General features: G+C 38.9%; 3 protein-coding genes across 11 annotated transcripts; 1 reads left to right on the top strand and 2 right to left on the bottom strand.

The window, feature by feature from the left end:
* Positions 1–5,005: 5,005 nt before the first annotated feature.
* Positions 5,006–39,439, top strand: sntg1 (syntrophin, gamma 1). Of its 3 annotated transcripts, none has more exons than XM_069692163.1 (20): positions 5,006–5,534; positions 14,437–14,722; positions 15,436–15,485; positions 15,996–16,070; positions 17,371–17,505; positions 19,386–19,442; positions 19,629–19,686; positions 19,784–19,827; positions 21,198–21,239; positions 21,566–21,668; positions 22,272–22,354; positions 22,675–22,805; positions 25,425–25,554; positions 29,883–29,921; positions 31,002–31,118; positions 33,222–33,293; positions 33,788–33,940; positions 34,126–34,218; positions 37,466–37,576; positions 37,675–39,439. In XM_069692163.1, exons 3-20 carry the CDS (start codon positions 15,459–15,461, stop codon positions 37,855–37,857), a joined length of 1,653 nt encoding a protein of 550 aa, XP_069548264.1. In that variant the 5' UTR covers positions 5,006–5,534; positions 14,437–14,722; positions 15,436–15,458; the 3' UTR covers positions 37,858–39,439. The 3 variants fall into 3 exon arrangements, with proteins under 3 accessions (XP_069548264.1, XP_069548263.1, XP_069548265.1); XM_069692162.1 differs by having other exon boundaries at positions 14,532–14,722; XM_069692164.1 differs by lacking the exon at positions 15,996–16,070 and having other exon boundaries at positions 5,007–5,534; positions 14,532–14,722.
* Positions 39,440–41,003: 1,564 nt separating this feature from the next.
* On the bottom strand, positions 41,004–56,466 carry pcmtd1 (protein-L-isoaspartate (D-aspartate) O-methyltransferase domain containing 1). Of its 2 annotated transcripts, none has more exons than XM_069692137.1 (6): positions 56,236–56,466; positions 49,494–49,958; positions 49,036–49,138; positions 47,887–48,058; positions 44,110–44,233; positions 41,004–43,767 (listed from the first exon to the last, which is right to left on the bottom strand). In XM_069692137.1, the coding sequence occupies exons 2-6, from the start codon at positions 49,798–49,800 to the stop codon at positions 43,394–43,396; spliced, it is 1,080 nt and encodes a 359-aa protein (XP_069548238.1). In that variant the 5' UTR covers positions 49,801–49,958; positions 56,236–56,466; the 3' UTR covers positions 41,004–43,393. The 2 variants fall into 2 exon arrangements, with proteins under 2 accessions (XP_069548238.1, XP_069548239.1); XM_069692138.1 differs by lacking the exon at positions 56,236–56,466 and adding an exon at positions 50,421–50,805.
* A 3,139-nt stretch (positions 56,467–59,605) lies between these two features.
* st18 (ST18 C2H2C-type zinc finger transcription factor) lies at positions 59,606–102,627 on the bottom strand. 6 transcript variants are annotated; one of them, XM_069692146.1, is made up of 23 exons: positions 102,534–102,627; positions 101,354–101,528; positions 82,202–82,317; positions 79,120–79,171; positions 78,173–78,203; positions 77,767–77,954; positions 73,132–73,845; positions 72,279–72,413; positions 71,306–71,396; positions 71,118–71,210; positions 70,371–70,579; positions 69,942–70,141; positions 67,746–67,991; positions 66,346–66,458; positions 65,693–65,755; positions 65,285–65,353; positions 64,753–64,815; positions 64,273–64,353; positions 62,702–62,923; positions 62,440–62,528; positions 62,204–62,307; positions 61,971–62,114; positions 59,606–61,835 (listed from the first exon to the last, which is right to left on the bottom strand). In XM_069692146.1, the coding sequence occupies exons 1-23, from the start codon at positions 102,585–102,587 to the stop codon at positions 61,695–61,697; spliced, it is 3,393 nt and encodes a 1,130-aa protein (XP_069548247.1). In that variant the 5' UTR covers positions 102,588–102,627; the 3' UTR covers positions 59,606–61,694. The 6 variants fall into 6 exon arrangements, with proteins under 6 accessions (XP_069548247.1, XP_069548245.1, XP_069548244.1 ...); XM_069692144.1 differs by having other exon boundaries at positions 66,337–66,458; XM_069692143.1 differs by having other exon boundaries at positions 61,971–62,117; positions 66,337–66,458.
* Positions 102,628–103,599: the final 972 nt, after the last annotated feature.

A 103,599-nucleotide genomic window follows, 5' to 3' on the forward strand; every position in this document is an offset into this window, starting at 1 on the left:
AGTGAGCGGAAGCTTTGAATCCTTAGCCCCGCATCATGGTAGAGCATGACAGTGTAACGCCAGCAAAAATGTGTTCAATTAAAACATGAACATGCTTTTGATTCTCGGGTTAAGCACAGGTAAAAGGATAACATGCAGTTGTTGTAGACAGTCAATGATGAATTGTCAATCCATCTCTGCTTATTTTTTATTGAATGTGATCCTCCTTATCTGCATGTCTTTTTAGGACTGGTGTGACCTCTCCTGTAGAAGCTTTTGTTTACTTGTAATTCACATGTATAGACTATACTGTGAGTATATATGTCGGTGTCTATCTGTGTGCATGGATGTAACTGTCTTTGAGCCCATATTGTATATTTTCGAAGCTTATTTTAAATGTGTAAATAAGCACAAAAAAAAATAGTACAGGAGGTCAGATTAGTTTAAACCTCTTGCTGTTTTTGTAATAGAATCAAAGATTCATGATTGTATGGGCAGGGTTTGACCGTCAACACATTTTAATTCAAATATTACCAATTTCTGACTGGACATGAAAGTATGCGGTCACCCTCTGGCTGGAGACGTAATGTTTCCAGGTTGTCTGAAAACATCCGACTATCTAACTCTTAGAAAAGTGATATCTCAGGAACGGCAACATCTTTATGGAATTTCTTCAAATTTGGCACAAATGGTAGTTTGGACTTGAAGATGAACTCATTAGTTAAAGGTCAAGGTCACTCTGACCTCACAAAACATATTTATGGCCATAACTCTAGAATTGATCTGCTTAATATGATCACATTTAACACTAATGTCTAATAGGATAAAATGATGAAGCGATGACATTTCATATCCAAAAGATCAATGGTCAACTTCGCTGTGACATCATAATGTTCTGCAAAAAACATTTTCTGGCCATTATTCAAAGCCATTACTTTGGAACAGAAGGGGAGATTGTAACACTATTCTACCTGTATTTGGATAGTAAATTGGTCACACTAATTGTGGGTGTCCACCTTGAAATGGTAGTGGCTGGCATGGATCTTCTGTGGTTAGGTTAGGTTAGGTTAGGTTAGGTTAGGTTAGGTTAGGTTAGGTTAGGTTAGGTTTAGTTACTTTATTAATCCCCGAGGGGATATTTTTTTGCTACAGCAGCATACAGGAAGCAATAACATAATAATAGAATAATAGAAAAGCAATAAAATAGCAGTAAAATAGCAGTAAAAAATATAAAATATAAAATGCACAGTATATACAGTATATACAGTACAGTATATATCTATATATATTATATACAAACAACCAAGAAACACAGACAACAGTGTTATTGTTGTGTGATGTATTTTGCCAGAGGTGAGTTATTGTACAGTCTTATTGCGGTCAGCAGGAATGATCTCCTGTATCGGTCCTTGTGACAGCGGAGCTGGAGGAGTCTTTTGGAGAAAGTGCTCCACTGTCCCTGCAGCAGGTGGTGGAGAGGGTGGACAGGATTATCCAATATGGATAATAGTTTGTTCAGCGTCCTCCTCTCCACCATCTTTTCCAGGCTGTCCAGTTTGTAGCCGATGATGGAGCCGGCCTTCTTAACCAGTTTGTTAAGTCTGTTGGTGTCGCCGGCTCCAATGCTGCTCCCCCAGCAGACCACAGCGAAGTACAATGCACTGGCCACAACAGACTGGTAGAACATCTCCAACATCTCGCTGCACACATTGAAGGATTGAAGTTTCCTCAAGTTAGTCATCCCCTTCTTGGAGACAGCGTTGATGTTGGTCTTCCAGTTCAATCTGTTGTCGATGGACACACCCAGGTACTTGTACACCTCAACCATGTCCACATCCTCTCCCAGAACTCTCAGCGGTTGTGGAGCCGTCGTCTTCCTCCTGAAGTCGACCACCATCTCTCTGGTCTTGGCTACGTTCAGGAGCAGGTGATTTCTTCCCGCCCACTCCACAAAGTCCTCCACTACTGCCCTGTACTCATCCTCCCATCCATCCCTCATACACCCGACCACTGCAGAGTCACCAGAGAACTTCTGCAGATGGCAGGACTCTGAGTTGTACTGGAAGTCAGTGGTGTATAAGGTGAACAGGAAGGGAGACAGAACAGTTCCCTGAGGAGCTCCAGTACCACTGACCACCGCATCAGACAGCACACTGTCCAGACGGACAAACTGTGGTCTGCCTGTCAGGTAGTCAGTGATCCAGGAGACAGTGGACGCGTTGGATGGTGTTAAATGCACTGGAGAAATCAAAGAAAGTGATTCTCACAGAGTCACCGGTTCCATCCAGGTGAGACTGAGCTCGTTGCAGCAGGTAGATGATGGCATTGTCCACTCCAACATGAGGCTGGTACGCAAATTGCAGAGGGTCCAGAGAAGATTTCACCAGCGGCCTGAGGTGTGCCAAGACCAGCCTCTCCAGCACCTTCATCACATGAGATGTGATATGCTATTGGGTTGAAGATGTCTTTAATGCCTCCATGCTTTCCAATTTGTAGCTTTATTTCCAGCAATATCCATATTTGAAACGTTGTCCATTGTCACTATAATCATCTTAATTCTCCAAGCATGTGAACACATAAGGATCCCTTTATACTCTTCCCTACATATATTATATGAGTCTAGACAGATTTGGATGTTAACTGACTGGTTGTCAGAGACATACTGTAAAACCCACGAGGCGGTAATTCTAGTTCCACATCTACTTCAAACCAGCAAGGAGGGAATTGATAAGAAGACAAATTCAGAAATCCTGTTTGTGCAGCTGTCCTAATTTTGCCAGATTATTGTTTGTTTATATAGAAGCTCATCACTCATACAAAGAAGCTGATTGAGAAAAAGCATTTAGCTGCACTGGTAGCCTACATTTAATGTTTTAAGACTGATCTGATGCAACAATCAATTTTCTATCAATTGTAAGTCTGTAGGCTATGGAATACAACATAATGATTTTCATTGACAATAACACCTGTACCCTGATTGTGCAAGCATCAAAATATAATTTTTCAGTCACATTGACAAATAAATTGTGGTTAATTTTTTAGGTCAGATTGATTAAAGGTGTAATGAGGTCAAATCTAGTCTACTTCCAAGGCCTCTGTTGAGACCCAACAATGCCTGAAGGCTATTTAAAAGCAATGATATAGTTGTGAATTAACTTCAGTTTGCTAATGGATCATAGCTAAACCATTAAGGAAGGACAGGGATGGAAATCCTCACAGTGGAAGACACTTATAGGTTGCTGTTGTATAGTGAAGTGAGAGGTCAGTGAGCACATCCATTTATTATCACAAGATCACATTATCCCTGTTGGCTAAGAAGACCTTGAGAACAGCTGTAGGTTGCAGACCAGCGCTGAGATGGCCAGTGTGGCAGGTTATGACCCTTAATTAGCAAGCCTTAATTAAATGGCTGGATCTATGTTGCGGCTTCAGACTGAGATATGCACAAGTGCCTCAGTTTCTGCTGCCTGTGACGTTGATGCTCAGGTGGGTAGAGGCGGGGAAACAGTGGGATCTTTCAGCTGGCATGAGGACAACAGGGAAAATGAGGAGCACCTGGTCAGCCTGAGCAGCTGCTCACGAGGGCCTCAGGGATGGAGCCTACATACTACTCAGTGACTGAACGCAGGTACCGTGTGTGTATGTGTTCATTGACAGCACAAACTGAGTCAGAAGTCTGACTGTGCAGGACAGAGAAAATACACCCATGATTTTTACTTTTGCATGCCAGTCAGCTCAGGAAGTTGTAACTCACATGCTGACGGCACACTGAACTTTGATGTCAAAAGAACTTTGACGCGAACCAAAGACTCTTCTTTTGTCTTTTGATCATCTGTAAGCAGGCAAACATTGGTTTAAATCCATTGGGATTTTACCATCATTTCAGAGGACATACATAGATTTACATTCATTTCCTGTCGGAGACTGCCTTGAATGGAGTCGTGTTCACCGTGTTCGTGAGAGGAGTCCATGAAAGCCCCCTTTTGTGGTATTCACGGCCTTGAACCCTTTCATTTTCTGAAAGCTCCAAGCTCTCATGTTGTGAAGTGTTTGCTGATGTTGTCACAGATCATGTTAGCCACGGAAATACATTTTCCGTTGGATGGGAGTTAATTTATTGTAATTTTAGTCATATATAACGTTGTTTTTTTTTGGTTTTTTTTAATAATAAGTCTGGGGATAATGTTCCCAAAGGCATAATCTTTTCCCTCTGTCATTAGCATTTACTGTATGACGTTACCGGTCGGCTGCTTGCTAAATTGTTAGCCTCCATCGCTTCATGATGTCTTTTGATGCTGTTGCTTTGCAGCAGTTTTCTCATGACTTAACCACTTAAACCGCCGGCATACCATGCACACGACTTCCCATGCTGTGACCAGGAGTTCATGAGTTCCATTTGAAGCCCCCCTCCCATATCTAGCCCATAACTTGCCCAGCCTTAACACTTTCCCGAACCTTAATGCAAACCTAACTCTTACCCTGATGTTAAACCAAGTCTTCACCCTAAAATGTAATGATTTATGTCATGGGGTCTTGATTTTGGTCACCAAGATGTGACTTTAAACAGATTTATGTTCCACCACACACACACACACACACACACACACACACACACACACACACACACACACACACACACACACACACACACACACACACACACACACACACACATTTCTGACGTTGTAGCCATTTAGTTGTAGTGGTTAACCACAATAACTAAATGGCTTACCCCCAGCCAGCCTCAAATCTAACCCAAACCTAATTCTCACCTGAAAACCCTAAAACCAAGTCTGAACCTTGAAACAGCCCTTATAAGGTGTCCCAGAAAGAAATATCCCCACTTTCCACAAACGTCCTCACTCCCCAGGTCGAAAACTCAACTTGGTCCTCACAAAGATAGGCGTAGCCTACAAGAACACGCACGCACACGCACGCACGCACACACACACACACACACACACACACACACACACAAGACCGCAGTGCACGCAAATGGAAAAACCGCTTTGTGAACTGTTTGTGCGTCTTTAGTCGGGGTGTAACGTGGGACAGAGCAGCAAGCGTCCCTGAAAACAATATACAAAAAAATAAATAAAAAAAAGTAGAATCATGTAATATTTATGGATCCGGAGTTGTGCGGGTGCCTTGGGTAAGCGAAGACGGTTGACGCGCGCGCTGAACCAGCCGCATGTGATTTCAGTCATTTTGGCAGCACGATGCGAGAGAGAGACAGACACGGAGATGTGAAACTGGACCCTCTGCCAGAGATGTCGACGGAGAGGAATCCCTGAAACCACCGCTGCCCAGGAAATATGGACAAATCTGGTTTTGTGTGCGAGTGCGGGCTGCTTTCTGTCGGTTTTTTGCACATTGCTACAGTGTAGTGGACCAGGATGCCGTGTGGGCGATGCTGCCACAAGGGATACATTGTGATTTTCACAGAGATGTTTTAGCAACCGTTGCATAAATTAAAATAAGAAAAACCCCTCTCATGAGCGATCGGAGTCTACAGGGATCTAATAAGACATCGCCACCTGTTACCAGAAAATCAGGTAAGCCTCACAGACCTTTTCTCGCTTTTACACGTACAGTGCCTCGTTTTACGGTGCATGATGGACGTAGGTAGTTAATTATTATGCCAAACATCCATGAAACGAAGCATTAATCCATGAACAATTTACTTTTTTGATATGTCATTTGCTTTATTGCTGCGCACTAAGATTTATGTGCCAATCATCTATATGATCTGATGGATAATAAAGCCTCGCAACCACTAATAGTTCCATTTGTGTGATGCACTGAGCGGAACAGTTAACTTATGATGGGCCTCATGATGAAACACCGTTTCCTTATCAAATGATATGCAGGCAATGTGCGCGGCTTGCAGAGACCTTTACGTAGGCTCAGTGCAGGTAGACAAGCAGCACCCGCAGTTCCTCCAGCCAGTGCAGTGGCAGCAGACCTCTTTTCATCCACAGTGCTATTCAGCTGCGTTAAAGTACTCTTTCTGCACTGGATGCCAATAATCGACAACATTCCTACTTTCTAAACTAGGCCATTTGACAGCTCACACGTCACTGAGTCATTCAGAAATCGCTTGTCAGTCCTGCGACTTGTTTCTCGATCCTTCGCAGTTTCTTGGAAAAAAGCATCAAGGCTACGACCATCTGTGATAAACCTGAGTGTTTCAGCCTGCTGCTGCTTCTGCTGCTGCAGCTGGCCCGCTGTGCTTTATTAGCCTCGCGGAAAACTCCTGAACCCTCCAGTCTTTCCCAGAATTTATGATGCTTCTCACTATAAACTGGTGTGGCAGGGTGCTTATTAGGCAGCCTTGTTTTGTATCCATTATTGGCGGCAAGGTGACAGACAATCAGTGCGGTTTGTATCTAAGAAGCCCACTGAGATGTAGAAATTTGACTTCTCCTCGTTTCAGATTTCAGGTTGGTACCCTCAACATATCAAGCTCTGTGCCCATGCAGGCATATTGAGCCGGGCTGAGTTGAGCTGATCCATTTGCTGGTCATAGGTCAGGCGCAATCTGTTTGATGTACTGGAGGTCTCACTTCCTACAGAGGGAAAGACGTTGACATGTCATTGGCAATTTTATGCCCTGGCACACGCGTCCCCTCCCCCCTTATTTCTGCCTATGTCCTAAATCAAAAGAGCAGTTTGGCAGTGTCAGAAGTAGACTGGCAGAAAATCAGGCCTGAGCGAAATGGTGTCGGTCATTTCTGGTCAATATGTCAGACGGGGAGAGAGAGTGCCAGGGACAACTTGTGTGAATCCTCGCACTCTGGATCTGCTGATAACTGGGGAAAAAAAAGGATACGGACGTAAAGTTACACCCAACAAAATCTCGCTTGCACACGTCCTCGAGGATTTGGAAACAATATCTGCACTGCTCAACTAAGTGGTCCCCCACACTTATCTGCCATTTCTCCTGCAGCTGAATCCCACCGGGTCATTTAAAAATCCGGACCAGTTAAACGTCTTGAAATATACAAGTGGGACAATTTGTCCTAAGGCATCACTGGAAGCAGGGAATGTACACACTAACATCAATTATGTATGTTAACACATTCAAAGTGCTGTTCGCCTCCCCTAGCATCGCCCAGTAGCTCGATATCTAGCAGAGTTGTTCTAAATATTCAAGGGTTACACGCTCCGTACCCTGAGCATACGTTCATTTCTTAACGGAACGTGGCTTTATTCAGTGACCTATTTCTATGTAAAAAAAACAAAAAACAAGTGCAGTGTTTCAAATGTGCATGAAAAACTTGACAGCAGAAGCAGAGGAACACTAATAAGTAGCAATGAGGATAAAACGAGTAAAAGGTAGAGATGAAAACAGCATTTTGTGCATTTAAATAAAGTATTTCACTTCCTTAAAAAATGAGTGATTCTTCAACATTTTCCAGCAGTGTTTGTTCTATCTAAAGGGCAGCTGCGAGAGCCTACAATGTGTCACTGTAAGGCTGGACATCTTCATTACAATCTAGCCCCAGAGCCCAGCGGCAGAGAGAAAAATGCATCACCTGATGTTTCTGTGGGAGCTTTTATAGCAACTGTTTGGTCATCCATACAAACTGCTCCAGATGTTGAATTGACAGAGGAGGAGCCATATGCTTTTATTGCAGTGTGATGTATGAGCAACGCAAATAAAAGAAACTGTAGATGTTTCTCTCAGGGGGAAGTGCAGGGGGAAATATATTAGCGGCCCGTGGCACAAAGTCACTGTCATGCAAAAAGAAAACCATTAGTCTGGCTTAGCGGAGACTGACGGCTAATGAAGCGAATGCACACCAAACTCTTCATGGCGGGGAAGACAGAAGACACAACTCTCATTTATATGCACCTCATACGCCGGCCCATGTGATTTAGAGGTGCGGGACTGCAACACAGACTAACTCACCGAGAGCTACGCGAAGGTGATGACTGCCACAAGAAAACCAATAATGGGTTAGATCCAGAATGATTTACGAGACCAGCATGCTGCTTAACATACAAGTGACAAAACCCTCAGAGGTAACATCTTTACCTCCAACGTTTCGTTGGAGGGAGAGCAGGGTTTCATTTATGCTTTACAGTTTCGAGTAGCCCGGGCTGGACAATTCTAGGTCAAGTTTGACACATGCGGAGAGTCTGCTTGTTCGTTAAGCAATGCTGCCTTGACAGCGCTCTAATGCAACAGCTCAACCTTGCTGGGAGGTGGTCTTGTACATTATTGTGTTTCCATATTGCATTTGCAATTAATTCAACCTGAGAATAGTAAAACAGCCTCCAGCAGCAATTAACCCATTTCACAAGTTTTGCTTATGGTTGCAGAACAAACTGTATGGCCGTCATAGTTTCTGTTAATAGCTGTGAAACTGTCCACATCGCAAGTTTGTGTGGCGCTGGAGCAACTACTCGGTCAATCTGGTAATTGATTAATCATTGGTTCTTTCGTTTCAACATTTTTTCTTATTTCAGATTGTCAAATGTGAGGATTTGCTGCTTTTCTTAAGTAACTTTAATGTATTTTCATTTAGACTTGAGATCCAACAAAACAAAAGCAATGACACTTTAGCCTGTGGTAACCTGATGGGCATTTTCAGCATTGTCTTATATTTTACTCTCATCAATAATGAAAATAGTCAGCTTCCAACATATATGTCATTATAATTTGTGGGTAGTGTCCCTTAGAATATGCCACAATTTGTGCCTGGAAATAAAGGAATCATGCAGGAATCATCGTCCAGCAAATTATGTTTCTAAATGGTGCTTTACTCTCCAATAAGATGTTCTACTCTCTAACGTTATGATTCATAGATCTTAATTTATATCCTGAAGACAGTAATTTGTTCCATGTCACGCAGTTTGAATTTATAAACAATTTGCCCAAGCAATTGACAGATATTTTTCCTGCTTTATATTTAGTGAGTGAGCAGATGTGCCCCTCGACAGTACTGAATCATTTCAATGTAGCCTGGCCTTCAGCAATATGCTGAGCTTTTTAATCCTTTCATGTACTCAACACACAGCATGGTGCCATTTCCAGGCCCCGAAGTCTTCTCCTGCAAGGCAGTTCAGGCTTCACTGGTTAAAAATCAAAAATGACTTCATGCATTTAGGATCGATTCATACATACTGTCTGTAGTCTAATTAAGTGAATTAATTCCCTAATTCAATGTGATATAAAGGCTGCATGTTCATTTGTTGAACCTAATTAAGACCCTCATGTAAAATTACATGCTTGACTTGCCCATTGTTTTTATTCACAGGTGTTGCACCTTAATATCTTGTGTAAAATACAAAAAAGATTACAGTCCAATTAGAGCACCTGTCAGCAGCAAACATGCAGCAGGTTGAGTTTTTCTATAATTTATAATGACGCGTTTGTTGGTTTCTCCTCCCTGATAACCAGTGATGTAACGAGCAATCACGTTGTGAAATGATTCTCACTGATTTAAGTTGGCATGCACCTGATATCTGGTGGCTCCCTGCTGCCAGAAAACATACATCATAGTCAGGAAGGTCAGGAGCTCAGTCTATAAACGTATCCATCACTAATTTACTCCTCTGCCTATCATTCATGAGCATGTGGCAAGGAGAGCGCCGCTGGCTGTAACCGTGGCCTCAGGTATTGACTTACGAGGTAATGAAAGGTGTATTTTTTTGACAAATGCGCTAAAAGAATTGCGAAACATGACGAGATACTCTTCAAATCTTGCCTCGGTGATCGATATTAAACATAATCTGGAAGATAAGAAAGAGAAGCAGCTCCTCCAGCGGCGCACCAAACAAAAGCCCCGTTGAATCCAAGATGTACTCTGTAAATACACAACTGTTCAAACAGCTGCTTCTCGACACGAGCCTGCTCACCGCTGGAGTAACACTGAGGAGTGACCTTATTAATGTGTCACAAACTGTTGGGTGAAGAGCAACCTGCATGTAACAGTTTTAACACAATTCTTTATATATAAATCACACAGAGCGGAAATGATGAGTCATCTGAAAATTCTTCTTCTTGTTGGAGCTTCTCAAACGTGAACATGTGCTGCTTTTCTGTCTTTCATATCACTGTAAATTGAACACGTTATGGGTTGTCACAAAATAACAAATTTAAAGAAGACACTTGGAAATTTGTACGGACATCATTTATGTCAATAACAGTTAATTGAGAAAACAATCAGCAAATTCACTAGTTGATTAATTTTTAAGCTCAAAGTGCCCCAAATTCTCTGTTCTATGTTATTGTAGCTTTTTCTCTTAGTCTTCAATAATAGTGCATTTTATATATTTTGGTTTTGGGCAATTGGTAAAACAAAACCATCCATGTCAAAACTTACTGAGGTTTGGTTGCTGAAATATAATCAGAAATTTTTGTATTTATATTTCATGAGAAAATTCTAACAAATTTGCAGCCTTAAAACCAAGGAAAATATAGTGAAGATATTCTCCAGAGATGCCAAATCAAAACAGATCACTTCATCGCTCTAAAATTAAAACTTTTATTTTATGCCATACATATTATACACCTACATAAAAACTGGGCTGCTACAGCTCCTAGTTTCTTGTCAAAACAAATACATACAAATCTTTGTCTTGATAGTGAATTGTGAATACAAATCAAAAATGATCATTGAAAGTCAAATGAGAAAATACATTTCCTTGTAAAATAAGCAAAATAAATTATGATAATTCTACAATTTATCTATGGGAAGACTGGCTGATTCAGAGGATGGAGGCTGGATACAGAAAGGTGTACATTTTGAACAGCAGAGGAGGCTGGCAGCTCAAAACAGAAATTTCATAATGTTTTCAAACATGAACTGGCACATCATGTGAAATATTGTCAGTGCAATGCTGTTGCTGCTGAGCAGGACTCTTTTGGGATGCCATAATATTTGAGTAACATAATATCTGCCATCATCTCTCTCCAAATTAAAAAGCTGCACTCTCAAGCACCATATGCTACAAGTCGTAGAACAAATGAACGTACAGTAAGTGAAAACCATCTAAATTTTCGAGTTGTAAAACTACATTTGCTGGAGCACTCAGCGGACAGCTGCTCCACCTGCACGCACGAACGGCCATTCATCATCCGGTACGGGCCACAGCTGTCCTCAGGTCTATGAGATGGAGATGTCACGTTACAATCTCCACATCATCCAGGCAATCTCGCTGTGCTCCTCTCTCTCTCTCTCTCTCTCTCTCTCTCTCTCTCTCTCTCTCTCTGTTTTCCGCTATTGTGTCAAAGACAAGAGCATTATTTGAAAAATACCGCTTGGCAAATTGGTAGGACTGAAAATATCTGATGGCGTGGTTGTAAAAGGAGCTCCGCTGACTCGACTTAAAAGGCACAAAAGGTTCGGCCTATTTAATCTTTGGATTCTCTCAGGAAAAGAAAAAAGGAAGTGCTGGCGTCTGACAGGACATGGGAGGGCACCTGCTAAGACAAAGTGTTCATCTCAGAGATGCAGACACATTTTTCAGCTGACCACATGGAGACATTCATTTTTAAAGCCGGTCCACAAATGATGTCAGGATTTCTCATGCAGCCGTTACACAGAGCTGGCTGGACTCTGACACACAGTGGGTGCAGGTGGAGAGAGAGAAGCTGTGATCCTGTGTTTCTAATTCAATTTGAAGTAATAGTCGGGCGGAGCCAGGCTTCACTTAGATGCCACTTAATTAAGAACGTCTAGCTAAAGCGAATGCAGTTGATTACATTGAAAATTTTGTCCCTGCTCCCTGATTTACATTGCATGGACAAAATAATAGAAACCGCTCTCAGTATAATGCGATACATTTCAACAGCACCACAAACCACGTCCTCCATCCTTTTTTGTAAAGTCAGTTAGTTAGTCAAGCTTTATTTATTGAAGAAGTCTCACAGAGATGAAGATTTGTTCCGCAAAAGAGACCCGAGAACAAATTACAAAATCTCAACAGTGGTAATAATCTCCTTAAAACAACCAACACACAGACACATGAGCAGTGGTGTAGTGCTATCTGTTGAAGTCCAGGAGCATACGGTCAAGTTGTTGCTGTTTCTGAGGTTGTGTAACCACTGCTCCTAGTGTATGTACAATAGTCAATAATGTATAGTTCCATCGCTTTGATTTAATAAAGTCAACAATATAATCCTGCGATTTTCACGGGTTGTTCTGCAATACTCATTTAAAGTCGGATTGTCCTGATTTCAGTCACAACACGTTCCTCCACGTCTCACTCTAAAGTTTAAGAAATGAAAGATTTCTTTCTGCTGAAACACTAAAAGGTTTTTAGTACGAAGCAATTGCAGAAAGTTTTGAGTTTGTTGTAACCATAAACTGTATAAAAAAGAGGATGTAGCTTCTGGGTCTGAAAAATGAAGCCAGTGCAAATTTGTGCAATACCACCGAGGGACGCTAGCGGTTGACTTCAAAAAGCCTCTGCCTCAATAGACTCCCATTCAACTTCTCTCATGAAATACAAAGTTAATACAGTTTTTCCACAAATCATTATGATGTCATTTGCTAAAGTCACTCCTTCTTATTACTTTTCTGGTGGTCAATCTGAAAATTATTCTGTAATGAATTCGATTTTAGGCCTCAAAAAAGATGTATACTTGGAGGCGTGTCTGGTTTAATTGACAGGGCTGAGGTGCAGTCATGCTTCTGCCATACGTGGGCGGGGCTTAGAATCCTTGGGTTCCCAATCAGATTGAGTCAGATCCACCACTGGCTGCTCGCCAACTCTTCTAAGTATGTAAGATGATGGCTGAGATGGCAGTTCACAAACCAATGGGCGACATCATGGTTGGTTGCCGCATGATATTAACGCATAATGCAATAACTTTAACATGGCAAATGGGAGCGGATCAAAATGAGGCTTATAGTTTACATCGTGAATCTACTTCAGCCACTTCATTTGTTTTTATTGGCTCTCTTGCTCAAAATATGCTTTAGAGATGATTGGATCTTCAAGCACTTAACAAATGTAAATGATTTCAACCAGATCAGGAGAACTGTCAACATTTTATCTCGCTGCTTTGAGAAAAATAAAATAAAAAGAGCGTCATTCAGGTGCACTCTGGCAGCATTACACCTATGCACATGAGCTTGTAAATCTTTACAACCACCTTGAGAAATGTGTGTTGGTGAGGGGCTTTTAAAGTCAACTGCTCTCTCCTGTGAGTTATTGAATCAACACCTCTCTGAACCAGTTTCAGCACAAACTGAACATCATGACCGTTTATCAGCGTTGCATTCATTGCCTGGTTGTTGTAGGCTACATTAGTTCTCGCTCATATTTAATTAATTTCTAACAATAAACTGGCTACTGGTTGTATGTAGGTGTGTTGTTGCAATAAATGTTGTGCATGACAGACAGCAAAACATTAAATTCATCATATTAAGAAAACAATCATATAAATACAACAGTAAATATGCAAAATGCATAACTATAAGATAAACACAGGTTATTTTAGTTCAAATTGATATTAAAACCACAAACTGCGACACGCGTATAAAGAAAACCAAGCAGAAGTCAGAGTTTTGGTAAACGGCCCAAATGTTTACCATTAACGAATCAAAGTGCTTTAGGAAATGTCGTCCTTTTGAAGTGGGTGATATTTTTTCTTTTACACAAACGATAAAGGATGATATTATCTGTAGACATCTGGTGTTCTTGCTTTGACTTAAGATCTGTATTTGGTTCAAAGTCGCATTTTTTTGAGGGTCAAAGCTTTTGATAGTTTTTGCTGTTTTGATCCCGTGTTTCATCTTTAAAGATCCTCTGAGTCTCTCTCCCTCTCTCTCTTCCACACAGTGCTTAACAAATAACATTAGCAAGTTTCACGGAGGCTACTTTTACTGTATAATCAGGAGTAAATGATTTTTGCATGAAATGTAGCCTGAAATGCATATTGTGTAAGTTCCCTTCAATCTTATTGAACAATGATCTTAGTAGCAACACTGCAGCTCAACAAAAAAGGTGGCATTGAGCCAACCATGCATACTAACGAGGAGGGTTTCTCAAGGGTGTGTTATTGGAATTTAATAAACACTTTAAAAAAGTAATTTGTGCGCGCCATACAAAAATCCAAGAAAATGGAAGAATATAAATTAATTGCATTTTGGCATTCATGCACATGAATCCACAAGTTGTTTTTTTGTGGGGTTTTTTTTTTTATGAGGGAGGTATTTGAGAGGATCCTTTATCATAGGCTGACTACCGGGAGTTTGTGTTTCAATCTCCTTCTTCTGCGCCAGGTGCTTATTTGGGAAATAAAGCCGTGAATTGCTTCTGATTCAAGCAACACCCCACATATATGCAGCAGTTACATTGAAAACACACTTGTCTGTATCGCAGGCAACTGTAGATTACATCTTTTCAGCTGCAGGCAGAAGCATGCAATCAACAACATTCAGCTCTGTTTCTGAGCTTTATTCGAAGACTTACATTTTTGTTTCGTGTTTGTTTCAGCTCTTGAGTGGTTTTATTATCAGAATGATACCGTAGCCACATCCTTCTCCGGGAGAGAGACCTCACTGTGCGATAACCCTCATTCTGCTCTCCAGCCCCGGCTCAACCGGGAATAATCCTGCAACACCCACAGACAGCCGGCAGAAGTGACAGCATTGGTCTCCCACCACCCAAGTGTGACAGCCATGATTTGGGAAGGCCCTCTGCTACGGCTCAGATCAGGGATCAAGTCGCTGCTCCATGGCTAGACCTGAAAATACAAAGAGCTGGGGGCCTTTCTGCTGAGGTAAGTCTGCGGCTCCCTCTGCAGCACAGGTTCCATAATTCAAGTATGAGCCGTTTTTGTTCTGCACAGGTTTTGTTGAGTCAAGTGGCAGTCATGTCTGATTAAAACTGAGTGGAACTGGTTTATGTAAATGAGGCTGTTCCCCGGCATTCCTCGTGACTACTTGTGTATCCATCTGACTTAAACAAGCCAGATTATTAAAAAAAAAAAAAAGTATGTGGTATTTATAGGGCATACTACTCCTTTATATATATATATATATGATATGTCTCTGTTTGTGATACTTTTATTGTGGCATTTTCCTCTGTGGCTCAGTTTTATGCTCACTCTTACAAGACAACAGACATTGTAACAGTTCATTTTTGAGAGCACTGGATTCGGTATTGAAACATTTATTAGGATACCTGGGTTCTCACCTTTGCTAATGAATTATTCATTAATGCTTAATGGTCTAGGGCTTTCACTGAAATTGCTCAGTGGGGATTTTGCACAGTTAAGTTTAGATGAAGCACATTGCAACAACAAAAAAAAAAAAAATCTATTTCTCTGCATTGTCTAGGTTCTATATGAGAAAGGCAGGACTATAATGAGAACAGGCCTCCTGCTAACAATACCGGTTTAAGTCAGCCATGTGGTTCTGCTGCAGCAAGTCGGTCGTGTCATTAAGCGTTCGTCTCCACAGTCTAACTCCGTCTTGTTTTTCTCCATTGCAGTATCCCTCACTGCATAGTAGCACATGGATTTCAAGACTTCAAATGAAGAGGTTGGTGGGATTTAATCAATGGTACAATTGAACATGATTATAGAAAGTGCAGAGGTATTTTCCAGCCCTGGAAAGCAGCATTAAGCATTGCAGTATATCTGAAAGCCTGTGGCTAGAATAGCAGTTTAGCACATACTGTAAATCTGGGCTCTGTGCACATGCAGCCTCACTGCTCCCCCTCCATTTTTATACATCCATTGTACAAAGGACTGAATCAATTGATAAAACTATACAATAAAACACACCTCTTGATGATAACTTGTCTTTTGGTTGCCACTTTATGAGCTCACCTTGTCTGACAAGGAGAGAGGATGGAGATGATGGACCCGCAGCTCATTCACTCTCAAACTGCGGCCAACACTACTTCATTTATCACCAAGCCAACTATCATAGAATTATAATATATTGATATATTAAACCCCTCTGAAAAACTGTTAATGAGCTGCCTCCCTGAAGCTTGTTTTCATTCTCCCTCCTGACTTTCTTTTCTCTTCTGGTTGACCGATGTAGTTCCATTTCTGGAAATACACTTTCAACAATTTCAGAGTTCGCCTGAAGTCCAACCCAGAGTATGGACTATACCAGGTGCACTTCTTAACATCCATAATATTTCAAACTTGCTGAAAAAAAAAATATTTTTTTTAAGATGCTCTCCATGTGGGAGTCCTGGATATGTCCACTGCTCCCCTCAATAACACGCCCCTCGGTTGAAATAAGATGTCCTTATCAGATCTCCTATGTAGTCTGCACAGCGAGCAGTCCTGTGCACGCTATCAGATCGAAGACAATGATGTAGATAGTGATGGTGGGGTGTTTGGAGAGGGCAGTAACAGTAAAACATAAAGTAGGATAAGCGATAAGGCAAATTATGTACAATGCGAGCGCCGCAGCAGGTCAAACAACGCTCAGTCACCTGAGATGCTGCCTGAACCGGCTAATATAGAGGCACTACTGCCCTCATTTCACTTGGCTAATGACTCTCGCACAGACATGCATTACCTCAAATAATGTGAATTAATGCCTCCTTCATTTCATTTCTCATGCTGCAGCTGCCGGCTGAGGCTCAGTTCCTCACATTCCTCATTACGGGTGAAAGATAATGTGTTCCGCAAACTGACTTTGATTCAAGTTTGACCTGCAGTTTGAGAGATACTGTCTCTAAGAATAGCAGCCATGCAACTGTCTTGTTAACTGATGAGTGGCGTACCTCGGGTGACAAGGATGCTGACACTGGTGGCTTCCTTCTATTAGCTGTCTTGTCAGGTGAAGGTGCTTCTTTTATTCAGACCTTTTTAAGTCAAGGACAGAACAGGCATCACAATTAGCCGGGGAGGAGGAAGGATATGCAGAATGCAAATTTATGCAGATTAGCATGTTTTAAACAGCTCATTGGAAACACACAGTCCTCACGCTAGCTTGTATAAAGCAGGGGAATTCAAATGTAACTTGATTTTAATTTCACACCTTCTTAATTTGTCATCAACCTTACACTTAGAATGAATGAGATAATATAATTTGAGTGTCTTTGTCTCGGTGTGGATGTATACAAAGCTAAAAAAAAAAAGCACAAAATATTGATAGGACTCACAATAAGATGATTCTTTGAGAGTTTTTTATTTGAAACCATAAATCAACTCTTTTCTTAGTTTTTTTTTAATTGTCTAAATGTGTGTTTATTACCCAGAAAGCTGAATATGGTTATTCGTTCCAACATTAGCATTAACAAAGAAAATGTTAGAAAAAGGAAAATAATAGACACCACCAGAACTCTGTTTCCTAATTTCCATGTTCATCCTGTAACGAGTATTCTCAATGACATTTCATTTCATGGCCAGTTAATTTAGTCATGGAGCAATGATGAATGATTTTATCTCTCTGTTCGCAGACAAAGACTGGGATTTATTTGATGCAAGAAGGTAATGAGGAGCCGTTTAATATTCGACTACACTTGGCCAGAGATATTCTGACCATTCAAGAACAAGATGTCATCTGTGTGTCAGGAGAGCCTTTTTATTCAAGCGTAAGTAACCTGGTCGTTGTCATAATTACCGAATGCTGGGGCGCCACACTTCACGGAGATGAGTTACATATACAGCACAGTGCAGTAGTGAAAGTTACAACACAAAGATACAGAGAACACACTCAGTGTCTGCGCTAATGGCAGACCCACATCAGTTAATCTCTTCCTCATAAATCAAATGCAGTCATTAAACGGGGATTCACCTACTGGATCTGGAGTTCAACATTTACTGTCGATCTCACTTGTCATCCCATCTGACAACTTTTCCTTCATGTTAATAAATGCACCGTTTCTTATAGAGAAAAAAAGACTCAGCTGAGACCCGAGTCCATGACCTTTCCCCAAAATGGCATTATTCATTCAATAACATTTCACTAGATAAGAATCTTCAAAGAAAAATGGAGGTTTGTGTCCTCTGAAACACCCGAACTAATCAACGAGATAAAGGGCAAACTCATGCAAAATGCAACTTTAGCGTGTGAAGAAGTCCAAGTGCAGATTTTTTAGCTCGGTGATCAGGTTTTGCATTTAAATAAAACCTTTTGAGTTCCCACACACTGTCTGCACTAATGTTGTGCAAAATGCTGTTTTTAGATCATTAAATTTAAAATATCAAACAACATCTATTTATTTAAGTGATGTGTTTCCATAAAACGAATCACATTACATTACATTTCACTGATGCTTTTATCCAAAACGACTTACAATAAGTGGATTTCAACCATGAGGGTACACAACCCAGAACAACAAGAATCAAGAAAGTACAATTTTCATCAAGAAAGCCAAACTGCAAAGTGCTATAAGTAAGTGCCATTTTAAGCGCTACTAAAGTTCTACTATTCAAGGTAAAGTCGGAAGAGGTGTGTTTTTAGTTTGCGGCGGAAGATGTATAGACTTTCTGCTGTCCTGATGTCATTGGGGAGTGTCGCAAACACATGAGACAATTACAAGAAAACTGTGAACAAACATTTGTAAAATGAGGCAATGTGTCACAACATCCTTGGGATACAAATGGACATGAGACTTTGTGTGGTATTCAGATTATTTCCAGATTTAGTAAAGAGAATTTTCTTCTCATGTTGTTCACAATCGTCTGTCAGTGATTGTCAACACTAGCCTTAGTGCCCACATTCTTCCTCATTTGATGTTGGGACCCAAATTTTAGATTTTTTTTTTGTCACCTCCTGGAGTTATCTTTAAAAGTACTCAACAGGTTTGCCTTTATAAGCGTAGTGTTTTGTTTCTAAATGGCATTTCATTTTTGGATTTATGCTTTTATTTTGCGAGCATATTGCTGCTTACAACACACTTAAAGTTTTGTTTTCGTGGCTTTTGTCCACAATGAAAAAAAACTTTTTTTTTTAATGTAGTCTCAGTCGTATTTGCATTTTGTCATGTTTACAAATGCTTGATTGAGAGCTAACTACTGATGTTAGTTAATGTTAGGTGTGAACGTTACTGTCATGAAAACACTGGTAGTAAATGGCTACTGCACGCATGCTGTGTCATGGGAAATGTATGTCCTTCAAAATAAAAGCACACCGTCAGAAATTCTGTAGACTTCAAAATGAGAGTCTGACTTCTTTTTACATTAAACTTTTCTTTTCTTGCACTAATCTGCAACCCACTCAAAATGACCCTGCAACACCCTTTTGGGTCACGAGCCTCCAGTTGAGAACCATGGATCTACGTGAACTAGCAGAAAATGATGAAGTTCATATCATCACAGTGTGACTCCATGCTGTACATAGACACAACAGAAACAAATAAGGATGTAGAAGTAAAAAAATGTTATGTTCTAGAATGCTTAATTTTATCAGCGTCTTTCTCTCCCACAGGTTCAGCCTCAGTCTGAACTCATCTCTTCTTTCTAACTGCAGGAGAGAACTGTAACGATCAGGAGGCAGACGATTGGAGGGTTTGGCCTGAGCATCAAGGTAATTTAGATCCCTGCTGATTAGGCTGCTCCTCCCAACTTCTTTAAATTAAGTCTGAACAAGTGTTATTGATCATTTCCTTGTCAAACTGCAACAACAGCATCAGCTCAGGGATTTGCTGTCACTCGAGACTATCCTCTTCTGCATTTGTGATGTTATTCAATTCATTTTGACTTCTCTCTCTAGGGTGGAGCAGAGCATAAAATCCCTGTTGTGATATCCAAAATATCAAAAGAACAAAAAGGTATGTCTGTTTTGGAAAAGTTTTCAATCCCTTAGTTTTTACTCCTCTAATTTGTTTTTACTAAAGAGATTTTGTTTTTGTTGTTGTTGTTTTCCAGCTGAACTTTCTGGGCTGCTTTTCATTGGAGACGGCATCCTGCAGGTAACACGCTGCAGTAATGTCTGTTTACACATCTCAGCCTGCCCTAAAAAAATAACACACTCCATATCTTCCTCTTGTTGAATGTTTGAGCTCCACTGTGCAGTTTGATTTAGGAGCAGAATTTAAAAGTCTGTTTTCACGTTTGTCTGCTGAAGGAGGAAAGTTTCTGTGTGCTCACTGAAAATCTCATTTTAAAAGCCTGTGAGCATGATATGTAACATTTACAAATAGTCTGTGAGCCGATCCTGTTCCAGTGGAACTTATACATGTATGATGTAGAAACTTGGAAAGCAAGTGTCTGTGCTACTTTCTGACCAAGACAGTTGTCATGTTTCCATCCAATCCCCAAGCTGTTTATATAGCAAATAAATATCAAATGAACTTTTGCCCATTTGAATGACCGTGGGCGTGTTGGTCTTTAAAATTGTGTTCAGGCGCATTGTTCGTGCTTTTTTATCTTGAGGTGGCAGAAACTGACTGCATGATTAATCAAGAAAAACCTGGTGTTAAATCAAAGGTGCAGTAAGATTACAATATGGAAGATTGTTATTGTGCTCATCAATCTGATCAATCTGCACATGAGCAGATCTGTTTCCTCCGCAGAGAAGCGTTCTTTCCTACTACTTGTCAAATCTGCTGTTACAATAGCAATCTGCCCAGGAGCAAGCACACCTGGCTTTGAAGGGAGATGAGACTCTGATTTCAAATTACACCTGAAACACACCTGTGATTTAATAAAGAGACCAAGTATCAGCCCTTTGAACCATGTGCCTTACTTTGTGCTGTGGTTATCTGCCATTAGTCTTATTATCTGCCAAGTAGAAAAAGTGGATTTGGACATGCTCTAAATGCACCTGCACCAGGCGCTTTAGATCATTAGAATAAAGCTTTTTGTGTCCAGCAGTTCAACTTTAAAAATGAAATATATTTGCGTATTCATAGTAGTGGAATTTCTAATGGGCCAGAAGGAGTAGATATTTTGTGGAGAAACCATAACAGACACAAATTCCTGTCCAAAATAAAGTATTTTATATACATCTTAAAACTTGTCTGTAGGTGAATTTAAATAATTCATGAGCTGCATGTCCACAAAACGGTGTAAAAAAAGTGCATATCCCTATTGGCAAAGGTTTTTTTTTATTTGCTATGTATTTCAGCCAGAAAAAAAGATCTCCCACCTCTTTTTTTCAGTCGGCTTATGCGATGCAAAGGAACTATTCAAAAAGATGCTCTGTGTTCATGGCAACAGTTTTTTGTGCAGAGGCCCAAAAAATGATTGTCCTTGCCTTGTCAATAATTTTGAAGATCAGGCTGCAGTGATATAATGCCAGCAATATTGTGTAGGTTAACCGTGTTACTGTTGTTTCCAGATAAATGGAATAAACGTCAGAAGCTATCGCCATGAAGAAGTGGTAAGCTGTCAGCTCATATCTCACAGTTTCTTACACTGCAACAACTCTTTCAACAGCTTATCTTGTCTCATTTTATGATTTATATCTTTTTGACATGCAAAGACAATTTTTCTCTTTCATCCCCTCTTAAATGCATCTGTAAGAAATATGTGTGAGTAAGGAGCATAAAACTTGCAGTCTGTGTAAACCCCTTATCTTGGATTTCCATTCTTAGCGAGACACTAGCACGCCACGTTTCATCACAGCGAGCAATCGTCAGAAAACCGCACAGTTTACAGCTTTCTGCAATAAAAAAACAAAACAAGCTTGTGTTTTTTACCTTGCAGGTCCAGGTTTTGAGAAATGCTGGTGAAGAAGTGACTCTCATGGTGTCTTTCTTAAAGAAGACGCCTGCCTTTTTGAAACTGCCCCTGTGTGAGGACTGTACATGTAAGAAACTTGGTCTAAGTCCACAATCACTGGAACTTCTGTGGAAAATAATTAACCAACAGGATTTTTAGCTTGTGTTATTTTCTGACATGAATTGGTTGTCCTGGAAACAATAAATTTGAGCCATTTTGAGAGAAATAATGAAAAATAAATTCAGCTGCCAACTGAATTTTTTGGACTTGCTTGTCTTGTTAGGCACTAAATAAAGATGCTACTTTGTTAAAGAGAGAAAACAAGAGAAAGAACACATCTGAATCTTCACAAATGCAGCTAAACACTAAACAGAAAGAATTGACATTGTTCATTGTGGTGCAATTGATTACTCTTGCATGGGAAAGCTTCAACCTATCATAAGACATGGATGCTTTTATAAAAATCCTTTTATATGCGTATATAGGCCAGGTTGACTGGCCGTCCAGCCAGTCAACTGAATATAAATTGGCACAAAGCAGGCGCCGACAGTGTAGCTGAACAAAATAACACACTTTTTGTTGACGGCTATGATTCACTGCAGTTGGAAACCTTAAAATAGACGGAGGTGTTGCTCTAAGTTTGGAGGGTTTATTGGCTTTTTTTGTGTGTGTGCCCCCGCTGTGCTTTCAGGCATCCCCAGCGACCAGAGTAGTGGGACCTCCTCTCCCCTGTGTGATAGCGGCCTGCACTTGAACTACCATCCTAACAACACGGTACTTTTTCATTAGCGCCTTTCTTGACTGACAGATTCTATAACTATCCTTCTGTAACCATGCAGCAGCGCTCCCAGTGCCAGAAAGTTGTTTCCATGCAACTGTCACTGCTCGCTGATAACCGGGATGCTCTATCTTTATCTTTTGAGGAGGTTGAATCCGCTTTAATCTACTGCTTGTGCTCGCTCGGCCTGCCCGTGCATCTGACACAACAGCACCTGCAGCGGCAACAGGACTCAGGCTCCTGACATGTGAACTGTTTGAAATGTGCGAGGTGGAAAATGAACAGCTCTTCTAAATTGTGTTTCACACCTCAACAGGACACGCTGTCCTGCTCGTCCTGGCCCACGTCCTCAGGGCTTCGCTGGGAGAAGAGATGGGTGGACCTGCGCCTTATTCCTCTGCTACACTCACGCCTGTCGCAGTACATCCCCGGCTCTGACGTCTGCAGGTGAGCTGTGGGACTTCATCTTGAAGTGTCATCGGTGTCACTTGCAGAGCTTCTTTCTCCCCTGAAGGCGCCACAGGATGGTGGTGCTGAGATCTCCTACTTTTTTTTTTAATGCTTGGGAATTTTCAAATGTAGCACACTGTCTTGCTCGAACTATAAATAGGCCATACAGTACAGTGCTTTTTTCAACTGTGTAGAATATTCCATTAAATGCAGGAGGCTTTCACTCCTCACCTACTTGGCTTATGAGCTTGTTTTCCTGGTTTGTTTGGGCGAGTAAGAACGCTGTCAGCAGAACCTTGATGCGGACTAAACAACTGGGCTGAGACCTTTTTTACAAACTGGTCTGCCTTCAAGCCGATTCCACACACAAAGCGGACCAACCACTGTATTTGTATGCCTCCACACTGGTAACAGCTGTGGCTGAAGGGTTTTCACATTGTTTGTCCGTCTCTACGAACGAACGTAAAACCCATTCTCATGACTGTGATATTTCAGCAATGCCTTGAGGGTATTTTTTCAAATTAGGCACAAATGTTCACTCAGACTCGAGGACGAACTGATTAGAGTTTGGTGGTCGAAGGTCACTGTAACCTCACATATTTATGTCCATAAGTCATAATAATTATTAAAAAAGATTCCCCCTAACTTCTAATAAGATCAAATGAAGAAGTGATAGGATTTTCCAAAAGGTCAAAGGTCAACTTCACCCTGATGTTAGAATATTCTTAAAAAAAAAAAACCTTTTCTGGCCATTATTCAACACCATGACTCAGGATCAGAAGGGGGGAGATTGACCATATTTCATATTTATTCAGACACTGAATTGCCGATGCTGATTTTAGGTGTTCACCTTGAAACTTCTGTGCTGTCGGACTCAAGATGTGTGTGAAGTTTTAGAATTCATAGCTTGTTTGCAGAAACATCCATATTTGAAGCCTTGTCTGCTGTCAGAGCTGCAATTTTGTGTTCAATCAGAATCAGCTTTATTTGCCAAAATCCTTCAAAGTCTTCACTGCATATATTCTATAACTCTGGACAGACATGGATGTAAACTGTAACTTAACTGGTTGGTCAGAAGCAAATCAACTACGACGGGGTAATTGCAGTCTAATAATAGATCTGTGTTTGAGCATGAATAAAAAGTTGAACTACTAATGCACTACTAATCTGATGTTTATGAACAGTTGAGGAGTTGAGGTTGTAATCAGTCTTTATACGCGACGTGTAAATCAGACAATGAAACTGAGTTCTGTTGTGTTGTTTCTTCTGTGTACTTTGTCAGTTCATTAAGTCAATTAAAAAGACAGCACAATAATCATCCCAGAATAATAGACGCTTTGTTTTTTACCTGTACCTCTGAGGAGACAGTCGATGTACTCTTTGTGCTGAGAACATAAGAAGCATCAAAGTGTAGAGTGACCTGCTTTCAGTCACCTCAATTGTATTTTTCCACGTATGTCTTGACAGTACAGAGTGACATCATTAAAAAAAGAACAGTCAGTGAGTTATCTATCAGTCTGTGTGACTTCATATTTACTCCTTTTGGTTCCTTTATTAAAAATCTGTGTAAACAGGAACCGGAACCAAAACTAAAGTGCAACAATGAATCATTTTCACCCCCTTGGTCCAGATAAAGATTACTTGCATTAGTTCTGCCAAATAATCCATTAAACTGTCAATACATGCATTTTCCTTTTTGCTGCATGGTCAATGATAGAAACAGTAATCTTGTGGATTGGACTTTAATGGACTGCGTTTGTGGTTTGGCTTGTTTTAGCTCATTAGCTGAAAACTGCGTAAGGATACCACAAATTTTTAATTTATTTGCCATATTACAAGCATATCTTTCAGTTTATAATAAAACAAAATGAAGATTAAATTTGTTGTTTAGACTTTGAACCAGCATGAGGCAAAAGTTAACATTTAGTCTGTTGTATTGGGATTTCTTTAGTTATGACATTTCCAGAACAGTCTGTTCCAAAAGAAGTAGGATGAACTGTCAAGAAAAAAAAAATAGAAACATCAAATTTGGTTTATATATGTTTGTTTATACATGTGTTTAGGCTAACCAAATATAAATTGTTGATTAGCTTTAGCTTCAATTTGCTTTAGCTTTGGTGGTTGGCATATTTTTTTTTTTTATCTTGTTCAGCTAACTCTCTCCTGGCTCCACCTCTGTAAAATACAGACAGACAGACAGAATTTTTTAAAGAAATTGTTTTAAATTTCAAACAATTTCTTTATTTTCTTTTAGATTTGTTTGCTAAAAAGCAACTTTTTAAATGCAAGAAAACAGGTCCACAACATCCTTGTTTGTGTCATTAGAATCCCAGAAGAATAATTTTTTTATGAGTCTGTCCAGAGTTTTACATGCTGGCATGAAATGAAACGGAATAATATCTTATGATGTAACTCTGACCACCTAGAAATATAAATAGAGCTGAAGAAATCAAAAATTGCAAGCAAGGCCTTTGTAAATTGCTTCTAAACCCCTTCTAAAAATATATGGAAACTAATGTCTTCCTGAACAGCTGATAATCAATCAAAAAAGTTATGGTAAGTTCATAAAAATACAAAATCCTCCGCTGATCTTTTACTTTTTCTTGATTCTCTTAGGAAAAATGCTTTCCAGGTCATAGCTGTGGACGGAGTCTGCAGTGGAGTCGTACAGTTTCCCACAGTTGAGGACTGCTTGGACTGGCTTCAGGCGATAGCGAGCAACATTTCCGGTCTCACCAAGCACAATGTGAGTAAGAAATAATGATAGTTGTTTGCTCTCACCGTCCCCCAGGTAAACCAGTATGATATTGGGTTGGGTGATAATGCAACACACTTGCAGTTTGTGGATTGTCTAACAGTCCCTTTGCAAATGTCATGCCATTAAGTACTGTAGAAACATAATGATGTGTCTTCACTCTGAATAAAGCACGCTCTTATTGCTAAGAGCCTGAGGTCACAAAAGTAGCAATCACATGGTACTGTACTTACTCCTCCAAGCTAACCCTTTGCACTTGTTTTATCTATATTTCATCATACAATATTATATTGTAATGACACCACGAGGCAGCGAGAGCAGAAGAAATACCGATGCTGTATTCCCTCTTTTATTGTGAACATATTTCTTTCAGCTTGACCACAGTTGATTTGGAATAAACAAAGCTTGTTTCTGTATTTCCAGATGAGTGATAATGCTCATCAGGGGAGTCAACTACAAATCCTGCTAACAAGCGGCATCATTGGTCAAATCACCTCCAAAATCTAAGGGAACCTCATTTTGACACATTTAACAGTATATTTAGGTTTGTTTCCTTCAGTGTGTGCACTAAACTTCAAATATTTATAGGAATTGTGAAGTCGCTGTCTATAGTGATTTAAGCAGTCTGAGTCTGAATATGGCACGCCACAGTGAGAAGCAGGGATTTGTAATTATTATGTGTCTCTTGCCTACGTGTGTGTGTGTGTGTGTGTGTGTGCGCGCGCGCGTGTGTGTGTGTGTGTGTGTGTGTGTGTGTGTGTGTGTGTATGAGCAATGGCTGTGTTTGTGAGAGTGTCGAAGGAATAATGGAGCCCTGGTTAATTGGAGTGGACGAAGTGAGGGACGTATTTAACTCATCTCACTGCCAGAATGGCGACAACAATAGATGAATGAATGCATTCTCACTCTGGCATTTACCGAGATGTGTGAGTGAGATAGTAGCGAGATAGACGTAAGATGTACAGATTTCTGCTGCTAGAAAAGACATCTTGTGATTTTTGGACAACTAAATGAATTATTGGTGTAGTTTTATTTTACTAGGTTTTATGTTGTCAAGCTTCCTTCTCATTTGATGTGTCTCATTTTATGTCTCCCACAGCTTAAGAACACTTTTCCTTTAGTGCTCCTCTTGCGTGTGAATATTTTTTCAAGTAATGCAAAATCAATAGAAACATGAAAGGAGGACTCAACACTAAGAGTCATACTAGCAGCTCAGTGAAGCTGCACAGTGACTCTTTGAGTTGAATGCTAACGTCACCGAGCTAACGTGTTCACACTGACAATGCGCACATGCTGATGTTTAGCAGGTAAAATGTTTATAATGTTCACCAACTAACTCCAGCATGTTAGCCTGCTAACGTTCTCTAATTAGCATCAAAACAAAGTCCAGCTGAGGCATGTGGGAGTGTTGTTAACTTGACAGGTTTTTTGTCATATATATTGGACAAATTAAAATTTTGTTTGGAGGATGGAGCTAACTGCAAAGCAATTAATTAACAATTCATCTTGAGGGGACCATGGATATATAACTAAAATGTAAGAGCAAGCCGTCAGGTCCTTTATATGGTTTATTTATACAGTTTGTTATTTCATCTTGCTTTAATTTCACTGCTGCAAAACCAATTACTCTTAAGGGACTAATAACCTGGATTATTGAATGACTGATTGATTGATTATGCTGCAGATCATCCAGAGTCCCACAAAGACCTTAAAAACCACTGAACTGTAAAAACAATATTTTTGGGGGCTCGTATCATGAAATCATCTACATTCCTAAACGTTTTTAGAAAATAAAAAATAATGGACCTTGAGAACGATAAAAATTGGACAAGATAGCAGAAACACTTAAATACATATCAAGATTTTCGGCCCTAATGACGAGTACGGTCATCCTTTACTTGCAGAGAGGCATCAGTCCTTTTTCGTTTGCTGTCTTACAGTTGAATTGATCTGTTTTGATTCAAATATTGAACCATTCGTCATGAAAAAATGCCTCAATTTCTCTTTGCGATAATGGAGGAGGAAATCCACTCGGCTCTCTGCGCTCCACAAATTCCCATAAAGGCTTAGTGATGTTCAGGTCGGCTGACTAGCGAGGCCATCCCGGTGTTCATGAAAGCACTCTTGAATTTGTTTAGCGGTGCATTTGAAGACATCACTGGGACGAGTATGGAGACATTATGAAAGGAAGTTGCTCTATCGCCCTTAACGACTCCCACTAGTCAGCTGTATGGCAGATATTGTAGGCTGAAGTCTTCCTGCCGTCTTCCTCCCAAATGTGATTGTGAATCAAATCAGTGTGGGAATTAGGTTAAATTATGACTCATTGCTAATGACTCATTACTCTTTTGCCTTTTCTAAAGGCGTAATTCTCCCTACACCAGGTGGTGTGTCTTTGTGCCTTGACCTTGGATTCAAGTGTTTTGTTTATCACAGCTCTGCTTTAAGTTTCCAGCTTTTAGCAGCAAAGCTCAGACTGAACAGTTTCTGCTGAGACCTGGGCTCAGAGCTGCTGATTCAATTCTGTGGCAATTTTCAAAGCTGTACTTCAGTGGCATTTAGCAGCTCCACTGTTAAGTGTCTGTTTACCTCTGTCAGCGAGGTTTTGCTTGTGATCCCTGTTCGCCTTTGATTATGCAGTTTGTTCATGTTTGGTGCACTATAGTTCAATTTTAGTTTATTTATCGGTGCCAAATCACAACACAAGTCATCTCAGGACACTTAACATGGTTAGGTCCTTTCAATGGAACAACATTACATAGAGAGGAGGCCACCAATTCAGCAGTTCCCACATGAGCGACAATTGGGAGGAAAAATGTCCAAAACCTCAGGCAGAAGCAGAGTCATATGTGGGCAGCCATCTGCCTTGACTTGTAGGGGTGAGGGGAGCGCTGAGAGAGAAAAGAACAGCAAAGAGAGACAACAAACAATATTAATGGCAGATCAGAAACATGCAGCTCCAGAGCCAGAGATTCTTGCAGAAAAAAGCACAAAGCTATGGGGGAGAAGAGAAGGCATAAAGTTAATGAGATGCAATGGGACATATAAATGCATGGAGAGGTGATCAGTGCATTATGGGAGATTTCCCCGCAGCATAACTACGTGATTGGTTTAGGATCACCTAAGCCAGCCAAAAGGTTTTTTGTCTAATCTTAAAAGTTGACGGGGCGTCTCTGTCACAAAACTCAACTGTAAGTCGTCATGAATTTTGATGATGTCAGTAATTTATCTTTCTTCTGAACAGGAAGAACAGCATCAAAGATTAGAGAAAAGTAAAAAAAAAAAAAAAAAGAATAGAAATTTGCATGGGAGTTTTTTTTCTTCTTTTTTTCCACCCTATTTATCATCTCTTGACACCTCAGATGTACCTGGTGTGCTTTTACTTAAGTAGGATTTTAAATATAGAAGTTGTGCCAGTAATGGATTATTTTTGAAACTAGTATTAGCACTTTACTTAAATAAAGAATCTGAGCATTTCCTCCAACACTGTCATCACGTAAAACTACTTAAATACAGTATTTGTAGAGTTAATGCAGTGCTTTCCAGCCCTGGGAAGCCTACAAACTCCCGTCGAAGTTCTCCTGTTTGTATTTTTAGATACAGTGAAAGGAGTGGACACCTGAGCTGAACCTAATTTGTGTTAGAACTGGGTAGACCTGCAGAGTATTAGCTGAATCTGAGCAAACCCACCGCTGCTGCTCCCACATATTCAAACCGAGCTCACATCCTGACAGTTATCTGGCCGTTTCCTTCTCTGTTCATTCTCTGAATATAAAAAAACATTCCGTTTTCTCTCTGGACTCAGACTTCAGTAGCATTTCGCAATAAGCTGCTGTGACTTGTTCTCGCCTCTATTGGAGGACGGAATCGGGTCTGCACGACTTAATTTGGTGCTCAGCTCCTAAGAAAGAGTTATATTGATAGTATAGTGTGGATTAGGGACGAGTGATACCTGTGATCTGAGCAGAATGTTTTAATTTAAAGCTTGACTACTCTCTCAGTAGTTTCACCGCTTTTATTACCACAGAGAGAATGGATTTTTTTTAATGGATTTTTTTTTAAGAAGAGCCTCGGGTCCTTGCGGGAATGACTCTATCTATCTCATTGTGAAATTTGCATGCATTGAATAAATGAAGTAGGTCTAACAGTGTTCCTTCAGTGCTACGTTAGCATGGATACTGTAATTCATGTTTATTAGTTCTTCGAAGTATTGCGAGGCCCTTTGGGACCCTGCAAATGTCTTTACTTTGGTAACTGGTGTGTGATTGTTAGCAGGAGTTATTCTAACGAGTTATTGATGTTCTCGTTAAATTTAACAGGTGAAGAAGATAAACCGAAATTTTCCAGTTAACCAGCAGGTAAGATGTTTTCCTCCTCCGGTCTCTTCTTTAGATCGTCGCTCTGCCTTGGTTGACTTTAATTTGTGTGTTTTATCCTCATCTTTAAAATCAGAAGTAAATCTAACCAGGTCAGTCAGTCAGAAAAAGGACACAGAACTGTCTTGCCAGCTATTGCAACACAAGATGAGGGTTTGCATCATTAAAGTACGTCCACTGAGAGATGATCAGAAAACAACTTAAGTGCCTTCAGTCAGTTAACTCGCAGCATCATCTTTCAGTCTAAACATGGCGAGTAAACGCCTTAGTGAGGATCTTCTTTGTTACTTATTTACTCTGCTTGCTGCCCCACAAAAACATGAGAATTCACTTGACAATTCAGTTAAGAAATTAAACAGCGTGAAACGCGTCTGTCCCGAATCTTTCACTCGCCTGCTTTGTAAATCCGTCAAAAAACTCCAAACGGAAAAGAAAACTAATGTTTTAGTTGGGTTGAAATCAAACCATGGCGTTAATGATGGTGTGATACACTTGATGTCTGAAATTATGTCTCAGAGCATATACCAGTGGAAGCTTTTGCTTTCTTTCTCTTCATCTCCCTGTTTGTGTACCCTCTTTATTTTTTGGTGAATACAAATTTTTAAACCTTTTCCTTGGGGGTATGATGAAATATACATTTATAGATTGCTGTGTCACTATGTTTCTGAACAGATAGCAGCTAGTGATCAGACTTATTGCACAATGTCAGCCTTTTGCAGATAAAAAGCTTCATTTTAATGGATTGGCTCCTTCTCTCTCAGTTAATACCAATAATATTTACATGGCCCTTGTAATGGCCTCTACAGGCTAGGCAGAAAACTGGGCATTTCAGTTCAGTTCAAATCTTTATTTGTACATGCCAATGTAATTCAAGCTTTGTAAAAACCTGTAACATCTGTCAAGCTTTTATGAAAACAAAGGGCTACTTTTATGACGACTGGACAAGTTGAAGGCTCCAATTGCTGCTAGACATCGGTTCATTCATCATTCTAGTTAATTTTACACACAAAAACAAATACAAGATATGATATGCGCGTCTCTGTCTTCTTTACCATTTGGTAGATAATCTACATGGGCTGGATCGACGAGAAGGAGCACGACTCCGTTCAGGACCGAATGTATTCACCAAAGTTCCTCGCTTTGAGGGGTTCGTCCCTCTTCAAGTTCTCAGCACCTCCAGTAAGTTTTCACCTCGTCTGCATTTGTCTTACACCATCTTCCTGTTTTATACATCAAACACGTGTCTTTGAATTGATGTTGTTCAGCTCCACAGGGGGATTTTTCATTTGATGCTAATGTATTGTGGAGGGAGAAAATGATCTCACGTTTGGGAAAAAAAAAAAAAAAGGGAAAAAAAGGAAGCAGCTCACTCATAATCTTTCGTGCTGCATTGATCTTCCACTTGATTGATGGTGATCATTAAATCTGTTTACATTCTGCCAGACACTTAGGTGATTATGACAAGAGGGATAAGCTTGTCGATGGTACTGGAGATGGGAAAAGATTGATAGATAGCTGAAATTGTCTGCACAACGTGAATGTGCTGATATAAATGGAAATCACAAATGTGAGTGGATGGTGGAATATGGCAGCCTGTGTGTTCACAAGTCAAGACCAACTTCTTTATTATTCAAGACGAGTTAATTACCTGTGACGAAGATTTCCCTTCACATGGCAAGATGACAGTTTCCACACCCGTAACAGTGTGCTTGACAGTGTATGGAGGGTGGTGGTTTTTTTTGTAATATATATAACTTTTTCAAAACCCCCCAAAAAACAAAGCAAAACAAATTGATAACAAGTGAGTTTATCTGCTGCATTTTAAGCTGTAAATGTTAGCACGCCAAGCTAACCAGCTTACTACCTGCAGCGATAACCGAGCATTTCTCCCAAAGGGGCATGTTGTTAGCCAACTATGCCATTATGGAGTTAAACAGTATGTTACAAAGGTACCTGTTCAAGACATAGACTATATATAAAAGTGGACGTAGCTCTTGGATCTAAAAAATGAAGCCAATGTGGAAGTGCAGCTGCAATACCGCAAAGGGCCGCTAGGGGTTAGCGCCAAAAAGGCTACTGTTCCATAGACTCCCATTAGACTTCTCTCATGAAATACAATGTCAATAAATGTTTTCCATTTTTCATTTTGGTGTTGTTAGCAAAGGTCACTCCATTTCATTGGTCCTAAAAATAATCCCATCATTAATTAGATATTAGGGCTCAAAATGTGGTAAATTTGGGGGCATGTCTGTTTGATTGACAAGCCTGTGGTGCAATTAGGTTTCCACTATCAGTGGGCGGGACGTAGGGTCCTCTGGTTTCCAATCGGAACGAGTCCGTTTCATCACTCACTCCTCCCATGCTCAATCAAATATGATCATTTGTGGCTCCAAAATAGAAAGATGGCAACAGCTGAAATGCCCTTTCCCGGTCACTTGGTTCAGGACTGGAACATCGTGTCTTGTTTATATCTTACAGTAATGATAGATGCTGTTTTACACTCCAGGAACATCAGCATTGGATAGAGTTTTGCTCGCAAGACATCAATTCTCTCTGATCCTCCAATCCGTTTCTCCTTTTAAAAGGGAAGGATCGTTTTTGAAAACAAACATTTGAATATAAATCTGTTCACTTTGATACTGTGCTGACTGTATAGCTCTTCCTTCCTGTGTGTGAGGCATTAAGGTTTAAAAATTGTTTAGCTTCTTTGCAGCAACAACCATATTTGATCCAAATTTCCTCAAAGACTTCACTACATATGAGTCTGGACAGATATGGATGTAAACTGAAACTTGACAACTGCAAGGTAGTTACTCAATACTGTCATTAATTAGCATACGTTCACGCCACAGAGGTAACCACCAGTTTATCTAAAAGATAAACAACAAGAATGTTTGAAAAAGATAGAACATCATTTTCAAAATCTCGAAACTGAGACTTTTTCAATGTTCCAGCTACTTCATAAATAAAAGATTTTTAACCCTCTTCTATTTGTTTACTTTGTTTACCTCGTGTAAAATCAAAGCACCATGGTTTCAAAAACAACTGCAAAGGTAGTAAATATGTGTTACCTTGAGCACTGTAAAATGGAAAGCTTGAGAAGTAATGTAAAAATGTATAAAAGGGCATGGTTAATAATTTCATTTGAAAGTAATTCTAAATGAGCTACCTGTAAAAAAAAAAACATGTATGAGTTTTACTTTTAGGGACAGTTTTTATGCTTTCTCCCTGTTTAACAGACATTTGTCAAATCAAACATAAATGTGTTTGTGTTTTTTTCAGGTGACAACATGGGACTGGACGAGAGCAGAGAAAAGCTTTACTGTGTATGAGATAATGTGCAAGATTTTAAAGGTAAGACAGTCTCTTTTATATATTTCATTGCCTGAACATTTAGAGCAGCGTGTCTCTCACTGGATACACTGAGAGAATATAAAGTAGCAAATAAAATCTGAGAAATGCACTTGTCTGACTCACTGATTTATTTCCATGTGTTCATCTCCAATCCCATAGAGACACTCAAGGTTCACATTTCATTTCTCATTCTCTGCAGGTTCGAGGTCACCTGGAATTTGATAGTGACAATTTATATGCAAGTCATTATCTAGAAACTTATTACGGTAAACTTAATTCACATAGATCCACATATTCAATCAGACACAGGCTGACCTTTGGCTGCCACTCAGGTTACATAAAGGTATGAAAAGATAAATTAAATTAAAGTAGTTGTCTGTTTATTTGTAATTGGCTTCAGGAAACTGCATCGCTGTTGCTTTTTTTTTTATCTGCACGTCCGTCTGCCCATCTGCCTCTGATCCACATGGTAGCCGCTCTGTGTTTTTTCTTAGGACAATGACCTTCTGGACAAGAGGAAGCAGTGCTTCAGTGTCCAGACGGAGAGCGGGGAGGACATGTTCTTCAGCGTAGAGCTGGAGTGCGAGCTGCTGGTCTGGGAAAAGGCTTTTCAGATGGCCACTTTCCTGGAGGTGGAGCGGATACAGGTCTGCACCTAAGCAATAGGGAACGTGCAGGGAATGGTGATGGTTTTAATCAAGCACACGGTTCCAGCTCAGTTGTTTTAGTACAAAGATTGATAATGCTCATATGATGTTTCCAGCAGATCAAAAGAGGCTTTTGTGTCCTTGTGCAGCTCTTGTGGGTAACATCCTGTTCTCTTGTTCTGTAGTGTAAAACGTATGCCTGTATCATGGAGAGCCACCTTATGGGACTTACAATTGACTTCAGCATGGGCTTTGTGTGCTTTGATGCCGCTTCAAAGGTGAGTGGAGGACAGTCATCACCAAAAATATTAAAAAGAGATGATTTCAGTAGGAGATTTCAGACAACAGTGTTGTACACAGTGTGATGAAACGAATCACGACGCTTCAGCTTCCCCTTTTCTTTTTTCTGTGCTGCTAACTTATTCTGCACTGTGTGCATTTTGGGAGTATGAGCACATTTGTTTTGATGGCTGGTTCCCCCCAGCTCAAACCTCTCACTCCTGCCTGCAGTTCATTTTGGCCTTTCCCCAAATCTGAGAGCCACGCAGACTACTCCACTGGTGCACATTATGTGGATGAGCAGGACACAAGCGCTGCCATATTGTTCTCTAAGATTTTGGCCCTAATTCCTACAATGTGAAGCAACAATGTCCCCCAAGGATGATGAAAAATGTTGCCAGAGCATTGTTTACTGAGAGAAATGCACAAAACACAATCCATATGTAAACTGCAATTGCAGACAATACATGGGGTGGGATTACTCCATAATTAAAAGCTGCTATTGGCTAATTTCAGCAACCATGTTAGCAAGACTTTCAGTCAGAAACAACACAAATATAACAAGTAGACAAGTAGAGCTAAAAATCTGCTGGCTCAGGACCCAGTGAGATGTTTCACCACATCTCTAGTTGTTATCAGAAGCAACGTTTCTGTATTAAAAAAAAAAAAAAATCCTAATTGGAACATACAGAAAAAAGATTAAACCAACAAGACATAGGGCTGAATTATTTATAACATTAAAAAACATGAATTACAGCACAGCCAGCTGGCTGTCAGCTCCCTGTGTTGAATTTACATGTTCTCACGTTTATAGTTTCCTCCGACAGTCCAAAGACAGCTCATCTGGGACACTTTACACTATAAATGTGTGGATAAATGGATAAATGTTGAAAGCCCTTACTATGTGGGCATAATCTGTTCAATGAATTCCGATAAGAAATACATAAAGCAAAATATTTAAATATAGTTTGAGGTCCTGAGTGAGTGAGTGAGTGAGTGAGTGAGTGAGTGAGTGAGTGAGTGAGTGAGTGAGTGAGTGAGTGAGTGAGTGAGTGAGTAGAGACTCGGAGGGTTCATCTCCTTGCAGGCAGATAGGACACCTGCGACTTTACACTGAGCCGTTGAATTAACAACGTAAATGGTCAGATACAAAAACCAAGAAACAAACATGAAAAGGGCGACTTGAGAGGGTCCATAACTGCATACTGCATGCCACGGGTGCAAATACTGTGCAGTGAGTCCCTGACCTTCACTGCATTTAATTTTCCTGCTCCCTTTCCTGTCTGCTGCACCTATCTGAGTAAAAGAAAAAGTTCCAACAAAATAAAGTTAAGCAAACATGGAAAAAAAATATTGTAAATGTTAGAATTGCTTCTAACTTCTGTGTTGGAAAGTTCTTTCTGTGTATATTGAATGACAAATCATGCTTTAAACTGCTTTATTGCAATGATTTGAGAAGTTTTCAGATCCTTTACTCTTGTAAAAGGCAGGGCAAGTTCATTTATGTAGAACATTTCAACAACATAGCAATTCAAAGTGCTTTATATAAAACATAAAAGGCATCTAAACAAAATGTAAAAGCAACATGGGACCAAAAAAAAAAGAGAAGACACTAGACACCGACACCAGAAAAATAAACCATTTCAAGACCAGCATTCAGTTTTTTTGCTTGATGTTTATTTGTCCTTAAACAAAATCAAATTTGAATCAGATTTCAAATGAAACGGAAAATGCATCATAGTCGTATAGTCTTCGCAGGCCAAAAAAAAAAAAAAAAAAAATCTATTATCTGTTCGGGTGTTTTAGTGTTTTCTGCTGGTTGATTTATTGCTCATGCTGCCTTAAGGCCCACGTTCTGGTATTACATGCCCACCTCTATAAAAACTAAAGTGTCCACAGTGCTGTTTAATCTGTACAAAAGAGAGACTGGGATTCTTCGCGTGGCACCAGCTGGTAGTGTGTCACCTCAGTGTCACGTCTCCGTCACACTGTGAGCATTTGAAGACTCGCTGTCTAAGAGGGCGAGGCCAAATTTACTGGTTTGTTTTCAGGACAGGTCAGAAGCTGTAATGTGATGTTCTTGGATGGTTGTTGAACATCTACATTGTGCTTAGTTTTTTGTTTTGTTTATTGTATGTAATTCGGTTTTGATTTTGTCTTTTTTGAAAGAGGCCTAAAAAGGAAAAAAACAAACAAACGTGCAGTCTTTACAAATCTTTATTATTATAAGACTAAAATTGGGTTACAGGCTGACTTTAGATTGGCGGACGTAATTACATAAAATTAATAAAAATTGTAGTGGCTTTGAGGTGCCATTGATGTGCCACACAGTGTGCCGACAGGCTGCCAATGAATCTGCTAATGATCTGGTGATTGCAGCTTCCAAATAAATGTGTAAATGTCATGAAGTAAAATATAGAGGACAAGATTTTACCTCTGTAGTAAAGAATAAATATTCAAAGTACAAACATCTCTAAACTGTACTCTGTGTACTTGGAGATTGAACATACCAACATTGCAACGTTAACATGAGCTGTGTAGATTTTGAGTTGAGAGTTGTTGTTACCTGATGAGGAAAATGATTCCGTTCCTTCCGTACATGGAAGAAACAATGCAGATATAAAATTGAAGTGCTTGTGACATGAAGGACACGCTGATATCTTCACTTCTAACAAGGTTAGCAAGAGCTGGATTGAATTTCAAAGGCAGAGTAGAAGAGGGGACACTTCTCCTGTTACACCCTGATTGTGTTTCATGAATGTCTGCTATGGTTTATAAAGACTGAAGTGAAAAAATATCTTGTGCACAGTGTGTTAAACATCATTTCTCCTTTTATATTTAATTAGGTTGGTGTTAAAGTAATGATGACAGTGTCAGGAACAGTGTAGCAGCATGTACATAACTTTTATACACGTGAAAAGTGTGGCCAACCTTCAGTGAGGGTTTTGTTTATTCAGTTGAGCACTAATTGAATCACTGAAGCTTGGCTTTTTCAGGTGAAATTGCTGTCGCTGGTTAAATTTCCCACTGGCAAAAATAACACGTTTTTATCTCACAGCAACCGGTACGTGGTTGATCCGCTGACGTGCCCCATTTCTCACTGGATCCATGTGGATTTCTTACATTAATTATTAATGAAACAGTAGACACAACGAACAATTCACAAAATCGATTGCAGTAAATAAAGATAAATAGTTGTATTTTTTTTTTTGTATTAAGTTACACTGATGTCATCTTTCATTTCAGGCAGTGCTGTGGAGATACAAGTTTTCCCAACTAAAAGGATCATCTGATGATGGAAAAAGCAAGATCAAGTTTTTATTCCAAAATCAAGACTCCAAATCTATTGAAGCAAAGGTAATTAAATCTGAGATGTTTAATGCTACAAGATTTTCAAGACAACAGGTTTATAGAAAACAAATTACTTGGGTATTGGTTTTGTTGTGTTTTTTTAGGAGCTGGAGTTCTCAAACCTCTTCGCCGTGCTTCACTGTATTCACGCTTTTTTTGCTGCCAAAGTTGCTTGTCTGGACCCGATGTTTGTGGAGAGCCAAGGCACCACGACAACCACTGGGATTCCTTCTCTTTCCAGTCTCTCGTGTAATTCACAGACACCTAAACTGAAATACGCCACTTGACAGCTGCTGCTCTCTTGGGACCCCTTTTAAAAAAAGATGCTGCACTTAATCACGGCCTAAAATGGTGGACGGCAGGACGGGAAGAAGTTCGAACTACGTGGGGACAGCTGTGCACTCTGGTGGAATAAAAGACCTCTTTGTGAGCGAGACACTTAATTTTTCTGCAGACTTCTGTGGACCTAGACAAGAAACACTATTTCCAACAACTTCACAGAAAAACTCGATGGACGCAAAATGTGTTGATTCACAAATGTTTTTAAGTGATTATGTATTTTTCTTGAGCCTCAGACATCCTTATAATCAACACGTCACAAAGAAAAAAGGCAGCGATACAGATTTGAGCCTTTTCTTTCTCCACTTCAGATGGTACATCACTTGAACTTCTGCAAGGAAAAGTCTGGACACTGGATATAATGAACTGATGTGGTATTATGACACTTTATGTCTCTTTTTTTCTGTCTTTGAGGTGAAAACTCTTATTAATTTTCAACTGATTAGAGTTCAACTAAAAGTTTAATGGCAACATCAATCTTTTAATATAAAACTATTTCAATTTTGACTAAATTTAATTACATATTTGTTACCTGGAAGCATTTAAATGGACGCTTTCGATTGGACCTCCTTTTTCTTTTGTCTTTATATGACGCATACCTACAAGAGGAAATAATATAGCTATCTATTTCCTGGATGACTGGACAGAAAGGATATATGAAAGTGTAGTTTTTAGAGTATAAATGAAGAAAGACACTTCAACAATGCTGTAATCTGGCAAAAAAAAAAAAAAACTCTGAAAATGATTAAAAAAACACCTTCCATAATGTTTATAGCATCCCCCCCAAATTTGATTATGTAAATAAACGCTGACATTCAAAGGAACTCGAAGAATTATGAATTATGGTGATTACTTGAGGGATTATGGCATTTGTTAATTTGATGTGCACCCAAAATGATTCGGTGGCTCTCTTCATCATTTACTCTATGGACCAATTTAGAGGAATACAATCAGCTATGGTGTATTTTTGGGGATATTTTATCTTTTTGTTTTCGACTTAAGCTTGTAAATATAATAAAGACAAACTTTACAAGTGAGAAAACACTGGGAGGAAAATATAAATATGTAGCATTATGGCCTCCAAAGGTTTGAGATTCCCCTTTAAACTTTCACTCTGTATTAAACTGTTTCTGAATGCTGCATAGTGTTAACTTAACTATCACATTCAAAAAGAGTTCAGGTCAATTAGAACAATTAGTCATGCTCTTACCTTCCATTTACAAAGAGGAGTCCAAACAGAAGAGGCCCACGGGTAAGTAAACTCTAGGGGATAGCAAATTAAATGGGGTCAGTTAAGTGCTTCGTACTGTGCGGCCTTGTTAAGCTGATATGAGTGTCTGCTGGAAACTAATGATGGTGCAGTCTATGCAAAGAAAGTCAGAGTGATGCTTTTGTGCTTTAAAATGATCTTGGTCGCATATACCCTTATAACACAGGACGTAGAGAGGGAGGTTGATTTTATTTTTTGCCGATGTTTTATTAACATTTATGCTCTGTAATAAATTAATAAATGAGACCTTTTATATCATGGCTCGGTTGTGGTCGGCTTTACTTTCCACCGTTTGTGGGTAAACCACTGATTTTAACATTGACTCTATATACAACTGCACTTAAAGTCACCGGTTCTGAAAAGTGAGGCCAATGTTGAAGTTTCTTAAAGGGGCAACCGTAAGTTGTTTAGTTTAAAATGTTCAAAAATGGACAAAACCAATTGACAGTGTCTGTAGAAACAGTAGTGTTGATGTTTTGTCAGAGATGTCTATGTACTGTGCAGCAGAGATATCTACTGAACTGAGTGTGCTAACCAGCTAGCCTAAGGCTGCTCTTTCTTATAATACCACTTTATACCACAAGATGGTACAGTGAGTCACCGTAGCGCCCAGCCAGCCAGAAGCAGTGTTTTCTAACCTCCTGCTATTATTTAACAGGAACAAAAAACCCAAAGATGGCTGAAAGTTTTGGCAAAGAGGAGCACAACAAGATTTACTTGTGCACCGCTGGAGAGACACCTGCTCTTGGTGAGTAAAGGAATGAAGGTTGATTCTGAAGTTGTTATGTTTCTGGTGAGTAAACATCTGTAAGTGCTAACTGTAGCTATGAAACCATGGCTCAAACAGGCAGCTCTCTGCAGTGTTCTGACCATCGGGCAGACGGGGATAAAATCCCGGTGAGCTGTGGCATCTGTGGCATCCATGGGCGGCTAACTGTCAAAAAAAAAAAAAAAATCCAGGTAGAGATAGGTAGAGGGCCTAAGAAAAACATTTGTACTGGGGCAAATCACAATTAAATTATGCTGTAAGAGGACGGTCGTGTGACAGAGATAATTTGATTAAGTATGCAAGTGGTAAAGTAGGGAGATAGGTTGAGGTTGGTTGGATGGATCCAACCTAGAACTTTCACCATAGCAACAGGGCTTCAGGTCTAAAGGATTCTTTCCACAACCAAGTTGTTTTGGTGCACAAGCCGAACCACGTGGTTTTATTTTTTTTATAAACCTAACCATGTGCTTTTATTTATTTTTTTATAAACCTTACCATGTGCTTTTATTTTTTTAGAAACCTAACCACGTGGTTTTATTTTTTTTTTAGAAACCTAACCATGTGGGTTTTTTTTTTATTAACCTTACCATGTGCTTTTATTTTTTTTATAAACCTAACCACGTGGTTTTATTTTTTTTTATAAACCTAACCATGTGCTTTTTCACAGCTAGGAGAGGCAAAACGTGACACTGACACAGTATGTTGTAGTGGACCGCCGGGTGTAGAACACGCTTTGGCGTGATACCAAGTTGATTTTAGAGATATGCTTTAAGTTTATTTGTCACAAAATTTACAGAATTTTTCCATGGACTAGCACCAGCTTTAGAATGAAGCATTCAAAAAGATTAGTCCAACATGAAAGAACCAGCAGCTACAATGTCACGTAAAAGCAGAAATATTAAAAAAAAAAGGTCATCAAAAGTTTTTGTTTTTTTTCAGTTGTGCGTTTCTGCTCGTCATAAGGACTCATTTGTCTCCTCGGCCATGTTTGGACATACTTTATTAAGACAAAAAAAAAAAAAAAAAAACAATTACAATGATTAGAAGACACAAAATGTGATTGTGACCTTTATTTTTGTGCCAAACATTTACGGAGAAACAACACATTTTCAAAATGGACTGCACACACTATGAGAAATCAACTTAAGCCTGATAAAACAGGAAAATAACTTTTTTGTCTCTTAATAAGTTAACTCAATATAAGAGCACAGGATTGTATATGACTCGGTATTTAGCGGGTACCATTTTTGTAGTCGAATCTCATCCACATTAAATGTAATCACAGCAGTTCCATTAACTTTGGTGCAAGGCGTGACCTGAGAGTCGAGGTTGTAGGTCCCCTGCTTTCAATACTTAATGTGCTCTCTAATTAGCAATTACATTTTAGATAACGGTATATAAACTGTTCAATGGCTGTAATTGGTCATGTACATTTTAATGGATACTACGCAAATCAAAGGGGCCTATGTTGTTATTGGTAATTATGAGCTGAAAAATTATTCCATTATTGCTTACTTGCAAAGCTCTGCAATGAATGTAAAAAGAAAAAAAACCTTACAGAAAATAAATGTTACCTCTTCACACACAAAAACTACAAATAGAATAATCAGCCCCGTTTTCAAACAAAATATTTCTCATTACACCAGAACAAAATTAAGACCTATCACACTATTATATTTATCTATTTAACAGACAGCAGTGGAGTTTTGATCTACAGACTTCCCAGTGTCAAGATACAGTACAGCAAGAGGGCGCTACAACAAATCAACTGCAAATTAAACCGTGTGCAGAATCATATGATAACAATACATATATACCACTTGTATATTGAATAGAATTAATATCAACAACATTCAACTCAGCTTTTTGGAATACTAAATTATGCATTCAAAGTAAGACGAAGGAACTTTCCAACTCGGTGACGGTAAAGCGTGAAGAAAAAGTGTGAGCTATCAGATCAGTGATACAGTTTTCTTTTTTCACTGTGGAATGTTTTCTGTAGAAATATACCATCGTTTGGGTGAATTTACTGTGTCGGCAAAGACTCACAGAAATCCTACTGTGATAGAGTATGTTGGCACTTAAAAAGCCATCACTATAAGGGAAGTTCTGCAAGCAAATTGTACTTAAAACAGGATTTACATTACAATGAGTCCAGTCCACAATACAAATTAAGCCCAAAAAATGGCACCTTTTTCTATTTTTTCACTTGAGAACTGCACATTAAGGTGCGTTGTTGGACATGTCTATCGTCCAGGATATAAAAGGCATCAAAATCCTCAATGATTCTGATTTTGCATTGTTGTCGATAAAAACAAAATTCAATAAAATTTAAAAAAAAAAAAAAGCAGTACTATACAGAAGATTTGTCTCAAGGCCATCCAATTGATTAATTCTCCTTCAATCCAAATTTTTTTATTTTTATTTTTTTTTAAAGAAAGATTTTCAAACTTGATCACTTGGGACATCACCTCCCGTGACCAATCATAAGATGAGAAGCAAAGTCAGGAACACCCAAGACATATACAATATATTCATGCATGTACTCATTAGTGACTAACACCCGCCACCCCTTCCCTCTAAAATCCCCATCCCTCTAAAAAAAAGCTGAAAATGTGAACCACCCTTAAACACGTCATCCATTTCATCTTTATTTTAAACCTTTGATATGATTTAACTAAAATATTATATGCAACCACAATGGAAAGAAAACCATGGAGAGGAGAGGGCTTACAACACCTTATCATATCAAGTAGTATGTGGTGAGAAAACACAAGAATGTTAGCACCCTGTAGAAAAAGTTACATTAAAAAGGTGCCCTGTAGAAAAATCTATGAACCAATCTACTCTTTCAGTGAGCTCTTGTAACAGGAAGGTATAAAACACATTAACCTAAAGTGAAATACCAAGAAGAGTAACAACATAAGTGCCCCATTCATGATTATGCAAGAACGTCTTACTCTTTGACTCAAAGTGGGAGAGTGTGGCCTTGTTTGCTTTTCAGTGTGCTTTCGCTCCTTTCACCTTCAAGAGACACTGATAGTAAAGTTAAAGCTTCTAAAAAAAGGTGCAATAAAAGTCTTCATCTCAGCATGATCGTATTTTAACAAATATAGTAAGAACTTTGTTTTTTTTTTAATACAATTTTTAATCTGCATGCCTCTGCAGAAGTCCTGACATAAAATCTGAAAACTGGTCTCTGAAACTATGTCCATTTAGTATACTTTGTACATTGGTTTTTTTTAGTTTTTTTTTTTTTTATATACAAATCAAATGAAAATGACAATCATAACATTATTATCCAATATTATCTATGACGTCTCTTTCCGATACAGTTTTGCCATCAAGATTTAATGGAAATAATGCTACATTTGTACTGAAAAAAGGTGAAGAAAAGCATTTCAACAGGCGCTGCGCCCACTTAGATGGACATCAAGTGAATCAGTCATTTCTCTCTGTAGTACAGCAAATATGCTTTCAGTGACTCAGGCAGCGGTAAAGCCATTATTTGGTCTCTCAACACGTTAGCTTGCTTGAGGATCTCTATGTCGCCAATGTCTCTCTCCTCTTCCTCCTCCACTTCCTTGTGTTCTTCCTCGTTGTGCTCCTCCTCTTCGCTCTCCACCATTTGGGGGATCAGCTGGTTGCCTACGAAAACGTAAGTGTTGATGCGTCGCCGCCGGCAACGCCTGCGTTTGCGTTTCTGGGGAACTCTTTGCACCATCTCTTTGCCTTGACTGTCCTCGTTAGCCAGGTTTCTGAGGGTGCGGCGGATGTAGATCCGAGACAGGTCCTGAAGGCTGCGGACAGTCACTGGAGCTGAGGACAAAGAAAGATGACACGGTCCTTCAGGGCGATGCGCCACAAAAATACAAATAATCCATAAAACTGCAACCAGTCCCCCAACTAGGTCAGCATAAACAAGTGAGGACGTGAAAGAGAAAACGGAGTCTTCGTAGATCAAGGAAAGAAAATAACTGGCTCTGTGAAGCAGCTGCAGGCCGAGCTTCATGTGTCAAAGCTAATACTGCTTTAAGGAATCGTCTCGTCACATCACTTTGATGACTTTAATATACTGCCAGCTTTAAACTTCAGGACGAGTTAGGCATAATAAAAGACCAAGAGTAAGTTTCTTTGTTCGTTTGAGGCCGGGTAACTTACGCAGCTGGACAGTGTCAGGCTTCTCTCCATCAGCCCTGCTCTGCTGGACCAAAGGGGCAAAGGACACCGCCAAGATGTTTTTGCTGTCCCATGTGCACTGGCCAGTTCTGGTTATCTGGGTCAGCTGCATAAAGACACAAAACCCAAACTCAACACTCGACTCCTATAAAATATGAAATACTGTGTTGCATAAAGGAGCATGGGTGAAGGCCCTCAACCAGCACAGACTCTTTAAAATGTTGGGCATACTCTCTGTTATGTCTCTGTTTGCACACATGCTGGTGAACTTCCATCACTGTGTGAATATTTAACTGCAACCGTGTAATCTTGCAAATTTACCACCTGCATACGGAGTATTCTTATGAGAAAGAGTTTCCGTGTTCGATTCTCGATACGCAGCGGCAATACACCGTAGCAATTATCCGTGCACAAATATTGTAGTTGCTTATTGACATTCACACACCTAATGATGCCACTCCAAACTCCAGGTGTTCATTATGGCTGTGTAACCAGAGAAATAGTAACCATACCTCCGGGAGAGAAACAGGTCCTCCCTCCATATGTATATGTGCTGCTACATCAAATAAGTGCTTCAAACATTGACTCTATTTCAACACTTGTTTGATATGCAAACCTACTTTGCGTAAAGAAAAGACTGATACACGTCTGTGCAATATCAAAACGTAAATGTGATGGCAACTCATTCAAATGTGCGCAAAAACGTGGAAATTTGTGGGGGCAATATCAGAGTGTAAATATACATTGCAAAATCTAGCTATATTAAGATCTATTAAATTTCATCGGGGAAAAAAAAATCAATTGAGAATCTGTTAATGAATAAAATAGACAGACAGAAATGTCTGTTTTTGTCTAATCTGGTGGGTTTAAATACCTGACGATTCAAAGGAATTTATTATACAGAAAAATTAAACCAAAAGAAATTATTGAAACGCTTTTTATCAGGTTGTCTCAAAGACATCACGATACTATACTAGAGTTCAACAGAGGAAATAAGCACCAGCCAAACACAGCTTATTTATGAACAACCCGTGCATAAATAGGGAAAAAAAAGAAAAGAAAATTCACAAATATCTATAAAAACGTCCAAAATTAAAAGTTCACTCAAAATCTAGCAGAGTTTTTGCAACACTGTCCAAACCATCCGAACATTGCCAGGGATATTAGATGGAAAGCTCCCATAAAATGATCTCTGATGGTAGAAAAACTGCTACAACCAATGACTATTTTTCTAATTTATAAAGCTGACAAGTATTTTCTCAATAAATCAAATCCTTTGGTTCATAAAAAATGACCATCATCTCCCACAGCCAAAGGTGATGTCTTCAAATGTCTTGCTTTCAGACCAACAGGGCAAACCTCAAAGAGATTTAATTTACCATCATTTCTAAATTTTAACATTGGAGAAGCTGGAGCCTTGAAGTTTTTCTCATTTATGCTTTATAGATGACTTAAAGAGTCAGTCGATTATTTAAAGACAGACAGATTAATTGTTGTATTTCTACTATATAGTATATTGTAACGTCCAGCTCCATCAGACGCATCATTAAAATGTCTGCTGATGTAAGTTTGCCGTGCGAGATCCGTCAGTAAATGACAGCTATACGGAGGCTCAGGCCGTAACGAGAAATTACCAGTTCAGTGTGACAGTTCTTGAAACGCAATTAGAACCACAGGAGGCGACGGACTCAACAGGCATGGTAATAACATGTTTCCTCGGTGGGCGGAGGTGTCATGGTTTGGGGGGCATGCAGACTGCATTGCATTAATACCAGCCGGTACTGTAGACGCCTTAAAGCCAGAAGCAAAGTTCATCCATTCATAGCCGGAGCGTCTCATTTAGCTACATAATATTCATAATGCAAAGTCTCTGTGTGATTATATAGTCTTTCAATACAGCTAAAACATAGGGGTTTCCATTTTTCTGTTCAAACTGGACCTTTTTCAACTTGTATTTTAATTAAAGCTCATAAATGCAACCCGCTGAACAATGCTAAGGGTAATTTCTGGTGAATACATTAAAAACCTTTTATGTTTTAGAGGGTTAACCCCTGCACAAGTGACTATGTTAAAGATGGCGCCTATATTATCATACTCCTAATGCAGGCATATAAAATGAGGGAAAAGAGGGAGATACAGATGACAGCATTTCAATATTGATGTTGGTTCTACACTGAGAAGTCTTTGAAGACAGTCCTTCATGATACATCTGCATTTTCAAAAAAGGCCTTTCCTCTCACTGCAGTGAGTGTTTCGCATTCGTCCACTCCGGAGAGTAATTTTCAAAAGCTCTGGAGGAGATGGAGAGGGAGACTGTCGTCAGCTTGGTGCTGATGAAAGGCCACAATAGAGAGAAAAAGATGTTTTAAAAATTATTCACATTAGTGTGGTCATGGCCTGAGCGAATCTGGGCTGTAGAGCTTTCAAGCTGCTATCTTACAAAGATCTCTGATCAAAATTATGTTTAATCATTTTCTCTGACATGATTCACAAGTGTGCAGGCTATTTTCATTCCTACTAATGCCTTCTCATTCCTTTAAAAATGCAGTTTAATGTCTAAATGATTTCTTTTAAGTATATTTTCTTCTGTGAACTCACTTCAGAGTGTATTTTGGCCTGGAGGCCTGCCACCCTCACAAGTTCTCCGATGATTCTGCAGTTGTTGGATGCATCGGGGAGGGAGGGGGTGGGGGGGAGGTACTTCTGGTTGAAGTACCAGAAGGAGGTGGACAGTTTTGTGGACTGGTGTGAGCCAAACCATCTGCAGCTCAACATCAGCAAAACAAAAGGGTGCTGGTGGTGGTGGACTAAGGGCCAGAATCAGCTTCTTTTTTTTTTTTTTTTTTCTCTCCCCCGTGGAGGCTCTGCTCCTTCAATGTATGCGGCATCATTTTCTGAGTCTGTGGTGGTCGCTGCTATTTTCCACGCTTTGGTCTGCAGGGGATAAAGGCTGAGGGTGGATGACACCAAAAAAAAAAAGTCAGCACACTTATTCTGAAGGCCGCCTCAATCCTGGGGTTGGAGCGGGAAAGTATGCGGGCAGTCGCAGAGAGGAGGATGCTGTCAGAACTCCTCTCAATCATATGCGACATCTACCCTCTACGGAGTTCTGGTTAGCCAGACGAGCACATTCATCCACAGAGTATTAATGGCTAAACGCTCCACTGAATGTTACAGATAGTCTTTCCTTCCCGTCTTCCCAATTTCTCTGGTTTCACAAACTTGAGCAACTGTTACAAAACAATCACCCTGCAGGGATGAATCATTGTTTTTTCTGATTTTGACAAAAAAATATAAAATAAATAAACATCCAAACTCTGGGTCACATCTAATCTAAGCCCAGTTTTACTTTACCTCAGTTCCTTTTTCCATTAAATGCTTTAAAATGCCTAAAAGTCTGACCATGAATCTGTCACAATCTTTACCGTCCATAAAGGAAGAGGGGGTTCCTGTCAACCATTTCACCACCACGATCCCAAAATATCCTAAATGCCCTCTTACATGCTCCGCAGTCTGTCCACATTCACACATCCGCCATTTTAAATAAAACATTTATTTATACGGCACTGTGTGTGCTCTGTACACCACTGCTTAAATCCAGGGGCAGTTGAGGCTCAATAATGCATGGGAAAGTTGCATAACCAGTCTTGTACTGTAGGTCAAAGCTATTTTACCTTGTTTTCCCTTGTGGTGTTAGCATTTTGAATAGCAATTCAGATGTGTAGATTCTGTACCCGCCTGATGGCTTGTCGCACTCACCTGATCCTCTATAGGCATCACCAGAATGCCTCCGATTTTGAGCAGCACTTTCATGTAATTTTCATGGTCCTTCTGCACTCCAGCGCCACAATAAATGCGATCGTATTGGTGGCTGTCTGTTGAGATTTCAAGGCAATTCCCCACCACAAAGACGGGTTCACAGAACTCAAACCTGTGCAAAAGATGATCAGAAGTGCAGTGAATAAAATATACAAAACATCCACGGTAAACATGTTTTTCTTTCCGTCTTCAGCACATTTCTAAGCTTTGACAGAATTATTCAAACTAGAAGAGGGACATAAACATACTTAATTTGTGAAAATGTTACTAACAGCTGTAGTTTGGAAACATCCACTTCTTTCTTTCTTTCTTTTTTTTTTTAAACGTATGTCAGCTGGAGCCAGCAACCAGTTAGCGTAGCTAACCTTTTTTTATCATACGGGACTTCCTGAGTTGTTTTATATTATCATGTTGACAATGAAAAACAACCCAGGAAGTCCAGTTTTAGGAACAGATTAATGCATTTAAACGCCGCTTTTAAAGGCTTAAAGGCCAAACCACTGCAGAGCGGGCTGTAAGACTCAAAGCGGCATATATTTTATCAAACTATAAATGTAGACATTAGAAATAATGTGCCCGAGTTACAAGGTAATCTACCAGGGATGAGCTCTTGCATGTAAGTGGAGGACCGTCGCAGTGCTTCGCCAAATTACGCTGCATTGCATCAAAAGTTGAGTCTGGTGTAAGAACACAGACATGTTGTACTGGAGCCCGTCGTATTGTCACCGTCGCTGCACTGACTGACTGACTGACTGGCTAACATCAGTATGAATGCTGCCTTGGCTTAGACTGAAGGTGTGAGACAGCTAGCCTGGCTCCGTCCAACAATATCAAAAATCCACCCACCAGCAGCTTTTTGTTTTGTTTTGTTTAATTCATACTAAAACTAACAATTTGCTGTTTTAAGGTTGGTTATGTATCAGGCTGTCTCTTGGCTACAAGCAGGCAACCACCAGAGACTCTTGGAGGGTTTCTGGTCGCGGCCAAGAAATAGTCTGGCACCAGCAGCAATTTGACTTTTTCCTCTTTGGATTTGTCAATCAGCAAATTTCTCAAAAATGAAATAATCTTTTTAAAGCATGTACTCACTTATCAAAGCTGTCACTATTCTTTATGAAATCCTCCAGTTTCTCTCTGGCATATTCAACAACGTCCTTGTGGAGCTCAACTCCGTGGTTCACACCAAATGGCCCTTGAGAGAAAAAAAACAAACCCAACAGAACAATATTTTCTTAAAAATCCATCATTGCAGTGTCAAAATGCTGCCTATTATGGTGTTATATATACTAGTGACTGATAAAAAAAAAAAAAGTCAAACAATTGCTGGTTTCTGCTTCACAAATGTGAATCTGCTGCTTTACTTTAATTTTGTGTTTCACAACAACATTTGTAGACTTGGGATTTAAAAACTGTTAATTTTTTTGGACATTTTATAGTCCAAAACGTTACTTGATGAATTTGAAAAGTGATAATTGCAGAAGATCTAAGCACTTCTCATACACTGTAAAAAAAAAAAAAAAAAAAAAAAAGTAAACAAAGATTACTACCTATGATGAGTCCAACCATTGTGCTCAGGTAGCCGGTTCCGCTGCCCAGATTGAGAAAAGAAAGTCCCGGCTGCAATTTCAGGGCCTCCATCACCTCGGAGTATATACACGGAGCAGACAGGTGTATGTTCCCGTGCTTCCACGCCAAGTCTTTGTAGGCACTGTCCCGATAGCCGTCCAGGTAGTAGTCGCCCCGGTCTATGGCCCGGAAAGCCTGTTCAACTTTCTCCGTGCGGATGTACTGAGCCTCTTTCAGATTATCAATGAGGTCGTCGTTGTCCTCCCCGGCGCTCACAGCTCCCCCCATGGCGAAAAGAGACGAGACACGCAAGGGTCGAACTCGTATTCAGGATGAGTGATTCCTCCTCAGAGTGGCATGGAGATGAACGTCTGGCTGAAGGATCCTGCCGCTGTGACTCGTCAAATGTCAGTTCAGACAACGTTCATGTCCAGGCAACAAGTGACCTGAGAGAAATGATAAAAAACACATTATGTCAACATGCCTGCTTGGGAATACAGTGTCTGCTTAAATATACAAGTTAAGTGAAGATTTAAGATGCTGATAAAAGGAAAGATTTATTAATCCACAACTTGTATTGGCTTTTGATGAAAAATGTATAAGCGAGCAAGTATTATTCTTCACGACTGTTTTATGAATTAATTCCCTTCAGGATGAAGATTTCTTCAATTTATATCTTGCAGAACCTTTGCAGAAGGATCAAGGAAATACTTTAGCAGCGTTTGTGTGAATATTTACTCCAGACAACATATCTATCAAACTGTCATGTTTGAAAACAATTAAATAACCCAGCAACACAGAGGCTCCCCTTATACTGACGGGTTAAGTTGTATTAAATGTTTGTAGACCCTTTTCCCAGCAGATACCTGACATGTGATAGCAGGAAGAGCACAAGCACAATTAATAACCTTGATAATGTCTCCATTCAATTTGGCTTCAAGCGCCCTGGAACAATACATGCTGGCTCAATGTCATGGCTTCCAGGAAGGCTGAATGGAACAAAACCATCATTATTGTAAATTGGTACCTCTGCTTTTCTTACAGTAACCTGAAAAAATATCTGATGTAAAAGAAAAAAAAAAGCTCTATTTCTCACAAAGTAAAAACTATTTTTATAATTTCTATAACACAGTACTGTAATCTACCCCACACAAAAGGTCTGCACGTGTAATGTAATTTGTGTATGTTTGTTTTAGCTGATTTGATTCAATAATCAATTAAATCAAAGAAAAATGCCAACAATGTACTTCTTCCTGCTACTTAAAAGTGAATATTCAAAGGTTTTTGTACAATATCGACTGAACCTCTTTAAATTTTAAACTGCTGGTTGGACAAAACAAGCAATTTAATATTACAAAAAAAATATTACCCTACAAAGTTGTGATGAACATGTTTAAACTTGTCTGTGACATTTTAGAAACAAATCCAAGTTTTGCTGGAGGAATCAAAAGTGTAAATAGTCATTAGTTGCAGACTTTCAGAATAAGATTGAATTCCCTGAATTTAAGATGCTGTCAGTCAAAAACATCTGCAGCTGACAGCTCCAATGTCATGTCACACACTACCGTGGAGTCGGCTGCGTCCAGAGGGTAAATGTAGAGTGATGTAATATAAAGCTGACATTAGGGGACGGCAATATGGACAACCCCCCCCCCCCACCCGCTTATAGCATAAGTAACTTTATACTGAAATATAACAAGGCAGTTTCTACATGATCTATTACAAAATTTTAATAGACAAAACAAGCAGACAAAAATGACTTTTTTTTTTTTAGCCAAAACTGAAAAAGCTAAAATCATAAACAAATCTTATATTTCCATATAAGCTTGATGGTCTTTTACACGGAAAAGAATAACATTGTGTAACCATTATGGCAAAATGTTGCTTCACAGTATATATCATCATATTGCCCCACCCTAGTTTATCAAACCACATGCAGGGGCTATGCTCTTGAAAAAAGTTTTGTACGTGTATATCTGCAAACCGAGACATCATAAAATAATAAACACACCAGCAGCAATCGAGAGAAAGTGCAAGAGTTTTGTTTTGTTATTTTCATCTTATTATGTTTAGTTATGCTTTCCTCCGGTGTGCATGTCACATGTGCAGGTGTACAGAGACTGGTTAAATTGCATTTTGAGGACACTTGACCAACTATATTGAAACAGAAAATTGATGTCTGCAGAGAAAGTCAGAGGTGACGCAACACTGGCTTCAAATTGCTGATAGTTTCTGTTCCATAACATTGTTTATCCACATGAATATATGAGAACCTCATAGGCCTGTGTTTTAGATAAAATAGGATTTCTGGGGCTTTAGAAAATACTTAGATTAGAAATAATGAGCGACTGGATTTACAATACCTCACTATAAAGTACAATTGTCGCAATAACAAGAAAATTCCCCAACACATGCTGTTTTTAAAAAAAATATTTTATAAATGCTTTGATAGCAGAAATATTCAACCCTGTGTAACATTAGCTTGAGATGCAGCCAAGGGAGACAAGTTTTGAATTCCTTCTCTGCCTCCTCAGCATCTCCACATCTGACTCAGCTAATAAAGATTAAATTCAGAGGTGACTTTGTAGTCAGAGGCCTGGGAGGTAATTTTCCATTGGCTCTTTCTTGCAGGCAAAAAGAATCATTGATTCGCTCTCAACATCACTGGACATACAGCAGTGTATTTCCTATCCCCCCTTTTTCTTCTTAGTAGGCATTGAAAGAAAATCCAGGAAAATGGGTCAGAGGAGGTGTTCAAGTAAATTGCTTTTGGGGCCCTGCAGAACAGTCTTACCACTGTTAATCCACAACCCTGAAACAGGGGGTCATTATCAAACCACTCCTTCAAGACATATCAGAGACAGACGCATTTGTTGCTATCGTGAAGCTTGTTTTAAACAGAAAAGACGCCTCTCTGTAAACAAGAATCCCCTGGTAAACACACACACACACATGATGTCCTGGGTTTCCCCCTGGCGTTCACTGAAAAGTGCATCGACGTCATCTCGGGTTATGAGGGGCTGCCATGACCCGGTTAGAAACACCTCAGTGAACTTTGCAGGATGACGAAACATGTAACAGATCCTCCAGCTGCACGCGATCAGCTCTGGTGCTGCAACTAAATACCAAAGGCCTATCTGGGCAGCACACTGAGACGGACGCACAGCTGATCAACAGTCAAACAGGAGGAGGTACGCTGGATAATCCAGATGTTTACCAACATCTACAGTGTACGCTCAGAGACAACTCGCAGCAAATGTAAGCAAAAAAACATTCGGTCCATACCTTTGCTTATTACCAGAGCACTTTTCTAATGTAAATTGCATTAGTAAAAAATAATCACACAGGTATCAATAAATCTTGCCACTTACAAACAAAAGCCTCACTTTTAGGTGTGGGCAGAATGTGCTCTGGTGTTGTAATACCTGAATTCAAGCAATTGTAATTCCTATAAGCAACAATAGCCATTAAAAATATAGACTCAGTGGCCACTTTATTAGGAACACGTACACAAATTAAAGCTGTTTTATCATAAAGTTTACTTTTACGACTTCTATAATGTCCAGGTTTGTTGACACTGCCTCAGAGGTGTTGATTTAACCATGCTTTAACACCGAGGTCGTAGATAGAGATGGAGTTTTAGGTTAGGTTAGGTAGTTACTTTATTAATCCCCGAGGGGAATTTTTTTTCGCTACAGCAGCATACAGAAGCAATAAGATAATAATAGAATAATAGAAAAGCAATAGCAGTAAAATAGCAGTAAACTACTGAACTTGATCAGAGGTGTTTCTATTATTCTGCCCTGTCATGTAAAAACTAAAAACACATGCTAAAACTATTGGATTATTACTTATTGATTACTTTGAAGTCAGCAGTTACCATAACTGAATCTTCAATGGTGTCAATAAATAAGAAAACTATTAACTTTGTACAGCTATATTCTATTTCACAGCAGCTGTGTTGAATTGCGTTAGATTGTACAGATGTACCGAATAAAGAGAGTATTTGTGAATAATTTTCATACCGTTTAATCCAACTAGCATAAAGAAATCCTTCCTTGAAGCGGGTGTGTGAACGTTTAGTCCCATTTTTACTGCAGGAAAAATGTGAGCATGTAAAGTTCCCAGTGAAGGATAAGAGACGACATTAAAAGACTTGACGGGGTGTAATCAATAAACCCTGGCTGAGTGGGAAATGTTTTCTGCTACCAATCTTGTCAAATGTATTATTAAAACAACTTGTGTGCAAATATGTTCTACAAATGCAAATTTCCCAGAAGTGCTCAAGTGTTCAGAATTCATTATAAATCATGAGCAGCACAGTTTTTATCTGTGCAAAGACGCAACTGAAAGGAACGGCACTGCGAAGAATAGAAAACACCCGTACACTCGACTGTAATTCAACACAATAGTTCTGTAATACGTACTAAAACTAAATTTAGCCACACTAATGGCGTGGCTCCAGGGAGAGCAACGTTGGTTGGTTTGTCTTCTGATACTAATGAATCTGATGATTGCCTGAATCCTCATCTTGTTACAAGCAGGTAAAATCTTCCACCTGTCCTACACTTTATTTCTTGACGATATACCGCAAACGCTAATCGCCTGGTTCCCGTTAAATCTTTCTTAATCTTTTCTGTGGCATGACGGTTATGTTAAAATTCCCAGTTTTCACACTTTTTTATTGCAACTTCTTAAGCTAAATAAAGTAGTTTAACAACTTACTTGGATCTGCTGGAAAATGCACCAGGCTAAAAAAGAAACAAAACAAAAAACCTAAAAAAAATATTTTTTGCAGCTACTTGAGTCTTCAGAGATAGAGACACTACAAACCTAATAGAATAGAATATGATGCATTACTGTAGATTATAGTACAGTAACAGTAGACCTACAGTAGCCCTAAAGTTGTTAAAATGATAAACTCTAGCAGTAAAATGCACATTAATGCAGCAGTAATACTAATCCAGTAATATATACATATACATATCCATACTTTTCTTGTTTTATCTTTTTATTTTGCACCGTGGCACTGTGAGAAACAACATTTCAATCTCTGTATTTCTTGTACATATGGTGGATTGACAATAAAGTTGACTTTGACTATATACATTTATAAAATACTAAAACACTGACAGGGAGCAATTTCTGCATTGTGTATACTTTTACTTTCGATACTTCAATTATGCTAATAATACTCACATAGCCTACTTTTACTTGGGAAATGTTTACTTATAGTGAAGTATTTCACAGTATTTTCGCATTGCATCTTCGCATTAGTACTTTTATTTCAGTAAATGACCTGAATACCTCCTCCACTGGTCGTATGTAATAATATATCAGTCAGAGGGACTAAACCAGTACTTTTACTTTAATATTTCATCTACATTTTGTAGCTAAAACTTGAGTACTTTCACTTCAGAAGGATCTCTTCATGCAGGACTTGTGATGAAGTGTTTTTAATTCGCTGCACTGCTACTTTTTACTTCAGGGAAACAATCGTAATACTTCCTCCACCATTACGCGTGTGTTTATATTTCCCAGTTTCCCATGCAGCGGCGGTCACCAGATGTTGCTAAAAAAAAAAAAAAAAAAAAAAAAATTCCGCCGACTGACACCCGACGAGGCCAATCAGCGCGGCGCCTGGTCACGTGCTGCAGTTGCCACACAAAGACCGCAGCCCGTCAGCCAATCAGCGACGCGAGCACTTTCTTCGCACTGCGTGTGACGATGGAGCAAAACAACAACAGCGTTTTCAAGAAAGCGCTCTCGAAAGCCTCGTTTAATCGCGGCTCTTCCTCGAGCAGACTCGTCTTATTGGGGGGGGGGGGAGAAATACGTGGCGAGTCCAAAGCATCCACTGCGGCGAGGCAAAAAAACAACAACAAACAAACCACCCGACAGAAGCTGCGGCGTGTTTTCACCCCCCAGCTTTTTGTTTCCACCTGTCGACCAAAAACGCAGCTGCTCGGTCAGCTCTGCAGTGCGATTAACCCCCAGTCTGTAGCGGCAACTACCGACAACCGTTTCGATAAATTATCAGCCATGCAGGTTTACATAACTGCTGCGAGAGGGAGAGGGAGGGGGGGGGGGAGAAAGAACAAAACAAAACAAAAAATCCACCAAACAAATAAAAAATAAAACCCAAACAACAACAATGATTTCTCGGAGCCTCTTCCGCATGATGCGTCTCATCGCACGTTCGTGGCAGGAAAGTGTCCCCGAAAGCCCCGCTGCTACGGGCCGTGCGCACTTTGACGTGATAATGTCCCGTGTGTCAAATGTCATGGGGGGGGGGACAAATGTCGGTCCCGGACTTTTTGGGGGGTATTTGTTTTTGTTTTTTTTGGGGGGGGGGGGGGGGGGGGGGGGGGTTAAATCATCTTGCGTGTCGGACAACGTCGCCCCGAGTTGCGGTTAAGCCGGCTAACGTTAGCTTGTTGTGGGCCTGAGTGCGCCATCGTCAACACGAGAGACAAAGCAGGGTTAGGGAAAGCTCGCCTCTTCCTTATCCTGCCCGCGAGCAAACGCGCCCGCACAGCCGGTCTTGCAAAGTGGCACATCCATTATAAAAAAAAAAAAAAAAAAAAAAAACTTAACACGAGTGTTACCGGGACGCGCAGCCCAGCTGGACAAACCTGGCTTTAGCGGACAGACAAACGGCAGTTAGCTGAGAAGAAATGAAGGAAAAAAAAAAATAATAATAATAAAAAAAAAAATACTCACAGCGCCGTGTCGCATTTACTCACTCCTTGTAACTGGATGCTTCGTGCAACGCGACGGGTACAGCGACGGACACTTTCAGACGACAGCAGCCTCTTCGGGGAGGGGGGAAGCTAAGGACTGGTTTACCGGGCTGACTAGTTAGTTGGTTAGGTAAAGTATGAACGGCGAGTCGATGTGACGAAGTGGAAGAAGAAAGAAACAGCTGAGCAGAGGATGTAAACACAGGTCACGTGGTTTAAAACTGTCGATAGAGGGAAGCACTGTTGCACAACCGCTCACATCCATCTATCTATCTATCTATCTATCTATCTATCTATCTATCTATCTATCTATCTATAAAACTGTGTTGCCTCATGCAGGTTAAAATCTGCACTTTTTTTTTGCATTCTGTTATTATATTTTCATTATATTTGCCCTAAAACAATACATTTACCTTGAAACTGAAAGCTCATCTCTAACAATGCTGAAGTATATTAAATATTATTCCTGAATTAGTTGCCCTTTACTTGTTTATCTTTCAGACTCTTTTTTTATTATAGAATTTTTTTAATTTTTTTTTATTTTTTTTGTCAGCCTACTAGTAAATAATAGATGGGGAAAAAGAAAACATATATCAATATAGAATTATTTGTGCACTTAATTTTGTAATTTGCTATTTTTATACTTTAAATATCAGTGTGTCCTCTGTCCAATACCATCTATCTATCTATCTATCTATCTATCTATCTATCTATCTATCTATCTATCTATCTATCTATCTATCTATCTATCTATCTATCTATCTATCTATCTATCTATCTATCTATCTATCTATCTATCTATCTATCTATCTATCTGTCTGTCTGTCTGTCTGTCTGTCTGTCTGTCTGTCTGTCTGTCTGTCTGTCTGTCTGTCTGTCTGTCTGCCTATGATAAACACAATTCCTAATGATTGAAAAAAAGAACCTGTGAAGAGAGAAAAAGTTCTGTCCCATGTGAAAAGCTCATTCATTATCATGGCTTTAACAAGAGAATATAAAAAAAGAAAAGATCCTGAAAAGCCTCCTGCACCTTCTAACCTCACAGAGTTCCCTTAAGGAAAGGCCTAAATTTAGCCTGCAGATGGTTTGTGGCCTCTTGTGGTAGTGTGGGAAAGGACGATCAGCAGGTTTAATAAGGAAGCAGACGCACTGAGGTCTTCACGGGTTAGCTACATGGACCCTCTGTTGTACTGAAGATGTAATTTCTTAAGCAGTAGACAGGTCCTCATCTATGGTCAAATACAAGTATTATAGATCAGATAGACTTTTACCAGAAGGGTTTGTGGGCAGCACACACAGTCAGTTCAAGACAATTAGAAACTTTTAAACCAAGCCGCATTTATTCTGTTTTCAGTGTCGTCACTCAGGCTGTCAATGTGTTTTACAGATGCAGTCATCAGATAAACAGATTTAAAAAAAATAAAATTAAAAAAAAATGTTTTAATTCACAGCAAGGAAATTATTATTTTACACAATTTAGGAGTAAAATTCACAAAATGTGGGAGGACTATGCCACAGGAAATACTTTTTGCAGGGTGAAGTACTGCCTTTCTGCCAGTAGTCATCTAAGGTGAAGAATTTGTTTACTTCCTGAGTCTGTGGTGTAATTGCGTAACAGAGGTATTGAGCTGCACTTACACAACAACAAACTATTAAAAGTACCAAACACACAAGGATGCAGACCACTTTATTTGGGGTCATTTGAGTGTGTCTAGTAATTGAGTACCCACTCATCCATCATCATTAATCATGTCACTTACGGGCTGCTCGATAAGCCTATTGACTAATCAAACAAGATCCACTCCTAGTAGGGCCTATTTTTAAGCGTCACACTTTATTTCTGACACATGAAACCGGGGATGGAGTCAGGATACCGAGGTCATCAGTTTCATCCTCTATACTGCTATAGACGGCTACACACATCTATACTTAGAGTGTGTATGTAGCTGGTTTAGATACCTGCTCCCCACCATCACTCTGACGATCTACACACACACAGCGTATACAATACAGGAAGACACAGCCTTATGTGGTGCGACAGGAAATGTGTTTGTAATGCACTGGATGTTGGCCACAATCGTATTTTGTGTTGTTTCTTCCATCACAAACTGAACTTTGATTTAACATTTTGTCTCCTGTGTTGACTTTGGCACATTTTTCTTATTCTCTCAAACTGAGATTTAAATATGTACTGGAGGGTATTTTAGCCATTATCTCTGGACCATCTGCACGATGTTAGTCATTGTAATGCTGCCATTAACAATTATTTTCATTGCCAACTATTGCACATTGCTAAATGAGTTTCTCAAATAATCATTTTGATTAACAAAATGTCACAAAAATGTAGAATAAATCCTTTAATTGATTTTAAAAATTGTTGCCCATTAATCGTATAGAGTGACTGATTGATTATTGACAAGGTGTTGCATCTCTTTAAGTCACTGTATGTTGTTATTGGTTTCACGCCTGATTCCTTTGAGCCTGTAGGCAAGTTCAGTTTGAAGGTAATCGGCTTGTTGTTGTCTTTATTAGTTTAAATGGTGATGAGTCAAGGCCTTTTCCCTTTTTTGTTTTAGTCGGCCAGCTTTTAAATGTAAAAAATTTTGTCGGTCATTTAATTACTTATGAATTGTTGTATTGTATTGTTTTTTTCTTTTAAGGACAGACTCTTGATCTACACAGATATGTTCTTTTAATATCTAGTAATTTTATTATATATTTCATAACTGTTGTAGAAGTATATTTTTTTATATGTCGGCCTCTTTGATCTTTCACTTGCCACTGGGTGACCAAAACTAGTTTCTTTAGAAATCAACAGAATATTTATTGGTTATTTTCATATATGGTTGACCATTTATGTTGTAAGACTTATTCAACATAGTCCTCCAGTGTAAGGATGTGCTGCTATTCCTCATTTAGTGTGACAATAAACTAAATATCTTTGGTCTTTTAATTGTTGACCAAACACAAGAGGCGATGAGATGACATCACATTGGGCTTCAGGATTTTTTTTTTTCTCCCTTCGTTGACATTTATATAGACCAAACAATGAATTGATTAGTCAAGAAAATTGCTGGTAGTTAACGATAACAAAAAACAAACAAAAAAATCTACTGCAAAAAAATCACCCTGTTAGTTTCTTAGTTGTAAAGTTCAGTTTTAAAGCTGCACAACAAGAGCTGTCAGCATCATGACTCCATTGACCCAGTCCCTGCTGTTCTAAATGCAATGTGAAAACTTCACCACTAGGTGATGCTAATGCCTCACGAAAGCTGACACCTTTTGACTTCCGGGAGAACTGGCTTCACGTTAGACTGACGGTGGATTTAAAGGCTTTGAGAAACCACACAAACATTTGAAAAGTTTATTTCTACCATACACAAACTGTACAACACAGCGCATATCTGTTTATTATGAAATAGTAAAAGTAATAGGAAGTTTCAATTTACAAACTACCTCAACTGAAAAAAAAGCATTACATTTTAATGTAAAAGAAAAAGAAAATACAGTACAATTTCATATCATACTAATATTGTCCCACAAAAAAAGCATTTCACATTACAAAACATCAAATACTAACAGGGAAAAAATAAATATTATTCACAAAACTTCCTGAGCAAACAATGTGTGGTATAGGAATTAAATATAAGAAATTATAAATAAAAGATTATTAGGTTTAAAGAGTGTGATTCAGTTTTTAAAAGATTAAAATTCTTTAAAACATATTGAGTATTTGGATAAAACACGGTCATATTTTTCTGAAATTTGGCTCCTTTGCTGTTACATTTGTTTTCTTCAAAATGTCCTAGGCTACATGTCTTTGACTTCTTTTTGCTGAAATGAAAAATGTATTGCTCAAATGAATTACTCATTTTTCTCTGGGGATTAACCTCGTGTAAAATTCAGATGTAAAGTACCGCGATATGACTACAGCGTCCCATTTCCTTCTTTTTTTTTATTGAAGGCAATGGCAGTATGGTGAACTAAAAACACAAAATAATTGAAATACAAAAGTGCAATTGATGCAAACAAACAACTGATTAGCCAACAACTATCATTTGTCAATGTTTTGATTTCTTTTTTTCTTTTTTTTCTTTTTTCTATTTCTTTGCATTTAATGATTGAAACTGAAATGCAACTTGTAGTGGTAGTCAGCTTGGTTTTGAAACAGCTACTATTCAAATCTGCCCCATTCAAACTATAAGACTGGTTGAAATGTTAAGGCCTGTAAGCAGTTTTAGATAAAACAGGAGTAGATGTTTTTTTTTTTTTTTTAGTCCCTCCGTTTTTTGTTTTTTTTTCCCTCTCCATGCTAGCAGAAATTAAAAATGAAACACCATACTTTCAATCTCAGTCGTGATATTTCAAAACCTGACACTGAGATTACAGCTACTGAGACAACGGTATTTAAACAGTCATCAGGAACGTTTCCTCCTATGAAAATAATTGTACTGTATAATAAATTAGACACCATCCACATAATACTGTCCTACCACAAAACATAGTACTTATATTTTTATGGATTCATATACATTTAGGCACATACTATATGCACACTCCAAAGTGTGTGCACAGAAGGCAGTTTAATATCTATATTTAAAAAAAAAAAAAAGACATCTTGACAAAGTGAATTTTTGATTTTTGTTGCACTCTTCTTGTGGCACGCTATGCAAAGCAGAATCTGACATTCAGTTCACCGAATGATGTTGCATTTTTGCTCAGTGTCACTTCCTGGTTGCATTCAGCTCTTATTGTTTCAGTAGAAAAAGGTACAGTACAGTTGCATTGCATTTTTACTTTAATTTTTTTTATTTTTTTATCTCGAGTTCACTTTGTCTTGCCATACATTCAGTTTCCAATAAAGAAAGCAAAAGCAATGCTTAAAAATACTGATGCTTTTTAGTTTTGGTAGGCTTTTACTTTGAAGGGAGATCCAACTTATGGTCTAATAATAATAATAATAATAATATAGGTTTTTCAACACTAGGTGGCGAAAGTATGCCATGAAATTGGAATGTGCTCCTATGTAATTTACAATGTGCAGAAAGTCAAACAGATTTCTCAAATATTAAGCATTTACAGATCTAGAAATAAATAAAAATTGAGGAAATAAATACACTGATGAACAAATATAATAATAAATAGCGATAATATAAGAATGACATGAACACATACAGATTAAAATCAAGCAAACCATACAAAATAATTAAGTGCAAGAAGGGGTAAAAAATTTCACCAGGATAAACATATCGAGTGAATGCAGAAACAGTAAAAGCATTACAAATCTGGCTGGTAATTTTCTCAGTGCAGTGTATTTTCTGGGAACACATTTTCAAAAGCCTTGTCTTATACATGCAGCCAAGCCAGCACTCTTCAGTAAAATAGAGCTATCTAGTGCCATTATCCCAAGTCAAAGAAACCTCTTGGTAGCTCTACAGCTTAAACATGGATGCCCTTAATAGCCTGTTTGATATTATCCAAGAGGGCCTTGCACTCTGGAGAGTATTCATGCTCCGAGTTGTTGTACATGTCAGTTAATGTGTTCACATAGGCTTCAAAATTATGCTCACTGATGGGTCCCTGCAACAAAAACATGTTTGACTATTAGTGAAAACAGCACAGCAAGAAATGACAATATGAAGAAAATGAGATATCTTTCAAGACAGGTTAGACACAATGAGTAGTAGTGGAGTCTGTGGTCAAAGCTTACTGTACCATTTGAGGCAGCTGAATGTCTGTTAGGCTGTTAATGAGCGCTTGGCTAAGGCGAGCAAGCTCCTTCAGGAGGCTGTCATTGTGCTGTTCGATCATCTTGTTTTCCTCTTCAATTGTCTTCAGGTTACATTCCATTGACGAGATCTGCTTTCAGGTACAAAACGAGAAGAATTAGGCGAGCAAAGGCCTCAGAACTTCGTCTTTAAGAAGAACTTGTGAGAGTAAATATTTACCTGGGTTTGGAGTTGCATCATGTCTGCTTCTATTTTCATATTGGATTCATTCAGTTCCTTAATTTCATGATCCAAATGTTGAATATCTTCTTTGTTTTCAACACCTGGGTTAAAGGATATTATCAAATTTATCATGTCCAGTCAGAAAATAGTGAAATTTTTATGGCAATACACGTGCATCTTCTACAAAAATCTTTAAGTATTTTCACACCGCACACGATGTCAGAGTAGCTTACCGCTGCTGGCTTTCAGTTTGATAGTCATCATCTCCTCTTCCGAGTACTTTTTCTTGATACTTTGTGCGTTCAGTGGGCAGCCCGACAAGCTAGTTCAGCAGGCCACAGATGACAGTTTTAAGCAGGACGATATCACCAAACTGACAAACTTTAGCTTCAATAGAGAATGTGAATGGGAGCAAAGGTGCCATTGTGCAGTAAGAATGCAACATGTCGACCAGCAGTATTGTTTGGAGATAAAATGGAGGACAGGTGACCTCACCTTCTGTGAGTGGCAAACACATTATTGGCATGTCCAAGGCCATTGCAGCCAGGCAAGGGACAATGGGGCAGTTCCTGTTTATTGGCCTTCCAGGCAAAGGGCAGCCCATTGATGGACGACTCCTTCTGTCTTTTGGCAGCGAGTGGACAACTGCCTGCACTGCGGTGGGATGTGTATTTTCCCGATATATGGCCCTGTCCGTCACATCCAATTACTGGACACCTACCAGAGAGACAAACAAAAAGTTGTAGACGGTGAAAACCTGTAAACACACTAGCTTGCATTTAATAAGTTTTTTTTTTTTTAAACATCATTCGACTGTACAAAAAAATAACAACTACTTTATTGTTAAACTGCAAAAAAAAAAATCCTTTTCTGAGATCATTTTAAAAAAAAAAAAAATCTCTTTCAATAACTAGACCGGAAGATTTGTTAACCATTAAGTTGATTAATCCATCCAAATGCTGATTAAAAATGAAGTCGCCAAAACTAGAAATGGACTCAAATAATCGCATTAACTACAATTTACTAATCCACTAAAACTTGAGTTGGATTGAATGCTCGGTTCAGTGCATACGTTTGGAGTTGAGTGATATTTGTGTTTGAAAATATACGCACAACTCCTGCTGAATATCATTAAGAGTTTGTCAGTTGCATTTTCAGGCCTGTTTTCTGCAGGTCAGTAATGGAGTGACATGAATTACAGATAATTGTCATGTATCCCCTCATGCGAAAGAATGTAATTTGGAGGTGGCTAACCCTCTCCCTTATTGATAAAGGTGAAAGGTCACCTGAGATGATACAAATGGCACACATGCCGCAGAGTGCTCCTGCAAAAAGCCTGTTTCAGCATTTTGTTACTCAACAGCACAGCAGCAGCACTTAGAGGACAAAACAACACCAGTCCCATTACTTACATCCACCACAGGTAGGTAGCTTGATGCAAGGCACCCGGACAATAGAGGCATGCCATATGGCCCACTATTTACAATAATCTAGGGACATTTGCTACCCTTCCCCCTTCCTCTCTCTTTCTCTCTTAATGTGTATGAGATCTATTCCAGTCTAATTCCTAAGCTCATGCCCTTGCATTAGTAATTAAAAAGAAAAAATCAGTGTCCAGATGTATAAGTAAACAAGGGCTCATATATCTGACTTCGGATTTAAACTCCAAATCAATTACATTATTGTTTTTCCAATAACACTTTCACAGACAACAGTGATTAAGCTGCAAATGAGGGCAATGCCATTGGCAATTTGACATTTTCTTGATATACTTTAATTATAAAGAAAGCACTCAGTGAAGAGTGATAAGCCAGATATTGCATTCAGAAAATAGGAAAAACACAAAACCCTGGAAAAATCCTACCAAAACACGCTGCTAATCCTTAGAAAATAATTCACTAATGTTGGGACAAGAGAAGTATTATTTTCTTTGTTTAACTTAATGGCCTACAGGTTTGATGCCCCGGGCACAAAAGCATGATGCATTCTCACAATGTTTTCTTGTTTTATTTTTAAAACAAAAAAAAATCATGACAGCATAGGATGAAGGGAAAAAAATCTCTTACTTAAGCTCTTGCTCATCTTTGTCATCCTTGTTTGGTGTGAGCTTCAAACCTCCTTTTCTGGCACGTGGACATCCTGACAAGCTGAAAAATATTTTGGAGACAGAGAGTTAATATGAAGGGAATCTATTCAAGAGTTATAACCAAAGCTAAAATCGTACAGGCAGCTCTGAGGTTTATGGAGTTTCAATTGCAAATGTTTTTAGGATATAAAAAATAAGTTTTACTCTGCAGTAGCACATAGTTGAAAGGGGACTTCATTTGAATTTAAAACAATAAATTAATGCACAGACATACAGATAAATAGATAGACACAGAGAGATATAGATAAATATAAAGGCAGCCAAATGAATCCATAAACAAGAAATCAAAAAGTGCAACATGTTTGCAGCATAAAGTGAGACTTTCACCATCTGTTTGAATACCATGCATCTGACGAATGTATTTCATGCTCAGTTGTGATGATTTTTTTTTCTCAGCTACCTTCTGTGCGAAGCATAGTTCCCAGTCACATGTCCAGATCCATCACAACCAGGTGTTGGGCACCTGCAGGTTGAGAGACACAGAGACCAGGTGTTTTTTACAGCAAAAGACTGTGAGCAGAGCAGTGGATTCATGCTAATATGCAGAAAAGTAGTACAAATAGCAAACAACTTCGTGATTACTACAGAGACATTGTGCATAATGTGAAGTGGGGAGGAAAAGAAGGGAAGAGAGGGAAAGGAAAGCAAAGGAAAGCAAAGGAAAGCAAAGCAAAGGAAAGGAAAGGAAAGGAAAGGAAAGGAAAGGAAAGGAAAGGAAAGGAAAGGAAAGGAAAGGAAAGGAAAGGAAAGGAAAGGAAAGGAAAGGAAAGGAAAGGAAAGGAAAGGAAAGGAAAGCAAAGGAAAGCAAAGGAAAGCAAAGCAAAAGGGGAAAAAAGGAAAGGAAAGAGACAGAAAAGGAAAAAAAACAAAACAAGCTGCTTAGTTTAACGTGAAAATCCTTTAGCAACAATAACAATTTTCCGTACACATACTTTAGTTCCTGAGAGTTGGCTGCCATCAGTGATTTGAGTGTTTTGTCAGCCAGGGGACATCCAGACACACTGGAGAGGATAAAGAGCTAACAGTCATTTTAATGCACTCTTTGATCACAGTTGAATTAAATAATCTTAATACAATGTCTCAATGCATATTTATAAAAACTTATTTGAAAACACAATTCTGCATCCTCTTTGTGAGAAAGCTTTTTAATGTCACCACATTTGAAAAAAAAAAAAAAAAAAAAGACATATGATGTAAAAAATAAATAAAAAAAAACAACTCTGGGAGCGATGTGACAAGTTTCCAGATGTAATGATCAACATAATTACACAATAAGCACTGTTTCCCTTGTCTATATATCTGCGAGCTGGTGCTAATGAGAGTGTAATTAATTACAGTACCTCCGATGTGATGCATAATTCCCCGTCACATGGCCACTGCCGTCACAGCCTGGGGTCGGACAGCTGCATGAGAACACAAAGCATTTAATACGCAGATTACTCCACTTCCCACAGACTTTGCCAGGCTTGAACTGAATCTTTCTTTTACACTGAGAACCTTTTCACGGGCATTATAGAAAAAAAAAAAAAAGAGTTAGTATAGCGGGAAGTTTAGTAAAAAAAATTATTATTATGTTGCTCGGCATTCAGTTTAATAATTTTTTTGGGATGTCACTGAGGAGATCTGAGGGGGTGCTGTGCTGCGCAAACTAGAGGATCCTACTTTTCTTGTGAGGAGACCCAGCAGAGCATGCACTCTAACTACAAGAGTCAAGAGTTGTGTTAAGCTTGTACAGGACATACAGGGAGGAAACTCACTTTCCAATTAGATACATTTCTTCTCCACATGAACCTGCAGACATACCAGTTACAATCATATGTAACAGTGAGTGTCATTTGTCTGTTTTGACCTACTTGTATCAAATGTATGGTTTGGAGTTATACGTTTTTATTATTAATGCTGACTATCTGCCAACTAAAAAGGGAAGATCACATTACACATGTATGACTGAATAAAGATGCTACGAGACGTTTCTCTATCTCACCTCACATACCTCAAAAGCTCTTTCTTTGAATCTCGTAATAGCAGCTTGGCTTTGGGGCTTAACATACTGCCGTCTCCTTGATAGTGCTGGTCCTCCAAGGAGACCTGGTCATAATCCTCCAGCTGAGAAAGAGAAAATAATAACGTGGCCTTAACTGTCCAAAATATCAAACCTCACTCTGCAATGACCTAAAAGTGAATAATTAATTAAATCCCTGTATAATACTCTTAAAACAAGTCCTGAGGGTTAGAGTGCAAGGCAAAGAGATTATGCCCAAGGATACTCAAACTGTAGTAAACCATACATCCATTTAAAGTCATACTTAATCCACATAGTGTTTATGATGTATGGCCGTGACGTATGGATTTTCTTTTTTTTTCCACAGACAGGATTGTGTAGACACCAGATGTTGAGTGTGATTTAAAAGCAGGGCAAATGTGATAGCTCTTGATATCTACTACAAATGAATACCACCTGTGAAATAAAAGAGAAGAAACCTTTAGAGGCCAGATTAAGATTCATTCAGACCCCTGGGCAAGAGAGATGTGTGCAGAACAGATTAGCACTCGTCCTCAGTGTAAAAATATTCATTCACACACATAAATGTTCTTACAAGCACTGTATGTCAATCAGTGGGAAGATTATTTCACTTTTTTGTTCTTAGTAGCAGGGCCGTAGCTAACACTGAGGACATCTGTATTTTTTTGTTTTCTTTTTAAGCAGCCTGGGGGGATTTTACAGTCTACAGTTACAACCTTTATTTTTACCTTTTTCTCGTATTTTTTAAGACTAGTTCAACTGTTTTCAGCACAAGTCGGACTATTTTTACTATTTTTAGACAAAATCTGACGACCTCTAGGCCACCAAAGTAAATAAATAAATAGAAAAAACTCTTAGTTTAGTTTTATTCCTGTCAGTAAGAAAAGGGCTATGAAAAAGAAAATTCATGCTGGGAAATAAAATTGATAATTTTCCCCAAAATTATTTTTTTTCCCGGTTTCCTAAAAAGAGCTGTGTAATCAAGTGACAATTACAGAGAAAACAGAGAGAGAGTTCTGAGATAACTATCTTAGTGAGGAGTTTAGTTTGTTGATTTCAGAGGAAAGTTGTTGAAAATATATTTGAACAGCTAAATCTGAATGAGTGCTGGAGGGACTTTGAGTATTTTCACCAGGAAAACTCTTTACCTTCCTCCTCAGTCTTGTCTCTTATCTATTTGTTCATTCCTCCAGCAGTTTGTGAAACAGAAATGTCTTTGTTTTGCGGCATGTAAATTGTGCATCATTTGACCCTAACAGCCTCATCCTACACCACTCACATTTCTGATTAATGCAAATCTTGTGTTTTTTTTATTTTTATTTATTAAATTCACAGTGTCAGTTGTTGTGTTTTTGTTGTTGTTTTGTTACCTCTTTGTCCTGTAAAACGTGTGTTTTGCTGAAGTTGACAGGGATGGGGCTCTCCCAGCTGTCTCTCTCACACAGCGGCTGGTAGAAGGCGGGGCTGATGAGAACGCTCCCGCCTTTGGCCGAAGTGGACTCGGGAGGAGACAGCAGGTCGTCCGAAGGTGTCTTGGTTGGGCCTTTCACGTTTTCCTTGCACTTCTTCATGCTCAAGTCCAGGGTGCCATTTTCATCCACCTCTATAAGCATGTCCTGAAGACGACAAAGTCGAATCCTCAACATGTAGTCAGTTCACACGTGTAACATGTTGTACAGGGGTATAGCAAATAAAGCATGTCGTAAATCATCACCGTGAGTGCTAACACGTAAAAAACAAATGAATCAGAGGATGAAAGTAGAAGGCATTTTCTAATTACACTCACAGGAATGTAAATAAGACAGTATGACGCCTCATTAATATGACAGCAGTGATATGGGAAACTTGAACCCAATAACATTTCTCGGTAAACATGAAAAATGACTTAAAACGCAGGGCAAACAAACAATGTATTTAAATAATACATACAGTGGTTATCTCACCCCAGACAAAGTACCAAACTAAGCCAGCGTTAATTCTGCTGAACACAAAAAAAAATAATCACTGGTGTGTAGTTTTTCAGTGACAGCTGTGTCATCTGTTTTCTAGGACACACAACCAAGATGGCAGCTGGGGGGAGGGGGGTGGTTGTTGGTTTTAGGTCATCATTATTATAGCAAAAATTAAAAAGCTTAATGTGGCATAAGTTTCCCTGCTGACAGATGTGTTTGTCGTTTTTGTGCTGAAACGCAATAGCATGATGACTTATGGCTGTTTTATGGTATTAAAAGTTGGGCCTCATTAAAAGCTAAAATCATTTTCCATAAATGAATGCAATTAGTCAATGCATATGTTTTATTAAACCCTATACATCATTATTTTTTTTGTAACAAAGGGGAGCCTTTCAAATTAATTAAAGGGGATAATTTTCATGAACATTGGACTTGGCTGTCCAGTTTAATTATCCAGCCATTTGAGGATGAGTGTACCGAATCAAAATAACATCAATGTAAAACTAAAGGATGTGCAAGACTTTTTGTGTTTTATTTTGATTTGATTTAATATCATTTTTCTGCAAAAGAAAACAAAAACTCTTTGTTTTTCATTATTGGCAAATTAATAATGCAATTTAGGCCTGTGCAGTTGTTAAATAAGTAGAATTATCTTATTTTCACACTTTCGAGGCCTGCTTTTTTGTGCTCTTTTGTATGTGATATTGCAAAGCATAATATACATATGCATATTAGTTAAAGCATCAGATGACATATAACACTCTAAATATGGCCCCTTTTTTTCAGACCTGAAAGCTGTTCTTTATTTTGTACGTCTCTCCAAGACAACTAAGCTGTAAACGAGAACAGATGATTAACTTGCTAACACTGTTTTATTCATTCAGTGGGCTGGTACCTGGTACAGGGCCACGTTCTCAGCTCAACAAGCTGGGAGACAAGGATCTGTGCTGTGTAGGTGTGGAAACCTTGAATCATCTACAGTACAGTGTGCATGTATGTAACCCACAGAATGTGATCAATATTAATCATGAAGTGAGTTGGGAAGAAGTTGAATACAAAGCCGTGTTATAGCTAATGACAGCAGAAGAGATTTTGGATATGCACACGTTTCCAAGAAGAGTTTGGATTTTGTGTGAATTAAACTTTGGAGATGTTAACTCCTTCAGCTGATTGGCTTAATCCGCTAGAGTGCTTTTAAAGACTATCTGGTGTAGACACACAGCCTATGCTGGATCATATAACTAAGCAAAATATCCTCTGCCATCTGCAGCGGGCAAGATGCATTTTCAGACAACAGTTCAAGGTTTTTACATGCCAGCTGATGTCGAAACAAAATACAATACCACATGTTTTATTTAAAAAAAAAAAAAAGACTAGTAGTTGTAATTGGGAAAGAAGGCTGATTGTATTTCTTCTTTTAATGTGATTACACAAATTTGCATTTGTGTACGTTAAAGCTTTATAGAGTAGAAAGCTCCTTGTTTTTCTGCCACCAGAATGCCGAGCTGTCTTTGCCAAATTTTGTCTTTTGATGTCTTCCCTTTTTATACACAAATCAGAGTTCCTTTAAAATGACCACATTAAATACCTTTCCAAGTGGTCTAATTTGATTACCTTTGTGGACGTTGCCAAGGGCCGGCCGGCGACAGCCTCCATGTTCTTCCGGTAGCGGGTGGAGAGGTTAAGGATGGCGGCTGTCGCTGCTGCGGCTTGGAGACCGTCTTCTTTTTTGAATTGACTCGGCGGGCTGTGTTGACCAGAGGTGGGCAGCCGGCCACCTGGAGCACTGAGGAAGCCAGGATACTGCTGAGGTGCTAAAAGACAAATAATTACCAGATCATTTAGTTACTCAGGCACCAGGTGTTCAAGCAAAACCTAAAAGTAGAAAGAAAACAATATTGGGATTTGGTGGTTTTCAGTCCTTAAAAATATATAATATACATCAATTTGATATGTAGATTATTATCAGTTTTGTGGCAATTTTTTTTCACCTTCCAATTTTCAAATAACTTAATTTTTTGTGTCAAAATATATGAAACTCACAATCAGGGAAATGGGGAATTTCCTGGTCCTGGTTGGTCCCCATCAGAGGCTGTTTGCCGAAGACTTGTGCATCAAAGCTGGCGTAATCAAAGCGGATTCTGCTGTACTTGTCCATGTCTTTTGTGAGGCTAGTTTGCAAGGCTGCTACTGGATGAGAGAGCCGGTAGTTCAACTGGTTCATCTCAAACTTCTTTATTAAGCCGATGGCTCTACAAGGAGGCAAAAAGGGAGAAAATGCTTTATTGCGTAAAAGAATCAGCTAAAAAAATGTGAGACAGGAGCCTGAAAAGTTAATAAAAAGCAGTAAAGTGTCGACATTGTTTTTAACCATTGAAGGATGCCAGTGCTTTTGTACACATAGAGTCTGGGATCTGATGTGTTGTAGATCCACAGCCAGGTTGCCAGACTAATTAATATAGTAGGAGTGGGCATGCTGCCCATGATATATCCACAGGGAACAAAGAGTTCTGCTCTTTTATCATCTCTAATAGAGAGGAACTCACAGGACCAGCAACCATTGCTTATGTCTGCTTGGAAAGCTCGAAATAGACTGTGTGTTCTGCTGGGATCAGTGAATTAAAATATCTCTCTCTCTCTCCTCAACAATAATAGTGGTTATCACTATTTTGCATAACCTCGGTTATGCTTGTAGGACTTCAGTCCACTACAGAGCTGCACTGTTATTATTTTTCTGCATGTGACCACACTGAGAGCAATGAAAATCCCGTGTGTTATCGTGCATTATACCTCGGTGAGCGGTCAGGTGTTTGTCTGCATTTCAGGCTCTCGTCCTGAGGTTTGGAGACTTTCACTGCAGCAGCGATGGGGCAGCCAGAGAGACTGTACGGGGAGGAAATCAAACACGTTAGCCTGATACTGCAGCTCGTCTCCGAACAGGGTGCAGATTTTCTAATGGTTCTCTCCTGTGAATGTACCTCCGGTGGGTGCTACGGTTGCTGTTGACATGGCCTCTTCCTGTGCACCCGGGTGTAGGGCACTTGAGGACGTTCTCATGCATGGCCAGGACTGGGAAGTTGGAGGGGGGGGGGGTGGTGAAGAACAGACAGATGACAGGAGCTCAGATAAAGCAAAGAGAAACATTTCCAAAATAATTCAACATGTGAGACATAATCAAGCTTAAAGATTACGCTGGTAAAATACACATATATAATGAGCATTTTGGAAATGAAACAACTACATTTTCATACATTAAACGATGATTTATATAACTGGCACATTAGAGCCTATAGAGCAAAGATCCTACAGAGACACAGACTGGAGAAAAAAGCAGACAGCTTTCTCATTGTGAGGAATGCTGTAATGTGGCTGAAATGTAAATAGCTTAGTGCAAAGAGGAGCGTAACAAGACAGCTGATTATATTCTTCAAAACAAACGCGTCGTTAAAGGTCCGCTCTGTATCCTTAGAAACTTCTCTTCTGTACATATCCTCCAATTAGTTTGTTGGAGTTGTCTATTTATTTTTGAATACTGCCTTAGCTAGCCCTTTGATTTGCAAATACTGCCTCCAGTCTAAGAGCATGTGCTTTTTTTGAAAAAGTTAATTACTTTTTCTGTTCCTTTTGTAACATTACTGTTTAATGTTGAATGTTTATGGAGTTATATTGAAATGACTTAACAATCGCCAATGTGGGGAAAAAAAAAAAAAAGAATTCAATATTCACACATTATGAGAAAAAGAGAGAAAGAAAGAGAAAAAAAATCCTTTAAGTTTATTTGAAAAGTTTTGTGCACATCTTTGAATTGAACTGAACATATAAGCAGGTCTTTCTTGTCTTTGGGCTCGCACTAAGAGGATTTCAGTAGCTGCGGCTGATTATGAATCCTAAAACTGAGTATAAATCATCCATTATACTGCAAGTATACACACGACTGCTTATGTTACTTACTCTCCGGGGGAACTCTGACTTTGTGAGGGCACCCGGACAAACTCCTGTGATGTGGGTAAAGGCCGGTCACATGACCAGTGCCATCACAGCCAGGAGTTGGACACTTTATATCCTTTTTATCTGTCCGTGGAGAATCTGTAGAGACAATAAAGGAAGATTTCACAATAAATAAATACAGTACAACCACCAAACTGTTGTAGCCTGTCTGTCTTTAAACGTAGAAATGAAGAAATAATAATGTCATGCTTTTGTACTGTTCTGCACACATATTGTACATACACTAAATCAACAGATTGAAATATCATGCAAAGCCAGACACTCTCTTTTCACAAAATGCATCTATTAATCTGTCATTTTAGTTAAGGCTGCAGTTTAACACAGAACATTCACTTCTTAATGCCCATCCATCGAAAGATTACATCTAGGATTACACATTTAGCTGCAGTCATTTGAAGAATCAGAGGGAAACATGAGAGGTACTTTAGGAGGATTTAAGACTTATGGTCATGGTTAAATATCCAGTTGATTCCTATCAAAATCCAATATTCTGAGTAGCAGCAATTCCATCGGAAAATTTTGTTCTTCTTTATTTTAGTCTGTTTATTTATTACTTCACTTGTTGCCAAAATGTTTTTAGTCCTTAAGAGGATTTCCTCCCTCTCATTCTACCTCCTCCCCTTGCATATGCTTCTTTTATTCCTTTTAATGTTTTTTGAGCACCCAATCTTACAAATCACAAGTGGTCTATCTGATTTAGACTGGATGAAGGTACATGTGCGCAGCTACTGCTTTTCTTTCTGAACTGTCTCAACTTCATTTTGTATATCTCAGGTCATTTCCTTCATGCTAATACCTTTTCCACCATGATAGGTGAGTCTGCTGTCCATGTCCATCATCCTGTGGTGCCTTCTCTCATTGGTCATCTGCTCCATGAGGAACCGGTCCATCTCTCTGTAGGCATGGTGCAGGACCTGTCTTTGCTCTGTCTGAAGAGCAATGGCCTGCTCCAACAGGCTCAGGTTCACTCTCCCTCGGCCCATTTCAAGGCCTCTTTCATGGAGACCCAGAGCCCAGCCGTCTAGCCGAGGTGGTCTCTCCGCCTCTGCCTCCCCCTCGCTGTCTTCCTCTGTGGGGAGCAGCCTGTATCTTAAAGCTTCGGCCTGAAAGATACTCGCTCTTCCCATTGGGCCACCTAACTCTGAGTGGGGCTCTTCTTTCACGTGGCCGTTCCTGCCTGAAAGGTCTTCGGAGGCTCTCGAAGGACTGCAGTTTGAGCTGTTCACCTTGGCAGACAGAGACAGAGGCTCCCACTCAGCTTCCCTCATGTCTCCGTACGGACTCTGTGGCGATGATGTGGCGCTCATCCTGTCTTGACTTTGGTCTTCTTCTTCGTTATTAAGAAGCTCCTCATCATCTTCATCCATTAGAGGTTCGGATGTGTCCGGCCCACACTGTTGAGAGCCATCAGATGCAACTTCAGACCATCCCAGTGAATTGCCGGACTTTGCTGCCACATCATGGCAGCCGTTTCTGTTAGTCACTCCATTGACTGCATTTAAGTTTCCATCTAAAACAACAAAACAACACTCATTATTGTGTGTGTTCAAGTCTTAGCGTACTAAACTTACTGTTTTGTGACCCTTCAGTCACATCCAGGATAAGATTTCTATGTCCATGATAATCTTCTGCAAATCCTTTTAAGGTTTTAGATTTTGTGTTACTTCTCTATGAGTAATATCTTGACAAAAACATGTTTTTATAACCAATCTAGAGGATTTATAGGAATACAAGCTCCAATAGAAATGACAATCATTGGTTGCAAGATTTCCAAGCAATTCTTCAAACATATTTTGGATAACATATATAACCCTTCTTTCTGCTAGTTTAACATGAAACCCAGAGATGAGGGACACAATTGTTTTCCAATTGGTTGTTGTCTCCAATTGGAGAAACAACCCAACATAGATTTAGCACAAGATTATGAGAGGATTTACAGTGCGTTGGATGGAAAACATCAGGTTTTAATTAGTTATGTGTATTTTTAAGTGCAAGCAAAGCAGCAACATGTTGTCATCTGAAAAAAAACGGATTTTCCAAACACATAATTGTTGTTTCAGGGGACGAGAACAAGGAAAGTGAAGAGGATTCCTGAAAACACAGATGGAGGAGACCACAAACATGGAGATCAAGGGGAGAAATCTATGTAAGATGTTGCTGTGTGCGTGGTAAGAATCTGGTTTAAAGAGAAGCCAGCCATACACCTCAGTAAAAAAAAAAAAAACTGACAATAATATTTGTTTGATAAAAGTGTTGCAGTTGTAGCCACAAATGAGTGGCTTACTCAGTGAACGTGAATCAAAATTGCTAAAAAAAAAAAAAAAGTGCAAATTTAATTTTGATTAGATTCTTTAAAATCATCTACAGTTTCTTAAAATAATGGTGATGAGTACCTTTACATGGAAAATGAGGGATTGTCAAATTGTTTGACAGCTGAAATGAAAATAACAGTTAACAAAAAAAGGTATTGGTAATTTTGACTGAAACATTTACTTAAATTAAAGAAGGTGTTTTTTTTTAAGTTGAAATTATACAAGTATAATGTGTATGGTTTATGTGGAGCCACAGAGTAGCTGCTGATCCACACCTTATATGTTCTGCTTGTATTTGTGCTTATATTGAGCATATTAAGATCTTTCACTGTTTTGCCTACCTAATTTTTCTGAGGCTGGGTGATCTGAAATATTTCTAAATTAAAAAAAATACTAAATGCCAATGACAGGCCAATAAAATGCAACATCCAGCTGGAGAAGGTAGATAATTTAAAAATGCTTTAAACAAAAAAAAAATGCTAATTTGTTTCCAATACTATATAATATATTCCAATTAAAATTAATTAGTCCGTTTTTCGCTGTTGGCATTTTTAAATATTTCTTGGTGTGATAAGTCAGCATATAGTACTATTACTCCAGATCAGTAAAATATAAATGCTGTTCTTTTTAACTTTTACATCTATTTTGTATAATCTCTGTGCTCCAGCTTATTTTGCTGAGTGCTCTCAAAAATTTAATTTGCATTGACCTTTGGCTGTCCATGTTTTACAATAAATCCAGAAATCCCAGTCATATGTACAGAAAGCCACAAGATGGTGTGAAGCCTTATGCGCTGAAAGTCTGATCAGTGGAACAGACAAAGAGGGTTACGGTTATCTCCCAATATGCATCTGAAACAACACTTTATTAACACCACTGATCATATTATGTCATGGTCAGTGATTAACAATGGAAAGCTATCATCTGGATTGATTCAACAAAATCTCTCTTGATCCGCCAAAACCATTCATACTTATGCTCTATTAAAGCTCTTTGCACTGTGAGGGTTTTGACTTTCAGTAAAGGGCTGGACTGGAGGTCTATATCCTCTTAAGTAGCCAGACAGAGACCAAACCAAAAGTAGGATTCGATAGATAGAGAAGACAGATAGAGACGGATTGTGAGAATCAGATCACACAGTGCAGAGGACGATACAGATACAGGCATTATCGGACGGCTGCGACTTATTAATAGGAGTAGCACTAAAACTTAATCCTCAATAAAAGAGCTTTAAAATAAGACAGAAATGATGTGACACTAATAAAAAAAATTAAAAAAAAGCTAACTATCATTCTAAATATATGATTTTGTGCATCGTTAAGCGCCGCAAAATTTGACATGTCTGGTTTCATATGCATGTTGCTCGGGCAAGATTACAATGTGTTATTATCTATTTCCTGCTGTGAAAAATATTTAGAAAGAGGTGTCGAAAGACAGACCCTGTTGAATGAAAAATTAAAGCCAGTTACACGTATTTACATTTATGAGGCAAGCAACAAGGGTTTTGTTTTTCATCCAGATGGACTCCCAGACCTGACACAGCCGCATACAGTCAGACAAGCACACACACAGACATATACACACACACACACACACACACACACACACACACACACACACACACACACACACACACACACACACACACACACACACACACACACACACACACACACACACACACACACACACACACACACACAGAAGTGCAGTGAAAAAAGGAAAGAGATGGAGGAAAAAAACTTGGATCCCTCCGGTGGTTTGTGTGTTGGAACAGGTGAACAGTTTGTACTCCAGAATAGCCATTACCAGCACTCTGCAGCAGGGCTGCAGTTGGCTGGAGTTGAACGCAGTGTGGCTCAACCAAACGAGAGGCTTATTTTTCTCCCTTTTTGTTAAAATGCAGATATGACCAGCTTCCCACTGCAAACATTCTTACTGCCTGCAGTCCACTTTTCCAATTTTTGTTTCTCCACAGAAAATAGCCCCCCATTCTGACAATAACAGCAAAATATGTTGTGAATATGTTTATCGATATTCGTGTGCATTTGACACATTTCAGACTTTTTTTTTCAAATTCTGGGCGGATTTTGTTTTGTTTTGAAGCTACTCCACAAAATATCAGGTTAAAATGAGGAAAAATACACCGCAGTCAATCAGTTAGAAAAAGAAAAAGTATGTGGAATACACAAGAACAAAAGGAAAAACTGATGATGCACATTGAATTACTTTGATAATTGTAATGTAATATGAACCCAGGAAACAAATAAATTCCATTTCCAATGAATCCACACAATTCAGTGAGCTACTCTCCTGGTCCATTTAACTACACACATGTGTACTATAATGAGCTGTAGACATTATGCCTAATTATGTATTAGACTGTGTTAGAGGGCCTAACAAAAGCTTTTGAAAGGGACAATTACGTTTGTTGCTTAGTTACATCGTTAAAAATATACCAAATCAGTGCAGATTATAGTGGGCGAGAATGCACATGTACACCACGAGCGAATGTTGCCAAAATGCCCAAAATTCAATTCATTAGGAAAAAGAAAATATTTTTTGCTTGTGAACAGGACAGTGGCATAAGTGAAAATAAACCATTTTAAACTGCTCTTGATAAAGTGTTCCTGTGGGTACGTGAAATCTTTGTTAAAAAAAAAAAAAAAAGAAAACACAAGCCAAGCAATGGCGAAAACTAATTTCTTTTTCACAATAGGGCAAACCTCAATAACATGCTGCATAAAAGATTGGGGATAGTTACATTTAAATCAAAGTGAACTGGTGCACGCCTCCATTCAGTTTTTCATTCTATGGATTCAATGGGTTTGGACTGGCTATTGAAACAGGACAGATGAGGGGTCTGAAATCTGGCCTCATCAAAAAAGGGTAAAGCCACGCCAAAAATATCATGGCAGATCAGCTGTCAAAACTTCAATTTGTGGACGTGAGACACAACTAATGTGGACCCAGCAGTGCAGTCTTTCACTTCCACTGCACAATGACTGTGGCTGCTGGCTGATGGCAGAGGGAGGGAAATATGAATGCAACAGATGGGATTTTAAAATTCAGCGTCAATTGTTCATCAAAACAGACAAAACAACAGGACATCTGTTTACCTGCTGGAGTGTCAATGTTCCTCAGCTCTTCTTTGTCCTGTGGCGGTGCCAGGTCCTCACTCTCCTCTTCACATGCCTCGCTGGGGCTGTAGTGGCGGGGCTTCATCAGCAGGGACTTTCTCTTGTTGATGGGGGCGCCCTGCACCCCTTCCTGGGCACTCCTCTTCCTCGCCATGGACACATATGGGCTGAAGGGAAAAGCGGAACGGACAAAAAGCACAGCAGGGTCAACAGTGGCCTCAGTTGGCTCATTTCAAAGGTACAACTCTTAAAATTGTATGTATTTTAAAAAAAATATTTTATGAAGTTAAAACTCTCTTTATGAATAACATGTAGAACCTGGGAGTAAAATACTTCCCGTTTTGGCATGAAGATGAAAAAGTGTGTTCACATCTAACAATTTTACCTGTGAGTCTCAGTGATGCAATCAGCCAGCCCTGTGAAATAAAGGCCAAGAAACAACAGATAAAAAGTCGTGTTTACATTTCCACTACAGTAGCACAGCATCTGTCAGCATACTCTTCATCAAAGGTTCACAGCGGCAGACTACTTTTGGGCGATTGCTAATGAAATTTTACAATGTACAGTAAATATTTGTTTTGTAGGTAATGTTTTAGGGGTGACGAGACCTGAGTTAATCGGGCTTTATCCAACCTTTTACCATAGATTTTACTTCCATTTTACAATGCCATTGGCTATAATCAGCATAAGGATGCAGAAGTGGCCTCTTCATTGATCTGAAAAGCTTTTCATTCAGTCTGCTCATTCTCTGGGAAACCATCCTTTGACAGCGTTGACAACATGATCTAAAAGGGTAAATCAATTTTCCCAGAGGCCTGCATAAATCTCATTCACAAGTTCTACCCCCTACTCCCATGAAGCACAACCAATAATAACACTTTTCATGAATTTCCCCAGATGTAGTAATAGCTCCAGAGTGAGCAGGAAGGCCTCAGAGGCCCTGAACACTTCCATAATGACATATCCAGTCTAGAGGTTTTCAATCACACAATATATACACACTCCTTAACTAATTTGAGCCAGTGTTCCAATTTAATGAAGTTATTCCCCTCTGAATAATGAAATGGCGGTGCAGTGCTCTTCAGACTGGTAAGATAATACATAAAATTGACAGTTATAAAGTTGGATTGTTGAACTGATACCCCTAACCCATGATGATAAGTGGAACGTGTGTGTGTGTGTGTGTGTGTGTGTGTGTGTGTGTGTGTGTGTGTGTGTGTGTGTGTGTGTGTGTGTGTGTGTGTGTGTGTGTGTGTGTGTGTGTGTGTGTGTGTGTGTGTGTGTGTGTGTGTGTGGGGTTAAAAGCAAACTAAAACTGAAAGCTGCACTCACCTGTGCTACTGTTACATGATTTCAGGGTTTGCTCCTCACCATCAGAATCCATCTGCAAATAAAATATTGAATATACATATGAGCCACTAAAAGACAGATTTGAATGTATTTTAAGATTTTTATTTTTTATTTTTTTTATTCATTTAATTTTAAATAGACAAAGAGTCAAACACTTAATAGATTGTTGTTGAGTTTGGGCAGATAAGCATGGAGTCACCCAGGGAGCCACTCAGCCTTAAAATCTATTTTAGTGCACAACAACATCACAAAGAGCTCCTAAAACACCAATAATATGCAAACACATATGGTATAATGCCAGGGAAAAAAAGTTTCAAAGGTGAGGAAAAATATAATGACACTAAATAATGACATTAAAGTACGGACAGCACCTCGTAGTGTGTGTTTAGACAAAAATAGTTGCTAAAATCCATCCACTCTCGCTGGCTGTTGCTTGTGGGTCCCAAATAAAACCTATTAAACATAATTATTCCAGGCTGATGGTGGTGTATAGTGGTCACAGGCCAGTGAAATCTGTGAGTCATAGGATATGCTGTTACTTTTCCCTGGTAATGGGAAACATGACTCCTCTCTCTCGTTTGCTGTTGTGATTGAAGGCACTGACCTGTCATACATTTATAATAGGGGAGCAGGTGTGGCAGTGATGGACCTTAATTTCCTTTAATAAACCTTTTATGTGCCACACTCTTAATGCCACGCCGGGCCCTCAGAGGTCCTGCTCATAATAGGTTCATTACTTTTGATTACTACAGCCTATTGAGACAAACAACTCCCAAACACTATAGATTACATTCTGTAAAAATGAATGTACCTCATTAGTTTGTAACACTTTTCCACACAGACATGCTCCAACGTTTTGTATAAATTTGTTGTTCTGAAGGCAAAACGTTGCTCTTACATCAAGAAACCTGAGATTGTAACATGGACATTAATCAAAGTTCAAATGATGTTATCAGTGCACTGAAATATCACCACTGACTCATAACAATACCAGGGTTGTTTTTTCCTTTCTTTAGGTGACATTTTAGATGAACTCCTCTTTTGTAAACAGCATTTTAGCATGAAACCGGTTATATTTTTTTTTATAGTATTCAAATTTTCTCTGGTTTATTAGAATATTATAGGTGTAATAATGGGAAAATGCTATCGCAAGTTTAATTACAATAATAATAACAAAATTCAAAGCTACACAAATTGTCAAAAAATGTGTAATAGTTGCGATTCCTTAATTTGTAGTCAGTTCAGAGCCTGTCAATCCAGGGAAAAATAATTCGTTTCAATGGGGTTTAGGCTGTATTGTATGTTTGACTTGTGATTTCTTTTTTTCTTTCTTTTTTTGACTGTAGGCTACAAACAGTATTCAGTTTAAAGAAAATTGAGACCTTCCTTTTTTCAGCACAAGCTTTAAATGATGGAATCTCCCATATATGTCTGATGCTTTGTTGGCAGTGAGTAGAGTTTATATTTAATTCATATAAAAAGGACTGACGAGTAACAACACAACAAGGGAGGCCTTGGTCGGTATCCGTGGTGTTCTAACAGGTAGTCCTGGCTTGGTAACAACATGGACAAACATGTGACGCCGAGTGTTTACAAAAGCAGAGTGTGGAGATACAATCGGGGTCAAACAGGAGCTTTTATTTGACATTGCCCAAACAATCTGGCTATAAACTTTTTTCATTATTTTATGAGACACATTTTTGGATCATGTATCATATTTTACTGAGTGCTATATGATGTTGATTAATGACATTAAGAATTTCATTATGGATATATAGGGAAATGATAATGCTTTAGTATATTTAGCAATAATAAGCAGTATACTGTAAACACATTTGTCAGTAATTACAACTCTTTCTGTGAGCACCCATAAGGAGAGGCTGTACCATTGTAAAATGTGTCTTCAGAGAAGTTTTAATTGTTTACAAACCTTAAGCATTAAAAAATACAAATATCCTTTTATTTGCTAATCACTAAATTATATTGTAGTATAAAGAATTTATTAAGTATATACATACATACATACATACATACATACATACATACATACATACATACATACATACATACATACTGCTTAGAAATGCTAAACATGTGGTTTAAAGTAAAATCATACCTAAAATGTTAGAAAATAGATATTTACTTAGTAATATTCGTATTCCAGCGTAATAATTAATTTAATAATTTACCAACAGCCTAAATATAAAACAATACTCTTTTGTTGTAATAACTCCGTCAGATTATATACTTTAAGTGGTGTTTTTTGTTTATTTTTTTCAGCTTCTAAACCAAAAATTATACTATATTGTGTGTCACGACAATGCGCATTTCAATCTAAATGTTGTTCCCTTGGCAATATTTTTGGCTTGTTTTCCTGCATTAAATTTTGTGTAGTTTCCAAATGCTCACATTAAACGGGGATTGTTATAGAATCGCTTTTCCAACTGTGAACACATGGAATAAGGCCACTAGGAATAATAATAGCACTTTTACATGTTTTATTGAAAATAGGACATTGCCTCCGAGTATTCTCCACATGGCCTCATATTTGACATTTAATGTATTTTCATCTCATCTACAGGCAGCCATTGATTTCCACTCATTTCTATATTTGTAATTTAACCTCACCAAGCCTTAAAAAAGAGTTTAATGATTTTGGCAGTTAAAATACTGCTATTGGTCTTCAAACCGAGAGGCCTTTTAATGAAGCAGTTCATAGTGCAAATATCTCTAAACTTTCCATTATGATGAAAGTTTTATCAGGTACAAATCCAAGATGAGAGAACCTGATAACTGAAGGCAAACATCACTTTAGGAACAGCAGATTCAGCAAAGCGTTTTAAAGAGTATATTATCTGCCAGCCACCCACAGCTCTGCAATAAGTAAAAAACAATCTCAGTTTGTGATCAGCATGGTCAAAGGAGCAGTGACACTCCACCACTTAGCATGCTGCTTATCCAAAACACTGTTACATAACTATGAATCCCGTTCTGTTCCTGACAAAACTAGTTTTCGACTTTGTTTTCAGAATGTAAGCCTCTGTCTATGCGACAGATTATTTACCTTTGATTGTAGTTTTCCGAGCGCTACGTAGGATAAGATGCCAGATCCACACTGTTCACCCTGGTTGACGCTTTCACGCTTGTTACCTCTCAGGAAGTGATCGTGTAATTCATTATCTGTAAGAGAAAAAAACATAAAACACAAAAACATATAAAGCTTTAATTTCAAATATGCAACTATTCTACGTTATGGTAAATCAAGTGATGTCTCTAAACCAACTTTTGGAAGGTTTTTATTCATATAGTTCCATCATTGTGTGAACATGCAGTCAGAAAAAGGTGGAAAGAGCATATTAATATCTCACATGGAATAAGGAATACGATGCAAATTGATTGCTTGACAGAGATCAAATTGCTTGCTTCTAATTAATACAAAACATCCAAGAGGGAAAACAAGGATGAACACAATGAGTACATTAAGCCTCTTCACTTCACAGATCTTATTATGGAATTATTTATTTCTGTTAGCTTTGAAAAAAAAAAACCATCTTAATTATAGCTCACAGAGCGTTTCCCCAGAAAAACAAAACTGGGGGGGAGAAGAAGGGGGAGGGTGGGGGTTTATTCACTCAGTTTCATTTGCATATGAAAAAAGACTCACTACTATAAGGGCTGGTTTGTCATCTGCTGAATCATATTTCTGCCCCTCCCCCTCTCCCCCCCTTATACACACACACACACACACACACACACACACACACACACACACACACACACACACACACACACACACACACACACACACACACACACACACACACACATACATACACACACCACAAGTCCAACATAAATAATGCTTCTCAGAGGACTGTTTCCCTGCGTCTAGGGCAGATTTCTCAGGGGGGAAAGGAGGCAGCCTGATGCTGAGGGTCTATGAGATTTTCTATGTGTTAATCTGGCTGCTAGCTGTCCTTGAGCCCAGCCCATTCCCCCCTAACCCCATCTGCTAGCATTCCCACCACAGAGGAGAGAATGGGCTGCGACTGGGGGGGATAGAAAAAGAGAGAGACCTTCCCAGTCCAGCAATCATGAATAACCATTGCCTCGCACCATTATCAGAGAGGCTGGATCCAAGCTGAGATGGTGGAGAGCAAATGTCTGTAAAACACCCCGACGCTCCTGACATTACTCAAACCACACTCTCACATTTTGTTGCAAGTGATGCTACTGTTATTATTTTCATATAATGCCCTATTAATACTGTGCAGCTGCTGTGGATATTCATCACTGACCTTGAGTCTTTGTGTCCCCCTTGTTCCCAGCTTATCCGTGCACTTGGGACGCTCTCGTGTAATTAACACAGACATTATTGTGATGGAGTAAAAAACTCTGTGCTGATACCTCATCTTGAAACCAATAAAGCAGGCCAGAGTAGCAAAGTAAGATTCTAGAGACCATAAAATTAATTACATTATTTACATTTCCTTTAGATAGGGGGTACAGGCGAGATGATAGAGGCAAATGAGATTACGCAAAATAAGATTTCAAAATGTCAGTGCTGCACACTCAACCAACCAACTGTTATGATTAGATTACTCTTTTAATATAATTACTGTCTAAGGCTGTGTGTGGAAACAATGCATACATAAAAAAAAACAGGAGCCGCGTCCTAACTGATTCCCATCCTTTTCTCCACGAGTCTTTTTCTCTTAACCTTTCTTCAACAGTATCATTTTGAATTATAGGGAACGGATGGGTGCTCTGTGCAAGGTCACTGTCTGGTGTGTGCTCACCCCCTCCCCTCTCTCCTTGTTTTTGTTTCCTCTTCCAGAAGCACACTGAGTGAAGGGTTAAAACTGGAATGGATTTAATTATGGAATGAATGGAATTATAATGCGCCTGCAGCAAGTTTTCCTCCTTATTTATTAAAGCAGCTGATGGGCCAGGTTTGATGAGCCACTTCTGGCATAATTGAGTCATCACACAAAGAGGGTTCCTCGCATTCAGAGTGGTTTTATCAGCAGCAAACAGACCTGATTACTGGCAATTACACTCTGATCTAGGGGAAGGAGAAAAAAGGGTAAATGTGCGGGGTAACTTCTCTGTTTATAGTTTACCCCGGGAATAATTTTCACATTAATTTTACATGCTAAGTGCTTTCTGTTTATGTATAATAAAGAAAAAATGGCAGGAGATAGCACCTTTTACTTTCATATTTCCTTGTAATGAATGTCTGTGAGGATATAGTGAACTGATCACAATTCGTATTTATCCTATAGGAGGTTTGGAGTGTGCAGAGATTCAGCTAAACATACAGCCTGTCTAGCTCAAGCGAAAAGGTGAGCTGGCAGCGATGTACCTGCTCAGAAAGTGCTCACACCTATTCTGTGAAAAGCAGGTAGAATTGTAGAGAGCACAAGTGATTGCTTTTGTAATTTTTCATTGAGATGCAAATGGTTTCATGGTGAGCAAATTAATCTGTGGTCAGAGATTAAAATCAACGTCTTTTCAGAGAGTATTTAGAGAAACAACTTAAATTTTCTTTTGTCTCAGATCCCCTAAATAGTAGCTGGACATCATTTTTTTCTTTTTATTTAATCTTTATTTAGTCAGGGAGTCTCATTGAGATAAAGATCTCTTTTCCAAGAGAGACTTGCGAACAAGAGACATTCACCAGAACACATTCATCAAACAAAACAGCTGAAGAGCAGAGTAGCTGGGATATATTTAGGAAGGGGGCGGGGTCAAAAAGAGTCTAAAAAGTCTACTGTATGTCTAAAATGTGTTTTTTTTTCTTAAATTTCACAATGTTTAATTATTTGTTGCCTTAATAGTAAAATTGACAGTTTAGCCACACTTGAAAGCATCAATACATTTTCTTTGTTTAAAATATTCTTACATATTTTCAACTGAATCGCTCTCCTTAATGATTTTCATATTAGGAGTTTATCTAGTACAAACTGACGAGAAAAATATTGGGCTTCTATATGAGCTGTGTATACATATATGCCCTCTCAAATAACGGGAAAAAAAAATAACACAGTATCGTAAAAAAAAAATATTCTGCCAGCAATTTATGAGCATTCCTCTGTGTAATAGAGGTTTCTGGATTCATGCAGACACAGTCAAAATCTTGAAGTCAACTGCGATTTCAGATATAACAGCCTCACAGCTACCCTGACGGCCAAGCAAAGTGTTTGTGCCTTTTGCCAAAGAGTACTTTTATAGAGAAGCGTATTGGCATCTTATCACTTCTCCAAGACAGAGATGCCTCAATAAAAGAACACAGCTCACAGAATTCTTAACAGACAATTAGGAGCCTGGCTAGCCACTATCGCTTCAATGATTTGTTATGATGGCATAACTACAGGGGAAACTTGTTGTTGGACGGAGTTAGCAAGAGTCCCATAAAAGAGTCAGATGGTGACACCTTTGCCGAGGTGATTTATGAATCTTGTAATCGCTTTCCAAAGTCATCCCAAAGCCTTCCCTCTAAATTGAGTTCATCTGGAGCCGGACCACACAGAGGCACCAAGTCCAGATTGTTTCTTCTGACATCAAAGAGCCAATTTCTGTTTTTGACCAAATTTCTGGTGCTTTTAGTTCCCTTATCGTATGAAAGGCGCCGAGATGATATGCTATTTTATTTGTGAATTTCAATCCAATTAAGAACACCAAAATATTGAGGCAAATAAAATTAGTATCTTCTTTCACTACACTATCCATCAATAGCATAATAAATGGAGCGGCAGACAATTCATCCATTGGCAAGGCTCCAACCTGCCAAACCACTCTCATGTTAGTTAGGATCTTTGAATTTGGTCATGAACATGCTTTTTTAAACCTGTCTAATTTGGGGACAGGTGTTTGGGGAAAAAGAAGTTCCAGCCCTGGTGCAACAATGAGCAGAGTAATCCTGCTCATTGTTCCTGCCCAAGGAGCCCCTTTCATGGAGGAGGTTGCATGAATGCTACCAGGTGGTCTGCAATTTGGAGAAACGTAGTAACCGTTCCAGCTAATCCCCCGTCACAAAAGGCAGGTCTCCAGTGCTCTGGGGCTCTCCGGGGCAAAGGGAAAAGTTTACCTCAAACACACAGCGTCTGAAAGGAGTCAGGGACTCGAGCAGTGATTCCTAATCAGATTGCGCTGAAGTGAACAGCTCGCATGGCAGCTGTAGTTTTCCCAGGGTTAATTACCTTTCACTGCTCTCTCTAAATGAGTCAGCTGTTCCTGTCATTAAACAACTCCACTCTATCTCTGCTCCTCTGTCCTCCACACACATGTGCACATGTGCACATGGGTGTGCACGTTCACACACACACACACACACACACACACACACACACACACACACACACACACACACACACACACACACACGCACACACACACACACACACACTCATAAAGATGCGCCTTTGTTTTTCAACCATTACCTTTAATGTATTGTTTATGGCGATCAAAGACTTTTAAAACATCAATATTTGGATGTTATATTGACTTTGATCAATTTAATAATCAGTCGGTGGCTTTTGAAATGGAGTTTACTATATTTTTATTTATACCACTCATGTATGCAGATAGAAGGCAGTATTCCCAACACACCTCCCCTACCCTGTTACAGAAAATAATACCAATCTGTCAAGGTCTTATTCTAAACAGCCCCTTTCGTACTAATTGAGCACATATAGGAAGCAAACATGTTCGCATATGCGCGCACGCACAAACACAGGCATACGTACATACACACAAACATGCGGATACACATACATGCACACACACAAACACAGAGTCCAGCTCTGATATAGTTGTGCTGTCATCAATTCTGAACAATCTGTCTGCTTACTGAGCTCAGTGGCTCAGGATGTTGGGGGAGTTTTAAGTGATTTTTGCCACTGTATGGTAAAATCCCTTGGCCACCTGGATTACAAACTCTAGTCCTTTAACTCATGCCAGTATAAATCCGTGTTAACTCGGATTTACCTCTGGCATATGAATTCTCAATCTGCGTAAGCTTTGTTTGGAATGAGTCGAACATAAGTATTTCACGCGGTAAGGATGCCCAGTGGTGAATTCCTATTTCTGTGAAACACACACTGGGAGATACTTCAGGACTAAATCAGTTATCGGAAAAACTAGAAAAAAGCCTGAAGCAGTGTTTTATTACAGTCAAGAGGTGAGACCCGTACAGCCATTCACATCCAGGTGGAAGTGTGCCATGCTGCACTGTGAAATCCACGTAACCATGGTGACAGATATAAACTCAGAGCTGTACACTGTGGTCAAGAGTTTAATCAGATTCCTTACACCAAGATTTTGCTTTGCCTTTTGTCAGACAAACATTATTTGCTCAGTTGTTCAAACACACGTCCTGGTCGGCTACCAAAGCGATCATGATAAAATAAAATATGGCATGAGCAGCCTGGAGGATCTAAATTAAGTATTATCCAATATCCATACAATCTCTCACACTCACACACACACACACACACACACACACACACACACACACACACACACACACACACACACACACACACACACACACACACACACACACACACACACACACACACACACACACACACACACACACACACACACACACACTTCTGTGCTAGCAGAGTTAAGCCAGACTATTTTGTACTTAAAAGGTTAGCAGGGCTGTTTTGTGAGTTTGATCCATGCTTGCCAAATCAGCAGATGGTCCATGAATATGATTATATGCATCAATAAAAGGAGTAATCTTTAACAAAATGTAAATTTGACTTAAGTCCAGGGTTTAATATACACGATGGACTTTAACCCACTTTCCAGCTTGACAGTAGAGCATGATAAGCTAATGCACTTAAATTTTGTATTACAGCAATCACCACTGATGCTCCAGTGCTATTATTCTGATGATCAAAATAAGGAGTCGAAGGAGAGGTAAACGATATCTGTTCAAAATGTGCATGTTCGTGTTGAACTAGCATCTATTCATTTTTGAGTGAGTATCTATAAACAGTTCTGCAATCGATATATCCTTGGGTGCTTAACAAGACCCTCTCTTGTGCTGTCAGCCTTTTCTCTGTTATACGTTTCAGTGCTTTGTAGATAAACCTTTGGACAACACTAAGTGAAGCTTTACTCAAGGATCGACAACAATAATGTTAGAGTAACGCTTACCATTAACAAGTACAGGCACAGACATTTAAAGAAAAAAAAATCATTATATTTTTGTGAATAAAAAGATGGTCATAGCTGCGATACAAACTAACATAAAGTTCAAGCACAAGGCTAGAAAGTAGCTTACAGGAAGGCAGGAGGCGAAAAGTTTTAGCAGCAATTCAGAAGTTAAGAATGGTCAAGTAAAATGTGGTGATCTTTCTCTGAGTCATATAAAACAGCATCACTGTTATTGACCCGGCCACGAATCTACTTATCTGAGCCTGAGGCTTACACAGCACAACACAGCACAGCACATCCTTACGCAGACAAACCGAATCACTTGTCTCTCACATCTGAATGCACTCATGTTAACATGTCCGACAGGGCAGAATTGCGAGCTCGACTTACCATGCCCCCTTTTAGCCTTTGTTTTGCATCTCACAGGGGTATCGGGGAGGAGACGGAGCAGAAGGATATCGAGGTGGGGTACAGGGTAGTCCAGAGTCTCGCTGCTGAGAGAGTGTGTTTGGTTTGAGGGGTGTGTGTGTGTGTGTGTGTGTGTGTGTGTGCAGGGACACTGTGATATTCACCCGAAACGCTAAGGTTTTTTTTTTTTTTTTTTTGTAGCCTTTGTGTCATTCACTTAACAACCAATCTCATTAGCTGCTGGGCTACAATGGACTGAATTATTTTCTGTGTAAATACACCACATGGTGATCCTCAAGGTAAGACCTCTGAAGGTCTTTTTAATGACAAAAAAAAAAGAAGATAGATTTACCCCAGAAAAAAGAAAAAAAAAAAATCAATGACTGCTGGAAAAAAAACAGGTTGCTCCTAAAAAGAATTAAACAGATATTTAGAGTGATTTCAATTAGAAAAAGAGATTTATATTCCTCATGATCTGTAGTGAGGAGAGTGCAAATGTGTAATTATATGACTGTAATTAAAGTATCATGGTGATATACAGAATACATATAGCCTTGAGGAGATGATAATACTTTGAGCACATACATAATATCAAAAAGGATGGATGGATCCATGTTTAGACATGATGCCACCCAGCTTTTTTTTTTTTTTTAAATAAAAAAACATTGTGGAGATAAATTATATGACAATAGGTATTAAAAAAAAAAAAAAAAAAAAAAAAAGACTAGAGGTCTCAAAATGGTGACCAGATTTAGTTTTTTTTTTTTTTTTTTCTTCTTTTTAATAAAACCTCTTGCTTGGTGCAGAACCATGAATGCATGTAAAATGTAACTATTGTAAGTACTTGAAGTCATGACAGCTGTCTATAAGCATCAGGGACATGTCTATTGGCCAACTTGACCCTTGTTAGAAAACAAAACAAATACAAAAAGAGAATACTGCAGCCTGGGACTGCCGAGCCGGGTCACTGGAGATTTTCCAGACAAACGCCGCACAGGGGAGGGGAGGGGAGGGGAGGAAGAATAAAAAGGACAGGCTCAGAATCTCATTTTAACAGACCGCACACAATCTGGGCTCCCACAGAACTATCTCTGCCTGACCGCTTTCTATTTATCCCTTATCAGTGTTTACCAACCGCTAGTTTTCTTTCATTCACACTGTGAGGCAGTTCTCTTACTATCAGTCAACAGCTGACACCGTGGAACAGCCTCAAAGGCAAGAGGAAGGGATCAAAACTAAACCAAAGCTGTTTAAACAATACAACAGAGGAAATAAATTCATAAATCCTAATTCTTCCCAACCCACAAGGGTATAAGCAGATCCTTTATAGTTAGGCCAACAAACAAAACCACAGCCAATGAGGTACATTACAATCAAGGTAAATTCTGAAATATATTTAGAAAAAAGAAAGGCGGAAAAAAAATCCCATGTAATATTAATTGGGAGCATTTCATAGACTTGCCCTGTCAAGTAAATATAAGTATTAACTAAAAGGCTTTTTTTGTTGTCAATTATTGTTGTTTTAGGAAAAATTCCACCTGATTCAACACTGGTAAGATTTTTAGATCATTTTGTCATGTACTACTAACAAGCTAGAAAATAAGAGTGACATTATACACAAACCAAACATTTTCAATACGATTTTCAAAATGTTACAAATATCATAAAATGTCTAGTTTTAGTATGTCTGGTTAGAATCAGTGTACTTCTATAGTAGCAGTCAGTATAGTTTAAAGTCAATTCAGTTTATGTAATGAGGATTATGTTAGCTATATTTCTATACGATTAATTATATATTATGATATTTTCTTTTTATATGTTGATTTTTAATATGTGCAATATTACTATTTTTATTTTAAGTGATATGCTGCACTTCTGAGGAATTCCTGACACTTTATATAAAAGAAAAATTCTAAGAGCAATTTTAAACATTATAGGCAGCATGGAAATACTATTTAAAATATTAAAGGTACGGTGCTGAGAGAAAAACTCATTTTAAAGGTATTGTTCACACTGTTGCTTTACATTTTTTCTAGCAGGACACACAAACAGCACTGTTTTTCTGGAATACTGTTCAAAAGTTAAGTAATTAATTACATTTATCCTTTCACCAGCTGCTCAACAGCAGATGGATCATTTCTGAGACCTTGTTGAATTAAATCCACATAATTCATTTTCCTGGATTAACTAACTGAAGTTTGAGTAGGGGGTAAAACAGGTAACACAATGTGTATTGTAGCTGGCATGTATGCGGAGGCTTTTTTTTGTCGTTTAATTTTGGCGTTTACAATGTGAATACCCGACGGCGATGGACTTCTAATCAAAACAAGCGATTGGAAAATTTTTAAAAGGTGCCAGAGCTTGAATAACTTTTTTGGGGGTTTTTTGGTTTTGTTTCTTTGCTAAATAAATGTAAATAGACACAAATCAAATTTTCCATCACAGACGTTTAGAGTGTATTGCAACTATGTGATTGAGTCTGTGAATCCAGTTTTGTTGGGCAGGAGGTACCATGGAGGCAAACACAGGTTACATTAATTTGTTGTGTAGCAACTAACATCCCTGTGCTTTGAAGAGGAGGGTGTGGAGCAGAGAGGAATAATGCCTCTTACTTATCACTGTTTTACCACACAGCCCTGCCACAGCCTGTGCTGCTTTTATAATTAAAACAACATGTAGAGGTGTAACTTTGTAACCTCCCTAATGTCTGCCTTTTCTTCATATGTTTGAATCAATGTATAACTTACTCAAACTTTTCAAAGGATTATTGAAGTGTGACCCTGTTACACAATGATGTATTATCTAATGTCTTTTGTGGCTCTTTTTTTCTGTTTTTTGATAGGTGCGTGCTGAGTGAAATAAGATAATGAAGTTAGGCTAACAGGCAGAATGACAACTGACATTTACATTTATTTTACCACTGAGTAAAATCGGCGAAATAACACCAACATAAAAATGATTTAACATCTCGTTTACTGAGGATAATGTCTCTAAAAGACATGGCAATAAATTACAAGAGTTGTTGGTTTCTATAAATAATGGATAAATCTCTGTTATATTCTTAAAATTCTGTTACTCAAAAGAATAAAGAACAGAAAATCTGTGATTATATCAGGAGGGCTGTAAGTTCATAAACTAACCTTGTCTGAAACTTTATCCTATTTAAAAAAAATTTTTAAAAAAAATCCTACTTTTGTATCGCAAACATACATTTAAAGATGGGTCATACAAGTAAACTCTGAGCCATTAGTGTGCCACAAGTTACCAGTAAATGATGAACTTTTCTAACCAGCATCTATCCTCCTAAATCAATAGTTACTTGGGAGACTGCTGAGTGCTTTGACCTCTCAATTTGTTCAAAGCTAAGTCTTGCCCACGTCTAACACAAAAGTTCACTTGTAAACTGTGTTACTATCATTCTGCATTCAGCATTAGCATATAGTTCTCCAACTTTACCACAGTTACAGTGGATATAATTATAAAAATTCAGAAGAGAATGTAATGCTTTGGCATGGCGGAATTTCTACAAGTCTAAGATTTGCCCTCGGACCATAACGCAACACAAAAACTGATTTGTGGATTATTTTGCTGTCAAACTACATTCAGCGACAGCATATAGTTTTTAGTCTTACAATACATATGACAGAAAGCCAGAACAGGATGCAATAAAATACTTGACTGACTGCTCAAACATGTTATTGGAACACAGAGTCAATGTTTAAGTGCATTAGGCTCAGCGTTCTTGTATGTACAGCTGTCACTGTCAAAGCCACAGGCAACCTGACAATGCTTTGTGTCTTCACACAATACGAACATGTGTTCTTCTAAGACAAGCTTATACAACACACAAATGCTGTGAATTTAATCTAGGTAGACAGTATCCCATGCTATCTGGATGATCAAAAATAGGTCATGCCTCTCAAAAAGCAGTTTGAGCCATTTAATCTCCTCTCAAACTGTCTGAAACCTGGACAGAAGCTGCACTCGCTTTCCAGCAAAGATTTTAAGAACACTGATTTGTATCAAGGCAACCAATGTTCATCGTCAGAGCAACATTTTCTAAAGACCCCCTGACACAGTTCAAAACAACTGCCAGCATTATTCTTTTTTCACATAATCACGTAAAATCCACAAAACACGAGTTTAGCAGCTGAGTAAAATCTGAGTATGAATCTAACTAAGTTTCTAACACTTGCACATTTCAGCTCCTGTTTTGGATTTCACAGGACAGCATCTAACAGCATGAGCTAAAAGGCTTGTCATTCACATATGCGATACAGCGTATCAGTGATGATAAATGCTGACCAAACTGACAGTATATTAAATAAAAAGAACTTTGACACCAACCTAGTGCTGTGATCCAAAAAGTTTGATTTTCTCCCAGTCTCTTGATAGCTGAGCTGGTGCTGTGGCTTTGAAAGGTAGTCCCCAGGAATATGACATACTGTGCCTTTGACAGCCTCGAGATAAGCACCTGCGTTCGGGTCTCTTTTTACGTCACACCTCCCCATTCACAGCCCTTCAACATGATGCACATTTGCACATCAACAGCCACCAACCCCCCTCCTCGCTCTACTCCCACATCCGCAAAACACACAAACAGGCACACAAGAAGGCAGATGCGCGCACTAGCCTCTACTCATGCGCGCGTACACTCACGCAGACACATGCACAGACACCACAGATTTGTCTGCGCTTACTGAGAACACAGCCTACATGCAGGCAAGCACACGCATGAACACACATTTAGACTCACAGGTGATTTATTCCTATTTTAAACTCCAGCCTTATTCATATATCGATCCTTATTGTATGTGTTTGAAAAAAAAAACTTTCACTTGCTTTGTCGTAAGACCAGGGCATATGCCCTCCCAAGCTCCTCATACATCACTCATCATGCAAATGAGAGGGAATGTCACTCCTCAGCAGCAGATGGCCAGGGATGATAACAATGGCTCAACAGACCAGTTTCAATGTCTGCGACTTTATCGCTACGGCAACAACAAAAATAGATGATATGAAATCCTTGTCTGTTAATTTGATTCCCCTCCTTTTTAATGTTTGTACCTGTCAGTCTGTTTCATTTCTCCTGGACCATTTGAATGTAAAAGCTTTGTCTCGGGTTTGCTGTCATAAGATGTCTGGCTATCAGTAAAAGGCAGAGACCTGGAAATGATTTTTGGTGACTACGGAAAGCTGCTGCCTTGCAGTTATTCAAGTAATTAGGTGTAATTCCTCCCTGTAGGCCATGTTAGCCTCCTGAGTTAGCTCATGCGTTCGACAGGCCTGGATAGAGACAGGGAAGAATAAAAGAAGAAAGGGGCCCTGAGAAATCACAAATGCAGCTTTTCAAACACCCCCCAGCCAATGTGATGTCACCCTTCGTCCTGCTGACTCCTGTTCATACAAGCCCCCATAGCAGAGAGTAAACAGTGGAAGCGTTTAGCAAACAGGGCCAGATTACAATGACAAAGGCAACCACACTTCTGGGTGGAGCCTGGGGCGAGGGGGGCAAAAGAGGGGGGTGGGTTGGTGTGGCTCAGGATTTAAAATAAGTGATACCCATGAGGGGGGCTCCCACCCCAAGATCCAAGCGTAGCCCTTCCCCAGCTGATGGTAGGGGCCACCCAAACACGCTTATCTGTCGGTGATGTCCCCCCCGGTCCCCAGGGACTGACGTGTGAACACAATATGTAATAATAATGAATTTTCAGTTCTTTTTTCTGTGATTTGTGCATTTGGTTATGCAAGGCTGGGGACTTGAGGACAGAGAATATCATTACTTAAGGTTTGGCAGTTGATCATCACCTTGTTTAATGCCTCATTTGAAAGTCTAATTTCTAACTGTCTTCAAGAGCCAATTCATGGTACACTGAAAGAGATATACAAAGAGAGCAGACATGTTCTGTTTTACCCTCTTTTCAACATTTGTGCCCAATAATCATATAAACATATGAAAGTAAAGAATCATCTATCTAAGCATCTTATCAAATAACATGTTCCTTGTTTGCTGATGATGACGACCTCGCTGTGAGGGCACAACAACCTTGTTCAAGGGATGATTATTTCATGTCCTGGACTACACATCAGCATTGTTTGAAGAAAATACAAAAAGAATCAACTCATGTTGAGAAATTTCAACAAATTGTGAGAGAGCCTCATATTGAAGACTACACACCAACACCATTACAAAATGTAACATTTTCTTTTGGCCCTAACATCTGTTCAAATCTCAAAAAAAGAGAGAGCTCATTCAGAGCGGATGTACAACATAAACTAGTGTTTTGTCAAGCTATTTCATCAACTGAAAATGTGGGCACAACTGGAGAGAGCTGATGGAGAAATGAAAGAGGAGTGGGTTGGACAAAATTACATGTCAAACAAGGGTTCACATTTAAAAAGTCCTGCTCATATTTGTAGAAAGTGTTTGATTGCATTTAGAAAGGTATTACAATGGGTCACATCTGTGTCTAAAAGCTTTTTGCATTCTGCCGCAAATTATGTAAGCAAAGTGAAGTGTCACAGCACCCTGTTGTTTTGAGCACTATACCTTCCTCCTGTGAAACCTACACAAATACGTTTGACTGAATTCTTCTAATGCACTGCAGGATCAAAATGTCAGCGGTATAACTTCAACAAACCCCCTCACTCAACACCCCACCCCTTAATTTGAACAAAGCAACACGACTAATTTCACATGGCAGCCCGTACAGCAAAACAACAATACATATTCACTGTGTCATTGAACATGATTGACGTTGAAAAATCTATATCAAACTGTGGTTAATTTCAGCTATAATGCTTTAAGCTTGGTCTAAAATGACACAAATGCGTCTTCTTGGTGGTGCTGAACCCTCATTGTGCAACCACTTGATGCCGCTTGTTCATCCCACAAAGTCACATAAAAGGACTGAATTAAAAAAGAAAAATTTAAACAAATATTTGCATATGCAAATATAAGGAACCAAACATAAGTACATGTTGTTGATATGGCTCCGGGATGTAGAACTATCTTTATGTTAATGTCAACAGACAGGGAATATTCTTTTGAAAATACAGTACATTTTTCATGGGGATCATTATCTACACTGCATGTCACTGTGTCTCAGTTAAAAGAAATGATTAGATTACTTCCCAGCAATCCCCTTTGGGGCGATTTGCGTGTGACCGTGGGCAACCCTACAATATGTTTATTCAGTGTCCTTTGAAGACACTTCAATAACATTTTAAATGTTTTATGGACAAATATAGGATGTTTTCTATCTCTGCCTTGAACTGATGCCTTTGGAACTAGGGCTGTGGTTATATTTGAGTTTTTTTTGTTCAAACTCACTAAATCCTCCTCTCAGGGAATAACATACTCAGGTAGTAGTTTACGGTCAAAGATGCAGCTTTAAAAGATGTTAAAGGTGATTAAACTTTGACTTTTAGGATGTACAAATCGGATTTAATGTTTTATGTTAATTGCACGGAAATACATTTTCACGAGAACCCCACGGATTGGGAAAAAATGGTTAAACCCTTTAAGTACAAATGAAAAGCATCATTCATTAGTGGACACAACTTGTTCTCTACATTTACTGCCTTCAAATATGAGCATCTGGCTGCTAGCATGTAAGCTACTACTACTGCTGATACAATTACTACTACTACTACTACTGCTGCTGCTGATACAACTACTAGTACTACTACTAATACTGCGGATGCAATTACTACTACTACTACTACTACTGCTGCTGATACAACTACTAAGACTGCAACTACTACAATTACAGTTGCTGATACAACTACTACTACTACTACTACTACTACTGCTTCTGATACAACTACTACTACTACTGCTGCTGCTGATACAACTACTACTACTACTACTACTGCTGCTGATGATACAACTACTACTACTACTACTACTACTACTACTACCACTGCTGCTGCTGATATGACTACTAAGACTACAACTACTACAACTACAGTTGCTGATACAACAACAACTACTACTACTACTACTACTAGCGACTACTACTGCTGGTACAACTACCACTATTACTACGACTACGACTACTACTTCTACAACTATTACACTAGGTTCACTACTTGCTCTATACATGTACTACTCTCAAATGAGAGCATACTTTTTAAGCTTTGTAAATATAGAAAATATTTTGATTCATATAACTGAATTTCACAATTACCTATATAACAGTAGGTGTGAATTAATTACTCAATCAGTTCCAATGTAAAGAATAATTTATTATTGGTCTCTATTTGTTCTCTTTGTCATTTTCATCATCATTTTTTTATTTATTTTTTATTTTTTTTTTATATCTAACTGGTCCAAGTTTTTGCAGTGTAAAAATCATATCAATAGCCATACATTGCACTCATAAAAAAATAATCACTGGTAATTCCTAACATCATGTAGATATATAATCCAATTTGGTTAAATTTCAAATTCACGTTTATAAGTGCAGGTCTAAATCCATTTTATCAGTAAAAACTGACCAGCATTAGTGGTAGTGGTCAAAACTGCTTCCTTATATTTACTGCCCAGAGCATCTGATTGCTTACATTTAACAAATCAATGCCTGACTGGTCAATCGATGTCTGCCTTCCTTTTCAGAGGCCGTGGACTCACTTTGTTGTGTCATTTAGAGGTTAGGTCTAGATCTGTGTGTCTGTGGGGGTCCCTGCCCATCTTTTCTACTCAGGCAGGCAGACAATGAAGCAGACACGCCTACAAATGGCGAGATAGGAGCTTGGATGTTCAGCCAAAAAGGAGCATCTAAACAATGGTAACAGGTGTGTGTAATGCGTGCTTTGATAATGACCTTGGTGGCCGTAATAGTATGTCTAGACACAACTAACGGGAGGCATTACTGTCTGGTCTCACAAGTCCTCGGGGTGCTCAGTTGCAAGAAGGATCAGATATTGGTTAGTGATTGTTTGTTATTACAACTAAAAGAAAAATGTGTTAGAAGGCGTAGCCTCCAAAAAATGTTTTGTTCTATGACACCAGAAGCATGAGAGGCATCACAAAAGTTAAGTCTGACACTCAACAACAAATTTGTAGGGCTGTATGCATAATAAGCTAAAATCATCTTGAGTATTCAGAGATATGCACTTGAGTAAATAGAAAGAACTCCATTAATGTGGATGGCTTGCAATTTTTGATTGCACCAGATACAGGAAGCTTGCTGACATGAACTAAAATGCAAATGCCCTTTGAGCAAAACAAAGAAATTGATTATGAAGTAAGTTTCTACAGCACAAGTAGCTGGCTTTGAGTGATTAATGGGGGTGGGTCATTGATTTCCTTTTGTTTAGATCTTGGTTAACTTTCTGGAGACACAATTATAATTTGTTTCCAAACAATAAATCCAATCTAGATTGAGCAAATTAAATTTCCCTATGGCCTCTTTTGCGTCATTTTACATCTGAAATGGATTGTTGTCAAAAGGCATTGCATGTAAATGTTTGCTGTTTCTGTTTATTTTGGTTACATTTCTGATTAGATATTGTTTTTCGCATTATATTGGGAGGTGAGCACCTCCTAAGACTAGAAAGAGCTGTTTACAGAGATCAGCCTGACTTGTCAGTGCCCAGGCTTCCAGTTCTGGCTTCAATAGCTATATGTCACTCACATCAACATTTGTGATGAGCCATCTATCCACTGTATATGAGAAATACTGTCGACACGTTTTCTGAAACATGTCAAAATGTTGTGTATCTGTTGAGTGAGCACGTATTGTCTACCTTTACATTAGCTTTTCAAAAGGTTGGTGAAACGTGTTTGCGATTTTGCAGCACAATGTTTTTTCTGTATATTTGCAAGTCAAATTGCAGTGTTACAGACTACTTTATTGAAAGGCTTTTGCCATATTCTTCAGCTTTACAACTTTGAAAACTTCCACAGATCCAGACATTTATACTTCCTGATTTCTCGCATCATCTCTCCAAGATAGTGATAATACGATTTCTGTGTTTTTCGCTGTTGAGAAACAAACTGGATTATGAACAGATCACTACATAAACAGCTTTCTAAAAGGAGGCAGCTATTTTAAAAAAGGCTGAAGAAATGCAAAGAGGGATTTAAATTTTAATTTGAATTTATTCCAGCAAGTGAAAGGTTCTTTTGAGAGGGGATTTCAGCAAAGATGATGGTATTTAAAAGTGATAAACAAGCATCTAAACCTCCAGTGGAAAACAGTCATTTTGCTTCTTTCTAGTGTAGGGAAGGAATTGGGCTTGCTATGGTCACATCCAAAAAATAAGAATAAGTAATAGTAGTAATTAAAATGTAAATAAGCGAGATCCATGGAGATATTTCAGCTGATTTCTATCATAAATTGTGTAATTAACATTTTGTCTTGACACACCTTGTGACTCTGGATGTATAGCTTTATGTCCTCAGGTGCAAATTCATGTTCTCTATGTACTTGGCATGGCATACTTTATACTGTATTGGATGCTTAAAAAAATCTTTCACACTTATCACATGCAATTTAAATCCTGCGCCTCAGCACGACAGAGGAACACCAGGCAAAGTTCAAAATTAAATGCCTTACAAATTAGAATTTGTGTTAATTAAGGACTGCTGATGTACAGTTTGAGGCAGTATCTGAAAAAAATCTCTTGATTTTTTTTGTTTGTTTTGGGGGGTGGGGGAGGGATTCACTCTGGGCAGTCACATATCACATTTGTGTGAGAAAGAATGATTAACCAAGGCTGTCATCTATTATATTTATAATATAAGGATTATTATGCAGTGACTGGATTTGAAGTGTTCCTATTCTCTTTTGGATGACCACTAAACTTAAGCAGAGAAACCTATGCCACACAAGAAAGACAAAGAGTTACATCATTTTGTTGAACAGTTAATCCGATCACGGACAGTGTGTGTGCATTTGCTATCTTCGGAAAATGCCAGCAAAGGCGCTAAGTAAACCTATTTTACAAGACTCCCTCACAAGGATACAGTGCCAGTATCGGGATAAAATTTCACACAGCGGCATGGCTCAGTCACATAACCTAAGTAGGCTTAGGAAAGTGGAACACTACAAAGTATTGCACTTTCTTCCTGTATGTCTGTTGCAGCATACAAAATGCTCAGATGACTGATGTGAGTTTTAGCATGAAAGCCAAAGAGAACTAATGGCTGAATAGCATGTAGATACTGTTGTTAATGCTCTGAGTTGTTTAAAATGGTAGATTATGGAAGTGTGCACCTGGCATTCTGCAGGCTAGCCTGGCAACACTCCTCCCTTATAATTATAATGAACGCACAGTAATTCAGGGTTGAGGCTGAAATACGAATGATGTCCTCTGAGACAGCTTGTTTTAATGGTTATGCAGAAGAGTTCCTAGAAGTGCAGATGGCGGATGCAATGGCTTTGAAGCTATTTACAGATTGTACAGATCTACAAGGTATGGAAAGACCCATAGTGTGAGGCCATATTGCCTTTTTTGTTCTCCTGAATTAGACATTAGACTGTCTCAAGAAACATTACTGGGAAGCTTAAGACATATTTTAGTGTATGTTAACTGCAATATTGATAGCCCATTATACTAACAAGTTAGATAGCATACTTGTAATGGGAGACAATGGCCCAGTAAGGACTGCCTGTGTGTTTCATCCAAATACCCCACTGTTCTTATTTTGTCCACATAGGGGTGCATTTGCTCAGAACTTGGGTCCTCGTGTAGTCTTTTACTACAGAGTGTCGAAAGCCTGCTTTTAGGTTGTTTTTTAAACTCTACCCTTAAAATATAGAAGATAATATGTTCCAAATTAGCTAAGAAAAAAATGCTAAATTAAATAGAATTATCATTGAGAGAAGACTAAATACCAATTTTCATATAAACACTGAAACACCTTCAGAAATCCAGAGTAATTTCATATAGGCTATTTAACTGTGAAAGTATGTTTCAGATGTATATTCACAAGACAAATAATGACATTATTTCACTTGAAAGTAAAATGTTTGTGCCTGTTTGCACTGAAAATATTCAACCAGTGTATTTCCTTTCCTTACGTACAGCATAGTTGATGTATCTCTATCCTTGGCACAGCCCCAAACTTATATAAAAGAGTGTGGAGCCTTTGAATCAGTCTGCTACTGCGATACAAGAGCGGGTACTGAAACAACAAAAATGTTAACTCCAAGAAAAAGTTTTGCCGCATTAAAGTCACATAGGAGCCACATTAGCATGTGAAAAGAATAAACAGGAGCATTCTCAGTTACACACTCCACCTGGCTGCTAACCAACGTCCTTGTCAGAAGTCCACCCACCGCACTGGCTAACACTGAAAGACCTCCTGGGGACCGCAGTGACCATTCACTCGGTTCTCTCTTTTTCCCATGCACCTGTGACTGTTTTTGTGTTTGCTATTTTTTGCTTTGTCTTTTTCTGGCAACACGGTATCATCGGAGACACACTTTCCCTCAAAAGGAATTCTCCTGCCCAACAATGTGGTTTGTTTGTTCACCGGATATGGCGGGCCAGAGAGTCAAATTGAAAAAAAAAACAAAAAAAACAAGTCACCACAGTAATAATTAAAATTGCCACAAGAAAAATAAGCTGAGAGACAGGGCAGTATGAATAGACTTGAAATAAGAAAATAAGGTACTTTTACCAACTGGTTTCTTGCCGAGTTGGGGGGCTTCACAGGTGCAGTTGGAAAGGCTCTCCTCCTTACTCTCCTCGGACGGCTCATCCGGCTTCTCCATGGTCCTGGACCTTAGAGAGCTGCTTTTCCATTTTCTAAAGGACTTTGCCACAATCGCTTTGTCCGCTCCTTTCATTGTTTTCTGTAAAACACATTTACAGCATGACTTCCCAGGTTTATCCCTCTTGTGAGCCATCTGCCCCCTTTTTTGGCTCTCAATAAACCTGGGCTCATCTTTCCCAAACCCAAAGTAAGAGAGAATTAGGGCATTGTGTGCATATGCATTCTCTTAAGCATTCCAGAAAATTTCCTGATTGCCCTGGCATCTTTTTTAGAGAGCGCTTGGACATTGTTTTTCTCCTGACATTTTGCAATCCTGTGTGGAGAGAGTCGTACTGATTGAAACAGTATAAAACAATACTTTGCAAAGTACCCACACAGTAAACAGTAGATGGAAAATGAAAAAAAAAAACATGTTTTCACATTTAATCCAACTTAAAGGAAATAAAAATAGCACATTATGCCCTAATTGAGTGCTGTACAGTCCGCAAATACTATTACAAGGCCGATCAGGATTAGCAGTGGAACATACCTAGTTATCTATTTCTGAGTGCCAAGACTGCTAGCAGTGGGCAACTAAATTTCAAAAGCTGGCAAATCCAGTTGTCTCCTAAATACAGAAAGTACTTAAATCCAGAGCTAACAGAAGAAAAAGACGGATAAAGGGTGCTCTGCATATCACCGAAAAGCTTGTGCACTTTTCAGAATCACTGGCTAGGTTAAACAAATATGCTAAGTAGAGATCAAAACAATCCTTTGATCTGCAGCCTAGTTTCCAGAGGAATGGCTTGGCTGTTGTTGTAAATAACTTGTATAAATCTATATACCATTTGCCTTCAGGTAATATCAAAAGTGCCAGGGATTCACAGGCAAATACCTTGTGGTTAGGAAATAGATCAGATAAAAGCATATAAATATTTCAGAAACACTGCACTCTGTCATTTCCTGTATTATAGCCGAGGGTTTTAACCCTGTATGATCATTTTGGTTATTTCATTCTACCACAGAGACACAAATGAGTAATATCTCATGACAAAAATTACTTTCTACCTCTTTCTATTTTGTAGTTTGAAAAAAATGCTCCTACCTCCAGCATGCCATTCAGGTCAAACACAGTGTAAAACATTGTGCTAAACTTCATACAAAAGAGGCTTGAAGAATCAGAATGCAGAAGCTATGCAACTTGCTGACTAACTTTGCCCTCTGTTTTGATCGAGCACACAAAGAAAAACGCTGTCCATTCAAAACAGACAGCATAACTCTTTTCAGAGAGGGGGGACCGTGAACAAACGAGGCCATGTCCTGAGCTGCAGTCAGTTTCCCGTCAGGCCTGCACAGTGCACGGTGAGGGCCGCTGGGACTGGGACCGGCTGACACCACACTCACAGGCAACAGAACAACTTTTGTGCTACCATCGTCCCTCTGGAGTATTTTCCCCCCTCTTTCTCCCGAAATTGCACAAGTGTCCTTTTTGGTTTTCAGTTTGCTCTACCTCGCCACCTTGGTCGCACAGTACTTCATGAACATGTTGGCAAATTTCAACCACCGATATTTCTGAAAACGAATTTGATTGTAAGATAATAGTCGGTAAGCAGTGGCACATTATTGTCACAATGATAAAAACATAGCACATAGCTAACAAAATATTTAAATTATATTTTGACACAACACAGAACATTCAATTTGTTATTCCAGCAAGGACACAGATACAAATTAAGCTTGAAAAAACAACAACAGTTGTGCCAATAAAACTAATACTTTAGACTGTGCTACTCAACAGAAATTCGACTAGTTAGTCAACTTAACTAGCTTACTATAATGTGAAATGAGCTTCAACTCAGGTATTGCTCAACTCAACTAAATAAGCAGATTGGTTAAATAAAGCTTGAAAAGTGGAAATAAGGTCTATTGAATGAAGCCATTTCTGTAAGAAGAACCCCTTAAACACCTTGCTAATCGAGCTGACAATACTAACCGTCTGAGATGCTTAGTTACCCGATGTATTGAAAAAAGAAGGTTAAGAATAGACTGAACTTCAAGTTGTCATATGGCTGTTTGAATTACAACATTCTTGCCCTTTTTTAATTTTTCATCATGGCCATTAAAAATAAAGTTGCATACCAGAGTTCTTCCCTAATTCTCTATGCCACTGC

Source organism: Brachyistius frenatus, unplaced genomic scaffold (assembly GCF_029030835.1).
Source record: "Brachyistius frenatus isolate BFR_SWC_R1_liver_20210118 unplaced genomic scaffold, ASM2903083v1 Contig_12, whole genome shotgun sequence".
NCBI classification, from domain to species: Eukaryota; Metazoa; Chordata; class Actinopteri; family Embiotocidae; genus Brachyistius; species Brachyistius frenatus.

Excerpts from the sequence above, each read along its gene's own strand:
- sntg1 (XM_069692163.1), top strand. The coding sequence starts at position 15,459 with ATGGATTTCAAGACTTCAAATGAAGAG. Across the intron at positions 16,071-17,370 it reads CAGAGTATGGACTATACCAG|ACAAAGACTGGGATTTATTT; the intron begins GTGCACTTCTTA and ends CTCTGTTCGCAG. Across the intron at positions 22,355-22,674 it reads ACTACCATCCTAACAACACG|GACACGCTGTCCTGCTCGTC; the intron begins GTACTTTTTCAT and ends ACACCTCAACAG.
- st18 (XM_069692143.1), bottom strand. The coding sequence starts at position 102,587 with ATGAAGTTTAGCACAATGTTTTACACTGTGTTTGACCTGAATGGCATG. Across the intron at positions 78,204-79,119 it reads ATCATGTAACAGTAGCACAG|GGCTGGCTGATTGCATCACT; the intron begins GTGAGTGCAGCT and ends TTTATTTCACAG. Across the intron at positions 73,846-77,766 it reads GAACATTGACACTCCAGCAG|ATGGAAACTTAAATGCAGTC; the intron begins GTAAACAGATGT and ends TTGTTGTTTTAG.
- pcmtd1 (XM_069692137.1), bottom strand. The coding sequence starts at position 49,800 with ATGGGGGGAGCTGTGAGCGCCGGGGAGGACAACGACGACCTCATTGAT. Across the intron at positions 44,234-47,886 it reads TGATGCCTATAGAGGATCAG|CTGACCCAGATAACCAGAAC; the intron begins GTGAGTGCGACA and ends GTCTTTATGCAG. Across the intron at positions 43,768-44,109 it reads GCCTGACACTGTCCAGCTGC|CTCCAGTGACTGTCCGCAGC; the intron begins GTAAGTTACCCG and ends CTTTGTCCTCAG.